This window comes from Euleptes europaea, chromosome 1 (assembly GCF_029931775.1).
Source record: "Euleptes europaea isolate rEulEur1 chromosome 1, rEulEur1.hap1, whole genome shotgun sequence".
In the NCBI taxonomy this organism is placed as follows: domain Eukaryota; kingdom Metazoa; phylum Chordata; class Lepidosauria; order Squamata; family Sphaerodactylidae; genus Euleptes; species Euleptes europaea.
In genome coordinates, this window is record NC_079312.1 from 87,535,104 (window position 1) to 87,679,282 (window position 144,179).

The 144,179-nt window shown below is 42.6% G+C and overlaps 3 protein-coding genes across 3 annotated transcripts; 1 reads left to right on the plus strand and 2 right to left on the minus strand.

Moving 5' to 3' along the window:
• The first annotated feature begins 24,395 nt into the window (after positions 1–24,395).
• CSF1R (colony stimulating factor 1 receptor) lies at positions 24,396–57,593 on the plus strand. The gene is made up of 19 exons (XM_056861195.1): positions 24,396–24,448; positions 35,512–35,648; positions 36,218–36,377; positions 38,392–38,581; positions 40,778–40,887; positions 41,419–41,536; positions 42,134–42,321; positions 43,405–43,514; positions 45,718–45,844; positions 46,373–46,477; positions 47,562–47,672; positions 48,262–48,427; positions 49,403–49,488; positions 50,785–50,900; positions 53,400–53,522; positions 53,685–53,796; positions 54,418–54,517; positions 55,354–55,459; positions 57,462–57,593. The coding sequence occupies exons 1-19, from the start codon at positions 24,400–24,402 to the stop codon at positions 57,591–57,593; spliced, it is 2,346 nt and encodes a 781-aa protein (XP_056717173.1). The 5' UTR covers positions 24,396–24,399.
• Positions 57,594–64,612: 7,019 nt separating this feature from the next.
• Positions 64,613–93,042, minus strand: HMGXB3 (HMG-box containing 3). The gene is made up of 20 exons (XM_056861407.1): positions 92,972–93,042; positions 90,401–90,548; positions 89,216–89,390; positions 87,620–88,186; positions 84,574–84,672; positions 83,235–83,366; positions 82,002–82,438; positions 81,501–81,676; positions 80,478–80,569; positions 80,017–80,115; positions 77,276–77,425; positions 72,895–73,196; positions 71,242–71,369; positions 70,903–71,034; positions 69,536–69,720; positions 68,900–69,119; positions 68,180–68,313; positions 67,222–67,338; positions 66,573–66,782; positions 64,613–65,113 (listed from the first exon to the last, which is right to left on the minus strand). The coding sequence occupies exons 2-20, from the start codon at positions 90,544–90,546 to the stop codon at positions 64,646–64,648; spliced, it is 3,969 nt and encodes a 1,322-aa protein (XP_056717385.1). The 5' UTR covers positions 90,547–90,548; positions 92,972–93,042; the 3' UTR covers positions 64,613–64,645.
• A 47,551-nt stretch (positions 93,043–140,593) lies between these two features.
• On the minus strand, positions 140,594–141,903 carry LOC130487750 (neuropeptide Y receptor type 2-like). Its single transcript, XM_056861260.1, has one exon. The coding sequence runs from the start codon at positions 141,899–141,901 to the stop codon at positions 140,747–140,749; it is 1,155 nt and encodes a 384-aa protein (XP_056717238.1). The 5' UTR covers positions 141,902–141,903; the 3' UTR covers positions 140,594–140,746.
• Positions 141,904–144,179: the final 2,276 nt, after the last annotated feature.

Consider the following 144,179-nt stretch of genomic DNA (forward strand, 5'->3'; position numbering starts at 1 on the left):
TGAGGCCAGTATGAAGAGGAAAAATAACAATCAAACCAATCCCCTGATGCCAGCGCACCTTGAGAGAAATAGCTGACTGCCTGGCTGACTGAATTCTCATTGTTTTATGTTGGAGAGTCATTAATATCAGCTGTTGGTGATAGGCCTGCTCTCCCTTTGAGGGGAGGGGGCCTTGGCAGGCCTCCTCAAGGGAGATGCAGGTCATAAATATGTCAGAACATTATCTGTAAAATAAACCATTTTGAAAACTGAAGATTAGGAAAGGATCAGAATGGCAAGAGGAGAACTGCATCACAAGGAGATGCAACCCAAGGAAATAAGAATGTGAAAAAAAATGGTACTTTGGAAACTTTTCTCCTGTTTCACATTTTTCTTCCACGTCTACCATCATTGATGCATTGGGTTGCCAACCTCCAGGTAGGGCCTGGAGACCTCCCAGGATTACAACTAATCTCCAGACGACAACAGATCGGTTCCCCTGAAGAAAATGGATGCTGTGGAGAGTGGATTGTATGGCATTATACCCAACTGAGGTCCCTCCCCTCCCAAACTCTGCCCTTCCCAGGTACTGCCTCCAAAATCTCCAGGTATTTCCCAACCTGAAGTTGGCAACCCTAGGGATTTTGCGCTGTCAGACTCTGTTTAAATGGTTAAACTGGCGGAAGGTAATATTCCCAGTGTATGCTACTTAAATGGATCAAGAAAAATTCCTGGAAATGTGATCCAAAGCCAATCAACACATTATGTAGAATGTGGTAATAAACTTCTGTGCCATACAGTGAGAGGTTCTTATTTTGAATGCTTCCCCACTAAAAATATTCCCTGAATTTAGTAAATGAGCATAACAGAAAGAAAGGTTAAGTATAGTCTCTCTTTGGTTATTACATGCAGGAACATTAAAAATATGGTGCACACACCTGCAAAATGAAGTGGTATAGTCCAGCATTCAACCACTTTGGTTCACCATTTCTTTTAGCATAATGAGTACATTAATATTAGATAGATAGATAGATAGATAGATAGATAGATAGATAGATAGATAGATAGATAGATAGATAGATAGATAGATAGATACGAGATTAAATGTATACATTTACTGAAATGGTGGCATTTTGAAAAAAACTAGGCATTTGTGCCTACTGGGATCCTACTTAAAGCATTTTTTGCCGCTGGTGTTTTGATAGCCTAAAAAGATAAATCATGGGTAATGCACAGTTGATCTTTTTCCAAGCCCTTTCCCACCAGCGTTTGAAATTATACTGTGTGTATAGCAGCTCTACTTACTTTTATGTTGCCTGTAGAAACTACCTGTTAGCCTTAAGCTACAGGATAGCAGTGTCACAGAAGTATCTTGGGGAGGTAAGACCATGCAAAGTATGTTCCCCAAAATTAAGCCTGCATATGATAATTTATACAGGCTGCCTTCCCTCTTGTTAATGAGAACTCACATGGCACACTTATTCCAACTGAATTAAACCTTTTCATTCTGCTGGGCCTAATATCTTACCATACTCAGTGACTTCCCTGGCCAGGTCAGAGGTTTCATATTATGATGCTTTATTGTAGCCTGAAACAGAATCCAGTGTTTTAAGAGTAACATAAACACCACACATTAGCTAAAGATGTAACTGGCAGGCTCTACTGCTCTACACCTGGCCTTTCTTGACAAGGATGAGCAGCCAGATTTGCCTTGTGCTCCACTGAACAGAGTAATTGCACGGTTTCACATCTTCATGAGACAGTTCAGCTAAGTCTTGCCAGGGCTGCAAGAAAATGACTTCCCGCCAGAGCCAGCAGAGCAACTTGGTGACACCACCAAGGTAAGGCCCCGTCAAGCTGCACCAGCTAGCTTTTGTGTAGCTCATGTAGCTTGCTCCAGAAATATTTAGTTAGCCAAATGAGAATAATGTTCACTTTTCTACACGGAAGCTCCTTTTGCAGCTGCTCGGTAGCAGCCGACTCGCCAGGCCGAAGGCAAATAGGCAAAAATTAGTCACTTCAGACTGTGAAGCGCTGTGGGTGGGCTGCCCCCAATGCTGCCTTTCATTCGGAGTTCTGAGGCTCCAATTTGTAGATCAAATCAGACCCAGTGAATTCCGGTTCACAGACTTTCTATATTAATGGAAGAAGCTGAATGTATACGTCAGACCCTGACACTGGCAATGAAAGTCTACTGTGGGGAAAGGGAGGAGATGGTCAAACAGAGAACCCTTACTTGCCTTGTGCTTAATGTGCAAAATTTGTTCTATCCTTTTCCCAAAGGGGACCATTCCCTTTAGTGTGTATATTTACCTTATTGTCATTTTGGCTTGTGTGGTTTTGTTTTACTGCTTTTAAAAAAATGGCTAGAGGTGAGTCAGAACCAGGTCCCTTTGCTCTGACTGTTAACGTTTCTGCAGGTTTGGTCTCCTCTCAAGCCCCATCACACACATACACGCTTTATATAACATTGTAATCTACTGCTGGTCAAATGTTTGTTCAAATATATGCACCTTCCTACAGCCAGCCATCCTGTACTACGACTGTTTAGCCAGAGTTATGCCGGAGACAAATTGTTGCATTACAGAGTGTGTATTTTTTTTTCAGATATATGTGTTTTTTTCTAAATGCTTATGAGTTTTATGCATATGCAGCTTTTAGCCTCTGTGTTGTTTTTATTAATTAATGGAATTATATTAGTGCAGAGCTTTATATTTGTTGTTGCTGTATAATCCAGAGCACAGTGGACTTTATTTGCAATAAGTGAGTCTACTCTTCCAAGGGCTCACAGGTCCTTTGTAGATTGAAGGGCGGGAGACAGAAGTGCAATGACGCAATTATATGGAAGGTGGCCAGTTGGCATTTAAAGCTTCACCCTACAAGTACAGACTCATCAGCTCTCTCGAATGGACAGACCTTTTAATTCCAATATAGAGTTTTGAGGAGGGAAGGCGGCATGGTATCGCCTGATCTCATCAGACCTCAGAAGCTAAGCAGGATCGGTACTTGGAAGGGAAACCACCAAGGAAAACTCTGCAAAGGAAGGCAATGGCAAACCACCTCAGCTCCTCACTTGCCTTGATAGTCCCTTGCTGATGTTGCCATAAGTGCTTGTGACTTGATGGCACTTTATACACACACATTGAGATTTGAAGCCTGTGGATTTTACAGTGGCTCTGTATCAATTAATGGCATGTAGAGAGAACCGAGCTGATTACAGATGGCTCAGCAAGTTGCCCAAAGGGAATCCTTTTTGGGGGGAGGGCACCACGTTATTTAGAAAGAGCTTTAGAAGTTCGAATAATGCAAAATTATTATCTACTTTTTTGGCAATTTGCTTACTTTCACAAAAAGAATTAATAATTACATTTCCCCCTTGTCTTCAATGAATATTTAAAGCAGCAATCACAAAATCATATACCAAAGGAGAATTGGTAGAATGCAAAAAGAAATAAATTAGCCCAAGAGTTATGGTCTCCTCTGAGACTACAACACCCATATGCAGATAGAGGCTCTACATGTTTTCTTCTACTCAGGAGAAGCCACTGTCAAGGCAGGTGGGATAAATAGGAAACCTATTGGTATTTCATTTTTAACACCCTTCCCCCCCCCTCCAGATTTCCTTTATTTGGTGACCATTTTTGCCATTACTTAAGGCTTGACACAAATAAGAAGGATCTTATCCCACCCCTGTCATGATACTAACACTGATCCCTCTTGAAAGAGGTTTAATGGTATTTATTCATAAAACCACTATGGGCACAAGCAGAGAGAATATTTTCCTTGCTCTGATGTGGTTTCTGAGGCATGTTAAAGAGGTGCCTGATTTCTAGGTTTGTCCCAGAGAGCTGGTGATCCTACATTAGTCATGATGGCTGTTTCCCATTGATTTTCCATTCAGAGAGTAAGGTTGCACAAGGATGACTTTTGATGCATTCCTTTCTTGAAACCTTTCCCTCTTTTATTTTATTTTTTATTTTGCACAAATGTGTTATAGACACATCCTCCTGATTTTCTTTGCTTATTTCTCTTTAGGAGGGAGCAGAGGAGATGAACCTTGCATGATTTCACAATTTCATGTCAAAAAACCTTCCCTCCCAGTTATTTGGGAATGTTTAAGTGCAATGACGTAAATGTAAGATTTGAAAAAAGATTCGACTTAATCCTTGCATTGCTCAGTGAGTGTGGCTACCACTGAGAAAGAGAAATGCATGGCGCCAGTCATCATAGTTGTCGTTTTTGTAAAGTTGCATTTTCCTCTTTCAAGGAAATTAGCTAGCATCATTCATGCGGCACAATGATGTGGACACCTTCTCTACAAACAGCTAACTAGATATTGCATTTTCACCAGCTCCTACATAACAAGTATAATGCAGAAAGTGGGCATTAATACCAAGAAAATGAGGGGCAAGCTGAAATAAAGTGAAAAGTAACAATTATGGCTGATAATGTGCAATCCCTGCCCAGCAAAACTTTCAGGATAGCAGCCTATTTTCTAAATGTTCATTCAATTCAAGGCGCCATTCCATAGAGTCCAATTGCCAAAGCAGCCGTTTTCTCCAGGTGAACTTATCTTTTGGCTGGAGATCAGTTGTAATAGCAGATCTCCAGCTAGTACCTGGAGGTTGGCAACCCTACCTGAATGGCCATTTAAATGAGCAGTACTTGCTTCAGATTAATGTGTTCAGGGTAGGCTACTACCAACTCTGGGTTGAAAAATTCCTGAAGATTTGGTGGTGGACTCTAAGGAGGGCAAGGTTTGAGGAAGGGAGGGACCTCAGCGGGGTATAATGCCATAATGCACAACCTCCAAAGCAGCCATTTTCTCCGGGGGAACGGATCTCTGCAGGCCACACCTGGAAGTTGGCAACCCTAGTTTGAAGATACAACTAGTCTTTATCCCCCCCCCATTCCTCATAATGTATAGTTTTGTTGTGTTCTTTTAATCCTGAACCTCCTGTTTAAGTGGTCATAGGATTGCCAACTCGGGGTTGGAAAATTCCTGGTGATTTGGAGGCAGAGCCTGGGAGTTTGGAGAGGGAGCTCAATAGGGATATGATGCTGCACCCTCCAAAGGGGCTGTTTTCTCCAGAGGAACTAATCTCTGTAGTCTGGAGATCAGTTGTAGTTAGGGTTGCCAACCTCCAGGTAGTGGCTGGATATCTCCCGCTATTGCAACTGATCTCCAGGCGACCGAGATCAGTTCCCCTGGAGAAAATGGCTGCTTTGGCAATTGGACTCTACGGCATTAAAGTCCTTCCCTTCTCCAAACCTTCCCTCCTCAGGCTCCACCTCCAAAATCTCCAGGTATTTCCCAAACCAGAGCTGGCAACCCTAGTTGTAGTTCCTGGAGAACTCCAGCCCCCACCTGGAGACTGGAAAGCCACACTTTGTTGTAAAAACATCATGAACCCTGTTTTTCTGAACTCTAGACCAATGCAAGAGTTTTTGTCTCTTAGCAAACCCTTGGAGACTCTTTCCTGCAGCAACTAATAACACTCTCTGAATGGGAAAAAAATCCACAGATTTTGTTTTAAAACTTTTTGAAGCCATCATGAGGGTGAAAATGCAGAAACACGTTTGAACTAAGGTACCAAAGATGTAACACTATCTTAGGTTTACATGTGTATGTTAAGATTTCTTGTATTAAACCACATCTATACCAGTGAGATATTATTTTTGTGATGTAAACTTTTTATATGTGTTTTTAAAGAAAGATTTTTAAAATTAAAAGAGCTTCTTTTTAAAATCTGATTTTCTGTGATCTCTTTACAACCTTTTCTTTTTTCCCTGGAAACAGCGAGTTAAGATTTCTTGAGAACTGGAAGTTAACAGTTTATAAAAGAGAAGAATGTTAATGTGCTTAGTGCAATTTTGGGGCTTATGGAAAGTTTAGCTGTGGTACCAAGTGCAAAAAAGATGGATTACATAGCAAAAAGATTTGCCAAAGCATATGATGGGAGAGGGAAGTTGTGAGTGGCACTGGAGCTTTGAATTATTGGGCAGATTAAGAGTCATTTGGCTGCATGGAAGAGCAAAAGGTAAGTGAAATAAACTGGCAGGTACTATCTAGGAGTCCAAGAAGACTTATAAACACGGCTGCAGTGAGGATCTTCTAGGTATGTTGCACTGTTTATATTCGGGGGGGAGGCCTCTGGAAGGTGCACTACCTGGGTCATGTGACAGCCCCTTTGAGCTCTGAGGCTATCCGAAGCCCATCCGATGCCCATCCTGCATACAGGTCACTATAACTGTCCAAAGAAAAGTCTTAAAGCGGAAAGAAACTGTAAGCAAAGCCCTCAGTTAAACCAGCCTTGGAAGTGAGAATTAAAATGTGGCTTCTGCCTTGCAGTTCAGAGTATCAGGAGCCAAACTACACACGACTTGAAAGGTTTAAAAAAGGAGATCTTGAAAGGTTTAAAAAAATGCTTGGCCCACAAAACTTGGTAAGAAAAGTTGTAACTCATTATTCCCCTGTGCCTCAGCTTCCACTCCAGCCCCCCAGCCCCCCAGCCCCAGTATTTACTACTTAGCCCATGGGGAAGACATACAGATCCTCATGTGGTAACTCTAAGCTTTTCTTCATAGGGCAAATAGCAGCTGGTGGGGAGGGAGGTTTGCATGTGAGTAGTGTGCAGACTCAGCAACATATGCGCATGTGTGATTGTGACATGCCACGATCTACATATGGGCTGCATGTATATAGGTTGCATATATTGCCCATCTGTGTAGACAAGATCCATGCTTGAAATGGCCTTATTGCACATTTTTGTTTGGCTGAAGAAAGACAAAAGAGATCACAACTCCTTTGCCCTTCACATCCTAACTTATTGTCAGTGCTCATGCCCTTCTCCTAGTATAGCTTGTGTAGCTTTCTTCTTTTGGTAAAATAACTGTTTTAATGTGTTCTTCTGGAAAAGCACCAGCACCCTGTGAGGACTTGTGAGATGATTCACTAAGAACAGATTTATTTATTTATGCATTTATTCAAAACTTTCTATCCTGTCTTTCCCTCTGTCCACAGAGATTCATAGTGGGTAGTATGACCCTCTCCATAGCACATCCAGTTAGCTGAAGCCCTTCAAGCCAATTAGCTTTAAAATGGTTTGCTGTTCTGCTGGTGGAGTGCTGTTTTTTTGCCCCTCCCCCATGCAGCCAGATTCCAGATAGGGTTGCCAACCTCCAGGTGGTGGCTGGAGACCTCCTGGGATTACAACTGATCTCCAGATGACAGAGATCAGTTCACCTGGAGAAAATGGCCACTTTGGAAGGTGGACTCTATGGCATTATACCCCATTGAAGCCCCTCCCCAAAACCTGCCCTCCTCAGGCTCCACCCCCAAAAATCTCCAGCTATTTCCCAACTCAGAACTGGCAACCCTAGTTCCAGATGTCAAGCGAGACTCTATCTTGGAGAAATTTTTCAGCTTAAATTTTTCCCTGGCTCTTTGCAGGTGCTAGGTAACATCCCACACAGCAGCCTCTTTCCAAAGGCAGGTTCTCAGGCCAGCTAAATTAGTTCATGCACTTCAGGTGAATCTGTCATGGGAGGGAGAACTTGCTGTCACCCTGGAAAGTTCCATAGATACAGCCATGTGATTTGTTGAAGAGATCAGGAGGTTATGGTCAGCTTTTTTTCTATAAGTGTAGCTGTGTGTGTATGTTAAGTGCCGTCAAGTCGCTTCCGTCTCATGGCGACCCTATGAATGAAAGTCCTCCAAAATGTCCTATCTTTGACAGCCTTGCTCAGATCTTGCAAACTGAAGGCTGTGGCTTCCTTTATTGAGTCAATCCATCTCTTGTTGGGTCTTCCTCTTTTCCTGCTGCCCTCAACTTTTCCTAGCATGACTGTCTTTTCCAGTGACTCTTGTCGTCTCATGACATGACCAAAATACGACAGCCTCAGTTTAGTCATTTTAGCTTCTAGGGTCAGTTCAGGCTTGATTTGATCTATAACCCACTGATTTGTTTTTTTGGCAGTCCACGGAATCCGTAACCCTCTCCTCCAACACCACATTTCAAAGGAATCTATTTTCTTCCTATCAGCTTTCTTCACTGTCCAGCTTTCACACCCATACATTAATCTAGTTTCACACCCATAATTAATCTAGTCTTGGTGGCCAGTGACACATCCTTACACTTCAAAATATTTTCTAGCTCCTTCATAGCTGCCCTGCCCAGTCTCAATCTCCTTCTGATTTCTTGGCTGCAGTGTAGCTAGGGAGAAGAATTCCTCATCCCTTTACCTTTTCCCTGCTCACTCCTCCTTGCTGTCAGGAAGATACTTGCATTATACTCTGGAAACTCTTTGCCTTAAGTACCAAGTGTGCTGAGTTAGGACTCCAATAAGTAAGATAGTTATTCAGCTTTATTATTTTGTGCGTTCCACTGCCATTGAGCTGCATGTCTTGCTTTTAATATCTTCTTAACTTTCTTCAATAAAGCTTTATTTTGCTTTATTGTCTGTGTTACTCAAGGAGTTACTGGTGCCAAACCCAGGTGAGCTTGGCTGTGTTAAGTATACCACGGTAGGCAGATTATTAGGATTTCTCATAGAGAGTGTGCTTTTTAAAAATGTTTTTTTGGATTTTTTAAAATATTGCTATGGCATGTGTTGGGGTCATTATTGTACTGGGGTGACCGTTATACAGCAAACTCTTTTTGGTTGTTTTTTTCTGAAGTTACCAGGTAGGGGTGGAAATGGGAAATTGGATACCCAAACTGCAGCAAGTAAGGCATTGGCTCACTCCTGCTATCAGGTTAACATCAGATAGCCTGAATGGCTTGAGCAAGGAGTGCCCCTGGTTTCATAAAATGATCTCTTTCCCAAGTCAGGAACACAGCAACGTTTGGAGGAAAATGCTGTTCACAGACTGTGTGATTTGGGCAAAGTGTTCTGGCTGACCTGCAGGCAAACACCTGCAGAGCCACATTCTCCTCCTGGCTCCCCTCTCCTTTGCCAGCCTACACAAGCAAACATTTAAAAACATGGGAATCGAAAGCAGACTGCAGCTGCAGACATCAAGGCACCATCAGAAAAACAGCATAGTCAGGGCAAAGCCCAAAGTTTGGGGGTATTTTCATTCAGATGAGCTACCATGCTAAGGTTAACAAAGGGTATTTTTTTCATTAGCTACACTCCAAATGACATTCCTAACATTTTATATGTACGTGTGAAATCAGCAAGGTGGTGTCAGTTCTACTACTCAAACTTACATCCTGAAACTACCCACAAAGACAGAAACAACCCGGCAAGCTAACCGCTGCTCATATGTGATGTGGCTAAAGTAATCCTGGATGCAAGCAAATTGCTAATAAGGAGGATGGCCTTCTGGTTAGAGCTGAGAATACCTGATTCATATGGGGAAGCTGAGCTGTTGCAGTTATAGCTGGCAACTTTTCTTCATAAATAGTCACTCTGAGCTGAGTCAGTAAGAAGGAAAAATAATCAGCCCTCTTCTATCAAACAAAAGTCATGGTTGACAGGCCGCATCTCTCTTTATTGGTCTTTCAGCCCCACTGTGGGAAGAACTGAATGAACTCTAGTGACTAAATTGTAGAACTCTCTGCCCCAGGATGTTGTGATGGCTGCCAACTTGAAAGGCTTTAAGAGGGAAGTGGACATATTCATGGCTACTAGTAAAAATGGATACTAGTCATGATGTATTCTCTCCAGTATCAGAGGAGCATGCCTATTATATTAGGTGCTGTGGAACACAGGCAGGATGCTGCTGCAGTCATCTTGTTTGTGGGCTTCCTAGAGGCACCTGGTTGGTCACTGTGTGAACAGACTGCTGGACTTGATGGACTTTGGTCTGATCCAGTATGACCTTTCTTATGTACTATGGGGAAAGCCATAGGCATTGAACAGAAAATAGATGGACTACAGATAACTTGATTACTCTCACATCTTCAACAATTTGGGTTGAGTACATCTAGCAACTGTGGCTTGTTCCATATTTGGCAGATAGGCAAATGCCCAGTTACGTTTAGTTAGTTACGTTCAAATTGCACACTTATATGCATGTATGAAATCAGCAAGGTGGGAACAGTTAAACAGTGAGTATTACTGAAGAACCAGCCAACACAATCTTTGAGATCTGGTACGGTCCCCATTCCACACAGTTACAATTCATCTGGCATCATGAACTCTTGTTGGGGGTGGGGAGGGTGCACAATCATTCGCACTAATTGCTTGCTAATGAGTAACAAGTGTCTCAGGAACCCTTAAAAATGTAAAACTGGCTTAGGTGTATCTGCATGTGTGTATTTGTTTGTTTGTTTGTTTCTTCATATTTATAGAGGGCCCTCATTCCCGGCAAGTTGGGCTCAGAGAGGGTCACAACATATAACCATAAAACATAAGTTAAAACATACTTTAAAACTACATTCTCAGTACAATACAATAAAAAAAGATGGCATTCATTAGACATAAATAGTAGTCACTAGAAACCTGGTCAGGCAGTGAAACCCCCATAAACGAATTGCGGGGGGCGGGGAGGATGGGGAGGCCAGCAACAATGACAATGGAAATATAACTTGCGGCTGCCCTCAGTTATAAGCCTGGCGGAACCGTTCTGTTTTACAGGCCCTGTGGAACTCCTTTAGGTCCCGCAGGGCCCTGATGTTATTAGGGAGACTGTTATTAGGGAGACTCCCTGATGTTATTAGGGAGACCTTCATCAAGGACAGCCACACACTCCTCAGGCTGGGGACCACCAAATTGTTGTTCGTTGAGCGTAAAGCTCTCTGGGATGGTATCCATCCTTTTGACTGTTGTTGAAATATTTCAGGCGAGTAGCTGTTTTAGTCAGTAGCAGTTGAATAAAATTCAAGTCCAATGACATCTTAAAGAACAACTCAATTTTCCAGGGTCAGTATATATATTTTATATACCCTGGAAAGTGTTGTTGGTCTTTAAGGCGCTATTGGACTTTAATTTTGTGAAAATGTGTGAATTATAATAGGGCAGCACCACTTCAAATGGTATTTCAAGTGAGAAACAATAAGGTTTCAGCTCTGTTCAGACATTGTCCAAACCCATGGTTAAAGTAATTGTGGTCAATATTGCATGTATGTGTATCTGAGTGCTAGCCACTCTAACTATGGTTAGTTAGGGTCTAACCAGGATCTGAATTTGTTTTATTAACCACAGTTAATGTTAACTATGGCTTCATCTGAATGCAGACATCCTAGGCAGCTTGAACCTGATTTAATCCTAGTTTGTTCTCTGGCAACTCCCTCCCAGTTTATAGAGAAAGGGCAACGAAACCACCATTTGTTAAGGCAAACCAGATTTGAGTGAATCTGTGACATGAATCTTTTTCATAATGCAATCATAGTTAAAATAAACCATGTTTTTACATTATATCTGAACCAAGCCTTTGCATTCCTTACAGTGCAATCCCCTAAGAACACTTTCCTGGGAGTAAGCCTCATTGGATAGTCCTAAGCAGACTTGCTTAGGATGGCACTGATAACCTAAAGAAAAATCAAAGCTGGTCACAGTTCTGAAGCTCTTTGCTCAAAATTCGTCTTAAGCATTCACATGCTGTTGGATATTGTGCTGTTATTGTACTATAGCAATTGATTGTAACTGGACTGGAGTATCCCTGTCTTACAGGGATCCTTTGAATTGATGCAAGCTGAGGTCTTGCACATTCGTTGTATCTATATAGAACTTATTTTCCTGTTCTCCCCCATAGAATAGGGAGAGGATTAGATGGTTCTTACTTTCATGCCTGGTGGACTTGTTCGAAGCTGCAATCATATTGGCATGGGGTTCACGGCGAGTTACAAAACATGTTCCAGAAAAAATTCAACTTGAATCCTAAAAGTTTTCTACTTGGCATAATGCCATCGGAACTGCCTCCACAACTAAAAGACATATTCAAATATGCCACAACAGCAGCAAGAGTAGTTCTTGCAAAGAGATGGAGACAACCAAACATGCCAGAGATAGATGACTGGAAAGATAAAATGATGGACTAGGCCATAATGTCTAAAATGACTCATATGATGAATATGACTGACGAAGAAACTCTTGAACAGTTTAACGGAAAATGGAGTTTGTTTTATAGGTATATAGAAACCAGTAGTTGAAATTTTATAAAACGGTACATTGGTTGAAGCAAAGTGAAGTTATTTTTTTTTTAGTAAAACAAGAATAATGGTATAATTATTGATTATAGCAAAATGAATATGTATTTTTTATGGGTGAAATGCTATTATTATTTTTTACAAATGTATTTTACCCGCAGACGGTCCCCTATCCTTTCCCTTCTTTCCTTTTGTATCCCCCCCTTTGAAATAATATAAAAAAAAGAATAAGGAGAGGATTGATGTTTTCCTTGGCCACTTTTCACTCTGAGATAAAAGTGTGATAGATAAAACTACCACTAAGCAATTTAGCCACTGATTAGTGGGCTTTTCTATCATATTTTTATCTTGCTGTTCCTTCAAGCAACTCAGGGTGGTATGCATGGTTCGACCCTCCTTCATTTTCTCTTCACAACAACCCTGTTGTGCAACTGGCCCAAGGTGCAACTGGCCCAAAAGAGTGCAACTGGCCCAAGGTCATCTAGCATGCTTCAAGGCTGAGCAGGGATTTGAGTGTATGTACATCACCCTGGAAGTTATGAACTCCCTGAAAATAGAAATGTAACACTTCTCTTGCAATACAGTAACCAAAGGAAAATGTGAGCTGTACACATCATTCCCTAGCTTCTGTTCTACGCCACCAAACAATCTAGCAATATGCATACACATTTATAGGAGATGACCACAAGCATGCACACAGTTGATTGCAAAGTGCTGAATCCAGCCATATTCATGTGTATATAATTTCCCCCATGAGTGCTAACCCTTAATGATTTGTTTACCCTACTTTCCAAAACACAGATTACAAGAATAGCTGGAACTAAAACATCAGTTGCACTTTCCCTTGCAAATCAAACAAAAGTGAGCTTAGATGCTGTGGACGTATCTGTTGTGTAACCAAGTGCCTAAGCTGTGAACATGCTGTGCTGAAGAACTAAAATCTTGGCCTTGATTGTGAAACTTTTGTTAGTTATGGGAGCCAGTAGTGCTTCACAGTTATTTAATCCATGAAGAAGAGCAGGACTGAAATGCTGGAATACGGAGATATGAAATACTGTAACGTATTCATTAATGCTAATACCGTCCTATTGCAGAAAATTGTTTGGGGTTATACAAGGGAGATAACAGCAGGCACAGTTCTGCTACAAAAACTTTTAAGGAACTCTGTGCCTCAGTGAACTTCTTTTCCTCACAGTGTTATCTCTTACACTCTTGCTCTGAAGGTATGCATTCTCCCTTATACTGATAGCCCGTCTTTTGCAAATGCTTGTTGCCTTTACAGAGATAATGTGTTGTATCTAATGTTTGTAATGTTCAGTGGTCCTTCATGTTTTATAATAGTTCCGAGATACTAGAATCTGGAGTAGTTCCAGTCCAGGGTTTTTGTTTTTGTGTTTTATTTTCAGTCCAGGTTTTTTTGTTTTTAATTATTTTATTTTATTTTACTTATGAGCCCTAGATAAGCTGGCTAGAGGAACGGCCATGAAGGACTCTGGTAGGCCTTGTGTTCCTTTGTTTGTTACTCCTGAATAAAGTTACTAATGTTTATGTAAAAGACCATCAGCATCTTCCTGGATGACTGCAGCATCTTAACAATGTTCTCCTCTTTTTCACTAGTGGAAAAGCTGGTTGGATCCAACCCATCGCCACGTATTGATTGGCGCCTTCCATGCATAGCTAATATGACGTTGTTGTAGTTAGGTGGGTATTGGCAGAATGTGGTGAGAGTGGCGGTCTATGTTACAGTATCTTTGATTTCTACTGCTGTTCTTGTGCTTTTGACTTTGCTTCTATGACAGCATAGGATAGCGATTCAGACTTCCCAGGAATTAGATCTGTAATGTCAGGCTCCGACTCCCAAGGGGCGGAGCCTGGGGCTGCCACATCCTTCAGCATAATTCAGCAGCAGCCAATAAACAAAGCCTCAGTCGCTGGGCAAGGAGGGAGACTCTGTCTCCCCCTAGTCCCTGTCTCCCTTGCTCCACACCTCTTCTCTAACTGCGAGTTAGAGGTCTGGTCCATGCTCCTTGGCCATCCTGCTCCCTGCCTTTTAAAGGCTTTCCAGTGGGCAGGACAGCCCTGGGCTCATTTAAAGCTGCTACATGAGCAAAGGTGTTGTCCTGCAGGGTGTGGGCAACAGAGGTGGCTAGATTCCTGCTCCAGACCTTCCCATCCTGTGCTCTTCTCTTCCCTGCTACCTTAGAGGGTGTCTGTTGCATCTAGGCTTACCAGGTCCCTCTTCTTCTTCGGCGGAAGGTTTTTGGAGTGGGGGGGGGGATTGCACGCTCCCAGAAGTGCTTCAGCACTTCCAGTTCACATCTGGAAGTGCTGCATTGCAAAGGGCCAGTTTCCACTCAAACTGGGGGCTGTTTTCCACTCAAATGGCCCCTTGTGATGCATTTTACACCCGGAAGTGCCGCATCGCAACAGGCCTTTACCACTCAAATTGGGAGTTTGAGTGGAAACCGGCCCTTTGCAATGCAGCACTTCCGGATGTGAACCAGAAGTGACCTGTCCCTGCCTGCACAGATTGCCCGCTGACCCTCAGCTGGTCAGCGGGCAGCCAGGTGAATTGGCGGGGGTTTGCCCGCCACCACCTGGCACTTGGCAACCCTAGCTGCATCCCAAGCTGGTTTAAGAGAGGTGGGGATGCTGCCAGCCTTATCCTTGGGAATGCCCGCAGGTGTAGCTCAGCAGCAGAGCCCTGCCTCCTCTCCGAGCTGCATGGAGGGTGTGGCTGGCAACGGGAGCATCACAGCCACGCTTCCCTGTGTTGTGGCCTGCATGGCCCTTCCTGGCCTGTCTTTGTGTGGGGCTTCTGTTGGAGGCTCAGTGTGGTTCCTTGAGCCATTGGTGGGGCCTTCACTGCCTACCTGGAAGTCTTCACTGGGCCAGGTAAATTTGGGGGTGGGGCCCCTCCAACCCAAGACATGGGAAACCAAATGTGCCAGTCAAATACTCTTCTGCAAGACTCACAATTACAGTAACAGCACAATGGCAGTGCCCTGTGTAACAGGCAGGCCTTGTGGTGCTCGTCAGCCACGGGCATCTCAAATGGCAGAAACAACTGACATGCCACTGAGACACAGTTTCCCCGCTGCTGATGATTTGGTACTTGTTCCTTCAAGTGAGTCAGTGCTCTTGGAACTGCCATTCATTCCTGGAAAAATAGAGAGAGGGACACCCACCCACAAACAAACATAGTGACTCTAAGATAGAGACTTAAATTGGCTAAGCCTTCTGAGAAGACTACAATGTTCATGTATTTAAAACGTTTTTAAAGTAATGTTGCCGTAAGTCTACTCAAACACCACGCAGTAAATGAACTCAAGGTTTCCATTACTTTCCCCATAAATTACAAGGTTGATCAGTTACCATACTTTGGGTTGACAAGTTATTAATCAAAATAATATGATACGATTATTTCTAAGTGTTCCCCCCATTAGAAACTGTTAGTTGCATGGATGCAGCTTTATACCTTAAAATTTACGCATTTGTGTTTCTTACAGTTGTTGGGCTGATATCCTCTCTATTTTGTGAACATTTGATTCTTTTTTACTATCTTTATGGTGCAATACATATGCAACTGAAGCTCCTTCTCTCTCTGTTGAACTTTGAAATACTGATCACATGAATAAATAATATGGTCCAGGGTTTGCAGTTTTATGAGAAATATGCCATGCACTGGGCCCTGCTTTCAGCAGAGATTTTCTTTCACTCTCTCCATCCTCTTTCATGATGTGCCACTTATCTCTTTTCCAGCTCTCTATTTATTTCCCTCATCATACCTGAAAAAAATTCCATGTTCTACTAAGAAAGTATTCTCAGGACACTAGTCTCTGTGTAATATAAGGCAGCCGGTGTGGTATAGTGGTTAGAGTGTTGGACTGGGATCTGGAAAACCCAGGTTCGAATCCCCACTGTTCCATGGAAGCTCACTGTGTGACTTTGAGCCAGTCATACACTCTCTGCCTAACCTACCTCGTAGGGTTGTTGTGAGGATAAAACAGGATAGAGAAATAATGTAAGCCACTTTGGGTCCCCATGGGGGAGAAAGGAGGAGTATAAAAGGAGTAAGTAAGTAAATAAATAAATAAATAAATAAATAACAAAGACAAGCATTTAATTTTAAAGTGGCATGGCACAGTTTCGAAAAGCCCTACAAAAGTAATGGTCAAATTTCTTCTACAGGGGCCAGGTTTAAACGTTTTAAATATGCAAATGCATATTTGTTTAATTGCATTGCTCTTGAATAAGCCTACTGTTGCCATAAAAATTCTAGGAGACTGGGGGTTGGTAGCCCCTGCAAACTCAGGAGGGCCCTGGGATCTATTAACTGTATGGCATTGTTTGACTAGGTTGATGCTTGCACACAGCTTATATGGGAGACATATACAGCCCAGCATAAAAACTTAAAACAGTCTTACCAGATGTTGGTGTAATTGGTAATATATACAACCTATTACATGCCTGGTCTGTTTTATATTGCCTGTATATGTAAATATATTTGTAATGTGTGTGCATGTTTTATATGGGTTTCAAATAGACCACTGAGGAAGGCCATAGAGGCTGAAACATGTTTGGCATGTGGTGACAGATATCAACCTTAGGAAATGCCATTGTGCGGTTTTAACGTTTTTTAAATAATTTTAATCTTGACATAAAGTATATATTTCCATTATTTATATTTTTTCATCCCGCCCAACCTTGGGTACCCAACAACTGTATGGCATTCCAAGAATCCAATAAACCCAATATATCTAGGCTCAGGAGCCTTTCTTACAGCTGTGTGCTGTTGCAACCCTAAGCCTTGTTGGTCACCTACGAGTGGGCAGCCACGGCATTGTGAATTTATGCAGCCCTTTCACATTCTTCCCTCTTCTTCACTGCTATTTCTGGAACAGCTTTTTTCACTTCTTCATGTCAAGCCCTTTGGCTTGCAAGACGGTGGCGTTTTCAGACAGCTGAGAGAGTATGAAACTGTGCTTGCTGACCTCTAGGACACTGCATTGCTGGGTCAGTCCTGGGAGGGCCCAGCCCCACATAAGCGTTTATTTATTGCTCTGGAGTGGGGACACAGTTGCGAAAGTAACAGCCAGCCTGTTGTTGAGCATGTCAACAATGGATTTTCATAACAGGGAGGACCTTGTGATCTTCCACTTAGGTGATTCATTTGTCTCATTAGCATCAGACACAGAATCACAGGGCTTGCTTAAGGCTGGCTGCTGTTTATAATGGTCCGTGTCTTGGCTGTAGCTATCCTTCCATAGTGTCCTGAGTAGGCTGAAATGAATATCTGGAAAATATTCAATGTTTGCCAAACTTCGTATTTTAAACACAGAATTACTATTTGGACTTTAATTCCCATTATTATTGTTGTTGCTTGTATGTCCCATTTAAGAGTTGCCATCCTCCAGGTAGTGAGCAACCAAAAGTAAACACCTCTGCACTATTCCCAAAGGTTAGAAACTTAGCGCAGGAAAGACTAAAGATAGCATGGCTTAACAGTGAAATATATTGAACACAAAATGTACAACCAAGCATATAACAGCCTATCCAAAGGTAAGTATGTACAACGTAAGATTAAAAGGTGATACAGCAACAATCAATCCAAGGTCAACGTCTTCAAACGAAGAATGAGTAGAAAGGGATATGATCGTTTCAAGTCTTCCTCAGCCCTGTTAATTTCCACGTTAATGTGCCGACTTGACTTAAATTACAGCTTTTACAGCTCTAGATACAATTCTCCCGTCGGGATGAAACAAGTAACCACATATAAAGTTTCCATTTCATAACTTCCTGGATCAGGATAATAAATTTCCAATATACATGGTCGCACAGACAATTTCAACAAGTTACTAGGTTCCCCGAAGGGATACAATCTCCAGGTAGTAGCTGGAGATCTCCAGCTATTACAATTGATCTCCAACCGATAGAGATCAGTTCACCTGGAGAAAATGGCCGCTTTGGCAATTGGACTTTTTGGCATTGAAGCCCCTCCCCTCCCCAAACCCAGCCCTCCTCAGGCTCCACCCCAAAAACCTCCCACCGGTAGTGAAGAGGGACCTGACATTTATATCCAAATATTTGCCAGGGTCGAGGCTGAGAGTGTGTGACTGGCTCTAGATCACTCAGTAAGCTTCCATGGCAGAGTGGGGATTTGAACATGGGTTTCCCCGATCCTAGTCCCCCTGCATTGTGCAGGGGTTGGACTAGATGACCCTTGTTGTCCCTTCCAATTCTACGATTCTAGTCCGACACCTTAACCACTACACCATGCTGGCTCTCATGTAGCTGTGGGTAGCTTACAATAATCACTAAAAAGTACTAGCTAAACCCAAAATAAAATAACAAACCCCAAATATCCCTCTCCCCCCCAAAAAAGATGCCTGCTATTAACAGCCCATCAAAAGCACTGGCAAACAAACATGCCTTACACCTCTTTTCAGGGAGCCATTCCACAAGTAGGAGCCACAATTTTTAAAAGGCCCAGACTCTGGTATATGTAGGGTTACCAGGTCCCTCTTCACCACCAGAGGGAGATTTTTGGGGTGGAGCCTGAGGAGGGTGGGGTTTGGGGAGGGGAGGGGCTTCAATGCCATAGAGTCCAATTGCCAAAGCGGCCATTTTTCTTCAGGTGATCTGACCTCTATCGGCTGGAGATCAGTTGAATTAGCAGGAGATCTCCTGCTACTGCGTGGCAGTTGGCAACCCTAGGTATATGCCAGGCACATGAAACTAATCGTGCAATCCTGAAAGGGTGGTGGTGGAACCGCACAGAAACCAGCGTGACTCCTACGCCAGTCCCGGGGTAATGTGCAGCAGCACGAGCCTCCTGCACCCGCACTGCCATGCTGATGACCTATGTCTGGTCGGAGTGCTCGTGCCAGTGTCCTGCGGGGCGTTCCCTGGGGGAGAGCTGCCTTTAGGCAGCTTCCTAACCCCTTTTGGGCTAGAAAGGAGCCATTGCAAAATCGTGGCACAGCCCCATGGAACTCGGTGGGGTTTTTCTGCAAAAATACTTTTTTTTTATTTTTCAGCTTGCTGCTTCGCCTGCCACCTATCTGCCCCCCTTCAGGAATGGGCTGCCTGTGCCAAACTAAATGTGACAGTGTCCCTGAATCCACCACAAGAGTGCCTCCACCTTCCCCAAAATTCCCTCTGATTACAAAAGTGCTTGGGGTCTGACTCTAAGCAAGGCTTCAGCTGGGAAAGGAGGGACACTTCTTCCTCCCACCTGTACACCATTTCCAAGAGCCTAAATAGACTTATTGTTTGTGCTACTTATGAGCAAGAGGCAGAGAAAACTGAATGAATTAATACACCCGGCAGTTACTTTCTCCCAGCTGAGCATGTTTAGGCTAACCATTTCAAGATAGCACCATAAGCGCAACTGGAACGGAAGGCAGATAGGCACTAGCGACTCTACGAGAGGGAATGGCAACATAGCCTAGAAGGTAAATATACGAAGCTGACATTGTTGGATATTTTTTAAGACATTCAATATTATTATGTTAAACCTATATTGTTAAATTTATAAGGCTTTATGCTGAATTACACAACTGTAATTACAGAGTAACCTTGAGGATCTAGAGATACTATTTACATTTTGGGCTGTAGTCTCCATGGTCCCATGAGGTAACTTTCTGAACAAAATGTATATATTTGGGAACAATAATACTGTTATGTGGGCTAGTTTTGACTATAATGAAATAATGTGTTCATTTGATTGTATAACTGTAGCTTACTGCAAGACTTCTGATGAAGTTTTTTGACGAAACAGGTGCTTGTTAAGGAGAACCTAGGTGCTTGTTAAGGAGAAACAGGTGCTTGTTAAGGAGAAACAGGATTATTTCAGATAACAGCTAATTGGAACAAGGTCACAGCTGTTAAACTGTTTTGACTTTTCGACGCTAGTTATATTATTATTTTGTGTAATTGCAGTGTCTGTATTTAAAACATTTTTTTAAACCACTGTTTAATATTTTGATACCTGAACAATATATGTGATTTTTATTACTTTACATACAGATATGAATGTGTAACCATTATATCATAATATTTCATAATTTCAAAATTTGGAGTATTTTTTCTTTTCTACATTGGATTTTTAAGTCTTTAGGCATCTTTAGAATTCTGACATGGGGGTGGCGCAGTGGCAAAATGGCTGCCACAAAAGGTAGAGCCAACCACAAGATGTCAGGGAGTGAGGTCATGCTTAATTCTAATAGGAACTCTTCAACATTTCAGACAGAAGCTCTGTTTAACAGGAGGCCTTTTTAAAAATTGCATACACGCAACAATCATGCAGTGAAGATCCTTGTGCTGTGGTGGCAGCTGCTGCCAAAGCAACTTTTTTTAAAAAAAATTGCTCAGCCAATTGGATCTCCAATAGTCAATTAGAAGCCCTGCTGGGCAAATGCCCCATCTGGCCCCACCCACCTTCTAAAAACCCTTGGCAGGTGGCAGGAAAGGTGTTGCTGGATGCCATGGCAGCCATGGGTGCCACATTTGGGAGCCCTGCCATAGTTGGTACACAGGAACAGGAGGTAAGGTTGACTCAAGAGAGTGGCTGACTTGGCACAAATGAACTTCATAGTTGAGCAGGTAACAGAATGAAGCTGTCTCCAGTCCAAGCCCAGCACCCTAACCACTATACTACATGTTCTCTCTGCAGATTTGTCCTTTTTATCATAATGACTTTGATGGTTATGGACTATGCAATCTTGTAAAGTTTTCAAATAAAAAATATTGCTAAATGCCATTTTATGGCAGCCATCAAAAGATGTCAAATAGTGAATAAAATATTATTGGATGTCAAATACAAATATAAAGTTGGATCCAAAGATGCTATTCCAATTAGAACGACACTTTATTATTGCTGGAGGGAGGGGGGATTTTGCTGAGTCCCTCTTTCTGCTCTGTTCCACGCTTGATATTTTAAATGCAATCCCAAATCTTCAGTGCATATTTTGCATGTATTTGAGTAGTCAGATAGTCTCACACTCTAGGAAGTTTGGGGATGGCATACTGTGATTTTCCTAGGTTTCTAAAAAAGCCAGAAAGACTGGGAGGAGTATTCCAAATTCACTGGTCTGAATATTTGAGTGGAGAAAACAAAGCTGCTGTCTTCTGAAAAGATTTTTGCTGCAGGCAATTCAGAACCACAAAGTCTTAACAAGAATGTTGTGCAAACTTTTCAGTGTTACCATGTACTATTTCTAGTCCACTTAATGCTGTGCTGATTTTCTACTTGCGGGGTGGGGTTGCTTAGCCACTGCCTCTGTCTGACTTGCAAGCAGACAGACTTCTATAAACAAGTCATGCATTATCATTTTAGTCAATTAGGGAGCACACCTTTGACTGAATGTCAAAATACAGGGAGTGGTGCTGTGTGTAGATTCTGTAGAAGAAGGAGGGGTTATTTTTATATGCCGACTTTCTCTACCTTTTAAGGAGAATCAAACCAGCTTAAAATCTCCTTCCCTTCCTCTCCCCATGACAGACACCTTGTGAGTTAGGTGAGGCTGAGAGAGTTCAGAGAGACTAGCCCAAGGACACCCAGCTGGCTTCATGTATAGAAGTGGAGAAACCAATCCAGTTCACCAGATTAGAGTCCGCCGCTCATGTGAAGAAGTGGGGGATCAAACTGAAGTGCCTATAAACTTCATTTATAGGAAAACGTATATTCTTTTATATGTATAAACATTCATAGGTTCATGAGGTGCTATGCTCAAGAATAGAGCATAGCATCAGGCAGATATATTCTACCCACACATGGAAACTTTGGGAACGTTGGCATCCATAACTATAAGAGGCCAACAGAACACATTGCCTAGTACAGGCTTTCCCCTGTAGAGAAAAACAGTGTCTTACCTTCACTGTTAGGAATGTGAATCACAAGACCAAGTGCTTCCTTAGAGACAGCTTCTACCAATCTCTATATACTATGTTAATTAAAGAAAGGCAGACAACCAATGTTTAGTAAGTCGACGTAATTGGAACATCCCTAACCAGAAGTTATAACTGGGGTAGCAATCCTTTGTTCTGTATGAAGACTGTCCTGCGCATTAGGGCAGTTTCATCCGGTATGTATATTGAGCTCAATAAAAGTACTGCTTTGAACTATCAACCTCCCACTGTGTTATATTAATTCGAAATTAATACTATAACACAGGCATTACAAAACCTGGTTTTCCAGATTAGAATCCACTGCTCTTAACCACTACACCATGCTGTCAGCTTGGACTAACCTCTTTCATTTTGATCCAGGCTGCTGCATACATATTCTTAACAAGACAAGGACTCATGTGTGCATCATGTACTGCATGAACAGATCCTCTTCCTTGAGCAGTTCTCAACATTGTATGCATGAAGCTCTTTTCAGCAAGCAGTAATAACATTGTTGAACTATTTGGGAGGCAGTGGAGTGTTTGTGTGTGGGGTAGAAAAAAATCTCTAGTGTTCAGGGTTACCAACTTCCAGGTGGGACCTGGAGATCTCCTGGAATTACAGCTGACCTCCAGGCTACAGAGATCATTTCCACTGGAGAAAATGGCTGCTTTGGAGGGTGAATTGTATGGCATTATACCCCTCTGAAGTCACCCCCCTCCCCAAAACACCCCCCCGGCTCCACTCCCAAACCTCTAGATATTTCCGATGCTGCAGTTGCCAACAGTATTCATGTTCTCCTCCAATCCCACTGGCCAGCTGATCATCAGAATTGAAGCTTTTTGTAAAGAGCTCCACATGTGTTTGGAATCGGATGCACACACAGCTAGATCCAGGCCCGTATCTACATTTCATAAAGAAAAACTTAAGGTTACTGTGAATTAGGGATGTTTCGCTTCTGCTACTTCCTTCTTTCAAATGCTGACAAAACTGGAAATTCACTGAGGAAGGTGAAGGGAGTAGTTTGCCTGTTTTCATGCTAATGTTCCCCATCTCAAGCCAGCCACTGCCTACTTTCAGCATATGCTGTACAATGACCAATTTGTTTTTATTGATATAGCCCATTCCTCAAATACGTCAGCGGCCCGACCCGAAGGCCTTAGGAGGCCAACGAAGGCCTCAGCCGGCGCAAGGGCCCGCACCGCCTGTGCCTGCATAAAAGGCCTGCATTATTTTAGGTATGAAAGAGGATTGTCATAGACAGGCAATGGAAAGGTTATATAAGCTACCAAATACTGGCAGGACAACAAAAAGTTTGTAGAGGCAAAGCAGCTTTACCTTGCTAACAGGTGGAACTTTCCCCCTCAGAAAATCCTTATATTTCAAATTAATTCGGTTTCGTAATGTTAAGATAAGAGTTTAGTATGCATGTTAAGGGGAATCTTAGAAACTGATCTAACATGACCACACAATTCCTGTGTATTTCCTCTCTAATATTTTATTTTTAAATCAAAAGGAGCCTTGGGGAGGCTGTAAGACTGAGCAGTGAAATGGGGAGGGGAGTAGGTGCTTAACCATTTCTCTTTGGGAGTTATACTCCTTCATAGGCACTCTAGCAGGAATCAGGTATGCCAGACAACAGTTATGGATCCCTTCTCAGCATTGCCTTCTTCACCCAAGAACAACATGCTGTTCTGAGGGGGAGAGGAATACTTTAGTGTTGCTCAGTAAACATATGAAAAGTGGTGATTAGGGACATGCCCACCAGGCCTGTCCCAATATCCACATTTTAAGGATCTTGTGTATCTATTCCCCAGATTGTGTGTAGAATCCTGTACATGTGAACTTGGAAAATGGGAGAGTCTTAGGGCACATGTATATACACTAGTTTTGTGCCTGTGGGATCCTTGAATGTGTGGAGGTCAGGGCAGGACCAGTGGGCACAATCCCATCTCCTCTCCTAAATGAACATCTGGACAAGGCCACTGTTCACAAATGATTTTTATTTTGTACTGCAAATACAGAACCAAACCCAAATGTAGTTACAGGCATCATAGACTGGTAAATCTGACCTGGAATGGGTGTCCTTTAAATGGGTTATCGATAGCTCATTAGGAAGCTGAACCTCCCCTCCCCATCTGCTAGTGATGACTTTTTATCACACACGCACATGCACACACTTCTTTTAAAGTACAAAACTAGGAATTTCCTAACTTGTGGTCATTTCAGAAAAGGAGAAGTTTCTTCTCCAGAGAGAGAGAGAGAGAGAGAGAACTTCAGACAATACATGACTGAAGAAGGATTAGCAGCATTTTACATCTCGTCCATCATTTTCCGACCAAAGAAGATCCATCCAGCTGTGGCACTGGCAGTCTTCTAACAGCACAGCACACCTGTCCTGTGCTGAACAGTTACCCTCATACCAGGGGTGATGGGCCCACCTTTCTTGATGCTGCTGATGGCAGCTTTTGTCTGGCATGGTAGGTTTGATTTTTACCAACTCTGAGGATCCAGTGCTCATAACAAGGGAACAATGAATGATTGTGGGCTTTTACTTTGGGGGAGGGGCAAAGGCTGTACATAATTCTACGTGATGTTTTGATAGACAGAATGGTCAGAATCTCCATCTGATTCTTTGGATAAACTCCGGCTGTGCAAAGGCCGTGAGGACCCTCTGCCTAAATGTGAATGGTGTTACAAATTTAACAAAACATTCAGGATTTGTCATGAAAAATCCTGAAGTGATACGGGAAAGGTCAGATCCTAATAAGCTTTACTTTGAACATTACGAATAGAAGTGAGTTGAACAGTTATTGAATTCAAGAGGCTATTGCCAGATGTGGGGGTGGCAGCTGCTTGGGTAATGATGTAAAGTCAACTGCCTATGATGCAAAGTCAACAGAAGATGGATAGTATCGACCATTCCCAAAGGTGTCTGCTTACCTTATGTATCTCTTATTCACTGAAGTCCATGTGTGATACTTTGTTTCTGACATATGAAATGATATCTGCTACCATAGACTGTATTATTTTCTCCATATATCTAAATCACAGATTCTTTGATGAAACTGAATGTCACTTCCATAGTATTTTGAATCCCAAGTGGACCCTCAAGAGTTAAGCCAGTCAAAGAGCGTATGCATTGACCACAGAAAGTACCCAGTTCAGTCCCTGGCATTTCTAGTTTAATGGTTCACAGGCAACAGGATTAAACAAAATCTCTGCCTTAGGGTCAGACCAGCGATTAAGAAGAACACAGATTTCCATTCATTTTCAAAAGATAAATTACAAGCAAGTGTGGTACCAATTCAAACTGAGGCTGTGTAGAGAGAAGGTGTAACCCTTCACTTCTGCATACAGTTGTACTGGCCATTTGTTCTGCCTTTGTTTACTTTTGCCTCCCTCTTCATAGCATCCTCCTTCTGCAAATTTTATGCTGTAAATTTTATACAGTAATCAGGTACCTGTCTTCTTATTTCATATTCTGAAAAACAGCTCTGGTGGAATAATATTGTTAGCAGTAGAAAAGAACAAGAGTCCAGTAGCACCTTAAAGACGAACAAAATTTCTAGTAGGGTATGAACTTTCATGAGTCACAGCTCACTTCTTCAGATACAGCCAGAATGTAAGTCCATCTATCCTTAAGTAGAAAAGAATGAATTCAGACACCCAATGGCAATAACAAGTAAATGTCAATAGCAGGTAAATGACGTTAGCAGGCGTGATTGGATTAGGTGTGATATACAGATGAGTAGAGGCGTGAAGAAATCAGCATTGCTAATGAGACATGAATCCCAGGTCTCTATTCAATCCAGGAGAATACATTTTCTTTAGTAACAGCAGTGCTAGCAAGAGCAGACTGTACTGGGTTTGATGGGCCACTAGACCCAGTATGGTACAATTCTCAGAACCATGAATAATTTTACTGATGAAACCAGGATTTTCCTTGACAAATGCTAGTTTCATTTCCTTCTTTCTGTTGCCTGGAAGCAGATCACCGGAGAACAAACTAGGGTTAAACCAGGATAATGCTGGAAAATATACATTCAGGCATCACACTAAACTTTTTATTTATTTATTTGTTTGTTTTACTGTCAAGTCGCAGTGGACTTAGGGTAACCCTGTAGCGTTTTCAAGGCGAGAGATATTCAGAGGTGGTTTGCAATTTCCTGCTTCTGCGTAGTGACCCTGGTATTCCTTGGTGGTCTCCTATCCAAATATTGACCAGGGCCAACTCTGCTTAGCTTCCGAGATCTGATGAGATTGGGCTAGCCTAGGCTATCCAGGTCAGGGCGCATCAAACTATAGTTACTCATTATTAATAAACCAACTTCAGATCTTAGTTTTACATCCTGGTTTGAAGAACATTAACTAGCGTCCTTTGTTCATACAATCATGCTCACTTTAGTTAGTATAATAAAACCATGGAAATGAGACATTAATTAGTATAGCAAATGTAGCAGAAACATCTACTTTTCCACAATGGGATGGGCTCACATGGTTCCCTGTTTCCTATGGCTGCCAATACACTGTGGCCAATATATACAAGTTTCCCTGCATTTTCCCTGCCCCATTCCACCAACAGCGGCCATTTCCCCTTCTCCCACCAGGGGTTTTTTCAGGGTGTTTTTTTTTTGCTTTGCTTTTAGATTAGCAATTGAATATCATTATAGCATTATAACATTATAATAATGCATATACTTGTTTATCTGAACTCCCAGTTTTCATTTTTAAATGTAATTCTCTAGCCCTTTCAGTTGCTGAGATATAAGAAGAAATGCATATCTCTGCAACAAAAGAGGCTAGACACATTTTATTTCAAAATCAATGTTGGGGATTCAGAGAACGTGATAGCTGCATTGTTATAAATTATATTCAATTGTCAATTAAAAGCACAAACAAACAACACCCCTCCAATGGCTGGGGAGAAATGGTCGTAGTTGGGGTATGGAGCAACAAAAATGGCACCAATATGGGCAGGACCAGGACGGTCCAGGCTTTCCCTTTTATGTGAATGCCATCTAGATTTGCTAGTTGCCTGGAGAAAAAGAATGTCCTGTTCCCTTAAAAAAGGCTCAGTGGGATGTTAATTACCAAGTGGTGTTACTTTCATGCCGTGAAAAGCTTCAACTACCCATTTCTACATATCAAGCCTCTATTAACGAGAACATTTTTTCTCCAGGTATGTTGGCAACCCTGGTGTCACCCCAGCTTTGCTGCAATGTTTCTCAAAACATCACAGCAAAATAAGTTTGAGAAAGATTGCAGGGAAGATAGAGAAAACCCAAGAGGTGCACAGAAGCATCATGAAAACTTCCCAGCAGCATCTAAGATGCGACTAACAATCCAAGTGTAAGCTACCACAATATCAGCGTAATTCAGACTAATAATTAAAAATATAGGATTCTGTCAGAGTTTGTTGCATTGATTCTTGATACTGTTACCAGTTCCTAAATACCCTGTATTCCATAAATGATCCCATCTGGAAGCAAGCACAGATTTTCTTGCACAGCAAATTTACTTACTAAATTCATAAGGCTTAGTTCCGACTTTGTGCGGAACAAGTGTTTAAATAAAGTAACTGTGTTTAGTATGACTGTGAATGCCAGTCTCTCATCTTGCACTAACTATGGTAGTTTGTGAAACTAGGGTCTGAAGCTGGTTTATTAACCACAGTTCATCTTAATTATGGTTTTCTATGATGTCTGGATGCAGATGTCTTGGCTTATCCTGGTTTAATCCTGACTTGTTCCAGGATACAGGCAAAAGAAATTACCCAGCATTTGTCAAGGGAAACCAGGATTTTCGTGATGGTCTGTGAGTTGAATCCTGGTTTCAACCTAACCATACTTAAAATAAACCAAGGTTGTATGAGATGTCTGAACCAAGCCATACTTTCTTTTACTGTCAGATTGCACAGCTTAAAAAATACATATTATGACTGGTTAAAATGATCAGTAAAATCAATAAAACAAATAAACCAAACAATGCCAGCAGGGTTATATCAATAATTTTTTAAGTTATTGCCCTAGACTATTTACAGCCCTTGACTATATAAAAATGTAACAAAATAAAAAGGATATAAAAAAGAAAAATGAGTCTCTTTCCAAACACCCTGCCCCGTATATATTTTCCCAAGAGTAATTTTTCCACTTATATTTTTCTATTAATATCCATCTCCTGTCCTGGTCATGTTCCAGTCCCCATCCCCCATATACAAGCACTTACACACACACTTTAAAAAAGCCCTAATTTAAAAATTCCCAATTGTGCAAAACAAATAATGAACGCTTCTGGTATCAGAATTTAGCATGTTTATTTAATATAATATTACATAGCCCCATATGCCGTGGGGACATTAGATTTTTGCTGCTATAGACTGGCTAAACTGGAAACTACAGGAAAATTGTTTTGTGCTTCTGGTTTAGCTTTTCAATATGACAGCAGATAACAGTCGGGGTGAAGAAGTAACATGCCCGCAATGTCATGGCTTGGATGGGCCTCAGAGCATCCCTGTTATGCAATGCGAGTGTGGCCTGCAGTTACGGAAAGTATGAAGGAAGTGGGCAAGGGACAGCATGAGTGATGTTCTGAAGCGTTCTGTGAAAATTCATGCTGGTCAGACTCAGCATGAGAAATGACGCCAAAAAAAGACATTCTATATTGTGAAGAAACTACAGAAGACTTGGCAACTTTTCATTTTATAGCAGTGGTTCCCAACCTTTTTTTGACCAGGGACCACTAGGACTTTTTTGTTCAGTGCAGGGACCCCAAGGTTCAAAATAAAAATTCTGAGAATTTGAAAATAAACTTTAATCATAACTGTTAGTTAAACATTAAACTTAGAATAATATTTGAATATATATTTTTATAATAGAGAACTTTTAATTGAAAATATTAATTTATTATGGGTTTATAACTTTGTTTCGCAGACCTTAATTTAGTTCTCGCGGACCCCTGGGGGTCCACGGACCCCTGGTTGGGAACCAGTGTTTTATAGTGTCAAGAAGAAATTAATTTGCATCCCCCCCTCCTCTTTTTTAAAGTGTGAAATGACAGAAAAATATCTAATAGCTGTTAAATCTACGGAAAGGAATAGCAAAGAAGCTGGCCTTGTTCTATTACCTACCATAAAACTTTTCATAACAAAATAACTAGAACAACTGGTCACGATGGGTAGCCCATCTGTCACTAGTTACGATGGGTAGTTAGTCTGTCACTCGCAGTAGAAACGAGCAAGAGTCCAGTAGAACCTTAAAGGCTAACAAAATTTCTTGCAGGGTATGAGCTTTATCTGAAGAGGTGGCTCACAAAAGGTCATACCCTGCCAGAAATTTTGTTAGTCTTTAAGGTTCTACTGGACTGTGGAACAACTGAGTATCGCAAGAGTTGCATGTGTACAGATTCAAGATATGAAAAAGATACAGCTGGTATGTATATATATGTATAAAGGTAAAGGTCCCCTGTGCAAGCACTGGGTCATTCCTGACTCGTGGGGGGACGTCACATCCCGACGTTTCCAAGGCAGACTTTGTTTGCGGGGTGGTTTGCCAGTGCCTTCCCCAGTCATCTTCCCTTTACCCCCAGCAAGCTGGGCACTCATTTCACCTACCTCGGAAGGGTGGAAGGCTGAGTCAACCTTGAGCCGGCTACCTGAAACCAACTTCTGTCGGGATCGAACTCAGGTCATGAGCAGTACTGCAGCTTTTTTTTTACTGCAGTACTGCAGCTTAACACTCTGCGCCACGGGGCTCCTATATGTATGTATAAGCATGACTAAATAAAATATGTAAAAATTTAAAAACCAGGCCTGGTCCAATTCTAAGCAAAAAGATGTAAGAGTCCCTATCTTTTCTGATTTGTCCATGCTGCAACCAATGTACGCAAGATGTTATAAACGGATATCCTGAGCATTTTCCTAGTAAACAGCAGTGGGGGAGGGACATTCTCCTGGGGGCAAGGCACAAGAGAAATGGGTTTAACAGGACTCCCCCCCCTTTTATTCTTCCAACTTACAATGCCTCCCCATCTTCTAGTTGCCCCGTTGGTAGGCTTGCCAGCTCTGGGTTAGGAAATACCTAGAGATTTTGGAGGTGGAGCCTGAGGGGGGTGCAGTTGGGAGAGGGGAAGGGCTATTATACCATAGAGTCTACCTTTCAAAGCAGCCATTTTTCTCCAGGGGAACTGATGTCTGTCACCTGGAGATCAATTGTAATAGTAGGAGATCTCCTGCCAACACCTGAAGGTTGGCAACCCTACCTGTTGAGGAACACACACACACACACACACAAGTCATCTGCTTGTTTCCTCAACAGGGCAAATAGCAACTCCAAGGGGCAGTTAGAGAACAAGAAAATGGAGTGGCGAGAAAAAAGTTAAGATTCCTCTTTCCTCACACTGCAGTCCTATCCAACTGCTATCTACTTTAGTTTTTAACAACAACAAAAGCTTGGGAGATCTAGCCGTGAGTCTCCCAGCATTGTGTCTAGTTTAGCTGTGGAGACATCAGTAACATTGGGAAAGAATGCAGTTCCTCTCCACAGTCCTCTCAAAGCTTCCCACTTCAAAGCGGCTTTGGAAAACACTGGTTACTTTACAAGGGCTGGGTTTAGCAATGTGGCTCTTTGCCACATCCTGCGCATTGGGCTCCTGAGCCAGGTGCCACAGCCTTATGCTTTGACATCAGACACAGGAGAGAACAGATTAGTGTGCCCTCTCCTTAGAGAGACTGTGCAGATATCCTTTGAAGTGCAGCAGAAATATACATGTCTGTGGTTAATTAGGAATTATTTACTCCCCAAAAAGAAGCACCCTATCTGCAAGAGCCATTGAACAACTTAGATTAAGCAAAGACATAAACGAACATATCTAATTCCAGACATGTTTTGGCCCAGCACCTTAAGATAAAAAATTAGTGCCAGCAAAATATGCCTCTCATTGAATCTCGGTGCTGCAAGGTTGTCATAAAGCTTATTGCTGAAACATGTAGTAAGACACAACAATAGCCTCCCACAGGGAAAGATCTGCACATTCCACCCAGGATGACTGGGAGGTATGCTGGCTGTCCTTGCCTCACTCCCAAACCTGTGTTGGTGTAGATGTAGGGTTGCCAACCTCCAGGTAGTAGCTGGAGATCTCCCACTATTACAACTGATCTCCAGCCGATAGAGATCAGTTCACCTGGAGAAAATGGCCGCTTTGACAATTGGACTCTATGGCATTGAAGTCCCTCCCCTCCCTAGACCCCACCCTCCTCAGGCTCTGCCCCAAAAACCTCCCGCCGGTGGCAAAGAGGGAACCAGCAACCCTATGTAGATGGTGGGCCGGAGCAGTGTTTGGTGTTGCCATCCTCTGCTGAAGGCCTAATCACATGCTCATCAGACAGATGGGCTTGCTTGTTTATTACTAAATATACTGGATAGGCAACAATATGTCATAATAAAACACAGCTGCAAACAATGAAGCAGTCTACATTTTATCCTGTCATTTCCTATCTGACCTTCCAAAGCCAGGTAGAAAAAACATTCTTCCATAATTTCAGGCTATGGTGAGTTTTAGAAGGAATTATGTCTCCCAGGAATCCACTTGAAATCACTGGGCACACATTTGCTCCCTGGTAAGGGTGAGTAGGTCACATAGTAGGGTTGCCGACCTCCAGGTACTAGCTGGAGATCTCCTGCCATTATAACTGATAGAGATCATTTCACCCGGAGAACATGGCCGCTTTGGCAATTGGACTCTATGGCATTGAAGTCCCTCACCTCCCCAAACCCTGCCCTCCTCAGGCTCCGCCCCAAAAACCTCCTGCTGGTGGTGAACCCTATGCAGGTGTCATCATGAAGAACATTGGCTTTCATATATGTGACCACAATTCACCGTAGGTTAAAACATTAAAATAGCAAGCATTCTTGATTTGGATCAAATTGTGATTTAAGCAGAAGACTGGGTACCCATCTGATTATTTTGAAATACCAAGGAAGACTGGTCAAGAAACTATAGTTATAAAGTGACAGCAGTATTAAATGCACAAGTATAGTCTTTTGATGTCCATAGGGTTATAAGGGATGTCTGATATATCTTAAAACTCTTTCCCTTCACGTGGCAAATAGCAGAAAGTTTTTTGGAGAGGGACCATGGTTCAATGGTAGAGCATCTGCTCAACATTCAGAAGATCCCAGGTTGAATTGTGCCCCTCTTGAGTTAAAAGGATCAGATTGTAAGTGATGCAAAACACCTCAATCTGAGATTCTGGATAGGTGCTGCCAGTCTGAGTAGACAGTACTTGATGGACCAAGGGTCTGATTCAGTACAAGCTAGCTTCATGTGTTCACCCTTTCCTGCAGCAATGAGCTATTTCATTCTAATTGCCCCTCTTTTTTCCTTTTTGAAGTGAACTTTGGCCTGGAATTTCCAGTTTCTGAATCAATCACAATTGTGTTCAATTTAGAAGAGGAGTTTCAAACTGCATTCCTAGTCAGAAGCATATTTGTTTAATGAGATGATCAATGAGTAAATCTAGAGAGTTTGACTATCAATAATGATGTCATGTGCATCCACAAGAGAGGGGTTAGCGTGTTCTAGGGCAGGGGTCTGCCGAGGTAATGCAGACCAGTACAGAACCAAAAATGGCTCTTTTAAAAAGAAAAGAAAATCTTTTAAGATTGGAGGGGGTAGATGGGGAGCTAGAATAACCAATTTGTGAAGGCAAATATTTTAATGGAACTAAAGAGCTTCTTAGAGATCCTTTACAGAAAGGGAAGTGATAGAGATAAACAGCTTCCAGTAATCCAGGTGTTGGCAATGCATATACTTTTTGCCAGGATGCTCTGGTGTATATTTTTAGCTGTTGTGAGATCTTGTGTGTGCCACTTCCTAATAAAGGACTAACAACAACCAGTGTTTGAGCTGAAGAAACTTTATGCTTTATTATTTTATTTTTTATTTATTTACTTTATTTATATCCTGCCTTTCTCCTCAGTGGGGACCCAGAGTGGCTGACATCATTCTCCTCTCCTTTGTTTTATCCTCACAACAACCCTGTGACGTAGCTTAGGCTGAGAGTGTGTGACTGGCCCAAAGTCACCCAGCAAGCTTCCATGGCAGAGTGAGGATTCAAACCTGGGTTTCCCAGATCCTAGTCTAACACTTTAACCACTACACCATGCTGGCAATTCTCAGCAATGTTATATTGTATATTTTTCAGTTATACAAATAGGCTTTTTTTATACTGGCTCTTTGTTGATCCCTTGGTCAGAATTTGGATGTAGTCTGGCTCTTTAATAATAGAAGGTTGCACACTCCTGTTCTAGGGCATATTCTCAGTTTGAATGGAACTGTAGAAAGGACTAGCAGGCTTGGCTGAGCCCCCTAAAACTAATTATATGCCCTCAAATACTCCCCAGAATCCTCTGCAACATTAAGGGAACAGAGGCTCCTCATAGGGTTGCCAGGTCCCTCTTCGCCACCGGCAGGAGATTATTGGGGCGGAGCCTGAGGAGGGCGGGGTTTGGGGAGGGGAGGGACTTCAATACCGTAGAGTTCAATTGCCAAAGTGGCCTTTTTCTGCAGATGATCTGATCTATCGGCTGGAGATCAGTTGTATTAGCAGGAAATGTCGTGCTACTACCTGGCAGTTGGCAACCCTAGCTCCTCAGCAGGGACAAAAAATTCACTGCTCTTCCAGTTTGGAGATCCCTGCAGTTACAGCAGGCGGCCAGCAGGAGAGAGAAAAATGCAACAACAACATTCTTGCCCTCAGGAAATATTTTGCAACATTTGATTATGATAAAACTAATTAATTGTCAATATTTGACCAGTCATTTCACCAGCATGCCAACTCTAGCATACATATAGTAAGGTCATGCTAAACTTGAGTTTGTTTTAAAGTCTGGAATAGGTTATAAAAGTAGAAGAGGAAGAAAAGCAATTCTAAGGGAGAATGCGGGGGGAGGGAGGGGGAGGGAGAGAGAACGGGGCCACCTAACCCAAAGCAGAGATAACCATTTGCAATGTGTTTCCTCAGCTAGTGAAAGACATTGCAAGGTTTTTGTTCACAGTGCCTTCCTCAGCAATCTGAGGCTCTGATTCACTCCTTCTCACTTCCCCTCTCCCTAAATATCATCAGTGGTTACGCTGAGTTAGCAAGAAAAAGGGGAGATTATTCCATCTTGGTCAGAGCTTGAGGGTATTTTGTTGTTGTTGTTCCCTCTTTTGTTCAGGCTGAGGAAGGAGCCATTTGTAAAATTCTGTGCTTGGGAGAAAATTATGAGCCATACTCTCAAGTACTAAAGTACAGGAGCTCTAAATGCCACAGATGAATAATGCACTTTGTGGAGAAATGCCCTCCACCCTAGAGGTCACATTTAAGCCTTCTGGTAATTGAGCAGATCCAGCAGCAGAGTCTGGGGCAAGCCAGAAGGTGAGGCCCCACAGAGAAGCAGATGTGAGAACCCCCACAGTTGGCACTGACATCAGAGTTCCCCTTTGAATTGAGAGAGGCTTCACCTGGGATGGATTGGTAGCTGGCAAGGATGGCCAAGATATCTATTCTATTTAGGAAGTGGGGCTGAAGATTACCTCCACTGGAACACCTGTCATAAGCCTACCTTAAAGGGACAGCCGCAGAGAGAAGGAATGACCCTTGCACTTGGGCCCAAACTATATGTTATGGTCTTTAATCGTGTTGTGTCCCTCGCTGACTTTGTGTCCCTAACACTTCCCCCAACTGACTTTGATGCAGACACATCAGCTGCGAGAGAACATTTCCCAAGCACATGGACCTCACATTTGGATCAAGACCATGGCACAGGGAGAGAAAGGGCTTCAACCTTGCCTCACATGCCATTTTCCTGACCTGAAATGGCTCTGAGGGAGAGCTCTTTGTCCCATTGGGTGGCTTCACGTGTAGCCCATTGGTACATGTGCAACATCTCCCCTCCCATGGTGTGTGTTTTGTTCACCTTAGCTTCCTTATGCAGTGTGGTTTGGGGGAGCATCCTCTATTCATTCCCTTCTTTGTTACAATCTTTCCCAAATTTGGGTTATTTATTTATTTTATTTACTCCATTATAGTCCACCTTTCTTGTTTAGACTGAATGATCACATAACCAAAAAAAACCCCTATGTAATAGGAACAATACACAACAAACAATGTAATAAAAACAATACAAACAGGCAATGTAATAAAACTGGAAGACAACATTAGGAACTGCACCAGTAAAACCATATGGAACATACAATAAAGCAGGATTACAAATTGAAAAGGGCTGTCATTCCTCCTGCACACAGAGAGCTGTTGGGAGGGCTTTCAAAAATAATCAGTAATTGGCTGATAGTTATAATGTTATAATGCTATAGCAATCTATTGCAACAATGTACAGTCTGCACATTCCCCCTTATAACTCTACAATGAAGAGTTTTATTTTTGAAGAGCCTTACTTCCTTTTGCCTGAGTTTAAGTACAACCTGAGGGGAATACTGAGCATCTGATTCCCTGGTTGGTACTAATAAAACAATAATTACAGTCCTTTCTGACTTTACTTAGAAGTTGAGCCTGTGTCTGTCACAATTGGAAAGAAGCACTACGTGAGAATCCAGGGTGAACCATTCAATATCACCTGCAAGTTAAGTTCCCGTCACTACAAATATGATTGCAGCTGGAGTTATCCTCCTTCTCCAAATGTAAGTAATTTTCTATGATTTTTAGTACGGATTGCGAATATGTCTTAAACAGTGTGGCTGGAGTAGGTAAGCACTGAGATGGAAAGATTTTGCAGAACACGTAATTAGTAAAAAGATGTAAACTGTTTCATGTTTCCCTGACCATTTTATGAAACCATCATCTTTTCATCCATTCTTATTTCCAGCTAATTCATTATATAATACATTTCTTGGCTGTGAGCTTCACCCTACTCTGCCGTCATTAATCTTATTAATTTCAGTGAGTTTTACACTCAATCAAATGATGGTAAGAAAGAATAGTATTCGCTTTCTGCTGGTTGTTTTAAGGCTGTTTTGTGAAAATACAGTTTTTTTGTGTTACTATAACCATTTGAGAAGCAACATAGGCGTAAATAATGTCAGTACTCTGTCCATTTGATTTAAGTAGAGTAACTTGAGCTTTATCCTTTGCGCAGTGTTTTAGGATGAACCTTAAAGGTGTGGGAAGAATTTAGTGAGGGTAAAAATAACTGAAACAATGTTTTGTGTCCTAACATGTGCCATGGTATTTCTATCCTCCTTGGCTACAGGTCAGCGAGGATAGTGCCTTTGGGTATCATGACAGAGAATATACTACATTATTGAGTCTATACATTCCAGAAGCGCAGTTAAGTAATACTGGGAAATATACTTGCTTTGGAAACTCTTCTGAAGGATCCAGAAATTCTTCTGCTATTCTTCAGGTGACAGGTGAGCAAGTCTTGATTGATCCTGGGAAGGAGAGTCTTCTCTTTTCTGGATTATACAAACAGATTCAATCAAATGGGGTAATCTGGGACCTGTATTGCTTTATTATCAGAGTTATCATCATTCACTTGGTATAGCAAAAATTGAAGTGTATGAAAAAAAATTCAGAACAGATTTCTGTGTTCTTTGAAAAGGTCTTCTGTCTATGCATCACCCTAGTCTCTCGATACAGATGTATAATAAAGGGCAAGAGTCTTATGGTTTTCTGTAAGTCTAATATTATAAGCGAAGATCCCGGCCCCAAGCCCCATGATGCTGGTGCAACACCAGCATAGCCACAATATCTAAACAGAGAAAAAAAAATGCCACAAAAAGATCCCACCCCAGGGAGCTGACAGCATAGCAATTGCCCAGGAATCCATAGTGACACTGCTTATACTCATCAATCATAAAGAAGCATGTTGCTGCCACCCCCATTCCAGCTAGATAATAAAAAGGTGGGAATGCTCCATTAAACAAAGCGAGGCTGTGCCACCAAAAAAGGTGGCGCAGCTCCGCCAAAGCTTAAGGGGGCGTTCCCAAGGTGAATGGGGTTAGGAAGCTGCCCATAGGCAGCTCTGCCCCCGGTAATGCCCCAAGAACACACACACCCCGTGCCAGGAAAGCCCTGCTGGCATGGCTGTGCTGGCGGCGGGGGCTGGACGCAGGCATAGATGCCACCTTATTTCGTGATAAGGTGGCACCTAAGCCAGTGCGGGGTCATGCCGGCTCCTAAGAAGCTTCTCTCCTCCCTCTTCAGGAATGGGCTGCCCACCTTATAGAAGATGGACAGGATTAGACTAGAACCCAAGAACTGCTAAACTGGAACCCAACAACTGCTAAATTTCAAGCATAGAACTGCTGCAGACACTAGGAGTTTTTAGAGAAGTGAACCAATTTGTGCTCCAGACCTAGGTACAGAAAACATAACTTCAGCTTGTTTACCCCAAAACAGATGTTACAGATGGTATGATAGGCGTTCATGATTTCTTGGTAGGTTTCTTGGTTTCAGTAACCACACTTCTTTAATTCTGCAAACTATGTAAAACGGTAGTTTAGGAGGGGATTTTTATAAAGCTAATATAGAACAGGACTGTAGTCTATGCCACAATGTATTATCGACATGTTGTATGTTTTGTCATGCCCTTACTGCATTGTTTTCATTTTTTATAATTCCATTTTCTAATTCTTTTCTTTTGCACATTTCTGATTTTTGTAAACCTAGTCCTATTGCATTGTTTATTAGATATCTCATGCTGTTTCAATTACAATGTTTTATACCATGTAATCCACCTTGAGTGTCAAGTAGAAAATTGGTGAATAAATAATAAAGTATAAAAAATAAATAAAATAATGATGTGCTGATTCCCACTGTACTCATTTGCCTTCCCCCCACCCATAAATTTTCAGGCTGTGGGCCTGCTCTTCCTACTTCTTTCCCCCCCTACCACCCATGTGCAAGGGTTGCTCCTGGCTAACGGCTATTAGCTAAAATTCTCACCCCAATTCTGTTCTCTTTTTGTCCTGTCCTATGTGTTTCACAATCTCTTCAAGATAACATGTTTCTCACTTATTTAACAGAACTGTTGGCCCCTTTAGCTATACTCCTGATAGAACATAATTTGTGATCTTACATGCAAATTCCTTATAAGCACTTAAGAAGTTACCGGCTGTCATATAATAATTATTTTTTTTTTAAATGTGATCTTCCCTGAGTTCTACGATATTTATCAACTGAGAGTCATCATCATCGTCTCTCTAATGATGCAAAATCCTTTGGAGAAAAGACACAAATTGTTTATAGATTTGGAAGGGTGCTTTTTTGTATTCCTCTAGAGACTGTGATCATTAAAGGTATCCCGTTCCACGCAGGTATAAAGAGCAACAGCTCCACTGATGGCTGTCGAACCTTGTCCCCTCCCAAGATAAAAGCTCTTGTCCTTCCCATGTGACACTCTAATTCGTTTTTTCTTTTCAGACAGAGGCTTTGTTCATTTGTCCACCCTGCAGAACACGACCCAGGAGGTGAGCTTGGGTGGAAGCCTGGAGCTGCAGGTGCTCATTGATGCTTACCACAGAGTGCAAAACTGGACGTGGACTTTTATGAACCCATCAAGTGGCTCCCACAATGCCACACTAAATAGCTGGATGAGTTCTGATCACACCAGGTAAAGGATTGTGGATCTGTTCTGTCCAAACTATAATTTTATTTCAGAGGGAATGTGAAGCCCTTACTTAGTTGTGGGAGCCAAACATATGCTCTGATGGGCATCAAATTCTACCCTAGTATAAACAGTGAACACAAAATCTCATTTTCCCCAGCAATATAAACTACAATATTTTGTTGGACATTCCAGATACACACGCATACACCCATATTTGCAAACTGTTGTGATCATTCTGGGGGAGCACTAGTGTCGTAGTGGGTCCTTGAGGTGACTACAGGTGAGATACATAACTCTTAATCCCATCATGTTGTACACTATTTCATAAATTTCTGAAGGCTGCACGCTCCAGAGCATTCCCTATGAATGCCATAAAAAGACACTTTCATTCCCCAGCTCATCAGGATGGCATGAGCTACTAGGGTTGTGCCAAAAAAAAAAAAATTGGACCCTTTTTTTTTCCTTTTTTTTTTTGTAAACCCAGAATAAGCCAAATACCCATACTGGTAAATATTGGCATTCGTCTTATTTCCGGATTTACTGAAAAATGCGGGTCCATTATAGTCTATGGGGATTTTTTTGAAGCTCCCATGGGGGCATTTCTTAGAGATAGAGCCCCCAAATTTGCAGCATGGATGCAAGGGACTCTCCTTAGAAGGTCCCTTTGGACAGGGTGTCCAATTTTAAGGTCCCGCAAAGGGGTTGCCCCCATCCTCCAGGCATTTGCAAGCCAAGCTGTCCATTGGTTTTCAGGTTCAGTTCAGCGTTGCTGAGGACTGATGGAAAGAGCCAGTTGGCAGGCTGGTGCCTCAAAGTCTAGGGGCTCCCTTCATGTCTGGGGCGCATAGCATGATGTCCATGCAAATTAACTTCCAAACAGAGGAAAGAGTCTTAAATGCAAGAGGGGAAAAGGCACAGAAAACATTTCTTTTGGTGGCAATGACATCCTGTGAACGGTCCTTTGTTATGGTCATCAAAAATCTGATTTCAAGAGATGGTCACGGTGTGGGGCAATGAAGCCTCTACCCGGGGCAACCTTCTTTTGGAAAGCAGGTTCTCATGGGGGGGGGGTGATTTTGCAGCTAGCCAAAGTCTCGACCACGGGGGCTATCTGAAGGAGATTGCTCATCCACATGGATGAAGAAATCTCCTTCGGAAGCCTGGTGGTAGCTGGAGTCGAAGATGGCAACTTTTTATTTGGAAGGTATATCCCTCTGGATGGGACTTGGTGAGCCCCATCTTTTAAATAACCCTTACGCTTTATCCAGATTAACCCACTGAATGTTGATGATGACAGATGGTTGGATGGTTGGAAGGTTGGTCAGACCAAGTTGGCTCCAATTACACGATCCCTACCTCAGAAGGGCCCCAACTATGGGACCCTAACAAAACCAGTAAAAAAAAAAAAGATAGAAAAATAGGAGAGAGCACAGAGCCGTGCCACTGAGCAAAGGCAAATAGCCAAACCTGAGCAAAGGCAAATAGCTTTTTGGGAAGCACCTATTTGGGTTTGGGAAATCCCTAGGTTTTGGCATTCAGTAAACCCAAAGCCCAAATATAGCCAAAACGTCTAATTTCAGGTTTATTTTCAGTTCAGGTTTATCGATATTCACAACCCTACAAGCTACATATGCAGCAGAGTAACACAGTAAAATCCTGAGATGGATTCCACCTCTAACTACAAATAGAGCATATTTTAAATACTTCCTCATGTAACTAATTTGCCTCAAGTAATGGAGTAGTACATCCATTGGACGAAAAGTTTCCAGTGCGGCCCGCTTCCTACTGTACTAGTTTTGTGCTTGCAGGAAGATTTTTTGAATGTAGGTAGAATTTGAAATGCTATCCCTCATCTGTATTCTGAAGGTTTGCTTTTGCTATTTATACTAGGGTGGAATTGTGAACTGGTTATTGATTGTTGTAAGTTCAATGCATCATGGTCAATCATGTTCAAATACAGTGGCCTGTACTGGATTGTGATCCTTTTGTGTAACTTTGTTAAGTAGGTTGGCTATTAATGACCTGAAGTATAGGGGATGAAGTATGCCTTCATCCCCTAAGTTTTCTCAATTGCACAGGGCATATTTTGTGAAACCAACGTAATTCGGCTATGAAGTAAGCATGCAAAATTACCCCAGGTCTGGTTGTTTCTGTAAAGACTATACAACGCATATTTGTTTTCTCTTGTGGAATGTACAGTAATACACTCAGACTGAGCAGTATGGGGAAAACAATGAGTGGAATGTACACATTTTTTGCAAAAAACGATGATGCCAATGCCTCAATTACATTCAACATCACTGTGAAAGGTAAGTGTCCTGTTTACTGTTGTTCCACCAGTATTCTTAAAGTTCAAAAAAGAACAGATGAAAACTAAACCATAACAAATTAACTAAAGTGAAAAAGTTTCAGGGTAAAACTTGCTGCTCTTCCTGTAGGCAAATGAGATGTAGTAAAAGAGCTACAAAAATAGTTCTACGGGAACTCTGATTAAACAGTGTAGACACTGGTCTTGACTCTTCCTATGGCCACAAAATCAAGGATGCTATAATCACTCACAGGGGTCAAGGTTCAACCCTGAACTTCACAGCCTTTTGTGGTAGGGGCTGAAGTAGCCCACAAAGAAAGAAAATCTTGACTGTGCTCTTACCAGGGTAAAAGGCAGACCAAGTACAGTGCAGCTCACATCCAAAGAACATATCAGATGAGTCAATGGCATGTTATGTTCTTTTCCACTGTATTTCATGATGCAGTTTTTATGTTGCCTGTAAAAAACAGAATATGGTATGAAGATATATATGGCTGTGGTACTTCATTGTTCTTCTGCATTTTCTATGCAGTTGCACCCAAAGCCTATGTGGTGAACAATAATTCCACCAGCCTTTGGTGTGAAGCCACTGGTTACCCGGCTCCACATATTGAGTGGTATAAATTGCCTCGCAATCACTCTGCACCCAGGTGAGTTAATATGTATGTATGTATCATGTCAAAATCAGGTTATCAATAAAAGACTCAGGTGAAGAAAATAGATAGGAATTTCTTTTGATAATACCTCAGCACCAATAGTGGTTAAAAAAGTAATTAAGTCATCAGCACTTTGTAAAAGCTGTAAGGATCTCCAGATTACTATTTTTGTGAATGATCATCATCCACTGGATTACTATACTGGCTCTTACCAGCTATTTTGATGATAGAAGAGGGGGGAGGTGCCCCCCCTCGACCACTAACAATGCTATACTGAGGATTGTAGGACCCGTGAACAAAAGCTACATGGGACAAGAGCTGCAGTGAGGAACTGGAAATTATGGTAGGATCTAATCTATTTGCTATGAGCTGTTCTATCCAGTCCACTCACAAACTGAGTTAATAATGCTTATCATAGCTAGGCCAAATAAACTAACAGAATAAGTGTGGATAGCACAGAAAACCACATTTTGTTGAGCAGGCTCTGTTCTGCCAGAAAGTGGGGTTTAGTCAAACCACCCGGTAAACTAGGGTTGATTGTAGTTTCTGGATGCAACCATATTACTTCTTTCATCTTTGATTTTCTAACAGATGCAGAGAAGACGGAGAGCTGCTTGAGAAGGACCCCAATCCACAGATCATGCATGAAATTCCCTTTGGAAAAGTGTCGGTGAAGAGCATCCTTTTAGTTGAGGGGATCAAAGATAATATCACGTTTTGCTGCCTAGCAATTAATAGTGAGGGGAGTGATCCTATGTTCTACAAACCTCCAAGTAAAGGTGAGATAAATCAACGCACTGTGTTGACAAAGTATTACCTTTTCAAGAACATCTCACTCAGTGTTAGTTGTGGCTGCACTTAAATAACAAGCTTTTAGGGTGAAAGGGGGTACATACAGATGAAACCAAGTTTATTTCCAGGATCAAAGTAACTGAAAACCAATTCTGTAAGTTTTCAGGATAAGTTAGTTCTGCACATTGCTGATTGGATAGCTCCAGTATCGTTATTAAAAAACTTTCTTATCCAAAGTGGATTTTTCAATATTTTTAAAATATTTATTGTACTTATTTATTTTGCATTTACATGGAGTGGATATAGATCTTCCATCCAAGGAAGGGATCAGATCTGCCCCTGCTTAGCTTCAGCAACACCACAGCTCAGATGCCTGCAGGTTGTTCACTGGGCACACTGTTTTGTAACTCTAATAGAATGTGTGTGTGAACCGTGTGTGTGCCGTCAAGTCGCTTCCGACTTATGGCGACCCTATGAATGAAAGTCCTCCAAAATGTCCTCTCTTTGACAGAATGGGATGTCCTTTTTATTTTTTTTAAAGAACCCATTTTTATTTAAGTTTTCTGTTTTTACATACAAGATAGCAAAATCTCCCATACCAGGAGAGACGAAACATTAACAAACAGTGTTCACCAATACAGATGCTAAGACTAGTGTTCAACAACTACCCTTTCTGATGTACTTAGTAAGTGAGTTAGCAATAGAGTATAGGCCATCAATTTCTTTTGAAGGCAATAGCTAAACACTCCAATATTTAAATTGCAAGACAAAGTTAGGTCAAATGAAAAAAGTAAGGTGGCAAATGCTTTGATGAACAAATGTTCATTAAATAGTTTAAATTAAAAACAAAAAATAAGGATGGACAGTTTGCCAGAAGAATCAGTACTAGAATTACTTCATTTTACATAGTGAAGGTGTGAGGAAACCAATCTCACTGGGCAGAAGAGTGAGGGAAGCAAGTATTGTTACATTTGTATACACCCTAAGTTAACAAATAGTTGGGGGATTTGGTAAAACGGTGTTCTCAGTAATCCACAATTATCTCCTTCTGTCTCTTGTTTTTCCAAAAGTATTCCAGGTGGCCCCCACAAATATCTCCACGACACTGATTGCCAGCTGTGCAGTAACAATGATTTTGCTTCTTCTGTGTATCATCTTCTTATTCTACAAATATGCACAGGTCAGATTCACATACATTATCTGTCTAGGAAAGCAGCTAATTTAGGTTCAGAGGCTGAAAGGAACTCTGAAATTCTACCACTGATAACCTTGATTTCTATAACTGTTCTCCTTCCATGTCTGCTGGTTTATCTGACCCTCTAATTCTTCATGAATCCAACCATTTCTATCTCAGTCCAAGCAATCCTACCTTATTGTGATTCTTCAGCTATAAGCTATAAGTACAGTTCCATTTTTACCTGCCAACCAAAAAGAAACTATTCAATAATCAGTGATTGTATAGACCAAAGTGGCCCATCTGTTGGTACCTTCCCCTTTCCCTTTGCTGCAGTAGCCATTCTGGAAGGTTAATCTTGTTGCCCTGTAAAGAAATGAACAATTAGAAATCAGATTTATTACTTGCAAAGGCGGAAGGCTGTTTAAAATGGTGTGTTGCCGCTGTCATAACCCTGGAGAAAGCAGGATGCTAAGTGAATGGGCAGCACTGAATCCACATTCACCAGTAAAAGTATATAAGGATTCAAGCTATTGAGGCACTCATAATCCCTAAATTTGTTCACCTTTCTGCCCACTCACCTTGTGTACAAAGTTTTATTTAAAGTTGGATTTACTAATAGGCAGTCTATATACATGCCATGGGCCTCAAAGCTTTAGGGGCTTCACAATCTCTAACCAGGGCCTATGTAAAAGCTCAGCTGATGTTAATATGTTTAATTAGGATTGCGCAAAAAAAAAAACCAATAGGTAAATTTCGGATTTGGGTTTATTGGGCCTGATTTTTTTTAGATAAATCCGGAATAAGCTGAATACGAATCCGGGTAAAGGGGTATTTTGGCTTCATTTCTGGGTTTACTGAAAAATTCGGGTCCATTGTAGTCTATGGGATTTTTTCAAAACTCTGGTGGGGGCATTTTTGGAGGTAGAGTCACCAAATTTGCAGCATGGCTGAAAGGGACTCTCCTTAGATTGTCACAGAAGTTTGGTGAACCTTGGGACAGGGGTCCAATTTTATGGGCCCCAAAAGGGGTCACCCCCATCCTCCAGGCATTTGCAAGCTGAGCTGTCTATTGGTTTTCAGGTTCAGAAGTTCAATGTTGCTGAGGACTAGTGGAAAGAACTGATTGGCAGGCTGGAGCCTCAAAGTCTGGAGGCTGCCTTCATAACTGGGGCGTATAGCATGATGTCCATGCAAATTAGCTTCCAAAGTCAGGGAAACATCTTAAATGCAAGACAAATAAGGCACAGAAAATATTTATTTTGGTGGCAAATGACATCCTGTGAACAGTTCTTTATTATGGCCATCAAAAATCTGATTTCAAGAGATGGTCATGGTGCTGGAAAACAAAGCCTCTACTCGGGACAACCTTCAGTTTGACAACAGGTTTTCAGGGAGTGATAACAGAGCCAGCCAAAGTCATGACCAAGGCAGCTCTTGTGAAGGAGATTGCTCATTCACGCAGGTGAGGAGTCTTCTTCAAAAGCCCAATCAATAGCTGTAGAAGCAGCTGTTTTTTAGTTGGGGGGTACATCCCTCCAGACAGGACTGGGTGAGCCCCATCTTTTAAAGTGCAGATCAGCTCACTGTCAGTTGGTCAGACCAAGCTGGCTCCGATTACATGACCCCTACCTCCAAAGGACCTCAACTATGGGGCCCTAACAAAACCAGTTTTTAAAAAAGATAGAAAAATGGGAGAAAGCACAGAGCCGTGCATCTGAGCAAAGGCGAATAGCCGAACTGAAAAAACTGAATAATTATATTTGTTTTTTTTTTGGGAATAGTCTATTCGGCTTTGGGAAGATTCCCAGTTTTTGGCATTCGGTAAAACCAAAACCTGAATATTGCCGAAATGGCTAATTTCAGGTTTATTATCAGTTCGGGTATATTGATATGCACAACCCTATGTTTAATAAATCAATATTTCTAAAAATAGTGCAGCGCAGGAAAATACCTTCATAGTGAAAGGAGTTTTCAACCCGTGGCTTCAGAATGGCATTAGAATTGCTCAGACTGAACTAGGAAGGGAAAATTTGACTGAAGCAAGTCAGTCCCCACAACTAATTTTTTTAAGCCCCTAACTGAGTAGGGGCCCCTTTCTATGGAGTAGACTATGGACATTTTAGACTACAAGGGATGGATTGTGATAACTAGCACAACCCTTGTAACACCAACATCTGCTGAATTTGTGGAATTCTTTTTCTTTCAGAAACCAAAGTACGAAGTCCGCTGGAAGATCATTGAGTCCTGTGAAGGAAACAATTATATCTTTATTGATCCCACCCAGCTCCCTTACAATGAGAAATGGGAGTTTCCCAGGAACAACTTGCAGTTTGGTGAGAGGCAATCATACTGTGCTTGTCTCTGATCCTAATGTGATTGTATATATTGATCAACCTCATTTGCTCGTCATCAAAATTGAAATGACACAATAATCTTAGAATGCTATGCCTGTGGGTCGTGCTCCAGCCCAAGTCCTACCTCCGTCTATTTAGTGCTTTGGCACACGATTTATTCTCATTACAATACTTGGGATTTTGCAAAACTATATATATAAAAAAAAAACACCTATTTTCCCACTAGCTGCCAGCAGAAGATATATATAACAGAAAAGACAAATAGGTATAGGGATAGAAAAGTAAGGGCTAGCAGTAACAGAAAAAATAATAGGAAGCAATGCAAGATACAGAAGTTGCTCTTATTCTCCAAGCATCTCATCTAGATACATTGTGATTCATGATACTTCAACATACATCTACCCATCAACTTTCAGTCATGTACATGTACACACACTCCATTAAAGTCAAAAGTCACGTTCCTAATGTTGTTGTCGTGTTTCTAAACACTAGGATTTACTTTCACAGGAAAGACCCTGGGAGCTGGAGCTTTCGGAAAAGTGGTTGAAGCCACCGCATTTGGGCTGGGGAAAGAAGATTCTGTCCTGAAGGTGGCTGTGAAAATGCTGAAATGTGAGTAGAGGGTGGCAAAGCTGCTGTTATCAAGACTATGTACGTGTAATTAAAGAATAGTCCCTATAAGAAAACAGGTCCCATGCAATTTCCAAAGACAATTTGTGACATCCAAAGAAGGGATTTCACATAATCCTAGCAATGTAGGTTATCTTTCAGTCATCACAGACTTCTTCATTTGGGCCTAGTTCCACTTCAATGGCAGATGCTCATCTAAAAGGCTTTTAGATGCAAACCCAAGAATCCCCCCTTCAATAGAAAGTCCCAAAATGAGTCCAGGATCTGACTGGAACATCTCCTTCTACATCTTGCCCCACCAAACCTTACTTTTATTAACTGAATATTGTCTGCTTCTAAGAGGGAACATACACCCACAATGCCAGTCAGCTGGATCATGGTCAGAGTTTATATAAACTATTTCAAATTTCTGTCATTCTCTAATTTTTCACCTTCATGCACACATACAATGTAGAATTTTTTTGTGTATAGACAGCTTCATTAACCTTCCAGGATATTTGTGCCCCCTACTGGAGCTGACTCTGATTTGCAACCCACCCTACATCCACAATCACACATGACCTGACCTGCCCTTACCTCTGCTTCACACACATACTCCTAGCTAACAGTAGAAAAGAGCCAGAGTCCAGTAGCACCTTAAAGACTAACTAAATAGCTCATACCCTGTCAGAAATTTTGTTAGTCTTTCAGGTATTACTGCCTACAGGCAGACTAACACAGCTACCCATCGTGTCCTAGCTAGCAGACACATCACATATTTCCTGGTGGCAAGCCTGTCTTTGCCACAGTGGACACAGCTTAGAACTATAATGTCTGAAAAAGCCCGTATCCCGGTGCTTGGTCTTTATGCCTGCTAATTAAAAACAACTCCAACACTGGGTCAGGAGGGAAATAGGGAATAAGTAAGAATTAAGGGACATGGAACCCTCTATTGATTTCTGTTTAAGAACAGAGATTACCAAATCTCTATCATTCTTTCCTTCTACCTCTCCAGCCTTTCCCTTTCTCTCCTTCACCCCATCTTCATGTTAGATTTTAGATATAACATTCTTATTTCTGGTTCCAGCAACAGCACATACTGATGAGCAGGAAGCCCTCATGTCAGAGCTGAAGATCATGAGCCATTTGGGACACCATGAGAATATCGTCAACCTGCTGGGCGCATGTACCCATGGAGGTAACTAGATATCATGGTACTGCTACAACCCCCATTGCCCCTATTCAGACTCTTCTGAACTTTTCATTTCTGTGACATCTACTTTACCACAATAGAATACGTAACCTCACCATCTGCCATAACTCTGCTCAGAACAACAGCCTACCATACTGCTTTGGATTTTAAAGCGGGAGGGGTGTGTGTAGAAACATATGATGCAGTTGGCAGTTTTATCTTGATCCTATGCGGTTCTCTGCCATGAAGCCTTTTGCAGTGTCAGAGCCCACAAATTATTCTGATTCGGCTGGCCTTATCATTTTGCTGGTAGGAACAGGACAGAATTAATCATGAGATGCATATTTGAGAATAACATAGCCTGCAGAATGTAAATACACATAGAGGGCTACATCTGAACACAGGCAGGATGGTGCTGCTGCAGTCGTCTTGTTTGTGGCTTCCTAGAGGCACCTGGTTGGCCACTGTGTGAACAGACTGCTGGACTTGATGGGCCTTGGTCTGATCCAGCAGGGCCTTTCTTATGTTCTTACAACACTCATAAAGGGAGGACAATAAAGCCATTTTCTGGCAATATTTTTTATATTCTTTCTAGGCCCCATCTTTGTCATCACTGAGTATTGCCCACATGGGGACTTGCTGAATTTCCTGCGAAAGGCAGCTGAGTGTCTAATAATCCAGGATTTGACCATGGAGTCTTCTTTTGATAGTGCAGTGGCTGACTACAAGAATATGTACCTTGGAAAGAAATATGTCCGAAGGTAAGAATCCAAGCATATGTTGTCAAGGGTACAGTTCAAATGAGATAGAAACCTTTCATCCACTTTCATAGACTTAGGAATCACATCTAATTTGTTGCCAAAAAATAAAAATAATCTCCACCTCACTCAATGTACTGTATTATATTTGGCAATTATGTTTTACGGTATATCAGTTCATCTACTCAACATCTCACCCTTAATGAACTGGGATTGAATCCCAGCTGTACAAATTGCACAACTTTGTTGGTTATTAAATTTATGAGTGTAAAATAACAGAAGGAAGTTTCAAACAGTAAATGCCTACCTTTGTGGATTTGAAAGAAATGTGCCCGAAAATCCCTTCCAAAGAAATATACACAAGGGACAGAAAAACATACAGTGGCAGATATCTTCAATGCCAGATGGATAAGGGCGAAGTCTTACATAATAGGTTGTTCTATCAGGTCAGATTCCCCAGTACCTGAAACAAATGTTTCTGAGACCTGGTATTACAGCAATAGCAAAAAGAAAAGGCAGTTTTCCATGAGAATCTACTTTCAAAGACCTGATGCCTGCCTGCCTCACCTGTCCACCATGAGGAATACTGGATGCCTACATGACATGCATAGTAAGGAATTCATTCACACAATAGAGTGTTGGCTGAGAATGGGATCTAGTAGAGACTGTGAACTGCACTATTCACTTCAAAGACCAACCAAAACAGCTCTAGAATCTTGGTACTCCCTAACAGAACTAATTCTAAGCACCATATCCTTGGCCGTTCATTTGGTTAAAAAAAATCAGTTACACGCTTAAGACACTGCGCACTCATTGAAACAATTGGAAAAGGGGAAAGATTGAATTGCATTGCGAGGTATCATAATTGATACTGGCCAAGTAACATTTGATCTGTATGAATCAAATACTGCTAGTTTTTCAAAGTATTTTTGCTGTACAGCCTAAATGCGCAGATACTGGTTGTTTTCTCTCATTCAGTGATAGTGGATTTGGAAGTCAGGGTATAGGAGACAACTATCTGGAAATGAGACCTGTGGCAACCTCAGTCACCATGCCAGCAAAAGGTAAATAATCAAAGGAGAAGAATGAATGCTTCACACCACTGGTGATTAATATACAAGAGGTGGCAGAGTAGCTTTTAAACAAACTCCTGGGGCTGGGAGAAAGCTGATAGGAGGTGGGGGAACCACCAGTTCAGGCTGACTCAAAGGGATGATGCAGTAAACTCTCCAAGTGGGAAAGAGCTAGTGTTTGAACATGAGAGTAGAGAGTAAATGATGGTCACATGAGAAGACCAAAGGGCCAAGGGAGTTGAAATGAGGACTAGGTGTGTATATGCAAATACTAGAAGGCTACAAGGCAAGATGTGGGGAGCTGAACTGCTTGGTTATAAATTACTTCTTGGATAGAGTGGGCATTTCAGAAATCTGGTGGAAGGAGGAAAGTTGAATGGAATGTGGTTATTTCTGGATAATAGATAGGACAGGGAAGGACATATTGGGGGTGGTACTGTTCTGACATTGCAGAGGCATCACAGAGTCAAACACACTAGAAATCATAAGGTGAATATACCATATCCTAAGGGTAATGTAGAGCTGGGGGGGGGTACTATCACTTGCCAGTTCAAACCCGTGAGGGTGATTGGCAGGAGAATGTCAGAGGTGGGCACAAGCCATTCGGTGTTGCGCTGACATGCAATGTCACTTCTGGAAGAGACATCATCACTTCTTGGTGATACTATAGGATTCACCCAAATCTTTATGGTTAAACCACAGAGTTTGGGGTGAAAACTAAAGCGATGCACCAGTGTCACTTCCAGTTTTGAACTGGAAGTGACATCACACATTGACGAGATGCCAAATTGCCTCCCCCGTTTCCCCCCCCCCCACCGTCTTATCTAGCCGCAGTGGGGAAGAGGGGCCCAGGCCAGGAGGTCTTGCTAGAATACTGTAGTGGGAGACCTGCTCCCCCAGGTGATCTCAAGACAGAGAAAGGGAGGTGACTAGAGTGAAAAATATTACTGTTTACTGAAATACCATAAAAATTGTCCACTGCTTAGTCAGTGGGTGTTGTTGAATTAGTGCAAATGACATTATACCAGAGGAAGAGCACCACTAGTTGCAAGACTAACACACATTGGACATTCAGGAGTGGGCAAGAAAGGAAGGGTTGATTCCTTTTCTTTGAACAGGTTTCATGATATTCTTGTGGTGTCAAATTCATGGTTTTTTTTTACCACCATCCCAATGTCCATTATGTTGGACTACATTTACCTTCTTGTGCTGAACGTCAACATTAATTTTATCCTGCTGGGGAGCTAATGCTCTCTGTTGATCACCATGGGTTTTTCTCCAATCAAGGACACAGTTCAGATTTAGAAGAGGAAAAGGAGAACAAACCAACTCTTGGCCTCCGTGACTTGCTACACTTCTCCAACCAAGTGGCCCAGGGGATGTCCTTTCTTGCTTCAAAAAATGTGAGTAAAAAAAGGTAAAGGTCCCCTGTGCAAGCACCGACCGGGTCATTCCTGACCCATGGGGAGACGTCACATCCCAACGTTTTCTAGGCAGACTTTGTTTGCGGGGTGGTTTGCCAGTGCCTTCCCCAAAATGTGAGTATCATCCTTCAAATAACTTCTTATTAGTGAAATGACTTCCATTAAGAGCAGAGAGGCAGAGGAAGATATCCCACAAGGCGTTAAAAAGAAACTGTGTGTGAGAGAGAGATTTGGCCTCCATGATAGGGTTGCCAGCTCTGGCTTGGGAAATTCATGGAGACTTGGGGGTATAGCCTGGGGAGGGGAGGGACTTCAGCAGGGTAGAATGCCATAGAGTCCAAAACAGCCACTTTCTCCAGGGGACCTGCTTTCTGTAGGCTGGAGATTGTCATGCCAGGAGATTTCCAGGCCTCCCACCCTAAGAAGTAGAATTTTCAGATCTTGTTCTGTCTGAACAGCATGTATTTTGTTAGTGGTTAAACCTCAGGGTGTCCTAAAGCTGTAGCTTTTTGCCTTTTTCTTCCTTTCAGGAAGAAGGAACTGAAACTTATCATTGGGTTTTTGTCCCCACCATGTTATAATTGGCAATAGCAGCTTCTTTGGCTCTTTTCACAGAGGGTAATGCCCTTCTGCAGTGGCTTAGTCAGCAGAGGAACCTGCTGAGACTGAGACCACCACAACACCAGTTATGGTGTTTGCAATAACTCTGTTCTTTTAGCCTGGGCCAGCATTTTAGACTGCCCTAGTCCACTCCAGAACAGAGAAAAAGGAAGTTGTCGTCACTGGTGTTCCACTCAGAGAAATAACCTGACTTATTCTACTGTGCGCCTGTTGAAAACTATGTTGCCTCCTTATTCTGATGCCTAGCATTAAGAAAACAAGTTATCTACATTTTTGAAGTCTGTTTGTTGATTAGATTTTTTCAGTTATGCAATTGGGCTGGAGAAATCATAGGTAGCATTCTGAAATTGGAAAAAAAAATAACAAATACAAGTTGAGTATCCCTTATCTGGATCTTTCCGCATTTTAGAATATTTTGGAATTTTTGCATATACATAATGAAATATCTTGGGGATGGGACCCAAGTCTAAACACAAAATTCATGTATGTTTTACATATACTTTATATACACATAGCCTGAATGTAATTTTAAATAATATTTTTTAAATATTTGTGTACATTTGTGTACATTTTAAATATTTTTGTGTACATTCAGTCGTCAATGGCACTGCTGAGGGCCTTTTCCACTGTACATCCCTGAAGTGTGTCTGTGGGATTATAATAGCTGGAAGACTGTACTTTAGCCCTGAATTCATCAGAATGAAATCCCACAAAGCACCACTGAAAGGGGAACAAGAAGGGCAAAAGAAACACTCTAGATCAGTGATCCCTGATGTAGCACCTGCCAATGCATTTTCTGGTGCTCACTTCCTTTTTCAAAGTTTCTCTTCCCTAAAGAAAAAAGGATTGGCATTCCTCATTGGAGCAGGAGGTGCTTAAGAAGAACCCAGCAGCAATCACCTTTGAGTCTGTAGGGAGCAAACATTTAGAACCAGCTGCCTCCATCATAGAAGAACAATTGGCTTAGAGCCTCCTGACATTTTGTGATTTTGTGGTTGGTTCCACCTCCCATGACATCTCTTGTATAGTGATGACCACTTCCTTTCCACAAAATTCTAATAAAGGCCACAGGCTGTTCTAATATTGATGTCCCTGCTCTAGATTACAGTCTCGTTACCCTATAGCCCAAGTTGCTAATGAGCCAATGCTGTAGTTAACATAACCAACTGACACACACACAGAGAAGTTGAACAGTTTGGAACTGGACTATATTTTTACTAAATTAGAGCCCAAGCAGAATGCTAATTCCTCCATATGGCAAAGCAGTCATACAATCACTTCTATCTGCTGAGCAATAGAGAAATGGGTGCATGAATAAGCCCTTATTTTTTCAGCCCAAGGAGCCTGATTTGGCCAGATACCTCCCACCTCCAGCCAGCTCTACCCACTACCACTCAGCTGGGCAGCAAGAGAAGACTGCAGAGAGAAATAGGGGGCATTGGCATTGCTGGCAAAGCCATAACATCACTTCCAGCGTGAATCAGAGGTGACATCATGGTGTTGAGTGATGTTCTAGCATTTACCCAAAAATTCACATGGAGTATGGGCCAAATGCTAGAATGTTGCCAGCAAAGCAATGATGTCTCTGTCAGGTTACAAAAGAAGTAACATCATGATACTGCTGGCGAAGCCGCCCTCCCCCACCGGTGAGGCTGGCAAGCCTAAATCAGCCATAATAATCCACGTGCTTGGATGTCTTGTGGGCCATTAACACTTAGATCACTATTGTGACATCTCAATGCAATTTTCTCATTTTCATTTGCTGACCTCATAAGGCAATGGTCATAGCTGGGTACAAAAGTCAGGGAGAGCAAAGGAAAACAACACACAGCTTACTCTGTTGTCTGTCCCATCCAGTGCATCCACCGGGATTTGGCTGCAAGGAATGTGCTGGTGGCTGATGGACAAGTGGCAAAGATCTGTGACTTCGGCCTGGCTAGAGACATTATGAATGATACAAATTATGTCGTCAAAGGCAATGTAAGTAACTGGGACGACACCTGTGTGTTAGATAAGAGAAGTTATATTCAGGCACGGGTGAGGGCTGCTAAGCAGAATCTGGCTTGACAAAAAGAGCAGTCAAGGTACAAATTATATCCTGCTAGCTCATGAGTGACATCAGGAATGTTTTTGCAATTCCAGGCCCGCCTACCAGTGAAGTGGATGGCACCAGAGAGTATCTTTGAATGCGTTTATACAGTACAGAGTGATGTATGGTCTTACGGCATCTTTCTCTGGGAGATATTTTCTCTAGGTAAGGAAAGATTAACTGATTTCCATTTCTTTTCCCGGAAAGGACCTTTGTTGGAAATGGGGATTGGGATAAAATTTGACAGAGGATGGGATAGGAGGCTCATGTTCTTGGAGAAAAAGGCAAATTCACACTAGTAGAACACATGAAGCTGCCTTATACTGAATCAGACCCCTTGGTCCATCAAAGCCAGTACTGTCTACCCAGACCAGCAGCGACTCTCCAGGGCCTCAGGCAGAGGTCTTTCACATCACCTGCTTGCCTAATCCCTTTAACTGGAGATGCTGGGGATTGAACCTGGGACCTTCTGCATGCTAAGCAGAGCACAGCTTGGTGGGAGTTACACACTTACTGGGGCTCAGATCACCCGGAACAGGGGCTGGCTGGAGGAAGCACAGGCTGCTTCTGACTTTGGCTAGCCCAGTGTGAGATGTGTCTCAACATCCCCTTGTGGCAATTCAGAGGCCTCTCTTATTTTACATACTTTCCCCTCCGCTGTTCCCACAAGCTATCCCAACATCCATGCCGTTTCTGCTTTAATCCTGCTTGAAAGCACCACTGAAATACCATAATGCCTAACTTGTTTTTCCTACTAAAGCACTATGCTTGCTGTTACAATTACAGGCAGGAGCCCATATCCTGGCATGAAAGTGGACAGCAAGTTTTATAGCCTGGTGAAACAGGGATACCATATGGCCAAGCCTGATTATGCTTCAGATGATACGTAAGTAGGACAACTCAGGAACAGCACCTGAACAGAACGTTTCAAACATATATACTTAGGCCCATCTGATGAAGGACCATTTATTGCATCCAGCACTGCAGTTTCCCCACAATTATAGATATTAAAGTTTTGCCTCCCGGTGATCTAAACTCAAGTCGCATCAAGATTATTCTTCTCTTAATGTCACTAGTATGAAATAGCTTGAAAACAATTATCCCGATAAGTATGTTCCCTTCCATAGCATCAGTAGAAGACTATTTATATGTGATGCTTGTTATGTTATTCAATGGGTTGCAATATTTTTGCACCGTGACCCTGGATAGACTAGGCTAGCCCGATCTCATTAGATCTCAGAAGCTAAGCAGGGTCAGCCTTGGTCAGCATTTGGAAGGGAGACCTTGCTGGTGACCTTGATCCAGTGACACACACTCAGCCCTGACCCTGGCTAATATTTGGATGGAAGATCTCCAAGGAATGCCAGGGGCATGACACAGAGGCGGGCAAATTATGACAAACCACCTCTGAACTTCTCTTGCCTTAAAAAAAACCACGGGGTCACCATCAGTCACCATCAGACTTGGCAGCAAAAAAAAAAATTGTACTGGCCTCCCACAGCCACTTTACACAGAAATATAGTATGCTGTGAGACAGGTGTGCTGTCGCTGTGAGTATGAGAAAGCACCAAACAGCTAAATAACTGCTCAAGCCTGACAATCATTCTAAGATCTGCATGTATCCATTGGCAAGAGTCACAAGCTCTCCCACGAGCTTCTGAACAGAGTACTACTACAATTTAGTGCTAGCGTGTGATATGTAGATTTTTTTCCCCCATCTAGGTACAACATCATGAAGGCCTGCTGGAGCTTGGAGCCCACTCAACGGCCAACCTTCACTGAGATTTGCACTGTCATTCAAAAACAGCTAGATGCCAACAAAGAACAGGTAGACATTTAAATTACTAAGGTGAAAAGTGGGATGGAAACCCATATCCACGTGATTTGTTTTCACAGAAGCTACATTATATGGCTTCACTCCTCCCTAATGCATCTGTGTTTGGGTGTGATTTCCGTAAGCAGTATCCTGGAAAAGGATTTCTCAAAACAGTTTACTACTAATTGAGCACTTTTTAGTTCAGATCTCACCTGTACAATCATCTGACACCCAAGTGGCAGAAGGGCAGTTCACTACTCCTGGCCATGATCTATCATTTATTTACTTAGGTTATTTTTGTGCTGCCTCTCCAGAGTCCTGCTCAAGGTGGCTTACGATTAAAATAATAAATTATCAATATGAAAACAAGCCCAGAGACATAAAAGCACTATAAAACTATTCATTAAAAAGTCCTCAGACTAGAAACAGGCCATAAAACAGCTGGAAAGATAAAGAAATGTTTTGACCTGGTGCCTAAAAGACAGTAAAGTCGGTGCCAGGCGGGCCTCAAGGGGGATGGCATTCCAGGGGCCAGCACGGAAAATGCTGTGTCTCTAGTTGCCACCAGTCTCACCTCTGAATAGGGTTCATCATCATCATTCCTTTATTGGCATAAAAACATAATACAAAAAGGGTGCAAAAGGAATGGAGATATTAAAAAGTGCCCTTTATGGCATAGTTAAAAGACAGTTACATCAAATAGCGCTGTTTGTTGATACTGCCATCTAATTAACCGTTTGGCGGGCTTTTAAAACAAAGTTTAAAAACCGAGCCACCGTCTCTAATATATGGGGCAAACAATTATTCAATAAACAGAAAACGTTAAAAAAAATCTGAGACTTTCTGTCTATTAACCAACAGGGGGCTTAAAAGTTTGTTACGAGATTCTGTGTAGAAACTGCAGTAAAATAAGACATGAGCAACCGTTTCAATACAATTGATGCCACAGGGGCAAAGCCTATCAGACAGAGGAATTTTCCGAAATCTGCCTTCAAGTAGCGCAGATGGCAAAACATTAAATCTAGCCAGAAAAATGGCTCTACATTGAGAAGGATCACACAGGTGAGATAAGTATGGGGAGGGCTGATAAACATCAAAAGGTACCCCTAAATTTGATGGGGAGCATGTTTTATTAGCAGCGCTGTTTAGGTCTTGAAGTCCTATACCTAAGAGTCTGCATTTTATCCTTTGAAAAGCTTCTGCCTCAGTAAGCAAAAACAAGGAGTCGAGGTTAAAGCCAATAGATTTAATTTTTCTCTCAATATGTTGAAGCCACTTGGAAGCATATGACTCCATGAGCATATAGTAGATAAGGGAAGAGGAATCTGCCTTAAAATGGAGGCGTAACCAGAATTTTAGTCATGAGCCACGCTCTTGTTTCAAATAGCATTTGGCCAGTTTCCAAGCACAATGCAGCATATGGGAAACAGGGCATACTCATTTCTGAATAGGGTTGCCAACTGCCAGGTAGTAGCAGGAGATCTCCTGCTAATTCAACTGATCTCCAGCCGATAGAGATCAGATCACCTGGAGAAAAATGGCCACTTTGGCAATTGAACTCTATGGCATTGAAGTCCCTCCCCAAACCCTGCCCTCTTCAGGCTCCGCCCCCAAAATCTCCCGCCGTTGCGAAGAGGGACCTGGCAACTCTACCTCTGAAGGGTACTGAGCAGGGCTTGGGAGGCAGATCGTAACTGGCAGGCTGGACAGTATAGGAGGAGATTGTCTTTCAGATACCCTGGCCCCGAGCATATAGGGTCTTAAAGGTAAGAACCAGCACTTTGAATTGTGTCCGGGAACAGACAGGGAGCCAGTGCAGATCTTTCAGTACAGAGGTGATACTTGTCAAGGGGACCTTCCACAATTAGTACGGCAAAGACTAATGGGCCAATCTGTGCTCCTAGTAAAACCAAAAAGAAGCAATGAAAAGCAGCATTTCCTTCGTGCATCAGGCTGTGATGTTGGCATTCCAGGGGCTAATGTTTTTCTCCCCCCCACCCCCAATCCTCTGAAGGACTATGCAAACTTGCCAAGAAACACAGAAACTGACAGTGCCGGTGAACCAGCCAGCTTCTGTGAGGAATCCTGTGAAGCCGGAGAGAGCAGGCAGCCCCTTCTGAACAGCAACAATTACCAGTTCTGTTAGAGGCTGTGGTGCACGATCTTCATGTCTGCTTGAGCACTCTGTTTCTACTGGGATGCAGGTCCTCAACAGCCATTCCTCTTGGGTATTTTCATGTCTGAAAACCAGATGCTTTCATTTGTGAGTCACAGCCTGGAGCTCCAAAATGCATTGGCAACAGACACTGAGCCATTAGTTTCCCCCATATATTGTCGAAGGCTTTCATGGTCAGAGTTCATTGGTTCTTGTAGGTTATCCGGGCTGTGCGACCGTGGTCTTGGTATTTTCTTTCCTGACGTTTCGCCAGCAGCTGTGACAGGCATCTTCAGAGGAGTAACACTGAAGGACAGTCTTCCTTCAGTGTTACTCCTCTGAAGATGCCTGCCACAGCTGCTGGCAAAACGTCAGGAAAGAAAATACCAAGACCACGGTCACACAGCCCGGATAACCTACAAGAACCAGTTTCCCCCATCTTTAACACCTGGCATGATGGCTTCACTCTTCCATTTAGCTTAGCTTGAACTAAGAAGCTTGGCTAGAATCATCTTGCCAAGAGGGCAATCGGCATAGTCAAGCACCAACCCTGTGTGTAATCATGCTTGCAAGAGCGGGAATGGAGCTCTAAACTTTAAAATCAAACATTCCACATTTCACTTCACTGGCCCTCAGTTTGTATATTCTAAGAGATCAGATAGACTTCTCTCCTTATCTTTAGAGAACTCTTTCTTCTACATAAACTAATTGCCCAAAGTTGATAACATCTCCTGGCACAAAGAATGAACAACCTATCCACTTTACATCTCAGACAGGGATCCTGCAGCGGGACAGAGAACAGAAAGAACCATGGTCATTCACCATTCCACAATAACCGCCTAGAGGAAAAATGAGCTCAACGAAAAACAGTGCTTTATCTAATTCTCCACAGACTAAGAGCCTCATATCAAAAGAGTCTCTCATTTAGGATTACCATACAGAATGTGTTAATCTAGTAAACAGAAAATGGCATATTTTTCAGTGATACAATCAGTTAGTTAAGATTCACCTGTAAGCACACTTATGATTGGACTGATTTTTAATGAACTAAGCCAATTGATAGTAGGAATATAACTAAGGTATAATATATCATTTGTTAGTAGGAGTATAACTAAGGTATAAATATAGTATATCATTTGTTTAATGATTTGCAGTAGTTCAATTAACTGAATAGCTATAATCATTATAATTGATCGATTGCCAAATCATTACAGTCTTTAGAAACTGATTAAAAACTTTTGACAAACCAGTATTTTAAGTTAATGGGGAAAAAAATAAAGGGAAGCCTAATCCAGTCTGTTTTACCATCTCAAGTATAAAGGATGAACACCCAAAGAATCTACGAGTTGGTAAATCACTTGAATTGAGCTACATTGTACCCTTTATTGCTGGCAGCTAAATGTGTGAACTGACTCCACTGTTTCATGAAATAAGAAATTTAAAGCTCTAAGGTTAGATATGTGAAGGGCTACTAACACTCAAAAACGTCACTTTGTGGTTCAGTCATCAAATGATTACCCATAACCCACAACAGACTTTCACTACTCTTATGATATTTTAAAAATACATATACTGGATCCAGTTCAGGTGATGACTGGATGGTGTAAGCAGATTTTTTTTTAGCACTCAGATTCAGAATGGGTTGATGCACAACCAATGTTGGACACTACCCCCTCCTCCCCACATTTTTGCTTGAGGATAGGACGACATTCTGGAACATAATCTGCTACCCATCATTCTTGGAGGCAGGAAGTTGGTTGATCATTGTCTGCAGATAGGAGGGAATACCCACCATCCTCAGTTTTTCTTCCTGCCTACCCTGTGAGAGCATGCAAGGAAGGAGCTCTGGATTTTTCTATTCCCCACAGAGCTATCAGTACGGTTGCCAACCTCTAGGTTCTAGCTGGAGATCTCCTGCTATTACAACTGGTCTCCAGGCGATAGAGATTAGTTCACCTGGAGAAAATGGCTGCTTTGGCAATTGGACTCTATGGCATTGAAGTCCTACCCCTCCCCAAACCCTGCCCTTCTCAGGCTCCGCCCCAAAAACCTCCCACCAGTGGCGAAGAGGGAACTGGCAACCCTAGCTATCAGTCTGTCTTTCTAGCTATCAGTCTGTCCTTTTGTTTGCCACCTAACGTCACCTAAAACAATGGCTGCCCTACTAGTTTTTGGATACCCAGCTGACAGAAGTTCAACACTGACCATACCTCAGGTCTCAGCCAGGGCTGCTTAGCTGGGGCTTGAATTGCCTTTCAAGCTCACGAGATACTACTGGAAGAAGCACAGTAGTGAGCCAGGGAAAACCCTGGGGGCTGCTTATGGCTGTGTTTGTGGGGCTACAGAATGGAGGGACAGGACCTGCACTGCAGAGGTACACAACACTGATCGAGTGAAATAAAAAAATGTGATTGAAAACAATTAAGGCAGCATACCCTCTTTAGAGGCAGATAGCCTCAAAACAGAAAAGACTGGCATCTGCTCCAGTTGGACAAGGTTGGTTATCTAGATCATGGAGTATTATGAAATTAAGCTAATGCTGAATATACACTTTAATGTCAATAACTGTAATTGTTGGAATTATGGCAGCGAGGCAGACAACTCTGTTAATTGTTTATTGTTTCTCCTGAGCTATTTTTATATATGAAAAATCAATACAAGGTAAGAGCTGTGCTAATGTGGAACGTTTAACTTACATTTATTCTTCAAAGTGCACCTTGTAGCAGTTCTGCACTTATACCTCTGATGTTCCCAAGCTATCATGTCAAGGGTTTTAAATGTACATATGTGTAAAAACAACATTGCAAGTGTTCTCACTTTAAAGTAAAAAATTAAAACCAAACATCCTAAATGAAGATATAACATTTTAATCAATGTTCTACAGCAATTCAGTTTACACTGGTTTTACAGGAATATTACTAACTTTTCTAAAGGAGCCACTTTTGAAATCTTATGTAAATTAAACAGACAGCCAATGAAGCTTGGCCACAACTTAGGGCTTTTCTGCATTCTCATTTTTCTTGCCTCTAAGATCCTGTTTCTTCAGGAAGAGTTTTTAGTTCTGTGTGTGCTTTGTTCCCTCTAGTGGTCAAGTTGACATCAAACAGCTTGAAATCCAGTGTGCCTGCAGATTTAAACTGCAGGTTTTTATGATGGATTTAATGCTGTTTGATGTCAAATTGACCACTAGAGGGAGCAAACCATGCACAGGACTGAACACTCCCCCCCCCCCAAAGAAACAGGAACTTAGAATCAAGGAAACTGAGAATGCGGAAAAGCCCTAACTATGCAATTAGAATATCAACACAAACATCCATCTCATTCTCCCCTCTATCCCTTCTCCTCCTCCCCCTCCCACTTTCCCTTCCCTGGCAAACCCCACAGCCTCTCTCCTTCCTGCTTCATTCTCGCCTTCCCACTCACCCACCCACCCACCCACCATCCTACCTTAATCTGCCCCTATCTTCAGTTTTTCCTCCTTCCCTCACTGTGGCAGTCTCTCTCTGGAAAATGTCTGGCTAAATTGTGCAGTGGCCCCTGCCACCAGGTCCAGTCATTGTGTGCATAGTAAGCCTCTGGTGACTTCTGCCAGGCCTGGGAACATCCTTCTCCATCAGAGTCATAAGAGGGACAGGGCTGTTTTGGCCTCCATGTCCACTCCCTGCTCCACCCCAAGCTTTGCTTTACAGTAACTAAGGCTTGGAAGGGTAGTAACATTTTTGTGGTAGCCTAGCAATCCCCATGATGGCCCTGAGGTGACAGAACGCAGTCTTAGTGGATATTCTTTTATTAAAGCTACAGGTGTTGTTTCTATTGTTTGGGGGAGTTTTAACCCATCCCTTTTGTTTTAAGATTTCAAATTTTTCTGCCAGCCTGAGACTTCTTTCAGGTTTGTAGAGAAACCTCCCCGTCTGTCCCTGGCTCCATTCTGTGGATTTTTTGATCCACACTCAATGGCCCAGTTTGAAATTAGATGTATGATGCAAACAACATGTAGCTTTAAAAAAACTAGATGAGATTATACAAATATAATATCTAAATGACTGTAGCAAAAGTCAGGTCAAGTCCCCAGTTGAAAGGATCTCAGGCTGTGATCCTCAGTGTGGCTCTCATAGGCACCATAGTACCCACCAATGTACTTCTTAGGGCCTACTTGTTTGCTTCCTGAAGCATTTCTTCCCTAGTGAGCCAGTCCTGCTTTTCTCTGCTTCACTGGAGCAGCAGATGCTTTAAAAGTACTTCAGAGGCACCACCCTTGGGTATGTAGAGTACCCATTCAGAAACAGCTGCTTCCATCATAGGAGGATGCTTGGCTTAGAACATCCAAGTGCTTTCTATTCGGCTCCACCTCCCTTGGCAGCCATTTTGCAGTGGTGCCCACTAACCTTTCTCAACAGTCTGAAAGTGCCCCAAGGCTCAAACAATTTGGGGACCTCTGAAATCAGGTAACTAGCCTGTGAAAGTCTCTACCTGAGGTCTTGGAGACCCAGTAGTAGGCAATATTAAGCTGGTCTGACTTGACATACGATATCCTTATTGTTCTCTCTATGCACAACTAGCTAACTGGATTTCTAACTCCTAGCACTGGCATTTACTCTATATCTGATAATTTTTAAATTGTTTAACTGCTTTGTGTCAAGTATTCAAGCCTATTCATAAATTCCAATGACACTGATTAAAGATGAACAGATTTATAATTTCTCTTAAAATAAATCAACTTGATTAAACACGTGTCTTCAAGGTTGTGTTATTTTTCTCCATTAGTATTTTCAGTAAAGAGTGATTTGCAGTATTAGGGATTTTATTTTTAAAAAGCCCAATGGGTCTTGTCAACCTTTCTAGTCTCCACTCCTCAGAAAGTGTAGTAGCTTGCAAAATATGAACTCAGTTTTGTAAAAACAAAAACAAACATGTAATTGCCAAATTCTAACAGCTGTTGCAGAGCATCTTGTTTGATCAAGCTTAAGAATCCAAATGCAAGTCAAAGAACCAGGAATCACTATCAGATAGAATCAAACTCAGTTCTTTCTATTCTATTGGACAAGCACTTTAACCCCCTCCACCATCACACACACTTCTTTTGGCTTGCTAACAGATTAAACAAAACAGTGAAGCACTACAACGAAAGTCAGTTGTTTTCCCCTCCAATAGACAAGACTCATTGGAAGAGACAATAATGCTAGGAAAAGTGGAAGTAGGAAAAGAGGAAGACTCAGCATGAGATGGAGTGATTCAAGAAATGGAACTACAGCTTTCATGAACAAGGCCATTAATAGAACGTTTTGGAGGTAAGTAATTCATAGGGTTGACACAAGTCAGAAGAGACTTGACAGCACATAACACACACAACACACACGCGCAAAGTTATCCTCAGGGGGAGTCAGAACATTGTTGTCTTAGAATGGAAGACTCCCTATAACAATGTTTAAATTATGAATAGTCTGCTTTTATAAAACAAGCAACCCAACATGCTATTTTGGCAGGCATTTAAATATATTCTAGGTTGTTACAGACCTAAGACAACAGTTCGCAAAGCTTGTCTATACATTTCTTGGGAGATGAAATCTTCAGCAACCCAAATCAGCATTTCTTTGGCTTTCAAAGTCTTTAAGTTGTCAAGCTAGGAAGACTTGCTCAAATACTGGAAACAATAATTTATTACCATTCATTACTGACTGGAAAAGTGTCTTTAATAAATTAGCATTTAAGAGCAAATCATAATCTTTGTTCAGAAATTCAATACATGTTTTTTTACAGAACAGTACACACTAGAATCCTTCATAGAAGGGAGCAGCTGACACCACAAATCTGTTCATTCAATGAATAAAACATACTTGAACCCCCCGACACATACACACACTCCAGATTTCCTGCTTTCAGCTACAGCAGAAGGCTATCATCACTTCTCAGATTTATGGATGGCCAAGAGATACAGGAGATCAGTGGACAATGCAAATAGTTTACACACCATGGTTTAACATACTATAGGTGGAGGAAAAATTGCTGATCTCTTCAGAACAAAGTGTTCAGAACACAATATGGAACTCACCCAGGACAGTTTTATAAATTCTGGGACTGGGGAGTATGTAGTGGTTTCCAGAAGGTCTAAGCAGTCTAGTGATGTGTATCCTCCCAAGCAAGGTTTAGCAAGGGATGCAAGTCGAAAAGTGGCTCATTAGATTGCATTCCTCGAATCCAACTATGTTGCGCAAGTACTCTTCATGATGCCCATAAATGTATGACCACCTGTGAAGTCCACGGATGGGATATAAAAAAAGTAAAGTGCCTGAAAAGAGACTGCAGAAGCCTGAAGATCCCCTCTTAAACAGTCTACTTTCATCATCCAAAACGTACAGATCCCTGAAGAACCTTTAAAACCATGCTAGGCAAAGTAATTACAAATCTATCACACCTTAATTCGTATGTCCACTGAAAACAGGTTCACTTCTCAGGTTGAGACAGAATTAGCTACAGGAGCAGATATGTGCTCATCCCCTTAAAACTGATGGGGGCTAAAGATCAAGTTTCTTCAGAAGAGAGCCCCGTAGCAGCTGGGGCTCCAGAACAGGCTCATCAGTCTATTATGACCACCAAATTTAGGCTACAGTATTGGGGATACCTAAACATTCTCTGCTCCTTTTCATCCCTTTCCTTCCACTTAGGATCCCTAAAACATAGCAATGTGTACACTTCAAGAACAGGTCAAGTTCTTCTGTAAACCCATTTGCCTCCCCCTTGCCAGCTTTCAGATGCCTGAAACATCCTTCTCTCTCCTATAGCACCCTGTCCTGGCTAGCTTACAGATCCAATCATCATATGGAAGGGGAAACTACCCTTTCTATAGCAAGGCTTTTGTAGATCTCAAACCCATAGGAGTCATCCAGATTTCATGGAAGCACATGGCTCTTTGGTCAATGTCAGCTGTCAATGCTGTTCCGTACTGGAACTCGTCTGTGTGATAAACTGCTTGAAGTATCTGCAGAGGTGCTTCCGCAAGCCCAGCCCTCATCTTTATGGCTAGAAGACGACCACTTCAGAGTTGATTACGCAACACCATCCTCTCTTTGGATTTCTTCATCTTCCTCCATTTCTGTTTTGATCTGGGCCACACCCAGGCGGTATAAGGTATCCCGAATCACCACCTCACCAGGCTGACAGCTCTGCACAATCTCATGAATCTGCCTGTTCACAACCTCACGGCTAGAGAGGAAATCCATCAGGCGATTGTAGAGGTAATAGTGGGTCGCACTGTCAAAGGTTATAGGCCTCTGCCGAATGTTACTCGTTTTGCTGTCATTGATGGCAGCGATGATGGCCCCGTAGGGTTCCAGTTCTCGGCAGAGGGAGAGGGAATGATGTCGGGCTGTGGGGTCACTCTGAGTGCTTGGCTCTGTCCCAGTATAAACTACTCGGCGGGATGCAGATTTGGTGACTGGGTGCTGAATAGAATGTTCAGCACTGGTCATATCCACATTGTAGTGTCTGTCCAGAAGTTCTGGGCAGGACACATACTGATAAGAAAGAAAACAAAAGTTATTTCATCCCAGAATTTTTTTTTATAATTTCCTACATCAGAACTGGCTAAATAACAATAAACCAATAGCTGGGATCAGTATAGAGCCTTGAATGCACTGGATTTGCAGTTGGGCTGAAACCCCTACATGGCCAAAGGCTCTTCAGGCAAATAATAGCATCTTTGGTCCTTGTAGGTTATCCGGGCTGTGTGACCTTGGTCTTGGTATTTTCTTTCCTGACGTTTCGCCAGCAGCTGTGGCAGGCAACTTCAGAGGAGTAACACTGAAGGACAGTCCTTCAGTGTTACTCCTCTGAAGATGCCTGCCACAGCTGCTGGCAAAACGTCAGGAAAGAAAATACCAAGACCACGGTCACACAGCCCGGATAACCTACAAGAACCAATGAACTCTGACCGTGAAAGCCTTCGACAATAGCATCTTTCACGCATAGTTCTCCATTGATATTGTGTGTGTGTGTGTGTGCCGTCACAGCTAATTTATGGTGACCCTGTAGGGTTTTCAAGGCAAGAGATACTCAGAGGTGGTTTGCCATTTCCTGCCTCCCTGTCATCACCTTAGTATTCCTTTGGAGGTCATCCGTCCAAATACTAACCAGGGCCGCCCCTGCTTAGCTTCTAAGATTCGACTATCCGGGTCAGGGCATTGATTCTAATAGGAATAGCTGATTAGTGCCACTGGAAGAAGCTCTCAAGATAGGATGAGTTAGAGTATGAACATCCTGAGCATTTCAGACAGACATTGAAACACCTTTTCTTACTATGAACAACAACAGGAATTGGGTGAGACCAGTAGCTCAATGGCAACACACATCCGTTGTATGTATATTCAATCCCTGCTATCTCCACTTAGACCTCAAGTAACACAGCTGGGAAAGGGCTCTGCCTGAGGCTCTGGAGAACCATTGCTCGTTAGGGCAGAACACATACGATGGACTACAAGTCCAACTCATGTTATGACAGCTTCATATATTTATAGGCTTTCCCATTTTTGCTAACATATGCAGTTTGGGGCAATCATCAAAATAGCCACCCAGTATTTGACTGACTAAAAACACAGCACCGTCTCCCATTCTAATATGCTGTTCATTCCAATATTCTGAGTTTGAAAAACAGCTGTAGTCATTAAAAGGGAGGGTAGAAGAAAACTGCAAAGGCAACCCAATCATACAAGTGTACCACAATAGACAGTGCTATTTTAAAATTAAATTTTTAAAAATCTAAATTTGAACGCAGTAGACAAAAGATATATTTGAAAAATGGCATAGGTTGTGGCAAACAGAAAATGGTGACCCTTGTTATCAGAGAGAAAACACATTCACAGCAGTTAGGAACCTCCCCACTTACAACCCTCTCTCAATAGCATCTCTAAAAAGGACAAGTCATCACAGATGCTCTCAGTAGCTTTGAAAACAATGCAACAAAGCAAGGCAACTAACCCTTAAAGGCTCCATAGGGTCAGAGAAGCACCCCTGGTTCCTCCCCCACATTTGAGCAGTCAAGTCAGGATAGCAGATATCTGCACACAGTGCCACAGAAGTGGCCAAGTCTACCACATAGACTGGTGGCCAGTGGCGTGAAGAGGCTAGGAGATCCACATGGTCCCGGGGACTTTCCCCTCTCACAATGTATTTTGAGCCACACAAGACCTGGGAAGATAAAAGTTGTAGCAGAAAAGGAAAGCACCCAGGGAATAAAAACAAACCCAACTGCGCTCTCGGTGAACAGCATAGAATGGGAAAAGGCTAACTGAACCTTCTCTGCAAACTAAATCAATATTATACAAGAAATTTTCAAATGGTGGCAAAAAGAAGACAGACCACTGTAGCACCACGATCTAGAAAACACTTAACTAACTATTCCTGTCCCTAATTACCCCATATGAAAGCTTGCCCCTTTACCATAAGCCATGAGGAACAAGATCAGCCAATCTAGCCATAAAACATACCACATAAACCATGACAATTCCTGCTCACATATATCTCACACTTTATAACACAAATATCAAAGTTGCTGAAGTATCATTTAATGGCTCTGGTCAGTTGCCACACCTGCCATGCACTAGGGCAACTTTTAAATCAAACTCACCTGGTGTGGACACACTTTGTAGATTTTTCCTCCAGTCAAATGTGCTGGGGGCTGTTTGATCTGTGTCCCGTTCTGTACAAAATCGTACAGAGCCAGCAGAGAAAGGCAGAGTTGCTCCTAGGAAATATCACCATATCGACAAAGCGAGGGGAGACAAAGTTAGTCATGTGTAAACAGCTGATTCTTTGAGAGGGCAGGAATGTTAGAGGAAGACATACACAATTACTAAAGCTACAAAGATAAAATATTTTAAAGTTGTAGGTTGTCTAAATGATGCAATTAGAAAAAATAATCTTCAGACCTGAGATGGACAAACTAACCCCACCCCATATTTTTGCCATTTTCTTTCACCCAGTTTGACACTGGAGCTGATTTTAATATGGGAATATGCACAAACAGATGAATTTCAAACTGACTTTCAACCTGGTTTTGGGACAAAGGCAGCCCTAGCTGCCACACAGATACTAGAAGAAAGACAGTGCTTGATTCCATTTTTGTAACTGGGAGTGTGATCTGTATCACTGATTGGAGGAGATTTTCCTGTTTTTATCATTTTGGGTAAGGCTTTTATATTTTAGCTAAGTTAATCATTTTAAACAAATTACAGGTAATAAGAATTATAATTATCACTTTGAAATTCTAATACATTTGGTAAATAAAGAGATACATGAATGAAAATTAAGGTATGTGCAAACTAAGCGTCCCAGGGACTGCTATGGCTGTTACCGCACTAGGTATACCCAGTGATGTATCAAGAGTTTGGAAATGTTATAAAAAACATCGCTTTAAAAGGGTTTTTGGATGCCACGGCTAAAAAATGGTTGGAAAACATCTTCACAGCTAAAGGGGCCAAACGAAATGCGAACAGTATTTTTTATAACATTTTCAAACTCTTAATACATCGCTGGGAATACCTAGTGCGGTAAGAGCCTATGTCCTTACAGAAAAGCTTCATTACCTTTGAGTCATCTGCGTCCCAGGGAATACCGCACTGTGTCAAGAAATTCTGTAGCTCTTCTTTGCTGTAAGAACCAATCTGCTCCATTTTACAGGTTTCATCCTGAATCAGCCTCACCAGGACACTTGCATTGCCTAAAAAGCAAGAGATCGTTTTGTTTAGCAGCTCTTCGAAGAGGACATCAAGTCACTTATGCAAGTAATGACATGGTCCTTGTCTCATACTGCAATGCCCTAGTGGAGCCCCTTCCCTAGTCTGAATCCAAAGTGAGAAAAACCAAGAATCCAATTTATATAACACCAACTGAATTAGGAAACCGTGGGCAGGTTATGTTTTACAATTCCAATGGCAGAATTGCCAAGAAGATCTTCCCCATTGCGAAGATCCACAGAGAAGTGGCAAACTTTAAAGGCTGCTTAACCCTTAAGCTACCCAATCATGTACAGCTTGTTGTTATGCAAGTATGTCAGGACAACCTTGGCAGAGATGGTACAAGTGTGCACAGGCTCTGTCATTGGGCAACAAATGGGATAAGGAGCATTCTAAATGTGACCACTTCCATGTAGACTCTGGCTGCGGAAAAGAGTTTTCCACCAGCACTAGCGCAGAGGCTGGCAACATCTATACCAGCCTTTTAAGATTCTATCATACTGTGGAAATACAGTTGTTTTAGAAGCAGGGACCCTGCAAAACACCAGAATTTCTACAGAAACAAGTTACCTGGCATCATATGCGCTTCAAAGTTCTTCTCTCTCTCTGTGTTGACAACCACAGAGCCCCTCATCAGTGGAGGGAAAAAGGGGGCTATGATAGAGGCATCAAACTTTGTGATAGGGATGCTGGAAGGAAACGCCACTTGCTCTATCACTTCAGTCTCCATAGTAGACCAGAAATCTTCCACATTTACTTCACTAGATGCTAAGAATTCTGGCCAAGTAAACTTAACAGTGGAAGAAGGGGGGGGGTAGAAAACAGAAATATTAATCAACAGCTTATAAGATTATATTTAACTAGTTATACATTCTGCTTAACCCTACATTTACATTTATTGTTACAGCCATTGGCCAGCACAAGCTTAACCCAACAAATTTAAATGGGTTCTCGTTTCTGCTTGGAAGTTCACTTTGCCCTAGGTTCTTCCAGAACATATTCTATCTAGGTTAACAAAAAATGAACCGTTGCCTTTAGGTTGGCAAACAAGATAATGTCTCTTAAACCTCCCCCCTTTTCTTGTTTCCAGAGGAGTAAATAAAAACACAGCTGAACACAGCAGGCAGAATATTAGCATTAAAATCAACATTGTGAGGAACACAATTCAAGGTGCAGCTGGATGGTACAATGCCCAAGATGTTCTACCTCAATATTTTTCAGTAACAAAACATTTTCCACATTCCTCTGGGCAATCTCAACTTTGGGTGCAATACCACAGATACCACAGATCATATCGTTATAGTCCCGGACAGTAAGGCATTCAAAGGCCCAATATCCATTGCACAGCAGCTCCTCAAGCTGACTCAACTCCTCAGGACTCAGAGTTTTCTCTGTTGGGGAAAAAAAGAAAAAAAATCATGTAACCAAAATACCTCAAGTCAAATTTGTCTCCAATACTTGTGTGGGATGATCAACAAGCCAGAGGCTTTGAAGGGTGCCTTTAAATGACCGCCAATCCAGCTGTGTGACAGCAGCAGCTTTGAGACCCCAACCGAGGCACGGCTGTGTCACTGTCCTGCAGAACCACCCCTGACATCAGTAAGGGAGAAGGGCCATTCTTGTTATGTATTCTTAGTTTAACAACCTATTTATTCAAATTTATTTTTAAGGTGCCCTGAAGGCCTAAATGGCAGAATGGCTGGGGGTAATTCTTGAAAATAAACAGGCCTTCAGCAGAGAGTGCCACGGAAGGTAGTTCCTCAGAACTTACAAGGACAGCACAGCCGGTGTATATTGTGCGGCAGGCTTACCACAAAACTTCAGTAGCTTCCCGAGGACAAAGGTGCTGTTCGCTTTTTCTATGGTACTCCCAACTGTGAGACATAAGCTGTCACCCAACTAGAGCAAAGCACAATTAAAGTGTTCTAGATTTGGAAGCCATGACGGAGCCTCCCTGTAATTTTGGAGCCTGGCACTTAAAATAGTAGAAGGAAAAGGAGTTACTGATCAGTTAAAGCTACTTTATACTCTGTCAGCAGATAATCCAATGACAGTTCACCTGACAGAGCTCTGTGGAGCCTTATCCACTGTGTACCTTGGGGCAGTTCTAGTCACACTTGCCTCATATTGCAGCCTACACCACTGTATAAACTACCATGGAGCAAACATTCCACCCTAATCTTTCAGCTGTCTACAGCCTATCAACAGAGCTTCTTGCCCACCAACTTCCTCACTTGGCTAAGCTTTAAAAAAAAATCAGCCCCTCTGGAAAAGGACTTTTCCCTCAGCAGATTCAACCAAGAATACTGTGAAACTACCACAGTTTTCTAGACAAAACGTGAAAAGGAAGCTAGGGACATTTTATACACAACAGACTACTTGGTGGGTATCTAAAAGAAGAGGAAATAAACAAGAGAGTGGGATGACTCGCTGTGATTGCAAGTCCAAGTCCCAAGTTGTCTGTTCTGTAAACACACAGGCCCACCCCATCCAGAACTTTAAACAGTGTCTTTACATTTTTAGCAGACTGATCATAATTGTTTCAAAGACTGAAGAAAGGGGAATATCAGTACCAGTCTGCTCCTGCACAGATTCCAAGATACTGCTGACAGCCACCTTAGGATCCTCGCCAAGTTTAATGTGATTTCTTATGGTGAACAGAAGGTCCAGGCTCACCAAAAGCTTGTTACCCACATTAAACAAGCCTGCAATTGGGAAACAAAAGCCAACAAAACAGCTAGTAATAGGAAGGTAGACACACAGATCATAGACAGTGAAGCTGTCCCAAGTTAAGCCTCTGTTACTACACACAATGGAAGATATGATTTTTAAAACACACTTATCCCAATTTTGAATTCCTCCCTTTCAAGCCCACGGCTTCTACAAACTGGTTTCTTAATGCACTCGCTTACCTGTGTATATATCATTGAAACTGTGGAGGGCCAAGCACTGCACGTTCACACACACCTTGAGTTGAGCAGTGACCACTTGCAGCCGGCTAGCTGTCAGCAACCAGCACTCCTGAGGGCCTGCAAGGGAACTGTGACAATGGAGAGAAGATGAAACTAACCATGTGTGACATACTGGTCCTCTAGCTTAAGAAGTGAAAGAACCACGACACACACAGTTTGCATCATTCGCATCTGCGTGTCTGCACTAATGTGCAGAGTATGGGAAACAAGCAGGAGGAACTAGAAGGGGACTATGACCTAATAGGCATTACTGAAACTTGGTGGGAGGACACTCACATTTGGAATTATTAGGATTGAGGGGTACAACAAATAAGGAAGGGGGGAGGGGTAGCATTATATGTCAAGGATGTGTATACTTGTAAGGAAAAACATGAATCTGAACATGGAAGGTCAGTTGAGAGTCTCTGGGTAAAAAATGAAAGGAATAAAAAACAATATTGATATTATGGTGGGGGTCTGCTATAGACCACCAAGCCAGGCAGAGAACTTGGATAAGACACACCTAGACCAGATTACAAAATTCTCAAAGAGATGGGACTTAGTGGTCATGGGAGATTTCGATTACCCAGATATATTACCCAGAGTCAAACTGCTAAAACTGAAAGGTCAAATAAATTCCTGACTTGTCTTGCTGACAACTTCATTTTCCAGAAGGTGGAGAGAGAAACAAGGGGGTCTACTATCTTGGACTTGATTCTCACCAACAGGAAAGAGTGGGTTGATGGAGTGAAAGTAGTGGGCAGTAGTGGCAGGTGGTAGTAGTAACCATGTAATTTTGGAATTTAAGATCTTGGGGAAATGAAAAGCTGTAAGTAGTCAGACATATGAGTTGGACTTTAGAAAAGCTAATTTTAGCAAACTTAAAGTTATGCTGGGTAGAATTCCACAGTAAAAAATACTTAAGGAGAAGGGAGTTCAAGAGATGTGGGAGTTTCTTAAAAACGAGATATTGAAGGCACAATCACAAACAATTCCAATGAGAAGGAAAAACAGGAAGAGCCTTAAGAGTAGGTCAATAAAGAGCTTTCTAAACATTTGAGAATTAAGGAAATGGAAGGAGGGCCTTATAACCAAAGATGAATAAACAAATAACCAATGCTCGTAGGGAGAGAGTTAGAAAAATGAAAGTTCAGTATGAGCTGAGGCTAACAAGAGATGCTGAGCACAACAAAAAGGGTTCTTTAGTTATGTTCAAAGTAAGAAAAAGAACAAGGAAGTGGTAGGCCCATTGCAAGAAAAGGAAAGTGAAATTTTAACAAGTGATGAAGAGAGGGCAGAACTGCTCAATTCCTACTTTGCCTGTCTTCTGCAAGGGAAAAGGTGCTCAACATGGCAAAAACAGAACACATGATGAGGGAAGGGAGTTGCAGCCTAAGATTGGCATAGGGGTCGTGCACAAACACCTAGGTACTTTAAATGAAACAAAGTCCTCAGGGTACTAAAAAAGCTTGTAAATGTAATTTCTGAGCCTTGAACTAAGGAGAATTTAACAAAGATACAACTAGTTACATTTCAAAACAAACATTAAACCAAAGGCAATCTTATACATAAGGTCCCTAGAATAAATTCCGTTCTCAAATTTGAAAAACTTACTTCAAGCCCCCTTTGAATAAGGGGCTGCTACAAAGAAGACACTGGGACAAAGGAAACTCATAGTAGTTTGACCAAGAGGTTTGCTCAATGGTGACTGTCTCCTCATTCATGTTGGACAGGATGAGTCGTGAGCTGTTGAGTTCATGGATCAGTGCAAATACATCAGCCAGCTCAGATTCATTCTCTGGGATCTGTATTACTTTCCGTAGAAGCTGCAGAGTAGATTGACGCTGGACTTCTTTTTGGGACTGAATTAAAGGCTCACTGGTGTTCAGTACATCTCTGGGGCCAGCGGTGGCCTCCTGGGAAGAAAGGAAAAATCTCATTTTGATTCTCTGCCATGACACTTGTGAAATCTGAAGTACCAATACTGGGGTAGATCCTACCCATATCCTGCTACTGTGCTAAGGAAAGTTTCTTTCATTATTAAAATATTTATACACAGCTCACCTTTCCTTTTGGCTCAAATTTGAAGCATTCCTCCAGTCTAAAGAGGCTCTCCCAATGGAGGGACAGCAACTGAAGCTGGATGAAAGGCCCACAGAGATCCACCACATTTTCTCTATTTAAAAGCTAATGTATTGTTACAGCTATGATGCTAGAATAAATTTATGGAACCAAGTTAAAAGTTTAAGAGTTTTTGCCACTCTGGGAAGAGTGCCTTTGATCACCTGCTCCTGGACTTAGCCTGATAAATAACAGCTTGGTGCTGTTGTAAGGAGTGCCCCTCTTTCAATTACATCCAGCTGGTCCCTTATCAAGATTAAGAACATAAGAAAGGCTCCGCTGGATCAGACCAAGGCTCATCAAGTCCAGCAGCCTGTTCACACAGTGGCCAACCAGGTGCCTCTAGGAAGCCACAAACAAGACGAGTGCAGCAGCACCATCCTGCCTGTGTTCCACGACACCCAAAATAATAGGCATGCTCCTCTGATACTAGAGAGAATAGGTATGCAGCATTAGTATCCATTCTAACTAATAGCCATGAATACCCCTCTCCTCCATGAATATGTTCACTCCCCTCTTAAAGCCGTCCAAGCTGGCAGCCATCACCACATCCTGGGGCAGGGAGTTCCACAATTTAACTATGTGTTGTGTGAAAAAATACTTCATCTGTTTTGAATCTCTCACCCTCCAGATTTAGCAGATGACCCCGTGTTCTAGTATTATGGGAGAGGAAGAAAAACTTCTCCCTGTCCACTCTCTCCAAACCATGCCTAATTTTATAGACCTCTATCATGTCTCCCCTCAGCCACCTTCTTTCCAAGCTAAACAGCCCTAAGCGTCTTAACTGCTCCAAATAGGACAGTTGCTCTAGTCCCCTAATCATTTTGGTTGCTCTTTTCTGCACCTTCTCAAGCTCTGTAATATCCTTTTTTAGGCGTGGTGACCAGAACTGTACACAGAATTCCAAGTGTGGTCTCACCATAGATTTGTACAAGGGCAGCATGATATCAGCAGTTTTATTCTCTATTCCTCGTCTAATTATGGCCAGCATAGAATTTGCCTTTTTTACAGCAGCTGCACACTGGGTTGACATCTTCATTGAGCTATCCACTACCACCCCAAGATCCTATTCTTGGTCTGTTACTGCCAGCACAGATCCCATCAGTGTATATGTGAAGTTGGGATTTTTTGCCCCAATATGCATCACTTTACACTTACTCACACTGAATCTCATTTGCCATTTTAATGCCCATTCTTCCAGTATGCAGAGATCCTTCTGGAGCTCTTCACAGTCCGATTTTGTTTTAACCACCCTAAATAATTTGGTGTCATCTGCAAACTTGGCTACTTCACTGTTTAACCCCAACTCCAGGTTGAACAGGCTGAAAAGCACCGGTCCCAACACAGATCCCTGAGGCACTCCACTGCTCACATCCCGCCATTGTGAGAACTGACCATTGATTCCTACTCTCTGCTTCCTATTTTTCAGCCTGCTGACCTGGCTATGCTGATCTGCACTACCAGAATATCCACTTTGGACTACTGTCCACTTTGGACTCTGTGGAGTCAGCCACTCAGAACCAACAAATCCAGGGCTGTGTCAACTGCACTGGCTACCTATTTGTTTCCGGGCCCCAATCAAAGTGCTTGTTATTACCATTAAAGCCTGTGCCAGTTACAGGCAGCCTCCTCCTCAAGGTGTTCTCTCTTAAGACTGTCTATGATAGGCCCAGACCTTTGGAACAACCTGTTAGAGTCGGTGAAGAGGGTGCCTTCCAGTGCTGCATTTAGAAAGGCATATAAGGAAGTCCTATTCCAGACAGCATTTGGTGGAGGGTAAGCCATTTCAGCAGACCTTGCGGAGAGTTTGTTGGTCCTATATGATTTAAGTAATGTGTTTTAAATCTTGAATGCTTTCAAATTTGTACTCTGTGTGTTTTACTATATTTTATGGTTGTTAATTGCACTGTTATGATTCACGTCCTTACAACTTGGTTGCTGTACTGTTTGACACCTTGAGTCTCAGCAGATAAGGCAGGATTAGAAATGCTTTAAACCAACTGTAAATGTGGTTGGCAAGTTTTCTCGCCGTTTCAACTGGCACTGCCTCGCTGACTCATGCTTCTCTAACTTCTAGGTTGGAGCTCTGTAGCACACTCTATTTATGGGATTTCTCTTGAAGGAAATCCAGGAACTGCAACTGCTACAAATTGCAGCTGCATGTTTTCTGATAAGTGTACATATAGCACAAATCCTGGAACAGTTTATCTGGTTGCTCATTTGGTTTCCAGTTTCAATGCAAGGTGCTGGCTCTTATCTAAAAAGCCCTTTACAACCTGGGATACCTCCCCACATATGAATCCACATGCCAGTTGTGGTCCTCGAAGCAGCTGCTCCTTTCAGTGCTATCACCCTGTTAGGCTTGGTTCTCCACTGGCTGCTCACGTGGCTGATGGAATGGCCTGCCAGAGGAGCTCTGACCCTCCCCCATTTCTGGAAGCTGTGTAGAGCAGTCCTCTGACACTTGTAGCTAGGACAGTGACAACTGTGGGAAAGCCTACACACCTTCATGTAGATTTTGCAGTTGTTTAAGTACCAAATATGCAAGTCCTTTTCTAACTACTCGTAGCTGCCAGTTATAATCAATACAGTGTGTTCCAGGAGACAATCAGGTGCACTGATATGGTCACTTGCCCAGGCAACCTACTGACTCACACAATTTCTTCATCCAACTACCACCAGAGTGGTATGGGATTCCATCCCAGGGAATTAGCACATTTGAATAAAGACTGGGAAGCCATGCAGAAGGAAAACGAATGTCAAGGGAAAATAAGGTCATCCCATGTCAGCAGAGTCACTTCTACTGCAGAATTCAAATGCAGTCACATTACACCTAAGAAACCCTTTTCAAATGAAAGCCATTTTTACTAACGTGAAATCTGTACCTGTCATTAGAAATAAGCAGGCTCAAAATGCAAACTAACAGGTACTTTTATTTAATATAAAGGTAAAGGTAGTCCCCTGTGCAAGCACCGGGTCATTCCTGACCCATGGGGTGACATCACATCCCGACATTTACTAGGCAGACTATGTTTACGGGGTGGTTTGCCAGTGCCTTCCCCAGTCATCTTCCCTTTACCCCCAGCAAGCTGGGTACTCATTTTACCGACCTCGGAAGGATGGAAGGCTGAGTCGACTTTGAGCCGGCTACCTGAAACCGACTTTCGTCGGGATCGAACTCAGGTCGTGAGCAGAGCTTTTGACTGCAGTACTGCAGCTTACCACTCTGCGCCACGGGGCTCCTTTCTTTAATATAGTCTCCAAATAATAAAAAAACCTTTTGGAAATAATTGGGAAGGATAATGCTCTGCAGTCTGGTGCCTTGTTGACACCATTTCAGTTCAGCAAGGGCAGCAGGAACAAGAGAATGGAAAAAGCAACTATGTAAGCAACAAACCAGAAACACAGATATGGGTCTTGCCAAACAGGATTGGACTGATGGATTTCTGTGCCCCAAATTTCAGCCAATCACGGCTCTGTTTCAGTGGCCTGGGGATGATTTTTGGATTTTGTCCAAACAAGAAGCACACCAACATTTCCCTGCCCATGCCTAGTTTGAGGAAATCTGTAAATGCAGTCTCACAGTAAACCACTTTCCCATCAAAATTGCTACTGTGTAGCTAAGCTACAATGAAAAGCTGCCTGCCCTGCCTGCTTTGTAATGCTTGCTGCCTGCTGTTGTTGGGGGTGCCAAACACCTCCCAATGTCAGTCAGCCAAACACCTCCCAGCACTCCTTCTGGAACCTTGTCTTTCTTGGATTGCCAAATGTATTGCCTTTGGGCTCATGTTGTCATGTAGTACCTTTAAAAAAAAGTCTACATAGCAGCTAGTGAGTCCAAGTATAACATTAAGTAAAAAGAACCACAACTCACCAGAGATTTCACTGTTTTCTCAGTTCTGTCTTTGGCAAGATTGTAGCCACAGCTGGGGCAGATCCGTGGCTTGTGCCGATTTGTGTATATATAGCTGCAAGAAGGGTTCTTACACTTCCCTCTACCTCGTGACGTTGCCAGCCCCAGATCCTGCAGACAAACAGACCAGATCTTTATCACCCTTACATTATATGTCCCACAAGGCAACCAGATGTTTTTATGTCTACGTCCTGCTTTCCCAAGGTGAGACCAAACATCATAACACTGTTTGCTTCAGGGTCAGCTTTGAATACCAAAAGAGCATAAATTAAGATGCCTATATAAACCTGATAGGAACATTAGAGGGTTGTATTCACAAAAAGGTAATAGCTCCCTCAGGGAGCCAAGGCAAATCTTATTCAGAAAGGATTAATGTCAAATAAGATTAATGCCTGTACATGTCCCACTTCACTGCATTACTGTGAGCTACCAGCAGGTGAGAAATGAAAACCACCTATGCCCTCACACTAGCAGTTGCAACATTTATGGGCAAATCAAACTGTAAACATTTGGGAACTGAAATCATGGCAAGACATAATCCAGGAGGAAGAAAAGGACATAGATGGTGACCTAGAAACCAAACCACAAGAGACTCAAATAACAGGTAAATGACACACTTTCAAATTCAGTTAAGGTCGATGGCGTAGTTTTCATCTTTAGACAAGCTGCTTGAAATCTGGAAAGTAGCCAAGGTTTCAAATAGTGCTTCAAGAAAGGCTTTGACAGCATCCAATTGACCAGTCCACAAGTCACTTTGCTTGATAAATAAGTGATTCTTGCCAATCAGGAACGTGAGAGAACCCATCGCTGATCTCCTTTGCATCTCATCAAAAAAAGAGAGACAATGTAGTGCAATGCGTCATGAGGAGCTATCTAGAGCAGAGATGTGCAGAGCGACAAAAATTGGTATTTTTCAGATCTCGATATCAGGGAGACAAAAAATATCAGTATTCTCAGTTATTCAGGTCCCAAATAGAAGTTTGGTATTCAGATCTGAGTATTCCGATATTATTTGGCTCCATTATTCCCTATGAGGAATTTTTCTGCAGAGCTGGAGGGTCTTTTTTTCCCTAAGCAAATGGTACCAAAATTGCTGTGGAACTGATGGTGCCTGTCCACTAAGTAACCCCCAAGTTTCAAGTGACTTGGACCAAGAGGTCCAATTCTATGGGCCCTGAACAAGGTGCCACCAGCCGTTCTCCATTGTTTTGTATGGGCAGAAAAATTCTGTGCTTTCTCCAGGACACAGAATAGCCAAAGTCGCAAGAACAAAGCAACCACTTGCCAAAAGCCTCCCAATGCAAACAGAACCAACAAACCCAACAGAACCAGTGCAGAACCAGGGAATCCCAGCAGAACCACAGGGCAATGGGGCAAGGTTAACACAATAAATGTCAAAGTAGAGAATCCCAGCCAAACCAATTTAACAAGGAGGGATTGGGAACAATGGGAGATGCTGGAAAGCCCATTGGATATAACGGGAGCCAGAAATGCCAATGGACTTGCATGGACTCCATTTAAATACATCACAGCACACAAAAGTTGCAATGCAAATGTGAAATGGATTTACAATGAAGGTCTTTGGGCCCACATAGACTGCTCTGGGACTGGAATGACAGCCCCCAGAGTAGAATGATGGCCCCTATGACTGAAATCAGTGTGAGGTATTTCATTTTACTCTAAGGTTTATGATTACAGGTGCAGACCACTATTTCAATCACGGGGGGCCATCATTCTAATCTGGGACCTGTCATTCCAGGCCTTGAACACTTCTGCTACTCCCAGGGGCTTTCATTCCATTGTGGGACTTGTCATTACATTGCCAGAACAGTCATGCTACTCCCAGTGAGCCTCATTCCACTCTGGAGGCTGCCATTCCAGTTGCAGAACCATTCTGCTACACACAGGGACCGTCATACAACTTTGGGGGGTGCCATTGCAGTCCCAACACAGTTTATCCGGGGGTTTTCCAGTCCCAGAACACGTCTCCTACCCCCAGGGGCTGTAATTCCACTCAGAGGGCTGTCATTCTAAGAGCACTCAGCCCACTCCCAGGAGCCGTCATTCCAGCCCCAGAGCAGTCTAACTGGGCTCAGAGACTGTCATTCTTATTTCTATTTTACTATTTTATTATATTTATATCTCCCAACTTTTCTGGCAGAAGCCAGGCTCAGGGCGGCTGAGATTCTAAAATTCTACATCTGTTCCGCATTTTCATTGAAACTTTTGGGTACTGCATTGCATTTCAATGGAGGCCATGCAATTCAATTGGCACTCCTGGCTCCAACTACATCCAATGAGCATTCTATCATCTCTCATTGTTGCCAAAGGGCAATCCTGTCATTTGTTTTAGTATATCCCCCAATGTCAAACCAGAGAATCCACGCAAACCAATTTGAACAAAGAACACAATGTTGCAAGACCAACAAAACCAATTTCAAAGCACAGAGTCAAGTCAAACCAACCTGTCAAACTGACACCCAGACAAAATGACGCTGACACAGTAAAACAGTAAAATTAAATTTAAAAAACCAATCCCAGTCACATCCAAATATTTTGGGACCCATTTACTGGTGTCCTGGAAAATCCCAGATACCATCCAGACACCCAGATATATCCAGAAAATACTGATCAGGTCTTTTTCGGACATTTATTCAAACCAGAAATATCTTAACGCAAATCCCTAGTCTAAAGATTTTTACCAGGGTTACAGTGCAGCTGTACTTATAAGAAGGGAATACATCTGGCTTCACCTCCACCACTTTCACCTGAGATGCTGAGCTGTTTGTGTTGCCAGGGAGCTTTGGATAGAAGATGAGGAGGCAAAAGAGAAATAAAAAGAGAAATAAAACTAAGTCAGATGTATTATTAGTACCTCTCTATATCTGATTCTTTCTCACCACCACCACTTCATTATTAACTTCACAATCCACGTAACATACCTATGGACTACCAAGTGGTTGTCTAAAGAATGGTTCAGACTATTACTGACGCATGGTCCTGGCCTCTCACAAACCCTAAGGAACTGACATTTATAAGACAGAGACTGATACAACCCCACTCAGTTATGTTCCATCAGCCTAGGGACCCAAATTCCCATTGCATACTAACATATGCATTTCATGACAATAAAAGAACAAACATTCAGACAAAATAAAGTTACCTTGTGTTCTTCTACACTGGGCAAGGGAGACTGCCCCAGCTGCTTCAGAGTATTAGGTTTCAGTCTGGAGATTCTTACAGGGGAATTTTTTTCTTAGAGAAAAAAGCAAGAGAATATCAATACAAAGTGCACCGATATGTTTAATGTTATACTCTAACAAAAATGCAGCTGTGGGTTATCTTGCAGCCAGTCAACTCTGAATGTCAACAGACCAAGCCCACACTTGAGGTCTCTGTAAAACAATGATTATCACTCAGAGGCTCTGGAGCCTCATGCCCTTCTTTGGCATGCGCCACCTGTGGCTTTTCTGAGCACTTTTCTCCAATGCGGCAGCTGCCCCATGTTTCAGGAATGTGGGGTTGGTCTGCCTGAGGGGGCTTGTGGGTGGCAGGCAGTTCCCACCATAAAACAGCCACCACCAGAGAAACGGGTAAGCTGTGAGCCTCCCTGAGGGGCAGGCTTCATGCGAGGGCCAGAAGTAAATGTGGCTCTTTTGTTTGGCTGTTAAAGCTGCAGAGTAAGAGTTAAATTACACAGCTAGGTGAAACTGATAGGCCATTTATGCACGGCTGTTTTCTTGCAGTGACCCCACTGACTACTTCGGGGCTTTGTTTTGCTTATGCTTGCGTTTTCCGACTGTCAGAGCTCGCTCCGCTCTCCTCCCGCATTTCCACGCATTTTCTGGATTCGTGTTTAGCCAGCATCCAGGAAACACAGGGAAAATGCGCGGAAACGAGCAGGGAGAGCAAGGTGACCTCTGAGAGTTGAAAAATGCAAGCATAATCAAAGCAAAGTAGTCAGTGGGGTAACCGCAAGGAAACAGCCATGCATAAATGGCCATAGTCTTAGGGTGCATTTACAGAGCAGAAGGTCATGATATTGTATCACACAGGGAAATCATGCTCTAAGCACTCTATTTCCAAAAGTTGCACTAAGACAGTAACTCCTAACCAGCAAACCTCCAGTCGTAGTGTCAAGGCCTACAAGCCAGAAAATACAGCTTTACCATCTACTGGGCTTTACCATTATTTGAAAATGACTGTCGACAACTGGGTTGCTCTGCCTTGGTTTCCCTCGCCATGCCAAAAGGTGCAGGCAAAATTGCTCTCATGGGTCTTGCAGCTGCCAGCAAAGATGGCTTAGGTCTTGTTTTGCTCTTCTGCTCCTGGCCTTTGGGTGCAGTGCCAAGAACATCAGCTCTGAAATGGAAAAAGGTGCAATTGAGAACAGAGTTTACATATGTTAGCAACAATTAAAATTTGTCTGAAGGGCAAAGCTGTGGGTTTGAAACTGATCAATCATTGTCTGAATGAGACATGGTGGAAAAAAAGATAGCTTTGAATCATAGGCATGTACACAGCTCTGCTAGGATCTTTTCTAAACAAGCTGGAGGGCAAAAGTTGTTTTAATCATCTGATTTAAAATGCACTGAGAAATGCCTGAATGCCATTTGGATCTAAACTACAAGGACAGATGCAACAACCACCAACTCTGACTTCAGCCCTCCACAGAAAACTGACTTACCCTATTGTTTGTTTCACTGCAGTTGTTGGGTTTGAAAGCGCATTTGCAGAATTCACCCCTTCGGTGGATGGCGGCTGGGTCTCCAGCCCTTCCTTCTCCCTCTCCTTCTGTTCTGACAAAGAGTCTGCGCACGCTGAGCTCTCCTGAAGCTGAATAACGGCAGGGGCACTCCCTTGATCCTCTGGTGGGACGTTATTGGCAAGGATATGAGCCTCAGAGATTATCACTTCTTCCCACTCACTCTCTTGCATCTGCTCCCCAGCAGGAGCGGCATTCAGTAGCTGGCTAACAGCTTCAGAGACCTCGAGAGTGCATTTCGAAGCACCATCCTGTACCATTGCTGATCCTAAGGCTATTGGTGGCTGACTTCTTTTGGGTGCCAATGCTTTTATAGGCATGCCTGAATTTGGCTCAGATTTGCCTTTTGTCTGCTTCTCCTGAAAGCACAAAACACAATCAATGTCACGCATGCCTCAGTTTACAAGTTCGCAACCCATCATATTCAAATTTGGCTGGCAAGCCTGAGAAGTGCTGACACAAGAAACAAATAATTAATATTGGTTCTTGTAGGTTATCCGGGCTTTGTGACCGTGGTCTTGGTCCACACAGCCCGGATAACCTACAAGAACCAATAAACTCTGACCGTGAAAGCCTTCGACAAAATAATTAACAGTTGACAAGCAAGCACTAACATTACAAAAGAAGTATGTCTACCCACTATCCCCATCACAGCATCTTTACTGTGCATCCTTTTCCATATTTGGAGCACACAAATGTCCTCTTTGCAACACAGGATTCTGAAAAGCATGTGCCAAACCTCCTTCACTCTGCTCTATCAGGCACAAGATGTAAAGAACATGAGGAGGGAAAGCAGCAGGAAGGGAAACTCTCATTGTAGAAGTCAGAGAGACCCCTCAAGCAGGAGCTACAGAGCTGGCAAATAAACTATATTAATAAATAAAAATAGTCTAGAAAGGATCAGATAAAGTCAGAACGCAATCGAGAACTTTGGCTTTCATGAGAAAATTAAAAAGGAGTTTATACTGTCAATCACTTCCAGCCTAGAAGCTCTGTAAGGTGAAAATTCTTTCTGTACCCTCCCTGCTGTGCACAATGATTCAGAAGATCTACCATTACAAAAAAATGTTCTATCGCCACTTCCATGCTTTTATTTTCTGGATTAAAAACCAAAGCAAAAAAGCCAGATGCATTTTCCCATAATTTGAAACATACCTTTGGGATCCATTTCCCCCCCAGGAAGTTTCCACACAGAGGGCATTTTGGTGGCTTGTGTCTGGTCACATAGGTGAAGGAACAGCCAGGATTGGAGCAATTTCCATGGCCTCTGCGAGTATAAGTAGTTGTCTGAAGTGAACAGGGTATGAATTACTTCACAGAACAAGAATTTACATCACTAGGATACAAACATTATGAGCCCCCCCACAACTACCCAACAGAAATTGCATGCTTTATGACAGCTAAGCCTTACAGAAAGTTAAATCCTTCCCACAAAATGGAAAATTCAAGATTTGGCTGTGGGGCAGGGGCGGGGAGATATGCAAAGAGAACAAAGTAGCTAGCTTCTTAATACTACAGGCTATATGCGGGGGAGGGGAGAGAAAACATTGCATCTTTCATTAAATATGTGACACACTTGCTTATTTAGTAAAACAGGTTTCCGAATGATGGCACATTGGACCAGATGTGTGAACAAACTGCTGCTAGGTGGTGGGAATGGGAACACGTCCACAGGACAGGATCACATGCACTACTTCACTCTGGACAGAAGTCCAATGTGGGCAGCCCCAAATGTAGCTCATGTTAGCCAGGGTTTCTAGGAGTTTACTGGGAATGAGATATTCTTGCCATTTCCATTTCAATCCCTACACTGGTACGCTTTATCATAGCTCATTTTCAACCTCAGTAAGCCAAAGGTTACTCAGTCTGTGGCCATTATGCTAAATTTGATTTGCATTGTATTAAAGCAGCCTCGCGTCGCATCGTAACCATGTCAGCAGGATGGAGAATAGGAAAACAATTGCTTTTGCTTTGTTGCGCAGCCAGATAACAGAGGCAGAAAGTAGCTAGTTCCCTATTGGAGTGCAGGAGGGAGCTAGAAGGCAGGCTGTATGCTTATTCTCCACCTGGCAACCAAATGAAGGAGGGACACGGCCATGGATTTGTGGCCCAAGATTGGTATGCACCCTCCCTACCTCCTAGGATTTTTTAAACTGCAAGGAAGTTTGGGATTTTGTGCAGACCAGAATTGGCTGAGTTCACCTACCAACCAACCTGGCCCACGGGATCCTACCGCCTGCCATTTCTACAAAGCCAAGATACAAGTTGCTGTGAGAAGCAGCAACAACACCTCCAACTCTCAGGGCACAGTTACTACCTCGGTCACCGTGCCTGCTATCTTTACAGGGTAACTGGTCAAATGAGGAACCCAACAGCTAATCCTTCGAGTTGTGAGGAAGACCGTTTCCCTCAGAACCAGACACGAATTATTATAATACACAAAAAAAATGAAAAGCTTTCCAAAAGAGAGGGCCTCGGCATTTCCCACACTGACCAGTTTGATTGATGCTGGATTTTCTAGAACGGAATGGGCTGGCAGAGGTAGCATAATGAACTGTGCGGTAGGCGTTGAAGTATTACTTTCTTCTCTATCCTACAAATAAAAATCAGAGTAAGAAAACATGTGCAACTTTATCTATGCTGCAGTCATTAATCACAGGCATCCAACAATAGAAAGGTCATACAAAAGCAACAAGACATACAGAAAGTAGGTTTGCTTAACAGAGTACTTGTTTTCCAGCGGAAAGTGTCTAGGGTCATTCCAAAAGTAGTTATCAATTTAAATGTAGATAAAGCAGCCCTTTTTGTTCCTCTAAATCTGGAGGTCTAAATGGAGTCTGAAACAGTGCTTGAAAGAAATTAGTGATGTTTCTGTTTATTAATAGACTCCTACAAGCAGGAGATCCACAAAGACTTGTGGGAGGCAACTCAGTTCCCACCTCCCACGTTATTTCATCTTTCTCTTTTTTGAAAGCCCCCATAGCCTCTCCCGTTTTCCTGCTCCCCTATCTCCTTCCCACCCAACAGCCAACATACATTTATCTGCCCCTGTCTTCAGGTTTTCCTCTCCCCTCCCCAGCAGCCTCTACCCAGGAAAATTATGGTTCAATTGCAAGGCCACTTGCATGGTAAGGAACCGTCAAGAACTTGGGGGGGGGCACATCACTTTTCCCTGTACCCCTCCCTACACTAGTTCCTCTTTCCCTCCCCCTTAAAATCCCCATATCTTCTCCCCAGTTTAGATTATCCCCCTCTCCTCTGTTTTATCCTCACTACAACCCTGTGAGGTAGGTCAGGATGAAACTATGTGACTGGCCCGAAATCACCCAGTGAGCTTCCACAGCCAGAAAGTGATTCAAACATGGGTCCCCCTGACATTACTCTGAAGTTCTAACTGCTATATCACACTGGCTTTTGTAGGGTGCCTGCTGTTGAATAGTAGCAAGCAGCTAGGCCTATTTGAGTCATGCAAATCTGATGGTATCAAGTCACCCAGTGGTTGCTGCCAGGCCTAGGGTTGTCAACCTCCAGACGGGACCTGGAAATTTCCCAAAATTACAGCTGTCCTCTTGGAGAAAAGGGATGGTTTAGAGGGTGAACTCTATGGCATTATATCTGGCTAAGGACCCTCCCCTCCCTAGACTCCACCCTAAAGTCTGAAGGAATTTCCCAACCTAGAGCTGGCAATCCTAGTCCTAGCCATGATAAGTCCTCCCTCAAAGGCCAAAACAGCCCTGGAAAGGGCCTTGCCCCTTACCCCTGCCCTTTACTCACAGAAACACCAAGTTTGGAATGCTGTGGTTGCCTAGCAATGGTCATTGAGGGAATCCATTTCTTAAAGCTGCAGGTATTCCTTTTATCATTTTGGGGATTTTCAACTCCTCAATGTGGTGTTTTTTTAGATTGTGCATTTTCCAGGACTGTAGAAAGAACCGTCTTGTCTATCCACAGCTCCAGTCACCAGATTTAAGAATCCTCAGGTACGGCCAACTTTGCTATTAGAATATACAAGAGGTAACCCACAAGGACTTGCGGGAGGCATCTCATTTCCCCCACCCTTATTTCCTCTTTCTCTTTCTGAAAGCCCCCATAGTCTCTCCATTTTTCCTGCTTCCTTCTCACCTTCTGGGGTAGCCAACCACCAGGTGGGGTCTGGAGATCTCCTGGAATCACAACAGATCTCCCAACTACAGACATCAGTTCCCACTTAGGGTTGCCAGCTCCAGGTTGGGAAATTCCTATTTGGAGGTGAAGCCTTGGGACAGCAGGGTTTAGGGAGGGAAGCAATCTGAGCAGGGTATAATGCCATAGAGTCCATCCTCCAAAGCAGCCATTTTTTCCAGGGGAACTGATCTTTTTCATCTGGAGAGCAGTTGTAATTCTGGGTGGTCTCCAGCCCCCACCTGGAGGTTGGCAACCCTACTTCCCATGGAGGAAATAGCTGCTTTGGAGGGTGGAGTCTACGGCATTATACCCCTCTGAGGTCCTTACCCTCCTCAAATTCAACTCTTCCCAGGCTCCATCTCCCAAATATATAGGAATTTCTTAACCTGGAGTTGGCAACCCTATCTCCTTTCCACCTAACAGCTATCTCCCTGGAGAAAATTGCTGCTTTGGAGGGTGAACTCTAGGGCATATTTGGCTAAAGCCTCTCTGCCCCCACCCAAAAAAACCCTGCTGTCCTCAGACTTAACCACAAAATCTCCAGGAATTTCCCAATCTGGAGCTGGCAACCTTAGCCAGGCCTGGACCCAATCAGTTCTCCCTCAAAGACCAAAACGACCCTGCCTCCTCCCCTTGCCTTTTACTGAAGAAAATCAAGCCTGGACTCTGTGGTTGCCTAGCAATGGCCACTGAGGGAGTCAGTTGCTTAAGGCTACATGTGCTCCTTTTATCATTTTCAGGTTTTCTACCCCCCTCCCATGAATATATTTTTTTAGATTTCACATTTTTCTGCAAACCTGGGACTGTTTTCAGGTTTGTAAAAAGATTTGTTTTGCCCATTCACAGCTCCAGTCCCTATCCAAAAATTTGTATCCAAAAATTTGGCCGACTTCACCTCGCTAATTAGTCCAGGAAGGGCTTTAATTATTTCCCCCCCCCTTGGAAGTAGCAGGCCTGTATTTAACGCTTCTGTTCACTACTGTATGACTTTCACTGATGCCCCCTCTCACTACAGGCCTCCCCTGCACCCAGAACCATACCTCAGGGGTCCTCCAAACTCCCACAAGTGTTTCAGAGAATGGGCTGCAGAGGGAAAATGGAAGCAGAAAATCTCTGCAAGCAGAGCTCCACTACTCAGTTCTTTGGATACAACCCATTATAATGAGTGGGGTGAAGACTGCCAATTTCATCTGTCGCCAAAGCTGCATAACAGTACAAATCCTATACCATGAGGAGCGAGAGGAATCATACATACACTTATTTAAGAGTAAGTGCCAGTGATATCAATGGAACCTCCTTTCAGGGGGGAGAATGCCTAATATTGGAGTGTAAATCTGAAAACAGGATGAAGAGAAATTACCATGGTCTTTACTTACTCTTCTGGTCAGCACTGTTACCACAGAGAGACTGTCTGAAACCTGTGGTTGTGCCACACTAACACTCCCATTGGAGGCATCTGAGGAGCTGTTAACCAAAGTCTCTTCAATAACCACACTGGCTGTTTGATAAGAATAGCTGTCCCCTACTTCCAAAGGGGTCTCATCCAGGATGATATCTCCAGCTACATTATGTACTGTAGGTTGAGTGTAGTGAGACAAGATTTCTGATGCAACAACTTCTTCTATCGTGTCTGACTGAACAAATGAGGCTGGGTCTTCTGCAACCCCTTCAATGGCAATGCACTGTTCAGAAATGCCAACTTGGCTGGATTCTACAGAAAGGATGTTCTGCACAGCACTGTGGGAAGCACCTGTGACATTAGCAGACACTGTCAGTCCTTCCGATGCTGTTTGGCCCTGGGCCCCGCAGAGTTCCAAGTGCTGCTTACTCCTCTCCTCTTGGAGAGTGCTTTTGGGAATAATGATGTAATCTGAACGAGGGAGGATTTTACGGAAACCTGGAATGTCAGGAACTACAGCAGTCAGGGAAGTCAACTTCGAGTTCTATGGAAAAGGTGAGATGAGGACAACAATCAGATTGTTGTTTTGAGGAACCCATCACATATCACTGCTTCAGAAGGCAAAAGGATACCAAGACCGCCCTATTTTTACAAAAACTTTCACTACCTCACAATAAATCCATTCACTTTTTCCATTTGAAAGCTTAAGGAAATTCCTCCACTGAGGCACACCACTGCATTCTTACTGCAGATTGTGCCTATTTCCCCCCACATTTGTAATGTAATCATTTCATGCATAGGTGGCTGTTTTACAGCAGTGGGTTTTGTAACTACTTAAAGAAGTAGAGTTGGTTTTTATATGCCGACCTTCTCTACCACTTAAGGGAAACTCAAACCGGCTTACAATCACCTTCCCTTCCCCACAACAGACATCCTGTGAGGTAGGTGAGGCTGAGAGAGTGTGACTAGCCCAAGGTCACCCAGCTGGCTTCATGTGGAGGAGTGGGGAAACAAATGCAGTTCACCAGATTAGCCTCTGCTGCTCATGTGGAGGAGTGGGGAATCAAACCTGGCTCTCCAGATCAGACTCCACCACTCCAAACCACTACACCACGCTGGCTCTCTAAAAGCACCCTACTGGGCAAATATGAATGACCAATTAATGCTATAGGTGGTGCTGTATCAAACATTAGTCTAGTTAGCTACACTCTTAAGTATTCATGTTACTGTTAAGACTCCTGGCAAATGCACTGTAACTACGCCATTTTAATTAGCTACTTGTATCAAAATTTGCAGGAACCCATACGACCAGGTTCCTGGAATTTCTCCAGCCAGAGGCATTATAGGTCAAGAAACTGTTTAAAGGTCAAGTAGCTGGTTAAAGAAACCTAGATTATTTACAGCTCTAAAAAACTATTGCTCTTTTCTCAAAATACTGAAATTTCTCAGAATAATAATGAACGACCACAATACTTTCAGCATTTTATTCTTGTAGGTTTTCAGTGTAGAGCAACACACACTACAGTGATTCCCATGCCTGAAAGTGTCATGGAAAGAAGCGAAGTTAAATTACCGGGTCTAAACCTTCTTTCTCTAATTTGGCCTTCTCCAAATAATAACTTTTCTCAGCCACACTGAGCAGCCTCCAGCTTTCGCTGATCTTCTTGTTAATTTCAGACTGAGGAAGATGTGGCAGCTCCTGTTGAACTTTCAGGTATATATCGTAATAGTACAGAAGGTACGCAGATCTGAAAAGCAAACAAACTACTCAAAATATCACACTTGAATCAAAGAACCTACACATCCCACACCTGCCAGAGTTCATATATTTGCTTTTGGATAAGTAGTAAGAAAATACAAGAATGCTTATTTAAGACTCTATAAAGACTAGGGCTGAAAGCTTTAACCTGTAAATGACATACTAAGGCTCTTCTTTCACTCCAGTTAGAATGCCAGCTGGAGCCACTCTTTATCATATCATGGTCAACGATTTAATCACCTGCCTGTTTGTGTCTTGATTTTTCCTGATCATCCAACTCTTTCAGCCCCACAGCCTTTGTTCTACAAGGTGATATGATACAGCAACAGTAAGTAGGTATGGAGAATAACTAGGCAAGTGTCTGTGCATATGAATGTGGCAATCCACTGCCTGCCTTGCTCCCACACATACATTTTCATGAATATAGAAAATACGAGGGCACTTAAATACTTCTAAACTAGCTAACACCGGTAAGACACAAACTCCATCTGCCTTACAATTATCTGCTTTTTATCGTAAACAAATCACACAAGTTTTCTTCACACGTTCTCTCAGGCACTCAACTGTTTCAATAACCTGAAACATCTCTGAAACAAATTCAAAATCATTTACCTGTTGCAAACCCACAAGCCTTAACAATTTGCCATTGAACAGTAAGTCATAAAACAAAGTCAACACTTTGTTTCACATTTCCCAACAAGGTTCAAACAAAAGGGCCACAGGCTGTGGCTCTGCTTTACATGCTGAAGGTCCCAGGGTTCACTCCTTGGCATCCCCAGTTAAAAGATCAGGTAAGAGCTGATATGAAAGACCTCTACCTGAGACCCTGGAGAACCGCTGTCAGTCTGAGTAGACAATACTGACCTTGATGGGATGATGGGCTGTTTCAGTATAAGGAGCTTCATGTGTGTTCAAAATGCCAGGTGTATGACCTTTTTTAGCCAAGTGGGAGTGTTAGGAAATCATTAAAAGTCATCTGAAAAGAAGAAAATCACTCACCTGGGTTTTTTAGTTTTTTCCCCTTGATCTCCAGGACTTCTATATTTCTTCTTCTTTTTAGATGGAACTGGAGATGCATAGGTGTATGTACCTTCTATCTCCTCCATTACTACAGTTACTTCACTACCATCATATGGAGCCTCCATTACTAGACAAAAATCTCAAGTTAGACACTCTCCAAATCATTAAACCCCCTATGTCATATGGCATAAAACTGGTCCTCGTTTCTTGTACAACTCAGCTGAAAGACATCGATCCAGAACACTTCAGTATCATGAAGGAACTCTTAGAGCTACCCAATATAAATCCACTATACTTCTGACAGCTTCTAGTCCATCAAGAATTATAACTATGGGTCTAAATATCTCAGGCTACTGGGATGATTTGAGTCCTTGAGAGAAAGGCAGAGCAGAAGGGTCTTTTCCACACAGCAGTCCTCTCCAATGGAAGCACCATTGTTGCCACAGCTGCTAATGCAGCAAACCAGCAACAAGCCACCAGGGTGTTTTCTGAGGATTTTTTAACCCAAAATTGAAATACTTTTTATACTGGTATGCTGATACATTAATTAGTAACTTTCTTAAAACCTTCAAAAAAGCTTTCTGGTGGCTTTTGGGAGAACAGCCATCACATGGGTTGTTTCTTGGGCGTGGTACTTTTCAATATTGTTATAAATGATCTAGATGAGGGGGAGGAGGGACTACACAGGAAGATATAGAATTCAACGAGATCTGAAACAAAAATGAGAAGCGTGCATACTGGATGGGGGATATACTTCTGGGCAGCAGTGTGTGTGTACAAGATCTTGTGGTAGAGGTGGACTGTAAGCTAAATATGAGCACAGTGTGATACAGTGGCAAAAACGGTTAATGCAGTCTTGGGGTGTATCAATGGGGGCATAGCATCCAACTCGCAAGATGTCATTGGTCAGGCTGCACCTGGCGTACTGTGTGCAGTTCTGGGGGCCTCACATCATAAAAGGATGTGAATAGAATGGAATGGGCGCAGAGGAGAACGAGGATGTTCAGGAGCCTGGAGACCAAGCCCTATGAGGAAAGGCTGAGGGACTTGGGAATGTTCAATCTGGAAAAGAGGAGATTGAGGGAAAACATGATTGCTCTCTTTAAGTATCTGAAAGTCTTTCACTTAGAGGCGGGCAGGGAGCTGTTGCTGTTGGCAGCAGAAGACTCACCATAATGGGTTTAAATTACAGGCAGAAAGGTACCAGCTGGAGTTTGTTTTTACAGTAAGAGTAGTTCAGCAGTGGAATCGGCTGCCTAGGGAGGTGGTGAGTTCTTTGTTCACTGGCAGTCTTCAAGCAGCAGCTGGACAAACACTTATCAGTGTATTGGGGGAGGTACACAAATGTACCACAATGGTATAGGGAAGCAGGGGGAAAAAACACTTCTCAATACTGAATCCAGAGCAGATAAACTATGTAGAAATAGCCAGGGGCTGGGGAAGGGGTGGCCATGTGGGCAGGATTTTCCCACCTACATGGCAGCCATCCTGGATTTGCTATGCTTTCCCCAAAAACTTCATAGCAATGCAGGGTTTGGGAAGGATCGGAGAAAAGCTGGGGAAAACCCACAAGGTGCACAATTACACCATGATGCTGTGGAAAAGCAGAAAAAAACCTGCTTACCAAAAGCACCAGTAAATAACCCATGTGGAAAAGCCCTAAATGAAGTAAATGAATACAATGTTTTAAAAATACAAAGCAAAGCTTAAGATTCTATTTCTGTCCGAGAAAACACACAACCTAAGCACGCATCACAGCTTTGTCAGGTAGAAGTAACATCCATGCGGGAAATAAAATTTCTACACGTGATATAGCCACTACAGATCTGAATGGGTTCACTGTGATCAAGAATTCATTACAAATACTAATTACTAAACAGAAAACGCCCAACAATAAACATTTGTAATACATCTCTAGTTTTGAAAGCAGAGCAAAATGTTTCTATGCTGCTTGCTTTCTAATTTCTGCTTTGAATCTGGTTCTACAAACCGTTTAGGGACGTATTATATATATTATAACGGCTGCCCTGATGCAAAAACAGTGAAAATCTCAGCGCATGTTACAGGGTTGCCAATTTCTGTAGATTTTGGGGTAGCGTCAGTGGATGGGGGACCTTGGGGAGGGTTTTCACCTAGAATCTCCAGTATACCATGATGTCTATCCCGGAGTTCTCCCGAAATGGCAAAAGGGCAAGAGTCCAGTAGCGCATCTCCAGACTGCATTGTATCCAGAGGAACTGATCTCGGCTGTCATTTCGGGAGAACTCCAGGCACCACCTCGAGGTTGGAAGCCCTAACGCAGGAAAAACTTTCACAAGAGATGCAGCTTCCATTCCGCTGGAGCGCAACTATAAATAGGAATTATGCCCCTGTGAGGAGGGTTTGTGCGTAAGCGTTCCTCGGGGCTCCTTCGTCCTCTCCCCTCGCCTCCGATATTAGCGCAGCACTGAGCACCGCTGGCAACGCAGGTCCCCCGCAGCTCGCCGCCACAACGCAGCGACTAAAGGGGCGCCGATCCCAGGCGAGGACGGCGCGCGCTCCTGAACTTACCTGGGCGCGCGGGACGGCCCGGTCACGAGGAGAAAACCCCGCAGCCTCAGCATGCCGAGGAGCAGCATGAGCCCCCCCCCCCGCCCAAGACAACCGTTATATCCGCGAGGGGGGGGAAGAGGGACGCCTCAGCAACGAATGCCGTGCTGGAGCGACCCAAAGCAGAGCTTACGCCTGGCACCGTACCGGAACCGCAACCTCCGGAAGTCCTTCCTGTGTCTATAGGTCATCCAAGGTAGGAATATCCGCATGAAAATGACGGAGGCGGGGGGGAAAAACAACAACCATGGAGTGAAGAAAGTCCGCGCGCGAGAAGAGCTAGAGCAGAGCCTATCTAGGAATAAGAAAATCATAGAGCCTCTCCGCCTTTCTTGCGGGCGGCGAATGTTCGCGCTTAGAACAGAGAAACCGAAGTGACCGGTGGTTATTTATTAACTCTTATGACAACACCAGGACATTATATCGTACTTTCAGTGTAGAATAACGAAGCTTTTTTTTTTTTCCCCAGATGAAAGCTTTACTTCGAATTTTTGGAAAAGAGCAAGAGTCCAGTAGCGCCTTAAAGACTCACAAAAATATTCACGCTGTGGCTCACGAAAGCTCCTACCCTGCCAGAAAATATTTTTGCTAGTCTTTAAGGTGCTCCTGGACTCTGGTCCTTTTCTACTACTGCAGACAAACTGACACGGCGACCCACTGTGAATTATCTTCGAATTTTTAGTAAAAGCCGCAGACCAACCAAACAAGAGTCACACCGTTACAACTAATCAGTAATCCTCTACCGGTAACACGGTGGAACATATATACTCCGTGAAAAGTAATACAATAATTTAGTAGCGTGTGTGTGGTTCAGGTTGCCAACCTCCAGGTGGTGGCTGGAGATCTGGGATTACACCTGATCTCCAGGCAATAGAGATCAGCTCACCTGCAGAAAATGGCTGCTTTGGAAAGTGGATTCTATGGCTCAAGACTCAAAGCTAGACTCTTGAAAACTTGTATCCTGGAAATCTTGTTAGTTTTTAAGGTGCTACAGGACTTGAATTGTGCTCTTCCACTGCAGACAAATGTAGCTACTGGCCTAAAACATTATCAGATACTAGTACACCTGGCTGGCATAACCCATGCCATAATAAGTACAATAGTTCCATATTGGTTCCATATTAACATACCATACCCTCATTAGCACATTATCTTGATACTTACAGGACAATACTTTTGCAGGACAATACTCAGCTCAAACCCAACCCCTTTCTGACTATATATTACTCTTCCTACACCCTTGACACTGAGAGACACTGTCCTTCAGTGTTACTACTCTGAAGATGCCTGCCACAGTTGCTGGCGAAACGTCAGGAAAGAAAATTCCAAGACCACGGTTACACAGCCCGGATAACCTACAAGAACCAAAGTACAATAGTGTTTTAAGGTGTCATGGGGCTCATCGTTAGTTTGGCTGCCACCAACTAACATTGCTGCCCTTCTGGAATTTCAGTGACTATTGGAGATGGAGAAAACGAGAGCATGTGGGGCGTAGACTTTCCAATTTCCCAGGGGGGGCTGGGCCAGAAGCATTACATGATTACATGAAGCTGCCTTATACTGAATCAGACCCTTGGTCCATCAAAGTCAGTATTGTCTACTCAGACTGGCAGTGGCTCTCCAGGGTCTTAGGTAGAGGTCTTTCATATCACCTACTTGCCTAGTACCTTTAACTGGAGGTGCCGGGGACTGACCCTGGGACCTTCTGCATTGCTATGACATCACAGGGAGGAGCCTGTGACATCACTGGGAGGAGCCCCCGTTGCCACTATCTATGGAGGGATTTAGGGATGGGCTCCCCCAGAAATTTAGGGGGGCTTCAACAAATGATCTTCAGACAGCTGAAATACAACTAACATTTAATTAAAAATGTACACTGTTTATTTACATCTTTAAAAGTACAGTAAAATCAAATATTCTCCTAAACGCCCTATTACCCCTTCTGCTGCTCCCACAAGCATCCTCTCCTGCCATATCCCACCTATCCTTCCCAATTTCCCTTCACCTTCCCACTCCAATAGTTGGCATGTGTTGGTAAGATTAGTGCAGAAGCAAGAAGAAACTCTGATGAAACTAGATTACTTTTTTGAAGAGCTGTGTATAATGCATCCAAATGAGCAAACAAAAGCAGCAGTAACTGTAGCATGAAGTATGTAGCAAATCTCAACAAGCTTTGGGCATATCCATCCGCTTTTGCCCCAGTACTCCTCGCTCCTCAGAAGATTCCATATTGGCCATAATTAGACAAGGAATAGACCATAAAACTGCTGCTATCACACTGCCCTTGTACAAATCTACGGTGAGACCACACTTGAAATACTGTGTAAAGTTCTGGTCACCACACCTTAAAAGGATATTGCAGAGCTTGAGAAGGTGCAGCAAAGAGCAACCAAAATGATCAGGGGGCTAGAGCAACAGCCTATGAGGAGTGGTTAAAACGCTTAGGGCTGTTTAGCTTGGAAAGAAGGTGGTTAAGGGGAGGCATGACAGAGGCCTGGCTTTTGCTTCACATTAGAAGCTCTCTTCTCTGAAGAGGGAAGTGTCACAATCCAGCTTGATTGTAGGCCATTAATAATTTGTTGGATTGGTTTGAGTTGTGAGCTGTATGTGACCACCAGAGATAAGAACATAAAAAAGGCCATGCTGGATCAGAACAAGGTCCATCAAGTCCAGCAGTCTGTTCACACAGTGGCCAACCAGGTGCCTCTAAAAAGCCCACAAACAAGACGACTGCAGCAGCATTGTCCTGCCTGTGTTCTGCACATATTAGGCACGCTTATCTGATCCTGGAGAGAATAGGTATGCATCATGACTGGCATCAATTTTTACTAGTAGCCATGAATAACCCTCTCCTCCATGACCATGTCCACTCCCCTCTTAAAGCCTTCCAAGTTGGCAGCCATCATCACATCCTGGGGCAGGGAGTTCCCCAATTTAACTATGCTTTGTGTGAAGAAATACTTCCTTTTATCTGTTTTGAATCTCTCACCCTCCAGCTTCAGCAGATGACCCCACGTTCTAGATTATGAGAGAGGGAGAAAAGCTTCTCCCTGTCCACTCTCTCCATACCATGCATAATTGTATAGACCTCTATCATGTCTCCCCTTAACTGCCTTCTTCCCAAGCTACACAGCCCTAAGCATTTTAACCGTTCCTCATAGGGCAGTTGCACTAGCCCCCTGATCATTTTGGTTGCTCTTTGCTGCACCTTCTCAAGCTCTCCAATATCCTTTATTAGATGTGGTGACCAGAACTTTACACAGTATTCCAAGTGCAGTCTCACCATAGATTTGTGCAAGGGCAGTATGATAGCAGCAGTTTTATTCTCTATTCCTTGTCTAATTATTGCTAGCATGGAATTTGCCTTTTTCACAGCAGCCGCACACTGGGTTGACATCTTCATCAAGTGATCCACTACTGCCCCAAGATCCCTTTCTTGGTCAGTTGCTGCCAGCACAGATCCCATCAGTGTATATGTGAAGTTGGGATTTTTGCCCAATATGCTTCACTTTACACTTGCTCACATTGAATCTTATTTGCCATTTTAATGCCCATCCCTCCAGTTTGAAGAGATTCTTTTGGATCTCTTCACACTCCGATTTTGTTTTAACCACACTAAATAATTTGGTGTCATTTGCAAGCTTGGCCACCTCACTGTTTATCCCCAACTCCAGGTCATTGATGAACAGGTTTAAAAGGTCTTCTATTGTCATTTTCTTTGGGTTTGTCTTGTAGCAAGCTGTGCCTGGGTATCATTCTGGCCTTTCCAATCATCTTTTTTTTACCATATCAGCAGGATATTGTAGTTGCAAAAATGCTTGCTGTAGCTTCTTCAAGTAAATATCTCTGTCTGAGGGGTTGGAGCAGATGCGACTATAGCGTAGGGCTTGGTTATAGACAATGGGCTGTTTGATATGGTTGGGGCGGTACCTGGAGGCATGTAGATATGTTTGCTGATCTGTTGGTTTCCAGTATAATGTTGTGCTTGTGTGTCCCTCGTGTATTCATACTGTGATGTCCAGGAAGTTTATTTCTTGTTTAGAGAAATTCATACTTAGATTGATGGTGGGATGGAAGTTGTTGAAAGCCTGGTGAAATCTTTTGAGGGGTTCTTTGCCATGAGTCCAGGCAAAGAAAATGTCATCAATGAATCTCAGGTAAAGGAGAGGTGCCAATGGGCAGGAGTTCAGAAAATGCTGTTCTAGATCTGCCATGAAAACGTTGGCATACTGTGGAGCCATACGGGTGTCCACGGCTGTGCCACTGATTTGAAGATATAACTCCTCACCAAACCTGAAGTAGTTGTGGTGTGTCTGGAACATAGAATTATGTGTTTGCTGGAGGGCAGGTACAGTGAGGGAAAAAAGTATTCGATCCCCTGCTAAATTTGCCCGTTTGCCCTCTGACGAAGAAATGACCAGCCCATAATTTTAATGGTAGGTTTATTGTAGCTGTGAGAGACAGAATAACAACAGGAAAAACCCCAGAAACCCAGAAGACAAAAGTCAGAGATAGATGTGCATTATAATGAGTGAAATAAGTATTTGATCCCCTATCAACCAGCCAGATTAGGGTTAGGGTTAGGGTTCTGCTGTCGACAGAAGCAATCAATCCATCAGATTCCAAACTAGCTACCATGACCAAGACCAAAGTGCTGTCCAAGGATGTCAGGGACAAGATTGTAGACCTGCACAAGGCTGGACTGGGCTACAAGACTATTGCCAAGCAGCTTGGTGAGAAGATGACAACCCTAACCCTAACTGTCAACCTCCCTCGGTCTGGGGCTCCATGCAAGATCTCATCTCGTGGAGTTGCAATGATCATGAGAACAGTGATGAAGCAGCCCAGAACTACACGGGGGGAACTTGTCAATGATCTCAGGGCAGCTGGGACCATAGTCACCATGAAAACAGTTGGTAACACACTACTCTGTGAAGGACTGAGATCTTGCAGAGCCCGCAAGGTCCCCTTGCTCAAGACAGCATATGTACAGGCCCGTCTTCAGTTTGCCAATGCACATCTGAATGACCCAGAGGAGAACTGGGTGAAAGTGTTGTGGTCAGATGAGACCAAAATCGAGCTCTTTGGCATCGACTCAACTCGCCGTGTTTGGAGGAGGAGGAATGCTGCCTACGACCCCAAGAACACCATCAAACATGGAGGGGGACATATTGGATGCTTTGGGGGTGTTTTTCTGCTAAGGGGACAGGACACCTTCACCGCATCGAAGGGACGATGGACGGGAGCATGTATCGTCAAATCTTGGGTGAGCACATCCTTCCCTCAGCCAGGGCATTGAAAATGGGTCGAGGATGGGTATTCCAGCATGACAATGACCCAAAACACACGGCCAAGGCAACAAAGGAGTGGCTCAAGAAGAAGCACATTAAGGTCCTGGAGTGGCCTAGCCAGTCTCCACACCTTAATCCCATTGAAAATCTGTGGAGGGAGCTGAAGGTTCGAGTAGCTACACATTAGCCTTGAAATCTTACTGACTTGGAGAGGATCTGCAAAGAGGAGTGGGACAAAATACCTCCTGACATGTGTGCAAACCTGGTGGCCACCTACAAGAAACGTCTGACCTCTGTAATTGCCAACAAGGGTTTTGCCACCAAGTACTTAAGTCATCTTTTGCAAAGGGATCAAATACTTACTTCACTCATTATAATGCACATCAATCTCTGACTTTTGTCTTCTGGGTTTCTGGGGGTTTTCCTGTTGTTATTCTGTCTCTCACAGCTACAATAAACCTACCATTAAAATTATGGACTGGTCATTTCTTCGTCAGAGGGCAAACGGGCAAATTCAGCAGGGGATCAAATACTTTTTCCCCTCACTGTAAGTAGATATACATATCTAATCATTAAAACACTTGTATGCTGTCTTTGTTCTTAATGTCAGCTTACAAGGTGGTTCAGAACAGAACCGTACAGGTAGAAGAGACATCATAAACACAGGACAAATTGAACAGCGATCAAATAACAACAAAGACCTATGCAACTAAGTATGTTTTTAATTGATGCATAAAAGAGAACAAAGTAAGATTTTATGCTTGACATAAAATCTGGGTGTCTATTACAAAATCTGAAAGTCACTACAGAAATGGTCCTGTCTCTGCCCACTTCCAAAAGTGAGAGAACTCAGAGCAGGGCCACAACAGAGGATCTTAAAGAATTAGGAGTTTTGGTATTTGGTGGGTAGGGTTGCCAGGTCCCTCTTTGCCACCGGTGGGAGGTTTTTGAGGCGAAGGCCATTTTCACCAGGGGAACTGATCTCTATTGGCCGAAGATCAGTTGTAATAGTGGGAGATCTCCAGCTAGTACCTGGAGGTTAAATCAATCAACAGCACCAGCTCACTATACACTTTCAATAGTAGTTCAGTATAAAAAATTCTCCATTGAAATATGAAGCAGAACTCTCTTGTATTAAAGAAACTATACAGTATAACATAAATTATAAAGGTTACATCACCATGAATCTCCGTGTAACACAATATAGGGTGCAATCGCCCTTATTTAATGCAAACTCAAAAAAGACTCAAAAGAGTCCAAAAAAGTCCTATAAAGACACGTGAATCATAGAAAGTCCAAGAGCCCATGGGAGCCATTGTTTTGAACAAAAAAATGAGCTGCATTTCGCGTCTATGCAAAATTTTTGAAACATCTTCCATCTGATATTTTCGATGTTTATATTGCCACAAAGCAAAAAAAGACAAATCTGAGTCGGAGTGCCCCTTCTCCAAGAAATGGCTCGTGAGCGGTGCCTCCAGGGTCCTAGAGCGTATCCGCACTTTGTGCTCGCCAATTCTTAATTTTAATTGGCGGCTTGTGGACCCGATGTACATCAAAAGGCACGGACAAATAATCACGTAGACCACGTTCTTAGACGCACAGTTGGTAAATTGTTTAAGAGTGTACTTAAAATTGGAACTCGAGGAACTGACTTCCTTAATAGAAAGGCTAGACGGGCAAAAGGCGCATGCGCCACATTTAAAGTGCCCGGATGGTAGATTGCCCTGTGGTTCGGCTAATCTGTCAGTCTTAACCAACATATTGCGAAAAGATTTTGTCCTTCTAAGTCCGATGATAGGTGGTATTGAGCACCCTGGTATGCTATCTATGATGTGCCAATGCTTACGAATGATCTTCTGTATTTCAAATGAGAGATGATTGAATTCTAAAGAAGCCTGTATTCTAGGCTGCTTAGTAATATCCCTCTTATAGGGACGAAGTAGGGAATCCCGATCCTTAAGAGCCACTTTTCTGAGAGACTCTGTAATGATGGATTGCTTATAACCCCTCTCTAAAAAATTCCTGTTACACACCCGAGCCGCTGCCAAAAAAAAAATTTTTTTTTTAATTACTTTATTTATATAGTTGAGGGGTACAGGAAAAGAAAAAAAGGGATGGGGTAAACGTTAACATTATAAAAACAATACAGTGTTGTAAAATGATTTCTAAATAAAATATAATTACAAAATATCTTTGATTTGTAGTTCTTGCATCAGGCTGATTTCTTATATTTTTTAAAAATTCATATTTTACTTAGCAGTTAATTGAAATAAAAAAATATAATACAGAATTTGTTATAATATTTAAACATACTTCATTTGTGTTAGTTGTATTTCATGTAAGTATAGAAAAACGCCCACTTCTCCTCGAATTGTTCAGTGGATTCACTAGGTTTAGGATTTAGTTCAAAAGTCATTTTAGCCATGGTTGCATATTCACTGCCAAAAAATCTTGAACAGCGATCAAATAACAACAAAGACCTATGCAACTAAGTATGTTTTTAATTGATGCATAAAAGAGAACAAAGTAAGATTTTATGCTTGACATAAAATCTGGGTGTCTATTACAAAATCTGAAAGTCACTACAGAAATGGTCCTGTCTCTGCCCACTTCCAAAAGTGAGAGAACTCAGAGCAGGGCCACAACAGAGGATCTTAAAGAATTAGGAGTTTTGGTATTTGGTGGGTAGGGTTGCCAGGTCCCTCTTTGCCACCAGTGGGAGGTTTTTGAGGCGAAGGCCATTTTCACCAGGGAAACTGATCTCTATTGGCCGAAGATCAGTTGTAATAGTGGGAGATCTCCAGCTAGTACCTGGAGGTTGGCAACCCTACTGGTGGGGGTGTATGAATGTATAAGAATGAAGGCACTACTTTAGTGGAAGGTTTTCTTTGACAGAATTTTTGGAAGTTCCCAGTTCCAGTCTTGCCTGACATAAATTCACTAGGTTGTCTTGGGCAGGCTACTTTCTCTCACCTTCAGCACACACACACACACACTCAAGATGTAAAGCAAATAATACTAAGATATTGTATGTTAAATGTTTTCATGTACTTTATTTATGCCATATCAGCAATAAAGTTTCTTTCAGGACTCACAAGCTTGTATGTGTGAAGTTTTATTGTGTTCATGTGAGAACCCAACTCATAATATTTTACCAAGCCCAGAGAAATTCTGCATAGGCCTTGCCTACAGAATTTCATTCAATAAAAAGGGCATTTTGAAAACATAAGTTTGTTTCATTCCACTACTTCATTTTAAAAGACTTTTGTGCTCCCTAGTCATGTAGCATGTTGCACAGTGTAATTGAATTAAGTAGTGCCTGTCAGCTGTGAGCAAAATGCACAACTAAGTCTTAGAAAAGAAGGCATTAGGAAATTGGTCCTCACCGGCTTCCTACAGAATGCCATTGCAGTAAAACATTATTTATAAACTTGGGACTTCTCCCATTAGTTTGCTTGTTTTTTTTATGTTTTAAGGGCTTACATGTTATCCTGTTTCCTTCAGTGTCTTCCAGCTAACTGAGCACTTAGTAGTGCCTGTCAAGAACAGGAAGTCTGAACAAATCCCACTCCACAACCAATTCTTAGAAAAGAAGTAATTAAGGAAATATCATGTATTTTCTGGAATTTCTAACTAAGTCCTGTCCATTCCTAAACTTTGTATATACTGGTCTCAGGTGTCATAGACCAGGTCCAGAAGTTTAAACCCAAATATTTAGATGTGTTACCATAGGATTTCCAGACCCCAGTCATGAAGCCATGGTGTGGTTTAAAGGAAGGTTCACAGTGATGAAGAGTTTGCGAAGAGGGATTGTCTGTGTTGGCCCCCACTCCTCTCAATCAGTATGAAAAATGAGTGGAGTACAAAGTTCACATAAGCCTTGTGAAACTGATTGAAAAGCAGCATTTTAATGAAAAATTATGTTTTGCTTTAAGTTTAGCTGTCCACATCCATAGGTGTTGTGAAGGTACTGGAGAGCAGTATGTTGTAGTGTCAGACTCTGACCTGGGAGAACTTGGTTTCAAGCCCACACTTGGCTATGAAGCTGGGTGACCTGAGCTGGTCACTTTCAGCCAAGCCACTTTCACAGTGATGTTGTGTGTGGCGGAGGGGGGGTGGGGGGGAGAACCATGTCCACTGTTCTGAGCTCCTTGGGTAAAAATGTAAAGAGAAGACTGGTAGGACACAAGTTGACAGTAATTGTGCTTATTCACCTCCTGCTGCTATTTCTTGAGTGACCGTATCCCACTGAAATCAGTGACAAATCCCAGTTGAATGAAGGTGGTCGAACTTCATTTGGTGCTGCTGTCGACATCCCTTCCAAGATGTGAGAAGAGAATTACCACGTTAATTGATTTACACACATGAACAGAAACATCTGGACTGCCAATCCTCTCTCATTTTGAAATCAAACAGCAGAACAACAGAAATTTAATTTCCTCTAATGGTAGACAATGAATAAAAACTGACAGTATTAAAGAAGTATTATGTGAAGTTAAATGACAGTGTTAAATCTGAGGTCAGTTATTCAGCTTGGTGCAGTTCCACAACAAGTGGGTCACAGTAATTAGTCACAAGCTACCTTTTCGGTGTCACACACGCATTAGTTCACTTTGCCATGAAACTCTTTACGGCACCTGTGAAGGTTCAGTATGGCCCAGTGAAAACTGTATTTATTCAATTCAACAACAAACTAATGGAGTTCATCAAGTTGACTTATAAATAAGGAAAGATACGGAAAGCAAAAAGACATAAAAGCATAACCCTGTTATATGCACTTTATAGCGGAGAGCAGATATTGTCAGTTGCATATAAAAGAGTGTTTCAACTAAATTGTGTGTAATTTCTGAATCTCCTGCAGACACGTCAGAGTATCGTAGAATAATGACCACAGGGGTGCATGCATTTTCTTCTGTTGTAGTAACAGTTCTTTAAAGAGGAAAAATGTACTTCTATTTTAAGATCTCCATTACTACCCCACAGCATAAAGACGTCAGCACCGACTTCTTTTAATGAAAATTTAGCAAATGTTTTCTGCCCCTTGAAGCTGAATATTTTACAGCCATGATGCAAAGCTAAACTAGTCATGGTGTGTGATGTCTTGAGTACAAATTAATATTATTTCCTCTTTAGAATTGCAGATTATGCAAGTTGGCACTGTGATAAATGAGTTAGTCTGTAAAATGTCACATGCTATGGATACGATGTAGAAACCTTGGATAAGAAGTGGTTTGGCTTTCCCTTGTTTTTTCCTACATATAGACATATAAACTCATCTGTAGCTATATATGTAGCACAAATTAACAACAAAAATCTGTATGAATTGTGTAATAACTGGCCCTTAATCTCTTGACAAATGGGGATATAATAATCGTTGGGACTCTCTTGAACAACATGAGGGCTGTGATAAAGAGAAGGAAATGGTGAAATCAAATCCACCCTTTTTTCTTTTCGTTTTTTGCCATCAAGTTGCAGTGGATTTATGGCAACCGCTTATGGGGTTTTCAAGGCAAGAGACATTCAGAGGTGATTTGCCATTGCCTGCCACTGTATAGCATCCCTGGACTTCCTTGGTGGTCTCCAAGGACCCCTACTAACCGGGGTCAACCCTGCTTAGCTTCCAAGATCTGACCAGATCAGGCTAACCTGCACTATCCAGGTCGCCCATCATTTACTTTTGACAAATCAAGCAAACCATGAAGCCAAGCTTGCTCTACTTGCAAGAGCAAGGAGTGGAGATTTTCCCCATGTTTTCAGGCACAAAGGAGACTCCTAGAGAAGGGGAAGGTAGGGAAGATCTGTCCGTTTATGGGAGCTAGAATCCAATCCTCTTTAGAGACCCCTGCAGCAAATTGACAATATGAAGTTATATTTTAATACTTCTATTACCATTAATTTTATTACTATTTACTTTTCCTGCACTAGAGAAGGCTGGAGAATGTTGATTACTAACATGATTAGAGTGATTCACATTTAGAAACTTTTATATAATCCAAAAATTTTAATAAAGTTTTGCAATTTCCTTTTCTTATGTCTGATAGAACTACACCGCGGGGGGGGGGGGGGATTTTGTAGCATTATGAAAAACTCAGAACTGTAATCACTTTTGCGCTCCAAATACATGAAAAAATATCACAGCAGTGATAACAAGGTTTTGCTTCTTTTAAATGGTAGCTGCATAGGTAAAAATGGGGTGGTTATTATTTACTGTCAGAGTTTGTTATGTTTAGAGAGCATTAGCAAGGATAAACATTATAATCCTCCGGAATGTTAATATTTCCATTATTCTTAGTTAAATGCATGCCATAAGATTGTAGTGGAGGAAGTGTTGGATTAGTAGGGAGTTCAGTAAAAAGCCCATTCTGATCAATCTTGTATGCATGGAAGCTTACTTGTCTTAAAAGTGCTGTTATATAACTTTTCCTGTATTTTCTAGAAGTAAGAACTGACTTGTCTCCTTCAAACAATAATAAAGCTAGAAATTCTTATTCTTAAATTAGCAAGAATTGAGTAGTCTCTTCCATTTGGATTGAACAGCCGAACCTCGAGAATGCCATCTAGCTATTTATACTGTATGTGTATTATTCATTCAAGTCCTTGTGAAATCAAATCCCAAAAGCAGTTACAAAGAATGACATTCCATACATACAGTGCAATCCTAAAAAGGCTTTCCTGGGAGTAAGCCCCTCTGAATAGACCTGATTAGGATTCTGTGTAGGCCTTTTAAGGATTACTCCTATAAGTACATTCACCTTGGAAATCCTATAGTTTTCCATAGATTTTAATTACAAATATAAGTGTTTAGGACCAAGAAATGTTCCATTACACCAATATGTCTTTTGTTTGCAACATTTACAAACTGCTGTATCCTGTTGATCTACAGCAATGCCTGAGCAAAAATTTACTAATGAAACTCAGGATATTTCAGCCTCTTTTGAACAAATGCCATATACCTGTGCATTGAAATACATTAAATTGAATTGTTCTGCAGCTGCCAACAAACTATCCAGAAACCTCCTGTGGTTGTAGAGCTTACAGTTGTAATTCTAGCTTGTAATTCTATGTGTGTTTACTAGGGTTGCCAACCTCCAGGTACTAGCTGGAGATCTCCTGCTATTACAACTGATCTCCAGCCGATAGAGATCAGTTCACCTGGAGAAAATGGCCGCTTTGGCAATTGGACTCTATGGTATTGAAGTCCATCCCCTCCCCAAACCCCGCCTTCCTCAGGCTCCACCACAAAAACCTCCTGCCTGTGGCAAAGAGGAATCTGGCAACCCTAGTGTTTACTATGTTGCATTGTGTGTACTGGGTCATATTTCCAGGTAAATTAGCCTTTCCGTTTCAGAAAAATCAAAATGGTGCTGGATAATGGCATAATTTAAGAATAGCTGACATGGAGATACCATGGAGTTTGTGGAGATGGCCAGAGCGTTGCCTGGCACACTTACGTTGTAATGCCCAGATATAAGGGCTGGTGTAAAATACTATGTACTCATATGCACACACATGGAAGCTTTGGGGAAGTTGGCATCCAGAAGCCTTTGAGCCAAGAAATCATACACTGTGCTTGGTACTGCCTCTCACCAGTAGAGAAAGCTGTCTCTGAATTACCTCTATCCTTCAGAATGTGTTTTCTACTTCCTAACTCACGAGATCAAGCATTCGTTCAGTGAACGCCTTTGGGCAATGTCTATAGGCTATGCTAATTAACGGGGAGTAGACACCTAATGTGTATTGGTGCTTTTGTGTATCAATCTGCTTGTCAGCAGCTATGGGCCTGCCCCATTCGAATGCATAAATGATACTGAGTTTCCTTTGTTCTCTGGTAAGTAACCCTGCATCTTATCTGTGGTTATTTCACCCCAGGTCTGTGTTTAGCTAAATAAAGAACTGTTGCTTTTAACTTAACCTCCTCCTTGTTGTCTATCATTGAACTCTATAAGACAACCAGGCACTTCAACGTCACATACAGTTATGGGCAGATATGACGTCACATGTCACCAGACATGAGTTCCAGCCCAGGCTATTTCTCCTACTGCTCAGAGGAGAAAGGGTGAGAGTAGGGTTGCCAGCCTCCAGGTGGTAGCTGGAAATCTCCTGGAATTACCCCTGATCTCCAGGTGACAGAGATCAGTTCACCTGGAGAAAATGGCCACTGTGGAAGGTGGCCTCTATGGCATTATACCCTATTGAAGTCCCTCCCTTCCCCAAATCCCTCCCTCCTCAGACTCCACCCCCAAATTCTCGAGGTATTTCCCAACCCAGACATGGCAAACCTAGATGAGAGGGAGGGCCCAGCCACTGGGAGGCCTCCTCCTATAAGAAGGACTGATGGTGCCATGGTAAAGTTTGAAAAACTCATCCAACTGTTTCCAAAAAATGAAGAATTTCCTAGGAACAGTAGAAAAAATGCAGAAGAAGAAGAGTGGGTTTTTATATGCCGACTTTCTCTACCACTTAAGGCAGAATCAAACTGGCTTACAATCACCTTCCCTTCCCCTCCCCACAACAGATAACCCTGTGAGGTGGGTGGGCTGAGAGTGTGACTAGCCCAAGGTCACCCAGCTGGCTTCATCTGTAGGAGCGGGGAAACAAATCCAGTTCACCAGATTAGTGTCCACCACTCATGTGGAGAAGTGGAGAATCAAACCCGGTTCTCCAGATCAGAGTCCACCGCTCCAAACCACCGCTCTTAACCACTACACCACACTGGCTCTCAAATGCATTTGGGTGAAGACTTATACAAAAAGATTTATGGAATTGTAGATATAAGTAGGGTTGCCAGGTCCCTCTTTTCCACTAGCGGTAGATTTTTGGGCGGAGCCTGATGAGGGTGGGGTTTGGGGAGGGACTTCAATTAGGGTTGCCAACTGCCAGGTAGTAGCAGGAGATCTCCTGGTAATTCAACTGATCTCCAGCCGATAGAGATCAGATCACCTGGAGAAAAATGGCCGCTTTGGCAATTGAACTCTATGGCATTGAAGTCCCTCCCCTCCCCAAACCCTGCCCTCCTCAGGCTCTGCCCCAAAAATCTTCCACCGGTGGTGAAGAGGGACCTGGCAACCCTAACTTCTATGCCATAGAGTCCAATTGTCAAAGTGGCCATTTTCTCCAAGTGAACTGATCTCTATCGGCTGGAGATAAGTTGTAATACTAGGAGATCTCCAGCTAGTACCTGGAGATTGGCAACCCTAGATATAAGTGATGGGAACTGAACATCACAAGCAAAACTTGAGTAGAGTTTGGAGGGAGTTCTCATCATTTTAGACGGTAATTGGTATGCAAGCCACAGGATGTGAACTGATAACTCACTAGGAACCAATTTGCTTTGACTGTGACTTAGTCCAAGATTCAGATAAATGAAAACATCAGTTGTCATAAGTATCCATGTATACAGCCTTCTAGCAGTAAGATGCATAGCATTCATTCCCTTTGTGGTTCTTTGGGGATTATAGATGATAGATCTTAAAAGAATATGAGGAAGAGTGACATTTTCCAAGTTTATATTTATTAAAGCAAGCAAAATTTGCAACTAGGAGGTTTTCTGAAACCCTTAGCAAAAAGTAATAAAATGTGCAGAAAAGAGACCATAACTTCAATGGGCCCTGAAGTGTGTAATAAAACTTCCATAGCATTGTTAGTAGCATCTTACTTGTAGAGTTCTTAGAAGGACTTTCTCTTACCACATTGAATACAGAACTTCCCACATCAACAGGAACAAATTTCCGTAGTCACAAACTTTTAAAATATAGAAAAAGTGTATGTATATTTGTCAAATGCCTTCATTTTAAAGAAGAAGCAGCTGTGATAGGAAGAAGAAGAAGAGTTGGTAGTCTCAAAGTAGCTTATAATCACCTCCTCTTCCTCTCCCAACAACAGACACCTTGTAAGGTAGGTGGGGCTGAGAGAATTCTGAGAGGACTGACTGGCCCAAGGTCACCCAGCAGGCTTCATGTGGAGGAGAGGGGAATCAAACCCATTTCTCCAGATTAGATTCCACTGCTCTTAACCACTACACCACACTGGCTCTCAACAGTACAACAGTTGTGTAATACACTTTAAGAATTACAGTGTATTGCAAAGGAAACCTGGGTTTTACTTCCACAGCACCACTGACTTCCTAAGGACACTACGGCCCAGTGACAGTGTCTCAGGAAATTACATTTCGGCCACTGTGGACTGAGACCCTGGATACCAACACCCCCGCGAAGAAGGACTACATCCCAACAGGAACATCACTTTGTTTAGTAATAGAAGGCCAGAAGGCCATTGATGAACTCTGTCTTAATTAAACTAGGCACAGCATAAGCATCGCTTGAGGGACAGAATACAAGGCTTTGGGGCTGCTGGTAGAGCGGAGGAGACAAAATTCCCAGGGGCCCAGTGAGCGTGGGGTGTCATGACACAGTCACGGAATGTGGTTACTTTTTTTTTTCTTCTAGTGCAGTTCTGAACTGTAGCCACTAGGGGCACAGGGAATCAGAGCACAGAAAACAGGAGTTGTGGCTCTGCTGGTTTGGCTTTTCTGCAAAGTTTACTATGAAGCTGAGGGAAACCTTTGCTTTGATGGGTTTCCTGCTAAACCCATCAGCCAAGCCAGCTCTGGAACAAGTCAAGACCAGCTAGAATAAGTTACAGTCAATGCCAGGATGCAGCCTTTTAATAAAATTGGTATTTCCAGCAGTCTATGATTTCCCTCTTCCTTTTGTTCCACCCAGCTCTGCAGTTTTGTCTGCACAGCCAGATCTTGCAAAGGGGCAGCCCTGTTAGTGTGTGACAGCAAAAAAATTTAAACTTTATTGTTGCTTCCTTCATTTCTCTAACCCTTTTCCACACTTTTCTCCTCTTTCATTTTGCTCTCTTCCTTTTTGTTCCTCTATCTCCACTTCTAATTCCCCACCCCACCCCAATTTCAGTCTAAGTCTCAACTCCTCATCCATCCTGGTTGGCAACTTAGAACGTATTTAGAATAGCAGCAAACCTTTTTTAATATTATGAACAGAAGGGGGAATTCATATTTCCCCATAATCTATCAAAGTAGTAAGAGGAAGTTTCCCCTCCTCCATCCTTTACATGCATGTTAATAGAATGTTATTCTGTTTTAGTGGTTATAAATGAGGAACAGTAGTTCCATTGCAATAGCAGAGAAGGGGTCCAGAGATAACCTGAGCCAAGATGTTCCAGTTCCTTTCATTTTTGACCCTGGAACTCCCGTGATCATTCTGAAGGTGGTGGACAATTTTGAGATTCCTAATTTTATTTTCTGATGAGTTATGCCTGCTCACAAATTGACGGACAGATGGACATGTGGATTCTTTTATTACTATAGATTCGTGGAAACAGCCAGCAAAGTGATTTGTTTTGTTATGATATTTGGTTTGGATCTAGGTCATATGGGGAGCCCAGATGGAGGTTTGTGGTGGCTCTCAGCAGCGCTGCAAGGCTTATGCTACAAAATAGGAGACATAACAAGATGACGCAGAGATATAGAGGCTGGTGGCTGGAATCCAGAGATCTGTGTGAACCTCTTTCTATTGCAAGACTAATGAGCAACTACAGCTATTGTAACTGTGCCCTGTAACCGCTGAGGACCTAGGGCAGCGAATCCTGACATAGAAGGTGAGTAGGGTTGCCAGCCTCCAGATGGTAGCTGGAGATCTTCTGGGATTACAACTGATCTCCAGGCAACAGAGATCAGTTCACCTGGAGAAAATTACCGCATTGGAAGGTGGACCCTATAGCATTATGCCCCACTGAGGCCCCCCCCTCCCCAAACCCCTCCCTCCACAGGTTCCACCCCCAAATTTCCAACCCAAAGCTGGCAACCCTAACAGGTGAAAGAGGCAGAATTTAGATAATTTTTCCTTTCTGACTGTTCATTCATTTTTCCATACTTACAAATGGTGAAATATTGAACTCTTTGCTATTGTAATTATTAAACCAATGTCTAGGTGGCTACAAGATTTGAGCAATGAATGGCACAATCTTAACCAGAGATACATACTTCTAAGCCCATTGGTATCAGTGGGTTTAGAAGGCTGCAGCTCTGCTTAGGACTGTACTGAGTGTTTCTTGCAAGTAAAAAAAGAGGATGAGACTAGCATTGCAAAAACTTTTAAGATTAATTTAATTTCAAGGAAATAATAAATGTTGCACTTAAAGAATTACTGCATATAATTCCCACACAACCTTACAGGATCATAAATATTTCCATTTATCAACTAATGTTGATGACCTGCATATTGTCTATCCAGAATATCATAAATTATGAAAAAATGGCATCATTATTTTGAAAACTCTTTCCCCAGCACACTCAGTATTTTCAACAGTAATCAGAAACAAATTTTTTACAATAAACTAGCGCAATTTGCTTTAAAGAGCTTAAATAAGGCATAGTTCAAAAAATTTTACAGTGTGATAAGGGTGCAGCTTTATGTTGTTTATGCTGAATTACTCTCTTGTTCTTCCAGTGTTCTCAGTTGTGCATTAATAGTTAGATTTCATATAGGAGAAATTATGAGAAGCCATAGAAAGAATTTCACGGGAGGAAAGGTTAAACCATTTGCAGACAAAACAAATGAGCAATGAAGTAATAATGTAAAATGATGGATCACATAGCTGAGGTCAAATGGGCAATCTGCAGGCTTTTTCAGATGAGCTGTTTCCCTGGTGCTACATTTTCCCCAGCCCTACTGTGGCTCCATTAGCATATCAGTTCACAGGAGGGGGTAGTTAACCTGTTTGGATTGCTGTACTCTTCTTTGATGTTTAAAAGTAAAGGGGGGGTGCAGGGAGCAGACAGATTTAAAAATAAATAAATTTAAGTAAACGATCTACCAAACAATAGACACAAATGTTTGATATGGCATTTGTTTGTTTTGCTTCGGAAAGCCTGTTCTGCTTTTTAGCAAGGGATGTAATAAAAACAAAAATTCAAAACACAGGAATTTAAAATGCAATAATAAAACCATGGGTTCAATCCAATGGAATCATCAGTGGAAGGAGTACAGCTTTTGCCACATTGCCCACCCCCAGCAGTCACTTCCGGCCCCAGGGAAATTGATTCTCAGAGTCACAGGGCACAGGTAGACAAATAGCAACCTGGAGCCTGTGATGAAGAGGAGGAAGGGGTAAAATACTCCCCTATTGCACAAGAGCAACTCTGCTGATGGAAGAGAGAAAATGAGTGATTCCCCTCCACAAACACACACTTCATTACAGCACCTCTACCTGCTTAGTCCTGGCAGGCCCCACAATCCCAGGAATATTCTAGGTATGGCCCATGAGAACACTCTACATCCCCAGTACCATCTGTTGATGATTCGCTGGATCCAACTTGCTGAAACGTTTACAAAAACAGATGCCAATATCTGCAACAGTTTCAAAGACAAATCCCATTTTGCCAGCCTAAAAAACAAAAGCCTGGATTCATTTAAAACACACACACACAATCATAGCCCTTCTAAAAATTTCAGTGGAGCAGACCTGGTAGATCTCCTTTGGGAGGGAATTCTATAAAGTGGCGGAGGGGATACTACTGTTAAAGCCCTTTGGGTGACACCACAAAAGGCAGCCTCATTTCCAAATCACTGGGGAGGAGGACATATGGGAGAAGGCCTTCCTCCATGTTGTACTAGCTGGAGATCTCCTGCTAGTACAACTGATCTCCAACCGATAGAGATCAGCCTACCTGGGGAAAATGACCGCTTTGGCAATTGGACTCTATGGCATTGAAGTCCCTCCCTTCCCCAAACCCTGCCCTTCTCAGGCTCTGCCCCAAAAACCTCCTGCTGGTTACTAAGAGGGATCTGGCAACCCTAGGAATTGTGTTGCTTGTCACTAGTGAGGACAAAGACAATTTCCAGAAGTGTCAATTACAATGTCAATTATATTGTAATGGCGGTGTTTGATGTTTTGTACACATTCCACAGGGATTTGCTGAACGAATTAATGCAAAATAATAATGAAGATCACATTGCTATGTCAGATGAAGGAAATTATTTGCAGTGAAATAATGCAAGTACAGAATGACAGACAGACATGATGGACAGACGGAGCAAGCCATTATATTATAGTAAGGCATCTATCTTCTAAACATACGTGGAATCCTAGGGAACAGTGCAATAGAAGATACCCTTTTAAACACATAGTTTTAATGGATCAAAAAATTAAGTGTGTTGGGGAAGAGAATAAGAGGACCGCCCAATGTGTAGGATTGCCTTGTGCCTGCTGGCACTCCAGCAGTCAGAGGCAGAAATAAACATTTCTTTAAAAATTGCCATCAGTGACAGCGTGACAATCATGGCTGTTAAATTTGCAAAATAAAAAAGTCAGGCTGTGCAGTCCCCCCCACCCTGCCCACATCCTGCAACCTCTCTTAAGGCCCCTTGAAGGGCTTTTTCTTTTTCCTGACTGCGCTGTTATCACTACAGTGTGGTTCAGTAAAATAGGGGGGAACAAACCTTTTAAAGTCCTGAAAAGTGGGGACATGTGGAGCATAGCTCCACCCTTCTCCCACTGGTGGTTACAGTGAAGCATCCAGATGGACCCTCTACCCACAGCAACACTTCAGTTTTCCTTTTACTTTGGAGAAAATGAGCTTATATATTCTTTGGAGTAAAGGGGAGGGGGGACAGAAGCCAGAAGTCTAGTGCCCACATTGGATATGATGCCTGGATGCTTCCCTTTACTGCAGGAGCATCCTGCTGTGCATGCTGGGAGAAATTCCCATTTGGAATCACTCCCATTTAAAATAAACACAGAAAAATAAAGTGTAGTTGAGTTCAAAGCCTTGTAAACACTCTTGAAACTTACACAAAAATAGCTTGTTGTCCAAGTTTTGCTAAATAGCTTATGATACTTTTTTCTCCTTAGGCACAAACCAGAGGCTACATCTCTTTTTCAATTAATATAGTAATGAGTTAGAGATTGAGAATGGCAGTTTCTCGTCGCTTCCCCGAATGATGCGCAAGATGCAGAAGGAGACCTCACTGAGCTGGTAAATAAGTAGGAGATCAGTGCCTTGTGAAATTGGAATGTCCTTAAGTTTGAACTGAGACTGAAAGAATGGCAAGTCTGTCATGGTCTGTGTACTTTGGAGAGGCGGATATAGCTAGAGTTTTTGAATCAAGTGTAAGAAACTTTCCATGACCATACCATGACTCTGAAATAGGTGTCTGTATCATTCTTAACCAGACGTATTATTACTAGTTCTACTGAAAAAAACCATCACAATACACAAGGAATTAAGAATTGCCCCCAAGATTCTAAAGCTATTTATGAATGGGAGGTTTTGCTTTGGATTTGCCGCTCTCTAGATGCACATTTTTCCCATCCGAATTCTCAAAACTCAAAAATAAGCCCCCATACCCAGTTCTGAGAATTCAGATGGGGAAATGTGCATCTAGAGAGTGGCAAATCCAAAGCAAAACCTCCCATGCATAAATGTTGTAATTACGGTAAGTCAATTACCAAAATGGTGCTTAGGGATCTAAGGTGAACCTTACCGTGGACAGGGAACAAAAGGAACTGCATGAGTGATGGAAGAAAAATTCTGAAATCAGTAAAATACACAGAGGTATGACGCCGCAGTGGTACAGTGAATGTTTAGTTCACTTTGCCTACATGCTCCATTTACATTTCGGAATAGACACACATACTCAAATTCCAACTCTTGATATGTGAATGGGCAGGTTCATGTTAAGGACTCCACATTACATCTTCTTGAAGACATAGCTTAATTAAGTAAAAACAGTTGCCTGTCTTCTTTCCTTGCAACAGCTGAGGGGGAGAGATTCTTACTGGAAAAACAGTACAGGAGAAATGGGTCCCCCCACTGGCCCTCCATGGCTACTTTCAAGGAAATGTAAAGACTCTGAGAACTCTCAGATCCTCATCACTGATATTCTCTCTCTCTCTCTCTCTCTCTCTCTCTCTCTCTCTCTCTCATATCTTTCTGGAACTAATTGCAGAGTACACACTGTACTGAAAGAAGATGGCACAGCAGTCATTGCCGGGTAGGAGCAGGCACACCACCCACACAGGTCTACAATACTACCTGCCTTTATACCACTTTAGGCCATCAAAACACTTCTGGGAGACATAGCAACAAAGGGGAAACAATAGCAAGCAATCAAGAGCCATCGCTTATTTAGAACCAAACCACATCCCTTCCAAGCCAATGAAACAGCTGAGCAATGTGATTGGTGCAATAGACTTATAACACAATCATCTTCAGTGATAAGATCTATGTGTTACTCTGCTCATTGGAAATGATCCCTTTCAGTTATGCATTTGCTCTTTCAATCACTCATTACTCTCCCTCTCCTACATTTTTTTTAATTTAGCCAACCAATTACGAGAGTAAGGACTCATTCTGAAGACTTCCAGATATTGACTGTAGTTAAAAAAATTTCCATTCAGATTAGTTAGCAACAACTAAATTGATGAATGGAGTATTTTTGGTTCAGGGTTTCATTAGTTTGATTAGTTAATATCCAAGTGCACATTTCTAGTGAACCTACGTGGAGGCTATTTTGGCAGCCACCCCACAGCAAGTGTTTACTAGCTGTTACAGAGTCCTACTCATGTTGCTTCCACAGTGAGGATGGGTAAAGAAAGTAGCCTCCATTCTCTCCATTTTTTTCTGTGTTACCATGTGCACAGCAGTACGAGGGGTGGGGGAAGTAGAAAACCACTCAGCAGAATCCTTAAAACCTAGTATTGGATCTATGCTCTGAAACTCAGTTGCTCTAATACAAAAGCTTTCTTCCATAACACTCAGCTACAAACAGGTCCCAAGCCTACTGCACTGGGGAAGCTGAGGCAGAGTTAACTACCTGTGCCATACTAAGTAGAGTGATGTCCATGTAAGTCCATTGAAGTCAATGGTCTCAGAAGAGAGTCACACTATTTAGGATGACACTACATGTTACCATTATATGTCCTCCTAGAAACCTGGGTGTCTGCACTATGCCACCCACCCCCCAAATGAGCGTAGAGTTAATCCTCCCTCTACCCCTCACTTTTTTTCTACAGGTCAATGTAGCAATGATGTTAAGCCATGCCTAGTGTTTCCTCATTTTCTCAGTCTATAATTTGATTGCTTTTTGTTACCACCATTAAGCCCCTTCCAACGGATTTTTTTGCCAAAAAACATAATTGCTTTCTGCTCAGAATAGATTAAATCCCCATAAAAACACCTAACCAGGCAAAATAAGAAAATCAGTTTTGAGTTCGTAAACAAAGTTTATATGCTAATAGCCAAGATTAGCAGAGCCTGAAGCACATCTAAAAGTCATTTAGCATGTTCACTCTGTTCTGTGGATCTGTTCATCTTCATATGATGGCTGTTCATATAAATGATTTCTGATTGTGATTGCATGATTGACATTCTAACCATAATTAGATTGACATTCTAACCATGATTGTCATTCTACGGTAACCATAATTACCCTCATATAAGCCTATTGACTTCAGTGGACTTAGAAGGATATAACTCTGCCTAGGATGGCACTGCAGGAGATTCAAGGTACTCATTGTGGGATGAGATACATGGGAGGGGATCATGGGATCCACTTGGCACATTATGATTAGTTCTTTACCTTGTGTGGGATTCTGTCGAAGGCAAAAAAAGTTTTCAACAACAATGGATAGATCTAAATAATGTGGTTGGATACAGAGTTGATAGAATAATAGAATCATAGAGTTGGAAGGGGCCATACAGGCCATCTAGTCCAACCCCCTGCTTAATGCAGAATCATCCTAGAGCATCCCTGACAAGTGCTTGTTCAGCCTCTGCTTAAAGACTGCCAGTGAGGGGGAGCTCACCACCTCCCTAGGTACTGTAACTGATTCCACTGTCGAACAACTCTTACTGTAAAAAAATTTTTTCCTAATATCCAGCTGGTACCTTTCCACCCGCAATTTAAACCCATTATTGCGAGTCCTATCCTCTGCTGCCAACAGGAACAGCCCCCTGCCTTCCTCCAAGGGTAAAAGGTAAAGGCAAAGTTCCCCTGTGCAAGCACCGGGTCATTCCTGACCCATGGGTATAGAATAAAAGTGAGGGCAGGCGGGGGCAAAGACTTGGAAGTGGCCAGGCCACTTCAAACTCAGGTCGTGAGCAGAGCTTGGACTGCAGTACTGCAGCTTACCGCTCTGCGCCACAGGGCTCATAAATCCTCCAAGGGACAGCCCTTCAAATACTTAAAGAGAGCAATCATGTCCACCTCAATCTCCTCTTCTCCAGACTAAACATTCTCAACTCCCTCAGCCTTTCCTCATAGGGGATCTCTAGCCACCACCTGGAGGTTGGCAACCTGACCTGGACTGCTTCTTAAAAATAATTCAGAACATCTCATACCTGATGCTAGGTTCTCAATGCTGCTGATAAAAAACAACAGTTTATGTGTCTATTTGAGCTCCAACAGCTCATTATAAATATCTCTCAAAGGTGACTGCTTTGTTTTCCACATAAAATATTCTTTTTGGAGTCGTCTTTTTTGGTAAACAAAAGGGTGGCTTCTGGCCACTGTTACTCTAATCTATTCCCCCATGCAGTGCAGCTGTCATTTTGTGTCTCACTCTCCTGCTAGTTCCCTGTTTCAGGCCTGTGGAGGAAACGAGGCCAGGTCTAGTCCAAGAGAAATCGTTCCTCTTTCATGTTTGAGCGCTGACATTCTGAAAAGCTCATTCAGCTCTGCTATTATTCTCAGCTAGCAAAAACCGAAGTGGATCTTCTCCTTCCACTTAGGCAAAGGAAGCGACAGACACACACACACACACACACACACACACCGTGGCCTGGCCACTTCCAAGTCTTTGCCCCCGCCTGCCCTCACTTTTATTCTATACTCCCATTGCTGCCAGCTACGTTTTACATCAACGCTCCGATGTACCTTATCACCTCCTGCAGCTGGTTATTGATTAAAAGAATTATTAAAGCCGCTTCAGGCTATCTGTCGCTCGCACGGTGAAAGTTTTCCCATTGTACACGAGTCTCCAGTGAGCAAAACAGATTACCTGTACTGTTTTATAAACAATATTTTAAAACAATTTTGACATCCCTTAACTTGTATACTTGTGGGGAGAGCAGGTCCCCACTGCAGCAGGAGACCTCCTAGCCGCGCTCCCTTTTCCCTGCCACTGCTTAAAAGGCTAGAAAGGGAAATGAAGGGGACTCCTTGATGTCACACCAGTGCACATCACATCTGGGGGGAAAACAGAAGTTACATCCATGCAAGGGCAATGCTGTAGGATTCACCCAATACTCTATGAACCCTAGAGTGTCATCAAGCATGATTAAATCACTTCTGGGTTTTTTTTTTTTGCCAGGACTGACATTGCACATTAACTTTAAGAAGATTGTTCCCTCCCCACAAACTTTATACACTTGGGTGATGCAACAGCCCTTAAGCATGTGAAGTGGCCCTCATACCTTTCAAGTCAGAGACTCTAAAAGGAGACTAACCTGCCCCCAACAAACTTTAATTTGGAGAGAATGGATATCTACTGTTTGATATATGTTGGTATTTTTGTTGAACATGTACAACTGTTTTGGTTATATAAACCTGACCAAGCCCAAGGGTTAACCTTCCAGACAGCAATAGTTAATAACTCTGGAATGCACAAAGGAAGTGATCCACAAGCAACCCTTTGAAAATATTATAGTCCCTGGCATCACTGGATATTGTAGGAATCTTGTATATTTTACATTCTCCACCACCCTTTCTAAGCCACCGGTTAAGACCAAACTACCTATTAAACGATATGCCAATCTTAGAAGTCTCTGAACGGGGGTGGAAGGCAGAGTGCTTGGTACTAAATTACAGTGTAGATATAGTAGAGAGGGCCAGAGGGGTGTAGTGGTTAAGGTGTCAGACTGGGATCTGGGAAACCCAGGTTCAAATCGTCACTCTGCCATGGAAACTTGCTGAGTGACCTTGGGCCAGTCACATACTCTCAAAATTGACCCCAGCCAATATTTGGATGGGAAACATCCAAGAAATACCAGGAGTGCGACGTGGAGGCAGGCAAGGGCAAACCACCTCTGAACATCTCTTGCCTTGAAAACCCTACGGGGTTGCCCTAAGTCAGTTGTGACTTGACGGCAAAAAAAAGTTAAGTGTGAATAGAAGCTCCCAGTGTTTTGAGAGAGCCGGCGTGGTGTAGTGGTTGAGAGCAGTGGATTCTAATCTGGAGAACCGGGTTCAATTCCCTACTCCTCCACATGAAGCCTACTGGGTGACTTTGGGCCAGTCACAGTTCTCTCAAAACTCTCTCAGTCCACACAGAGGTAGGCAATGGCAAACCACCTCTGAACGTCTCTTGCCTTGAAAAACCTATGTGGTTGCCATAAGTCAGATGTGACTTGATGGCAAAAACAACAAAGATATAGTAGGTATTTCAGAAAACTTGTGGAATGGAGAAAATCTATAGCACACTCTTATCCCTGGATATAAAGTCTACAGACAGGACAGGGAGGGGTGTGTTGGGGCAGCATTGCTTCATATATCAAAGAGAGCACAGAGTCAAATAAGCTAGAAAACATTAGGGGAAGATACTCCTCCACAGAATCACTACAAATGGAAATACTGGGTCCAAAGTATTACTTAAAGGTGGGGGTTACTATTCCCTGCCCGGTCAAAGCCAATAGGCAGATCTCAAGGTGGAGAGAAAAAAATAAGAGAAGTGAGAATGTTGTAATACTGGGTGACTTCAACTGTCCTCACATTGATTGGTCAAAAAAAAGTGCTCAAGTCATGCCAATTATCAAGCTTTCTAGGCATGGTAAATGTATTGGAGCAGCTGCCAGCTGGTCACAGAGCCAACAATAAGGCTAGTAACATGAGAATTTGAGGAGTAGACGTACAAAAACATTAAGACAAACAATAACCATTTCTTCAAATATATCAAGAGCAGGACACTGGCTAGAGAAGCAGTTGAGCCTCTGGATGCCAGAGCCCATTTCTAGGAAGGGTGTCTGAAAACTGGGTCAAACTAAGGTGACAAGAGATGAAGTTCAAAGACTAATAGGCAACTGCAGGTCCAGATGGCATACACCCACAGATTCCTAAATAAAGCAAACGTGAAATTGTTGACCTATTAATAAGTATATGTAACTTGTTGCTAAAACTGGCATCTGTATCAGATTAATGGAAAATAGCAAATGTCACCCCAGTTTTTAAAAAGGGGTCCAGAGAGGACCAGGAACTTACAGGCCAATTATCCAAACATCTCTTCTTGGTAAATTAGTAGAAAATATTATTAAAGAGAGAATTATTAAGCACGCTGAGGAACAAAAATGGCAAGAGTCCAGTAGCACCTTAAAGACTAACAAAAATATTTTCTGGTAGGGTATGAGCTTTCGTGAGCCACAGCTCACTTCTTCAGATACAGCTAGAATGTGAATCCATCGGTCTTTAAGTAGAGGAACAGTATGTAAATGTGAATAGCAGGCTTGATTGGATTAGGTGTGATATGCAGAAGAGTCTGTGATGTCCAGGGGAGAGATGGGTGTGGACATCACAGACTCTTCTGCATATCACACCTAATCCAATCAAGCCTGCTATTCACATTTACATACTGTTCCTCTACTTAAAGACCGATGGATTCACATTCTAGCTGTATCTGAAGAAGTGAGCTGTGGCTCACGAAAGCTCATACCCTACCAGAAAATATTTTTGTTAGTCTTTAAGGTGCTACTGGACTCTTGCCCTTTTTGACTACTGCAAACAGACTAACACGGCTACCCACTGTGAGGAACAAAGTCTGCTGAGGAAAAATCAGCATGGCTTCTACAAAGGAAAATCCTTGCTTCACCAACCTCTCACATTTCTTTGAGCAGGGTAACAAACCTGTGGATAAGGGCAATCTGGTAGGCATTATATATTTGTACTTCCAAAACGACTTTTGACATGGTATCTCAGTAAAGACTGCTGAGTAAGCTTAGCAGTCATGGGATAAAAGGACTGGTCCTTTTGTGGATTAAAAATGATTAACCCATGGCAGGCAGCAGAGAGTAGGGATAAATGCACAGATCTCACAATGGAGGAAAGTGAGCAGTAGGGTCCCACAAGGATCAGTATTGAGACTTAATGTGTTCATAAATGATTTGGAACTGAGTTGCAGATTATTCAGGATGGTGAAAACCAAGGCCGAAAACGCACGGGCACTTACTCCAGTCTCCACCCAGTCTCCTCCCATTTTATTTCCAGTTCCAACCAGGACCAAATTCTTGCAAACGAACGACACCTCAGATGCTGCTGGCTGAGCGTTGTCTCGACCCAAAATGAACCCGGCTTTGCAAATGAAGACCCCAACCCTGGCTCACCTCAGATTAACAGGAGCCTATTCTTCTGGCATCATGACGTCCCGCACACCTCCAAACCCCTCCCTGCACAACCTCACCCCCTTTTGTTTCCAAATTTTTTGAAAAGTGGAAGAGCAGGGCTGTCATTGGTCAGTAAGTCGGCCAATCACAACCGGGAGCATGCTTTGCTGAACGGCCAGGAAGTGCGGGTCTCCTGCGTTTTCTGTTTTGATGGGCAGATCAGCACGCTGACTCGGCACGGATCAAGAGAGGTTCTGCGCACAGATTGTCCCCCCGCCCGGTTTGAACTGATCCTGGCTGGAACGGGGAGGACACTGGGAAGAAACAGGAGTAAGTGTCCGTGCGTTTTCGGCCCAAGACTGATTGTGATGAGCTACAGAAGGATGTCTCTAAACTAAGCGAGTGGGCAACAATGTGGCAAATGAAGTTCAACATGCTTCTGTAAGCATAAAACAATGTGGCAAATGAAGTTCAACATGCTTAAGCATAAGGTGATGCATTCTGGAACAAAAAATCCTTACAAACTCTCTACCTTTACTATTCCTCTACTCCAAATGCCCCCCTTTCAAATCTGCTTTTCTTTACAGCAAACAACACTGGGCTTTATTTGCATGTAATGTGTAGTTTGCTCATACAGAACAGAAGAAGAAACAGGAGGAGAAATGGCTAGTGATGGTTCAGTGCTTATCCTCTCCTATTGCTAAACTGTTTGTTTGTTTGTGGTCTTTTTGGTGACAGCAGCTGCTGCATCTTTCTAAGCTGGTCCCCCAGGTTAAGTTGGAAGAGGAAAGAAAATGTACAAAGCCCAAATTATTGTTTATGTTGTCATCCAAACTAGGCTCTCAAATGTTTAGCAGGAAAAGCCAGAAAAACAAGAATGCAGTGAGAGAATCATAATTTGTATAAGGGGCAAAAGGAACAGCTTAAAAATCAGGTTCAAAACAGAGTATCACTAAGGGGAATTTTTCACGGTGATTTGCTGCTGTTTCGACGCTGATTTGCGTCGGAGTCAAATTTTGGTTATTCACTGCAGATCCGGCTTTTCCCTGATAGAGGTATAAAAGCCGTGTTATGTCAGCGGCAAACCAAACCAATTCTGAGCCGTACTTTCTAGTAGAAGCGTGTTTTGTTGCGCGGATGCCCATGAAAAAATGTTTGCTTCGCTCCCCGGGACGTCTCCTTTCTCCTCCCCCAAGAACGGTGATTGGCTGGGGGAGTTTCGCGCTCGGACAAGAATACCGCCCCTTTTGCTGCCTGCCTGCCTGCCTAGAGTCCTGGCACTTCTCTCCCTCCATCCCGGAGGCTGGTGGGCGGGCAGGCGGCACGCCTTCCCCGCCTCATGCCCGGGATGGGCCTTGGTACTGGGCCCACACCTCCAAGCCCAGGGGGACGTCGGACGGGTGGTGGTGGTGGCAGCTCAGTCTAGGGCAGCTGGACCCGTGGGGGGGATGTTCAAGAGAAGGGGCTGTTGGCCCCTGTACCCCAGAGGGGAGGGGGGATTTTTGAGAAACCGGATGGGAAAAATGTGCATCCTGAGAGCGGAAAACCCAAGGCAAAACTCCCTCCCATCACTCTTCTGAAGAGGGGCGGCCAGCCTGCTCTTATCTCCCTCCTCTCTCTCGATGCACTGTGGCCGGATCATGGCCAGCGCACAATCCAGGGGCCTTCTTTCCTTCCCCCGCCCACCCGCCATGCACACTGGCTGGATCGGGGCTGGCGCACAAGCTAGCAGCCCTTCTGTCTCTCACGATGCAATGTGGCCGGATCATGGCCGGCACGCAATCCAAGGGCCTTCTTTCCTCTCCCCCCCCCGCCATGCCCTTCTACCCCAGCGGGGAGGGGGGATTTTTGAGAATTCGGATGGGAAAAATGTGCATCCTGAGAGCGGAAAACCCAAGGCAAAACTCCTGCCCATCACTCTTCTGAAGAGGGGCGGCCAGCTTGCTCTTATCTCCCTCCTCTCTCTCGATGCACTGTGGCCGGATCATGGCCGGTGTGCAATCCAGGGGCCTTCTTTCCTCTTCCCCCCCCCACCATGCCCCTCTACCCCAGCGGGGAGGGGGGATTTTTGAGAATTCGGATGGGAAAAATGTGCATCCTGAGAGCGGAAAACCCAAGGCAAAACTCCCTCCCATCACTCTTCTGAAGAGGGGCAGCCAGCCTGCTCTTATCTCCCTCCTCTCTCTCGATGCACTGTGGCCGGATCATGGCCGGCGTGCAATCCAGGGGCCTTCTTTCCTCTCCCCCACTCACCATGCACACTGGCTGGATCGGGGCTGGTGCGCAAGCTAGGAGCCCTCCTGTCTCTCACGATGCAATGTGGCCAGATCATGGCCGGTGTGCAATCCAGGGGCCTTCTTTCCTCTCCCCCCACCCACCATGCACACTGGCTGGATCGGGGCTGGTGCGCAAGCTAAGAGCCCTCCTGTCTCTCACGATGCAATGTGGCCAGATCATGGCCGGCGTGCAATCCAGGGGCCTTCTTTCCTCTCCCCCCCACCCGCCATTCCCACTTTCAGCTAAACACTTCTCTGGGCACATGGATTCCCTGCCCCCCCCCAATCCTGTCTATCATTAAAGGGCAATGGGTTCCACACCTATAGAAAATAGAGGGAAGCTTTGAGGAAAGCACTGCCTTGCCCCCCCCCCCAACTTGGAATCTGACTGTTCCAAAAGCAGAACAGAGCGAGGGTGGAAGGAAAATGGAGGAGACCAGAGGGGCTGGTGCTTGTTTTTTGCACTGGGGCTGGTGAACCACACGAGGTAATCTGCTGGGCGGAGTTGGGGAGGAGCAGGGGCAGGCATAAACAATGAGCCTGTTGGAAGGGGAGGCCTCCTGCAAAAGGGACAGACCAAACTGTTGTCAGCGTGCGTTGTTCCCATGAAAAACCAAAACTACATCGAGATTGACAGGGATAAATCGCAGCCATGAAAAAAACATTTAAATCGTGTGTTTTTTTAGTCCGTGGCAAATCAGAAGAAAAATCTACCGTGAAAAATGCCCCTAACAGAGTCACCTGTAGGGTTGCCAACCACCAGGTACAAGCTGGAGATCTCCTGCTATTACAACTGATCTCCAGCCGATAGAGATCAGTTCATCTGGAGAAAAATGGCTGCTTTGGCAATTGGACTCTATAGCATTGAAGTCCCTCCCCTCCCCAAACCCTCTCCTCCTCAGGCTCCACCCCAAAAACCTCCTGCCGGTTCTGAAGAGGGACCTGGCAATGGGAAACAGCTGGGAAGGGTGACAGGCAGTCTGGCATAAGTTAAGCTGTTTAAAATATATGAGAAAGAGGTGGGAGTGGGTAAAATGTTGGGGAAATGTTCCATTCCTACCCCCTCTTTGAATTTCGATGGTATAACATGGATATGATGAACCATCTTTGAAAGATCTATAGTTCCAAAACTCAGCAATTTTGTATGAGATTTATGGACCGTGCAATCAAGAATACATCACACTGAACTGTAAATCTGAGTTGTTTAATCATAAACATCCGAAAGCATACATCATTTCACCAGGTTTAGTTTTTTATAGGACACTGCTAAAGGCACTGTAGTTTGTTTACATGGCACCATCTTTCTGAAGCTATTATTCCATGTATCTAACTCAAGCTATTAATGCCAGGGTTTTCTGAAGGCTCAAGGGGTGGTTCTGTTGTCAAACATTCTGTTCCCATTTTCAATCCAGGATTGATACTGGGGTGGAGGTGGATACACTAATCGCTTCTGGAAGCCAGCTTTCTGTTTCAGTGCTGCAATGTCAGCTGAGTTGTTTTCAAAATTTGAATACCGATGACAACCCTAAAGTACCTTGGAAATTACAGCTCAGTTCTTTTGAAAACACAGACTCCCTTGTCTACCCATTTCCCTGCAAACACATTTATCTTTTCTCATTTTAACTAAATGCCTAAGATATACTTAATGAAATTACTATGCAGCAGTTTTAAAACAATGTACAAGGACTGTTTCACAGCATGGTTGACCCAAAGTTTATAAAGCCTCTTACTGCAAAGGGTTAGAGGTTGAGAGAGCCTTGGCTATGCACCCAGCCACGCTGGTTCATTGCATCTTCTTGCTTATGCCAATTCTTACCCTTGACACATATCTAGAATACTAATTTACAAAGGGTAGCCATGTTTGTCTGTTGTAGAAAAAATAAAGCAGAAATTAAATGACTCATTTCTGCTTGTTTGAAACAGCCAGCGCTCTTCCCTATCTGAGATGGAGTACAGGAAATGGTGGCAATTAACTACATAATTATGAAGCCACCATTTTAAATGTGTGTGTGTGTGTGTTTCAGTTCCCCTTTTCTGCTTAGAACTTTTAAGAATAAACACATTCTTGTCTTTCTCCTTCACCATCCCTCGCTCTGGTCATAGCCAGAGCTGTGGACTTATTCCCAAACTGCACATTACATTCAATACATGCAAGATGCCAGCTGCAAGTTCCCCATGGGAACTCAATTCTAAAGCACTACAGAGGCCTGATTTGGACTGAAAGCATGGTGTGGGGGAAGGCAGGGCTCTAGCCTCCCCCTAGCCTTGTTAACCTCCATGTGGTGGCTGAAGATCTCCTGCTATTACAACTGATCTCCAGGTGACACAAATCATAGAATCCTAGAGTTGGAAGAGACCACCAGGGTCATTTAGTCCAACCCCCTGCACAATGCAGGAAATTCCAAACTACCTCCCCCCCACACCCCCAGTGACCCATACTTCATGCCCAGAAGATGGCCAAGGTGCCCTCCCTCTCATGATTTGCCTAAGGTCATAGAATCAGCATTGCTGACAGATGGCCATCTAGCCTCTTCTTAAAAACCTCCAGGGAAGGAGAGCTTACCACCTCCCAAGGAAGCTCTGTTAGATTAGTTCACCTGGAGAAAATAGCTGGTGTGGAAGGTGGACTCTATGGCATTATATCCCATTGAAGCCCCTCCCCTAACCCTGCCCTCCTCAGGCTCTTCAAAACCTCCTGATATTTCCCAACTTGGAGCTGGCAACCATACTCCCCCGCCCCCAGCATTTTCCCAACCTAAAAAATCCCCAGAGGGCATAATTTGCCCCATTGGGGGGCTGAATGCACACTGGCTGCTTGCAAATAATGCCCCCTGGGCTGTTTGGGGTTGGGAAAGCAACATGGAGGGGAGGCTGGAGCCCTTCCTCCCACTGAGCCATGCTTCCAATCCAAGTCAGGCCCCTGTGGAGCCTTAGAATTGAGTTGCCATGGAGAACTTGCAGCTGATGTCCTGCTGCAAATCCCTACAGCAATCACATGTTAATAGGGTTGCCAACTGCCAGGTAGTAGCAGGTGATCTCCTGCTAATTCAACTGATCTCCAGCTGATAGAGATCAGTTCCCCTGGAGAAAATGGCAGCTTTGGCAATTGAACTCTATGGCATTGAAGCCCCTCCCCAAACTCCGCCCTCCTCAGGTTCCATCTCAAAAATCTCCCGCCGGTGGTGAAGTGGGACCTGGTAACCCTACGTGTTAAATGTAACATGTTTTTGCCTTAGATTCTAACACCTGATACATCTAAATCTGGACTCAAACCATCACGCTCTTTGTTTTAGGGATCTATAACTAAGTGACAGGGCTCTAAAACAACGATGGGGGGAAAAAGAGGCTGGACTAGAGTAGAATAATCAGGAGTGGTTCATTGATGAAGAATGAGACATATTATGACTTCAGAATCTTACAGCACTAAACTGCCCTTTGGGTAAAGAAGTATGTTAAAGGTGGTCTCCATAAAATTACTGGGAGTCAAATAAAGGTAGTGAGTACAAAAGAATCATAAGAGTTTAATAATTGAAAGGGTGATCTCACCTGGTCTTTGATGTTAAAAACACATGGAGGCTGCCTTATACTGAATCAGACCCTCAGTCCATCCAAGTCAGTATTGTCTACTCAGACTGGCAGCGGCTCTCCAGGGTCTCAGGCAGAGGTCTTTCACATCACCTTCTCGCCTAGTCCCTTCAACTGGAGATGCCGGGGATTGAACGTGGGACCTTCTGCATGCCAAGCAGAGGCTCTACCACTGAGCCACTGCCCCTCCCCAATGTCATTGGTACCTCTTTTGATAACAGGAATGCAGTAAAACAACAGAACACTGGGTATGAAGAGCTGCCCCTTGATTAAACCCAAAATACTTGGGAAAAGACATTGAAAAATATTGCCCACTTAGCTTCATTGTGGAATGACTGGAATGCAGTAAGGACGGCCCACTTCATGCCATTTATGCTACTGCCTGCTGTCCTCCTTTGTTTTATAGATGGCCTCAGGCTGTATTTGGGATTGAGTTTTGCATAGTGTTTGGTAGATTGGTCTTGAGCCGGGATTGGAGTGGGGGAAGGATAGAGACAGAAGTCAAGCAAAATGGAGGATTTGTAGCAATATGTATTACCACCCCACCTTAGGACTGCCATGGGACTCCTTCAGCTTATAGTTCCCTTCTCACCATCTTTGACTGTGCTCTTCTCAGTCCTCAATGTTCTCTGTTTTATGACACCCCATTCAACACTCAGAAACTGTGGAGGCAGAACAAGAGGGCATGAACCAGTCACCTTCCTCATAAAAACTGAGACACCACTGTCTGCTTCACAGCACATGGTATTCTTCATAAGGTCACCTATCTGCTCCTTCTAAATTTCATTTTCCATCACTGCTGATTGCCACAATACGTGCATGACATCATAAGCTGCCTTCATAACAAGGCTAAACAATTTGTCTTCTCTAACGCATTACTCGAGGAAGCCACAATTTAATGCTTGCTTGATATTCTTCTTCATCATTTCAGTAGGGAAAACTCTTGATTCCAGTTTGCTCAAGGCAAAAAAGCTCAGGGAGGCAAGGAGGGAGAGGGGCAGGATATAGCTCCCCTCACCCACACATTTTATTTTTGTTTAAAAAATTAACACCCCAACCACCACACACACGTACACACTTTAGGCATGAATATGTATATAAACTGGCGTGAACCCACATTTCTCTTAACCCTTTTCATTCCTGTTTTGGTCATGGGCCCTTAGTTAGAGAATTTATATCATATTTTATTAGAAATGTTGCACTATATCTACTGCTGCATTTCATTGGAAGTGTTAATTGGGAGTGTGGTAATCAAACTGGAATAGATGCTGTCTGCCAGCTGTTTTGAGGTTTCCTTTAAGAGAAGCAGGGCACTAATCATTCCGATATATAAAAAAATTAAAAATAGAAGTGGCATTTGCAAAAGAAGAAGTAGTACCATGTCATTTGTAATTTTATGCAACTTTCTTCTGTATCAATTGCAGTGCCATTTGGATCCACCGCCTGCTTTAAAAATATACTGAGATAACCTTAGAAATCAATATGAATTAGTCTTGAGTACACACTTTGAGTTGGATCCAGATGAACTTTTCCTGCAGCAGAATAACTTTCCTGCCTGCCCTCTCCCATTGAAACCCACTGATCTCCACAAAGACCTATTCCTGGGGGAAAGGGGACCCTGAAGAAAATATCAGGAAGGTCTGCAGCAGGAAAAGGGAATCAGAATTGGTGGGAACTGCCAGTTTAGTCTGGATCCAACTCTGCATTTCTTCCATTATTGATAGGGGTTAGTAAAGCCAGGTCTGGTGGGACACCTCCAGGCTTTGGCTTCCCACTGGAAGGAAAAGGTGGGGAAATTGATATTGCAGTAATGCTGCAACACCCCTTCAGGCACAAACTTAGAAGTGATGCCAGTGCATTGGCATGACAATCTAGGTTTTGGTGGAATCCTAGAGTGTTGCACAGTCACACCCATGCCCCTTCCAGGTTTGCACCAGAAGTAACATTGCACATCACCACAATATCAATCTGAACCCTTCCGCCCCCTAAAATTCCCACCAGTTGCAAACACTTGGTTAGCAACCCTAGTAGTGACTGATATTGCTACACAGCTTTAACCCCCCCCCCCATCATATATTTGTTTCTTTCATTCATTTATCTATCTGCAAATCTACAATAGAGGATGTGATTTTTTACAAATATAATTACATGGCAACACACAAGATTGCAAATGCTGCTTGCTTATCTCTGCACAAGCGTTTCTGGGCACATCGCTAGTAGCTGCTTCAACACAGTTTCTTATGTTGAGCGGCATTCATCTGCAAGCAGGAGTCATGCTGCTAGTGAATCTGTTAATCGAGTCATCTGTCCACTGTCTCCAGACAGAGATAAACGAAGAAGGTGACAATTGTTCCTTCATTTTCCCAAAAGAACACTGATATAAATGATAAACGTTCTGATTAATCTCATTCCTGTGCAAAGAATAAGCTCTGAGTGCTTTAATATGATTTCCGGTGTGACATTGGTGGCACTTTTTGTCCCTACAGTGTTTGGGGCTTGAACAATGTTAACAAAGTGATTCTTCTTTGTGTGTCAGAGCATAGATTAGAAATAGCTTAGTTGACAGCCTAACAAAGATCTGAGTCCTTCATCGCATAGCAGAGAGACTGTTGCCACCTTTTAGAAAGAGCAACTTTCAATCATTCACTCTAAATACCTTACAATGCATCATATTATAGACTCATCGATCTCTTGGGTATACCAGCAGATAGAAATCAGGTAAAATAATTGAACCTATTCCTATTGGTGTGAGAATAAGCACTCTTTTTAATAGTAATACCCAGAGGTGGAGATGAAATATCAGCGGTGAGGACTGATCTTCAAGGACTCCAGTTCCATCAGTCAGACCATGTCCTGGTCTAATCCTTGGAGGCCCTGAATGTAATTGCAGCCCATACATCTACAATAATTACATGTAACAACCAATACTCCATAAACGTTTTCTAGAATTTTTTTAAGTAGCAAAAGTCAGAAATTTCTGCCTTCACAAACCAGAGGCCCCAATTGCTTTACATAAATATACACTGTCTGATGCTTCCAAGAGTCCCTTTAAAATTCCAGTAGCTGTCCTATAGAGTTGCCAGCTCTCCCCCTTCCCCGGCCACTGGTGGGGGATGGGGGGGTAGGGGTGCCAGATCCAGGTTGGGAAACTCCTGGATATTTGGGGATGGAACCTGGGATGGGCAGGGACCTTAATGGGGCACAATGCCATACAGTCCACCCTCCAAAGCATCCATTCTCTCCAGGGGGACTGATCTTTGTAGTCTGACATGAGCTGTAATTCTGGGGGATCTCCAGGTCCCACCTGGAGGCTGGCATCCCTACTGTACAAAGAGGTGGTAGGATACAGTTGCTAAGCCTGTGAGTTGTGGACCAAGCAGGGCTAATGAGTGTGTAAAGTCAAACTAAACAAAAGATTCACAAGTAAAGGAGCATTGCTAAATTAGTTTATTATTTATCATGCTTTAACTGTCGAGGATGTGCAAGAGATCTTCCTTAAATATGTAATTCCCACACTTTTAAATTAAGGGATCCACAATCATTTTTATTTGGGCTTGCTACTAATCACATAATTTCCTTGACCATTCTTCCTCTATGTGTTACAATTTACCCAATACCCTTTGTGAAACACTTGGCTACCCTTTCCTGTGGGTCCCAGTTCCATTGTCATTTTGTTGGAATTGTCTTTTTAGATCAGATCACCATCCACCCATGCAGTCCAGCACTCCGTATCTGTCTGCAGCCAGCCAAATCTTTTTGTCTCTGCAAGTACAAATTTGTCACTTATCTGTTTCTGCTAAGCTTTGTTTCTGAAGCTTGAAGTCTGGCTGTTAGCCATGCCGCCTATGTGCTTCAATGGGCCCCGATTGCTGTTGACAAGTGTAGTAGAACGCAGTGGGAGAGATTGCTGAGAAATACCTCTGTGGGATGAAATGGTAGTGATGTGATGGGGATTATTTTACAAAACAGATCGCTGTCAGCCATGACTGAGTAGGTAAGAGGAGAGTCATTCAGACCCGCACATGTATTTGGGAGCACTTGAGTAGTGAAAGATTACCTGAGGGGAGCTGGCTTTCTGCCTCTCTACCATAACTTTTCCCACCAGAACTACTAAACAGCCCCAGGTTATGAAAAAAGCTGAAAACAAGGCTTCTTCCTTATAATATCTGTAGCACAAGATCATGGAAATAAACTGGTCTTCCAAATAATCTGAAATGACTTTTGAATGGATCTTAAGAACGGGACCACTTGGGAAGTAACCATCATTTGACATTGATTATTAATTTCCTAATGTTTGTCAAGATTTTCAAGAGCTAAATTTGAGTCCAGTAGCACCTTAGAGACCAACAAGTTCCCTTCATCTCTAAGTAGCTACTGAACTCAGATCTACTGCAGATCAACACAGCTACCCTCCTGAAAAGATTTTCAAGGAATCCTGACATATTTCAAATCCTTAGATAATTTACTTAAAGAATACACTTGTAAGCCTATCCCCTATAGTTTCTAGGATGACATTTCCAGATTTGGCCTTTGGTATGGAGATAGCCAAAGAAAATGGGGCTAAGGTTCCTGGCACCAAGGAAATGTAATTGTTTTGTTTCTAGTAAAGCAATTCTCAGAAGTATCACTGCCGTTCATTTTGAATACCTTGTATCAACAAACAGCAGCAGTCCCCAAACTTCATCAATCACCTGAACCTTCCCGTAGTCAACCATCTGTTTCCTGCTGTCCACATTCACCTGCCCAGCACCTGTGGAATGGGATCAAATTCAAATGTGGTGCAAGCTCAGATTTTCAAGCTGTTAAACACAGTTAATGTAAATCTGTGACTGCATCCTAGGTAAGAGGACAAGCGCTGCATCCAATTGGCACTCAAAACTCTTGTGATGAAAACCCAACAGGACATTCCTGCTCTTTCCAATCAAACATTAATTTCACAGAGAGACTGAAGGATCCATTTTGGGTTTTTTTGTTTTGTTTTTTGTGAACACGCTCTCAGCCTCTGTGCTTTCAAGAAAGGCTTGAGTGCATTAATTGGTCTTGGTCCACTATATTAGCTTAGAATTTTATTAACTGCTTCAAATGATGATATGGCCCTCATGACTCTATCCAAGTCAGGTTTTGTTACCATATTCTTTCTTTTCTTTTTATCTGCACAACTTTGTGTAGAGAATAAAGTGCTCCTTCCATTCGGTTCACATGTGCAAAGCAATGTGAGCTGGATGCACTTTATCGGGAAATTTGGAAAGCTCCTTAGGTTTAAGAAGCATGACACATGGATCTGGAGTTAGGAGGCCTTTGGAGATATTGTAAATGTACAATAAAAAACAATCTGTTCCCCATCTGGTGCTGGAGGGCTTGTGATGCTTTGGAGAGTAAGGGCCGAACTAGGTATGATTATGTACTCGTGGCCACCACATGGATGCTGCTGCCATTTTAAAGTGATCTAAAAATGTCCACAGTGTGGCAGGCAAAGGTGCTCTTATCCCCCCCACCCCGGTGCTTTATCAAATGCCACCCACCCCCCATGGCAGCCACAAGGGCACCATCATGTCTATTTTTGCCCTAACTGCCTGAAATCCAGACACCTTGTACTCAATTCAGGTTCTGGTTAACACAAATCCTTCTTGTCATACATGATGTGTTGAGTCATTACGAGCAACTATACAAACAAAATACATACATGCAAGAAGAGCTAATAAGCTTCCTTCCTGTGAGCAACAGAACACAACTGCATTCCTATTCCTATTCCGCTAATCACCTGTGAACAAGCTCTGTAAGAACAGGATAAGAAAAGCATTTCTTTTGGTAAATACAAACCTGAAAGGACATAATGATCTGTGAAGGAAAAAATGCTTTCCACCCACAAAATTATAGCCTTCTCTGTTCCCAAAAGCCTAGAATGCTCTCAAGGTCAAAAATGGGCTGGAAAGTAAAATGTACTTTGTTGGTATATAACTCTGAAGGCAGATTGGTGCTGATGATGCTGAGCGCATGAGCATGCAAGTGGCTGTACTTGAAATCCACACATTTCTAATTCTGGAACTGACTCACTGAAATTTAGTGTCCACAATCCAGTACAGAGTTAGGGATGCTTATACCATCGATTTCAATGGGCTTAAGCACATTGTAGTTTGCAGATCTACTTTAGAAATATTCTGAAGTAAATGATTTATGGCTTGCAAGCTCTATCTCTTATTTATGGTGAAACATATATGAAATGAAGACCATTTATATTCTTTCCTCCATCTCATGCCAAATCACTGAGTCTAACTGCAGGGGAAGATTAATACTCTGACAAGTACATGCAATATTTTTTCTGGAATGAAATGATTCTCAAAATAGACAAAAGATACACTGAAAGGAGAGACTATATATCTATGTTGGTTAAAATAGAATGATCCGAATCCTTATCATAAGCAAAAAAAATCTTCCAAAAGTTTGTATCTGATATCCAAATTTGGCCAGGGTTCCTTTTCCAGCAAACCAGGCATCAGCTACCCCCAAAGTCTACATCACTCACATCACTGACAAGATAATCCTATAAAGATAAGACTTTGTCATATTTACAGATCATGCCCAGACAAAAATGTATTTGGCTTGGCTTAAGTTAGAAATAATAATTAAATGGGGATTTGCTGGACATTTATGACCTCTGGTTGGCAGAATTTTTCTTTCATTAGGATATATTGGAAAAACTGATCTTTCTGATACAATATTCATTTTACAGCAGGTCCTTTATTAAAGCTATTTTTTAAAAAAAATCATCATGTCCAAACTGATACACTGTAAGGAGAAAGCTACTTGATATTATTTGTCTAGAGCCAGCGTGGTGTAGTGGTTAAGAACGGTGGTTTGGAGCGGTGGAGTCTGATCTGGAGAACCGGGTTTGATTCCCCACTCCTCCACATGAGCGGCAGAGGCTAATCTGGTGAACTGGATTTGTTTCCCCACTCCTACACACGAAGCCAGCTGGGTGACCTCGGGCCAGTCACGCTCTCTCAACCTCACCTACCTCCCAGGGTGTCTGTTGTGGGGAGGGGAAGGGAAGGTGATTGTAAGCCGGTTTGAGTCTCCCTTAAGTGGTAGAGAAAGTCGGCATATAAAAACCAACTCTTCTTCTTCTTAGAAGGAAATGTCTGAATTGTAATTCAAAGGTTTAGAGACTGGCTCAGCCCAGGACTGAAAGCAGAGTAGATTCCTAACATTTAATAATATTGATTAAAACCTATGTTTTTGCTCTATATTAGATATCCCATGTGCTTCCTTAGTGCTAGCTCAATTAATGAACTGGAAGTCAATTGGGGGGGTTTGCCAATTTCTTAGCAGAAGATTGAGGGAAAAACAACTTAGAATGAAAGGCTAAGGGGGTACCACTTCCAGGCTGATATTGATAAGTGCCGGAAATTTTGTTAGTCTTTAAGGTGCTACTGGACTCTTGCTCTTTTCTATTTGAATTTGTATTGTATACTGCCCTGGGAGCTATTATGGCTGAAATATGTATTTGTAAATCTAGTAAAAAAATTATAAATGTTACTATACTTTGCATCGAGTGTAGCAACTAATGTACCCTAGTTGTGCCAGTCTTCTGTTCCTATGAATAGACTTTTATTATATGTGGGTATCATATCTTTCCTCCAAAAAAGATAGGGCCATCTTTGTGACAATCTCACTGGGGATCAGTTTGAGTGGTAAAGGCCCCTTGTGATGCGTCACTTCTGAGTATAAACCAAAAGTGATGTGATCGCGTCAGTGCGGCCCCGCGCACACACGATCATACCTCACCACCGCCCAAAAAACCTCCCGGTTGAGGAGAGGAGGGACCTGGTAAGTCTAGTTATGACTAAGCCATTATCTCTTGGCCTAACCTACATCTCAAGGTTGTTGCAAGACTAAAATACTATTCTGACTTCCTGAGCTTCTTAGAGAAAGGGCAAGATACAAGTGTATTAAAAGTCATCTACAGGTTATGCAATACATAGAGTGTCATGGTAAAAGAGTTTCATTTAATTTTTTAATGAGATTTTTATTTAAAATGTAAAGAACTATAGTTTGTATGTGTGTGTTTGGTAAGGTTCCTCCAGTTACAAGCTCATTCAAATCTTATTATCTGCATCCAGATACTTTGTATATAATGTCAAAGAACAGACCTTTGGCTAGCTCATAGGAAACTAGTTTCTTTTTCTAGCTATCCTAGCTGAGAGAGCCCTCTGATCCATTGTAGATGTGGCTGAATACATGGCTTTATTTTGACAAGCATTAGTGAAGATTAAATTGTTTTGTGAAATGTTTATGCGTGAAACAGAATAGTTTCCACTTCTTTAAGCCTCCTTTTAAAAAATACTCTGTGAGCCTAAGGAAGATAAATGGCCACATAAATGAAATACGATGTTATGGTGTGGCAGCAGAGTCATATCCTAGTTCCAACAAAAACAAATGGCGTCACCCCACTCACTATGATTAGGGTTGCCAGCTCTGGGTTGTAAAATACCTGGAGATTTTGGGGGTGGAGCCTCAGGAGAGTGGGGTTTCAGGAGGGGAGGGACTTCAATGGGTAGGGTTGCCAGGTCCCTCTTTGCCACCAGCGGGAGGTTTTGGGGGCAGAGCCTGAGGAGGGCGGGGTTCGGAGAGGGAAGGAACTTCAATGCCATAGAGTCCAATTGCCAAAGCGGCCATTTTCTCCAGGTGAACTGATCTCTATTGGTTGGAGATCAGTTGTAATAGCAGGCGATATCCAACTAGTACCTGGAGGTTGCCAACCTCGAGGTACCAGCTGGAGATCTCCTGCTATTACAGCGTGGAGAAAATGGCTGTAATTTGTTTTCTTGCTATAAGTGCTTGAGATTTCCAGTATCACCTGGAGGTTGGCAACCCTACCAGTGATGTCATGTGTGAGAACTATTGAAGAGGGGAATGTACCCTGCACCTGCGAGGCAGAACTTTTATACACTCACATCTGCGCCCTGGCATGAAAACTGATGGCAGTTGAACAACCCAAGTCCTAACAACTAGGTTTTGCTTGTTATGATAAAACCCTGTTAATCTCTCTTTCTCACATATATTTTTTTAATGGAGGTGTGTCTGGTATTTTATCTGAATTTGGGAGGATTCTGCTTGGTTGAGCACAGGCTTTGGATGACACAAGTGACAAGCTGTTAAGACTGCTACAGCAATCAAGCCCCTTTTGATAGCAAAGTTAAAAATACGCTTCTCCGGCTGGCACAGCCTCAGAGATGTAAAAAAGAGAGGCTGTTTTTAATACCTTAATGCCACTGCAAAAAAAAAAGAAGAAGAAAAACCCTGTCATGGGATGAGATGGGGCTAATAGGTTATTTCTGTCTCCTGAGATAAAGCATTAATGTAAAATTGAATTTATTTAAAATACGGTACCACAATTGCATTCCAAATCAGATAATGGCCAACTACCCTGCTATTTAATTTTCTCTCAACTAAACCTTAGCTTTTTGCCTATTGTTTCTGGAATTATCGGATGAATATAAATTTCCTCAATAGCCCAGATTGAAATTCTTTCCTGTTCCTCTCAAGGAGGAACACCATTTTGAAATGACGGCGGATTGTATTGAGCTTCTGCACTATGTTTTGTACCTCATTACTTTGCTTGACAACCCTGACTAAATGGATGACAAATGGTTGTTGTTTTTCTGTTACAAAATTTTCATACCTTGTTGTTTTATTCTCAGTTTATCTGTTGTCTACAGGCATCTCTGAGAAGATTTCTGAAATGTCAGAGTAGCCCAGAAATGTTTTGCTTACCTGAAAAATCCATGCCCTTTTCAGAAACCTGGTGTTAACATAAATGGTTAACAGTCTTGAATTGTCAGTTCAGACCTGGTTACTACTATTGTTCTGCCATTTTCTACTTTCCCAAGATGGTTCTGAGTTTGCTCAGCCCACCCATAAGGGTTTCATTTTTGGCTGTCTTGATAACATGGAAATGTGTACACAGAAGTACAAAGTTTCCAGTGTACAGTGGAACTATTGGGTCAGCGTAGCCTAGCGGTTCCTTTGCATTTGCATCAGTTCTTCTGTACAGTGGAACTATATGGTGTGTGGTAATAGTATAACAGAAGTGCACATCAGAGCCAGCACATACAGTGGTGCAGGATGTTCTGGTTGTGTGTGTGTACTAGGGTGGCCAACCACCAGGTACTAACTGGAGATCTCCTGCTATTACAACTGATCTCCAGCCGATAGAGATCAGTTCACCTGGAGAAAATGGCCGCTTTGGCAATCGGACTCTATGGCATTGAAGTCCCTCCCCTCCCCAAACCCACCCTCCTCAGGCTCCGGCCCCCCCTTAAAACCCGCCGGTAGCGAAGAGGGACCTGGAAAACCTATTAATGGGTGAACTTGGGCCAGTCACACACTCTCAGCCTAATCTACTTCACAGGGTTGTTGTGAGGATTAAATGGAGAAGAAGAGACTGATGTAAGCCTCTTTGCGTCCACACTGGGGAGAAAAGTGGGATATAAATAAAGTAAATAAATAAATGTTTGGGGAAAAGAAGTGGATGACACTGTGCAAACATTCTGGGGATCAAAATATCCTTGTCTTTGATACTGTGTGATATTTGATCTACTTTCTACTTCTGTAACACATTATGATACCTGCTTTCCTCCCCACAAAAAACAATTCATTATGGAGGAGAGTACCCATAGGATCCAGGGCATAGAATGGAACTGAAATACCACTCAGGATCTTATCATCCTGCTTGCATCGCTATTCTCTGAAAGGGCAAGTTACATAGGAGACACAGCTCCTGCATCTCGGTAGGGATACTTGATGGGTCTATCTTCCAGGAATGTCTAATCTCCTTGATTGCCAAATATTACATTAATTATGTACAAGTATAAACAATAGCAGTGTTCAACCTAGTTTATACAGACCCATTGTTCAAACTCTCTCCAGGGAACTCTGGAAGCTGTAGTTTGGAAAGGAGTGGCTACAGATATTTAACTAGTAATTCTTTGCAACCCCCTAACTACAATGCCCAACATCTCTTGTGGGAAGTCATGATTGTTATATTTGCAGATAGGAATAGTGTATTTCATTTGGAAGCAGGTGTAATTTAAGAATATATACTTTTTTGTATAAAGACTGTGAGATAGGAAAAGTCTTGTAGGAGCTTTGTGGGCAGATGCAACATGCTCTTAAGGTGTTTGTTTGTTTGTGGGTGCCAAAGACTATAACAATGAAGGGAACAATATTTTTTATTATAGACTAAAGACTTTGTGGGAAAGAAAGTCTCCCTCCTTGGCAGTTTCCACATGGTGATGATTCTTTGTGTGGTTCTCATTGCTGCAATGATGCAGAGGCAGTAGCAACAGAGTATTTTCTCTGTACTTTCCTTGTCTCAGCCTCCCATGAACACCATTCCCCAGCATGTCACTGGAGGGCTGTTTTAACGTTGTTGTTTTTTAAATCAGCATTATAAAAGTAGCATTATAACAGTATAATGATCCGTTGGAACAATCTACTACTTCCCCATAATTCTCATCTTTCTTCTTTTTAAAATAAGTCTCTAGGCCTTTTACTTTTTTAAAAAAAACTGAAAGCTGGGATTTCAGAGAAACTAGTAGATCGTTGCAACAGATGGTTATAACAGAGCAATCTAGCAATTTCCTTTTCTTAAAAAAAAGCTTTAATGTACTCATCCCAAGAAGGTTGGCGAAAAACAGGTTTGGAAAGACTGTTCCAAGAGCCGGAAGAGGATAACTAGAGCACAACACTAGACCACAATATCATATAGTTGCTTCCCCCCCACCCCCAAAAAAAGTGTTGCAGTTTGGTAGCTGAAACATTAAACCCTCCATGTGGAAGAAGCCCTTATAGCATGTGGGATACTTGACTGGACCATCTGCAGTGTGACTGTTGTAGTAACCTTTTCCTTGTTGTTCTAAACTGAGTCATGCAGCACCTTGGTTCTTGGTGCTATCTATGTGTGCAGAATAGGATCCAGGTTGGGAAACTCCTGGCGATTTGGGGATGGAGCCTGGGGAGGACAGGGGCCTCAGAGGGATATAATGCCATACAGTCCACCTTCCAAAGCATCTATTTTCTCCAGGGAAACTAATCGCTGTAGTCTGGAGATGACTTGTAATTCCAGAGGATCCCCAGGACCCATCTGGAGGCTGGCCTCCCTAGACTGCAGAATCATAATAGAAGGTCTTCAGATCTTTTCGAGATTTTGGTTTAAGATATTCACAGTATCAGCCTCAGGTTGGCACCATTATAAGCTTGTTGAACTCAGTGGGCTTAGAAGAGTATAACTCTGCTTAGGATGGCACTGTCAGTCCTGCCAATTACAACATGCTGTATCAACTGTGCTGTGGGCATAATCCATATAGAAATTATCTGCCATAAACCCTGCTGCTTGTTCAGCTCCCAGTAATTTCAGTTCTCAGTGGGTTGTGCTCATTGTTTCTAAGGGCGCATTCAGACTGGCATATTTAGCATATTTAGGACATTTCATTTCACTTTTGATTCTTATTGTACTGTATTGTTTTTCTTTTGTCATTTTGTTTTGTTGGTTTTTGGTACCTCTTTCTCCAAGAATAGTGGGTTTTTAAAAATGTCCTTCACAACAGATATTGATAATAGTATATCATGTAATGAATTGTATAATATATTAATTAATATTATATCTGGTCTCAAAATTTTTGGTCCATATGCCAATAAACAGGTAACCTCAATATGGAATTACAGAAGACTTACTTTAAAATTGGTAATGTGTCTGTCAAAAGAAATTATCATGTGCAGATACAGCAATGCACATTCACCATATCAAGAAAAAAAACCCACAAATAATGAAGGAGGAAGGGAAAGACACCAGCCATGAAGACAGAAAACCTGAAACTTTTATCTAGAACAATTGAGCATGCGCTTCGTCAATTAGGTATACTCTTTTAATAATACACCTACTCCTGGAAGTGGAATGTAAACAATGAATGAACTGGGAACTTCACTTGCTCTCCATACCAATATCAGTAGCAGATACTACATGAAAAACTGTCAGTCTACACCTTTACAGCAGCCATTCTTGCTGTGGATATAAATACAAAATTAACATTGTTGTCTATCTACAGTTGTTTGAAATCTTACAATTTAATATTTTAACCAAGACTTTCTACAGAGTCCATATACTGCTCCCCTTTTGCTTCCCAAGTGTTTTGCTTACTTACCCCAAAATTACCAATAATACCTCAACAGGCTTTGCCTCTGTTTACTGTGGCTCAGTCTGTCCTACATGACAAAGGAATTGATAATGTACCATAATGATTATGGATGGCTCCCTAGTTAGCCTGAAGTGTTAGCAAATTGGCTGTTCAAGCAGCCCAACAGGGCTTGGGTGAAATTATCCCACCACTCTACTGAAGGAAGTGAGCATGTGTGTGTGTGTGTGTGTGTGTGTGTGTGTGTGTGTGTGTGTGTGTGTGTGTGTGTGTGTGTGAAAAGGAAGCACAGTCCTAATGCCAGAAGAGACAGAGATGAGCAAACAGCCATCGCTGGAGTTGGTTGAATCTGTCTCTGGGGATCTATTATAGCGGGAATGTTCCTTCATCTCCACCTGTGCTCAACCTTTATATTTTTCAGTATTTTATATTTGCCACAAAAATGTCTTAAGTCTTCAGTGCTCCCTCTGTTAAAGGTAAACATTGCTCCTGTAACTTCTCACCTCTCAAGGAACTGAGGCACATGTAACAATATAATAACAATAGTTTATTCTAAAAGATTAGGATCTAGGAATGTTAAAATATGAATCTGAAATGAGAAATTCAACAGAAGAGAAGGACATCTCATTTAGAAGAATATACAATGTATTTAATGTGTAACATACTATCCTTTCTTTTTAATTATGACAACAGATACTTTCACTTGCACTGGCTGCTTTTTTGTGTGCCATAAATGACATAAATGACAGTGGAGTTGAATCGTCTCATATCTGTTAAATGAAAGTGTCCTGTCTACAGCATGTTTTCTGCTACTTTACTTAACAAGCAACACAAAAGTTGGAGCAAAAATTGACTAACTTGTTTCATGGGACAGAACAGACAGAACATGAGTTTTGTTGTTTTTTGGGAAGATACACAAGGTGCTTTTTATGTGGCTATGACAGCAGCAGCATTTTGACAATTTAACACATTTCCGTGTTAGAAAAGGCTTCAGTCCAACGTGGCCACCACTGAGGTTCCAGCCCTTCGGTGGAGATACCTTTGCTTGGGGTCTACTAAACCGGTGTTGGTAGCTGTCCATTGCCTGCTGAGTGTTTGATGCTCCCATTCATGGTGGTGGCTCTGAAAGTGTAGGATCGACCTCTGATGGACCCCTCTGTGTAGAGTCTCTCAGGCTTGTTCTGGCAACGGAAGAACATGAGGAATCCATTTCGGTAGTTCTTATTCATCCAGCCATAGAGTAGAGGGTTAGCAAAAGTTGAGCACATGGCTACCACGTGGAAAACTGTATAAAGGAGTTTATACTCATGGAAGATGAGCACCAGATCTAGGTCAATGGCAAGCTGGAAAATATGGAAAGGGAGCCAAAAAACTGCAAACACCACCACCACCATCACCAGCATCTTTGTGGTCTTCCTCCTGCGGCACTGACTGTCATTCCTAGTGGTGGGGCTGATATGGCTTTTGAGCTTGAACCATATCCTGATGTAGGCATAGCAGATGATGGAAAGAGGGAGGACATACTGCAAGAGGAGCATGGCTAAGCTGTATATGGTAGCATCTCTGTTTTCTGAAGGCCACTTCTCAGAGCAGACAGCTATTCGGAGATTGATGGATGGAATTTCTTCATACCTGTACTCTCGGAAGATGGCCAGAGGACTGGCTAGGACAGCACCTACCAGCCATGTAATAGCTATGATGGTGAAGCTGATCTTCTTGGATATCCTGCTGTCCAGGTGGAAAACTATGCATCTGTACCTGTCCAGAGCAATCACAGTTAAGGTGAGGGTGGATACATGCACACTTAAAGCTTGAGCATAGGAGACCAGGTGGCAAAGCACAGCCCCAAACTTCCACTCATCAAGCAAAGTGTAGGCCAAAGTGAAGGGCAAGCAGAGTGTGTCTACCATTAAGTCTGCCAGAGCCAGGTTAGCTATGAAAAAGTTGGTAACAGTCCTCATGGTTTTGTACCTCACTATCATGTAGATGACTAAAGAGTTGCCAATGAACCCCAACAGAATGATGAGGGAGTAGGCAGCTATCAGTATGATCTGGACCCCCAAGATCTTGGTGCTGTCCATCATAACACTGGAGGATCCTTGAAGCCCCTGACTAGGGGTGACGATGCTCTTTGTGTGCCAGCCAAATGGCCGCTTTTTATCCAATATGTCCAAGATGATGGTGCTGTTGGCTTGATCAAGCAACCCCATGATTAATTGTTGCCACTAGACTGAGGGTGTATAAGTTAGCCACTTTGTCTGTAAAGAGGGAAACAAGCATATTAAAAAAGAACATTTCACGAGGAAAAAAGCCTGAATCTCAGGTTATAATGACATGATTGGAATGGCATTGAAAACTGAGCCCCATTCCTAAATTCCTCCCAACCCTCTTCTACATTAAAATAGCATCATGTTTATGGTTTCTGTACACAGTTACCATGGCCACTCTGAAAGAAAAGTTGACCCGCTTAGACCCCATTTTATACGCCTGATAAAATGATTACCAAAGAAACAGCTAAAAGGCTGGCCCCAGCTGAATTCTTTTTAAAAATGTTTTGTTTGCAAATTCTATTTATCTACAATTGAATGTTAGAAAGGCCCCTCCAAATGCCAGGCTGACATAATCAAATGAACTAGACATTCTACTCATCTATAAACAACAACCACCATTGGTCTGTAGTCTGCCATTTGTGGCCTCTTGCGACCTTGGCTCTGCTACCTAGAACAGATTTGAATAAAGGATAGACATGAATACAGATAAATATATCAATCAATACAGGCTGGGGAACAAAATAGAATCAGTGATAGTTTCACTCATGAGTAGGACTCATGCTGAAAGTCTGTGTATGCATACTGGGTTTTAAACTCCAGTGAATATGTATAGGATCAGGCTGCACAAAATGTTCTCTGGGACAGAGATGTTAAACCAACGTCTGTCATGGGTAGGGTTGCTAACCTCCAGGTACTAGCTGGAGCTCTCCTGCTATTACAGCTGATCTCCTGCTGATAGAGATCAGTTCACCTGGAGAAAATGGCTGCTTTGGCAATTGGACTCTATGGCATTGAAGTCCCCCCTCTCCAAACCCCATCCTCCTCAGGCTCCGCCCCCAAAATCTCCAGGTATTTCCCAAGCTGAAGCTGGCAACCCTAGTCTCCTCCCAAATCAAAGTTGTGATAGGGGGAGAGGAGTTGGGCTTGGACAATGTGCAGCCACAGACACATACCCTCCAACCCAGTCCCACCAGCAGAGCATTGTGTTTGCATCTTCAGTAGATGGGATTGCAGTGCCTGGTCCACAGAGCTAGGTGCCAAATTTAGTTAAGGAAATCCATATTTCCTTATGCAGAATATGCAGAAGCTAACTGCCATATGCATAGGTTGCCAACCTCCAGGTACTGGAAGGAAAAATACACCTATGCTATATCCAAGTAATTAGCAAGGCTCTCTATATATTTCAAATTACAAAAATTATATTGATTAGGTAATACTATGTAACAAACAGTGTGACATATGTGAATTACCACCCAAAGTGTAACAAAACATATAATACAGACAATGTGTGTGTGTGTAAAGTGCCGTCAAGTCGCAGCCGACTTATGGCGACCCCTTTTTGGGGTTTTCATGGCAAGAGACTAGCAGAGGTGGTTTGCCAGTGCCTTCCTCTGCACAGCAACCCTGGTATTCCTTGGTGGTCTCCCATCCAAATACTAACCAGGGCTGACCCTGCTTAGCTTCTGAGATCTGACGAGATCAGGCTAGCCTGGGCCATCCAGGTCAGGGCTAATACAGACAATACAGACATGAAAAGTTCTCTCAATATAAAAAAGGTTTTTTCAATTGCACATATCAAATGTTTCACAGTTTTCACATAGTGCTTCTAGTATAGTTACATTCTTTATGCCCGAAGGGCTAAAAAAGAATTAAATATAGCTTCTGGAGAAGTCATCTCAGCCAGAAAGGAAAATGGGAAACGCCTTCCGGATTATTTTGCACGTTTTTGCCACTAGGGGCTTCATCAGCCTGGCAAGAGTATATTTAAATAATACAATTTGTTACATTCTAACTTAAATACAAAATACTTGAACATTATGGAAAAGTTCTAGTATTGCTGGAACGTATTGCTGGGGGAGACCCAAAATGAGAAAAAGTAAAAACATGTTTGTGTCTTTACTTGAGATACACACACACACACACACACACACACACACACAGCATGGTTTAAGAGTACCATGTGGTGTCCAGTTGCATTATATACACACTATGTTCCTGTTCTATTCTACCCATTTTGGTTGCACAGGTGTTTTTGTTTGTTTGTTTGTTTGTTTGCTATGATCTTGCCAAATGTGTATATGACCAAATATGTGTCCCTCATTGGGGGGACTGGGAGTGCAGAATCTTCATACTGGAGAGGGAAGAATATAAACCTTATAGCACATCTCAGTGTAAGAAACAGTTTTGTTACTTTTATCCAGGCTACTGTTTTAGACTG

What these genes read in the sequence shown, in the direction of transcription:
- CSF1R (XM_056861195.1), top strand. Translation starts at nt 24,400, where the DNA reads ATGGGCCCACCTTTCTTGATGCTGCTGATGGCAGCTTTTGTCTGGCAT. An exon ending in CAGGAACAACTTGCAGTTTG is followed by an intron (nt 45,845 to 46,372) that starts GTGAGAGGCAAT and finishes TTACTTTCACAG; the next exon opens with GAAAGACCCTGGGAGCTGGA. An exon ending in GATTATGCTTCAGATGATAC is followed by an intron (nt 54,518 to 55,353) that starts GTAAGTAGGACA and finishes TCCCCCATCTAG; the next exon opens with GTACAACATCATGAAGGCCT.
- HMGXB3 (XM_056861407.1), bottom strand. Translation starts at nt 90,546, where the DNA reads ATGGAGGCTCCATATGATGGTAGTGAAGTAACTGTAGTAATGGAGGAG. An exon ending in AGAAAACAGTGAAATCTCTG is followed by an intron (nt 73,197 to 77,275) that starts GTGAGTTGTGGT and finishes CTTTCTTCCCAG; the next exon opens with GAGGCCACCGCTGGCCCCAG. An exon ending in TGAAGCGCATATGATGCCAG is followed by an intron (nt 68,314 to 68,899) that starts GTAACTTGTTTC and finishes CTTGCTTTTTAG; the next exon opens with GCAATGCAAGTGTCCTGGTG.
- LOC130487750 (XM_056861260.1), bottom strand. Translation starts at nt 141,901, where the DNA reads ATGGGGTTGCTTGATCAAGCCAACAGCACCATCATCTTGGACATATTG.